Here is a 104,770-nt window from a genome sequence, read left to right as displayed (position 1 = left end):
TGACCATATAATTAATATTCACGTCAAAACCGAATTGCTGACTACAGGGCTGGTGATACCCTCGGGGCCGAAGTAGTGGCATCGATCCAGTGGTGTGATAACACATTTATGAAATGATTAACCATCATTGAATAAAATGTCGCCTAATCGTTGATGACTAGTTAATGATATTCTAAGGAAACAATGAATGATACAGTCCATCAAGGTCACTTGAAACTTAAAACTTTAAACTTTAAACTTAATATGAATATATCATATGTATATATATGTGATCAACTGTTCGTGCTGTTTTACATTTCATCAAAACTGTGTTACTGTATGGTTGCGAAACTGTATTTCAATAAAAAGTGAGTATATTTATTTTAATTTGAAATTATAAGATCTATATGATCAACTGTTCATGCTGTTTTACATTTCATTAAAACTATGTTACTGTATGGTATGCCACATTGTATTCACATAAAAAGTGAGTATATTTATTTTAATTTAATTAATTTAAATTATTAAACATTAACACATAATTTTGAAAACCATACTTAAAATCGTTTTAATCTGTGTGTATCTTTATTTGAATTTTGATTTAAGCTTGTACAAAAAGATGTTCCTTATTATCCGACAATGAACAAATTTTGTATTTGTTATTTACAATGACGACTGTAAGGGAATGTGCTCAGATTATTGATACACTGTGTGAACGGCAAGCTATACCAATTATCAAAATATTTAATACGCCCAAATTGTTAAAAAAAAATCATTAACAAAACCAGGTTCAACCCACCGTTTTACTAAGTCAGGAAAATGCAAGTTGTTATCTTATAGTTCGTTTCAGCGTGTGTTGCATGGTCGTTTAGTTTTTGTTCACTTGAATGTTTCTGTTGTTTCGTTGTTTTCCTCTTATGATTGATGTGTTTCCCTCAGTTTAAGTTAGTAATCCGGATTTGTTTTCTCTCATTCGATTTATGACTTTCGAACAGCGGTATACTACTGTTGCCTTAATTTTACAGGAAATTTAGTATTTTGTGAACTCTAAATTACCTTTTTAGCAAATTTTTACGTAATCGTTCTTCTAAATTTAGAAAAAAGATCCTGTCACATATAAGGTACATTAGCATACTAGCTTTTAAAAAGTTTATTTTTTTTACATCTATGTCCTTCAACGTTTAAGCCCTCGAACCTTACCCTATTGGTTCATCGCACTTTAGCGTGATATACCTAGCACGTACTTTAGCAAACAAACAACCATCGCATCTGAGCGCGAGACACCATCGTATTTTTGCGTAGACCATATATAGAGTCCTCCATATAAACATTTTATATAAAAAAATATACATAATTACTCTAAATATCAGCTCAACAATGTTAAATCTGCAAATTTGTGTTCTTCCCCCGCGGGATTCGAACTCATGCCATTGGGATACAATATCGCCTGTACTGTATCCAGCACTCTAGACCACTCGGCCACCTAGATTGAACTAAATATCCATCTTTCGATGGACTAGTGTTAACTTTCCAATTAATTACATTGTCGGAAATTTAAAAAAATAAATTCTACTAGTTACGAAAGAGGAGAAAAGATCGGCCAGCCTCTCTTTTCGTCCTTTTTTTTAAAGCTTATACAAATAAATATTATCTTTTCCGACTATGTAAATATACTTATATGTAACTTGTTGGCTTCATTGACAAAATTCTTCCAGAAATAGTTCATAATATTGTTAGAGCTCAAAGTACACAATAGGCTGTGTTGCAGTGAATTTTGATTGTAAAGCTTTTTAAAGGTGCTTTAAAATGAAATAACTTCGGGCAATTGTCCTCTTTCTCTTCGGCACTCTTTTTAATACTAACATCACTTTGAAATACAATGTCTGTAAATATACTACTATTAAATTTGTTTAAGTGCCCTTTAATTTAGGTTAACTGGTGTTTTTTTACTATGTTTGTTTATTATTAGTTGAAAACACTTAATTATAAACACAGAAGGACAAAGCACTTTGATATCTATGATATTTTCTTTAATAATTATGAGTCAGTATTTAATCCGTAATATTAAATTAAAATTCTATGTTTTTACAACAAAGTCTGCTAGTTACATAACACCCACCATTTGTGTTCTTTTTAGCATACGATGGATGTGTATAGAAATACATTATGTTTGTATTTGTTGGTTTTCATCACTCAAACTCTGGTGAAATCTAGGTCCGTTATTTCACCTCCAGATTTGGAAAATAAAGAGACACCCGTGGAAGCAGAAATAGATGATGGTTTGTACTTAAAAAAAATAAAGATAATTAAGATTTTTATTAGATAATGTGCTGTCATTCAATGTCGTTCAATTTGACGGACAAAAAAAAAAAGAAACCAACAACACATTGCCGTTTTTTTTTGCTATATGCTACTACAAAAAGCTTTCTTTAGACTATCTGCAACAACAAATTTCCTTTAGACTAACGGCTACCAGTTCTGTGCATCAAGCGTTTCAGATATAACAATTCAACAGTCAGGTATGATATTCAAAAAGGCATATTAGTATATAATATCTTATGCTACTAAGCCTATCATAAAAGAAATTAACATTGTTACGATAAACCATTGTGTAATGCAAAGCGTTTAAACTACAACAGTTATAGATTATGTATACTGTTTTATGCTTTGTTTTTGCATTGTAGCCATTGAAGTTTTACAGGAAACAAAACACATTAGAAATAAAGTGAAGCGTAGCAGAATCAACTCTAAAGACAACGATAATTGTAATGGTAGAAGAAGACGGAGCTATTGGAATACGAATAGAGTTGTTCATGGAGTCGTCTGTTGTAGAAAATACCGAAGGGCAAGAACATGGCCGTCCAAATGTAACCAGTTTTTTAAAGATTTCCCTAATATTGTCAACTCTGAATACTCTGATGCATAAACGATGGATCATCCTTCAAATGTTTTATGGTATTGGTTGAAAGACGATAAGACAATACAAACGAGATTTTGTGATTTTGTGTTCATACTGAGTATGTGTAGGAACTGTGACCTTGAATAAATGTAGTTATCAGAACGAATGCTTTGAAATCCTGTGTTACCACAAGCATTTAAAATTAGTATTATTTGTATTAGCTCGTTGAAAACGTAAATATTCATATCTGATTCTACTGTGCTGGCCAAATTTCGAAATCTAACAAAAGGAAATTGTAACTTCACTTTTGTATGCAGAGTAAAATAGTGTTCTTACTTTCATTGCATTAAAAAAAAATTACCGTATAATTATTGCTATTGGGGTTTTATATTTTAGCATTAGAGTTTAACTAACATCTACTGTAAATTAATTAATATTTGTTCGGTATCAATTTTCGTGCATTTCGTGGTAACAAGAGAACCACGAATTCAAATGGTCAAGGACTTGCCAAAAACCACGAAATTAGATATTTAATTCACGAAAATTGGTATTCACGAAAATAAATGTATCCACAGTAAATGATTTAGATTGTTCTCTGACTATTGTTGAACATTTATCTTTGGAACGTCGTAACTTCATTATGGTACTTCCTTCTTTATCATGATGTTTTTTTTTTCTTCTTTATCATGATGAGGTTTTTCTTTATTGCGATATGGTATTTCTTTATTGTGATAAGGTATTTCTTTATTGTGATAAGGTATTTCTTTATTATGATGATGTTTTTCTCGATTTTGACGAGCTTATTCTCTATTATGATAAGGTTTTTCTCTATTATAATGAGGTTTTTCTTTATTATGATGAAATAAAATTGAGAATGGAAATGGGGAATGTGCCAAAGAGACAACAACCCGACCATAGAAAAAAACAACAGCAGAAGGTCACCAACAGGTCTTCAATGTAGCGAGAAATTCCTGCAACCGGAGGCGTCCTTCAGCTGACCCCTAAACAAATATATACTAGTTCAGTGATAATGAACGCCATACTAATTTCCAAATTGTACACAAGAAACTAAAATTAAAATAAAACAAGACTAACAAAGGCCAGAGGCTCTTGACTTGGGACAGGTGCAAAAATGCGGCGAGGTTAAACGTGTTTGTGAGATCTCAACCCTCCCCCTATACCTCTAGCCAATGTAGAAAGTAAACGCATAACAATACGCACATTAAATGAGCTTTTTCTCTATTGTGATGAGCTTTTACTCTTTTATGATACGTTTTTTCTCTATTATGATAGAGTTTTCTCTATTATGACGAGCTCTTTCTTTATTATGATTAGTTTTTTCTCTATTAATATGAGGTTTTTCTTTATTAAGATGAGGTTTTTCTCTATTATGATGAGTGTTTTCTCTATTATGATGAGCTTTTTCTCTATTACGATGAGCTTTTTCTCTATTATGATAAGAGTTTTCTTTATTATGATGAGTGTTTTCCTCGTTATGACATGTATGATGAGCTTATTCTGTATTATGCATAGGTTTTTCTTTATTATGATGAGTGTTTTCTTTAATATGATGAGCTTTTTCTCTAGAGATCTCATAAACAAGTTTAACCCCGCCGCATTTTTGCGCCTGTCCCAAATCAGGAGCCTCTGGCCTTTGTAAGCCTTGCATTATTTTTAATTAGAGTTTCTTGTGTACAATTTGGAGTTTAGTATGGCGTTCATTATCACTGAACTATAAAAAAAAAAAAAAAAAAAAAAAGATGTGGTATGATTGTCAATGAGACAACTGTCTACAAGACACCAAAATGACATTACCAACTATAGGTCACCGTACGGCCTTCAACAATGAGCAAAGCCCATATCGCATAGTCAGCTATAAAATATTTATTTATTTAGGGTCCAGCTGAAGGACGCCTCCGGGTGCGGGAATTTCTCGCTGCATTGAAGACCTGTTTGTGACCTTCTGCTGTTGTCAGTTCTGTGGTCGGGTTGTTGTCTCTTTGACACATTCCCCATTTCCATTTTCAATTTTATTATAATGTGGCGGGGTTAAACATGTTAGCGGGATCCCAACCCTTCCCTAACCTGGGACAGTGGTATAACAGTACAACATAAGAACGAACTATAAAAATTAGTTGAAAAAGGTTGAACTCATCAGGTGGACAAAACTACAAGTTGCCGGGTACTTGTAGTCAAGATATGAGACATACTTAACTGTATCTGTTGTATCCTTTATCTCTGGTACGATGGGATAGATGCGTCAACATAGTAACCAAATTTTTAATTATTTAGTGAGAGAACATCATCTATATAGCGGAATGTGTTAAAGGATATTGCTAACTTATTTTTCATCCTAAGAAGTTCCTGTATGAAGTCAGTCTCATAATGATAAAGAAACAAGTCGTCAAGAAGAGGGGCACTATTGATTCCCATTGGAATGCCGACCGTCTGTTGAAAATCACGTCCTCAAAACATAACATATAGGTTGTCAATTAAGCTGTCAAACATCTTGATAATGTCAGTTTCAGATAATTTTTGGTTTGAATTAGTGTGATCCTTTACAAAGAAGGATTTATCCCTCCCTAATACACGATACTTGTATCTACGTTGGCCATTTTTTATGTAACAAAGTAATATCAACTCTTTCAATTTGTCGTTTAGTTTTGAATGGGGAATACTTGTGTAAAGTGTTGAAAAGTCAAATATTTTAATAATGTTGTAAGATGAGTCTTAGATTGTATGTACTCTAAAAGGTCTTTGGAATTAATTTTTTAGTATCCACGCCACCTCTAGGATTATAAAATGTTGTACTAAATTGTACCTATATACCTGCTATATAACAATGATGTTTCAAAAAGTCGATGTGGCTCCATCTGTTGTGCATAGACCTGGGAGTAATAATAGATTGTTTTTAAGAAGGGATTCAAATCTCCTGCAGATGTTTTGTATTTTTTTGTGTTAAAATATTAAATTGTAATGATTCTATCATATTTATTTTTGGATGTTTGTTTAAAGGAGCTACCTTTTGATTTTTAAAGGGGGACTGGGGTTAGGATGATATTTACCCTGCCTTTTTTTTGTTTACTTGTAATATTTGTCCTGCTTTTTACGTATATTGTCATCCAGCCTTTTTTGTTGTTGCAAAGTGTCTCATCCTGTCTTTTTTGTGCTATTAAAAAAACAATAACACAAAAACTGATTGTACAGCAATGAAGCTCAAGTGTGTGTGTAATATACACATAACGAAAACAGGCCATATCAGAAAAAATTCTAAACAACAAAAAACGTTTTTTCGAAATCTTAAACAAGAACGTTTTAGAAAATGGTATTATTTGTAACAAACGCAGACAGCAATTATATCGCCTATCCACCAACTATGTAGATACTAGTAATGACAGTGATACTACTGTACCTGCAGCAATACCCAAGTCATCATGCAGAAAACAGAACCACAGAACAAATCAATTACACTTCCAATCGTTACTGTAGGTAAAACATCAAGAAAGTGTCGCATCTATATCACAACAAAGGGTCCATTTGTTACAATGGTAAAAAGGCCAGATTACATGTGTTTCTAGCACAAGGTGTTCTAGTACACTAACTGAAGCAACATGCTTTTTTTAATACAAACATAATTTCGAAAATCTATTAGTTGATAATTCATATTATAATGCTCCTCAGGTGCATTAACAGAGAAAATCAAGATTAGTTTTGATAAACCAAGAAATCAATAGCATTGGCCTTGTCAATTGTAGGAATATCTGTTCAAGATATGAAAATAGATGATGCGACATATTTTCATGTACTATAATTAGCCTCTATTGCGCTTTTTAAAAACACGATTTACCTACCTATTAAACCAAATGAAAAATAAAATCAGGGGAAAATAGCCCTACCTTTTTCACATTGAAAAAATAATGCCTTATGTAGTAATGCAGATCCTTGCAAAAGGAGAAAATTAAACACCAACGAAAATGTAACTTTTTTTTTTTTTTTAGTAAATTCTCAAAAAATGACTACACAAAATATCCTGAAATACAGTAAATAGAATTTGGGTTTAGTTAACAGATATTTGATCAAAAAGATTTGTTTTAATACCCTGCCTAGGATAGTATTGAATCATCATATTTAGGTTCTGTGTTTGTGTCATTTCTTTATTCTATCTGTTAGTATGTGCTGTAGCAGGTTAAAGATTTTTGCATTTCAATACCTACAAAGTTGTGCTCACCATAGTATAGATGACCACAGATCTCAGCAAAGATGACCACAGATATGTTCCAATTGTCATTACTACAATCCTAAATGCGACTTATAAGCAGATTTTACTGACATGAGCAACATGATAGGTGCCACATATGGAGCAGGAACCCCCTACTCTTCCTAAAACCCAAAGTCTTTAATGGGATTGCTCTATCTTTAGTTTTCTAAGTAGTGTTTTGTGGACTTGTCTTTTTTTTGTTTTTCATTGTCTTTATATGCCATTGTGAGTTTTACTTTCTTTGACTTATCATTGTCTTTATATGCCATTGTGAGTTTTACTTTCTTTGACTTATCAGTCTTTATATGCCATTGTGAGTTTTACTTTCTTTGACTTATCATTGTCTTTATATGCCATTGTGAGTTTTACTTTCTTTGACTTATCATTGTCTTTATATGCCATTGTGAGTTTTACTTACTTTGACTTATCATTGTCTTTATATGCCATTGTGAGTTTTACTTTCTTTGACTTATCATTGTCTTTATATGCCATTGTGAGTTTTACTTTCTTTGACTTATCATTGTCTTTATATGCCATTGTGAGTTTTACTTTCTTTGACTTATCATTGTCTTTATATGCCATTGTGAGTTTTACTTACTTTGACTTATCATTGTCTTTATATGCCATTGTGAGTTTTACTTTCTTTGACTTATCATTGTCTTTATATGCCATTGTGAGTTTTACTTTCTTTGACTTAAATAAGTTTGAAATGTTCCCTTGGTATCTTCCCATTCTTTTTTGGAAACTTTTTCATTATGGCAGATCCTTTTAAATTGTATGTCAATTTACAGTTTTGACCCCATTAAACCATTCACAGAACATGAAGATATGATAGTGTGAATGGGGTAAAGAGTCCTATGGACACATATTCTATTTTATATCAATACAAAAGGACAAGATTTATTCTAAAAGTTTATTTATGATTACATTGCTCAATGTTATTTCACAAACAATATTATGAATATAAACAGTACAATGCTTATTTGAGTTTAAACTGATACTGTTTTACAAACAGTATGAGATTAATGAAAATGGTACAATGAATGATTCATACAAAAGTTATCATCATATTTCAATTATATCACTCATTTTTACTCTCTAATCTTTTCTACCTTTCACAAATCCCTATCTACAGTATTGGTTCTACACTTTTCTTTAATTCATCTAAACTCTTGTACAGATATAAAAACTCTTAACAACAGACATAAATGAAACAAAAACACACTGATTATCAGAATGAAAAAAATATGTGTTGCTTGCATGCTTGAAAATTTATGCATTTGATCATTGAATTTTATGAAGATTTCTGACATGTTTCAGAATATTGAAAGTAAATGGTGAAATGAATGTGTGATGGGTGTTCAATGAATTAATTTACATTGTTCTTGTAATGAGAAATTTAACAAGTCACACAATAAAACTAACTTAATACATATTACAATCAAAATAATGAGACAAGCACTTATCATGAGGAACAAAAATATGTTCCATGAATTTCTCTTAGGGAGCTATAAAAGACATTAGAAGATGAAAATCTCTCATATTTTGACTTTGACTTACAGAAATCACTTTCTTAAATATACAAAATATCAGAGTACAACAGATTCCCTTAAAAGCACAGTTGAATCACATGTGCTGTATCCATTAATAAAGACCAGCTCACTACTTATGCATGCCCATAATATCACCTTTTTACAAATATTGATGATTTTCTAGTTTATTTGGTAGAAATAATTCTGTTTAATGAAAATTCGTTTAAACTATGTTATTATTGCTGAAATCTAGATTCTACAGTTGAAGACTGAGCAGTTAAAGGTTCATATGATTAGTTTATTTTCCTTAAATTTTAATACAAATTCATGTTGTGAATAACCTATTCCCACCTATATTTGTACTATTTTTAATAATTCAAAACCTATAGAAATAATTTAACAGACAAGGCAAAAACATTCTAATCTATAAAAGTTTTAATTTAAATTCACATAAAAATCTTGAAAACAATTTTTTATTCAAATAAAATATAGCTACACAAGGCTAATACTAATCTAATATACAATACATCTATCAACATAAAAAAATAAATATTTTGTTCTCTTTTTCTGCTAAGGGCTGATCCATAAAAGCAATCATGGTACCCAAATTAAAATCTCAACTATGGAAAGGTGTATACATTGTGAAAACTTGCCTCTATATGGCCTAATTGCTTTCGGTGCCTTCCCTGGGTACATGTATGTTTTTATGGAACAGCGTTAATGCATACACTTGTATCTAGCACTCAAAAATGTCTTCTCTTGAATATGCAGCATACAAGTTCTTCAATCCAAAAGATAATATAATATCCTTAGTACAATGCAGAACATATCTTCTGTAGATCAACAGAACAATGTGCACTTCTCAATTATGCAGCCATAAAATGTGGTGATCCATTGAGTCCAACTCATCTACAAAGGATTTCTCCTCTCCATTCTGTACATACTATAACAAATGTACCATCAAACGTTTTTGGTTTTAATTATTACAATTTATCAGCTTATATAAAGTCTATGATAATCGTTTGCACCAAACCCTGCATTACATTTTGGGCACTTTCTCTGTCTTGTTTCATATCTGGTTTTCAGACATTCCAAACAGAACACATGGAAACATTTTGTCAATACAGCGTCTTTCCTGTTTACTTTACATGATGGACATGTCAATTGTTCCTGGAATTAGAGGTCAATTGTAAAGTTTGCAATGAGCTTTTTTCAAACTAGATGAATAACTTATTTTGCTGGAACATTTTGAAAAGCATTAAGTTTTGTCATACAAGTGAGAGGTTTAGCTAGCTATAAAACAAGGTTTAATCAACCATTTTCTAAATTTTCAAATGAAAAAAGGGTCAGGAGTGTGACAGTTGTTGTCCATTCGTTTTGGTGTGTTTGAGCTTTTGGTTTTGCCATTGGTTGGGGACTTTCTGTTTTGAATTTTCCTCGAAGTTCAGTAGTTCTGTGATTTTACTCTTTTTTTTCTATAGTAATAGCAGCCATTTATTTATATGTATCATTTCGTTTAAAGGAACATTCCTGTAATTAAGTTAAATTTACATCAAGCCATTTAAAAAAACATGTTATTAAAATAAAGTCAATTTTTTTATGTTTTGGCAAATCTTTAAAAAACTAACAATATAATACTTCAATCCAGAGTTTTATAGCCACTTCCATCATTAAAACTTACAAAAATATTACTTCAAAAACCTTTTATCAAAGAAAAAGTCGATGAAATATCAAATATAATTTTGAGGTGTACAAATACTTCAGGTGTACCTTTACTTGATGTAGACCAATCTATAAAATACCTTATACTCTGCAATCTCAGCCATTAAAACTTCATCTGCTGCCCCTGCCATCTCAATCTTCTTACTTCTCTCTAGTTTACGTTGCAGTTTAGCAATCTCCTCCTATTAGACACAAAATATATGAATAATTGTATATTAATTACATATAAATTATCATTATCATTATTAACTGAATTTTTATTTGGTAAGACTATATTTTCCTTTTTACATATTTTCAATGAAATACTAATAGCAAACAAGCCCTTGGCATTGTCGTTTAAATTGTTTCACAGTTGGTCATGTCTTGGCCTCTTTTAGCTTATAACATACATTCAGTATTGCTCATTGTTAAAGGCCATACAATGGTCTATAGTTGCTTACATCCCTGGCATTTGATCGATAGACAAATGGGCTATAATGAATACAAACAGATATAGTGTATAACTCTAGTTGCTTACATCCCTGGCATTTGATGGATGGACAAATGGGCTATAATGAATACAAACAGATGTAGTGTATAACTCAGTTAGTAACATTTAATCAATAAATCTTTTGTGTGATGCTAAATTAGTATCTATGATAAGCTGACACTTGATTTGTTTTGTGGTTATGAACAAGAGGCTCTTAAGAGCCTGAATCGCTCACCTTAATTCTTTTGGTTAAATCTCTCATCAATGATTATTTTGGCTTTTCAATTTATTTAAATGTTTTTTGGATCGTCCTATTTTCTTCAAAAGCCAAAAAAAATAATCATTTTCTCCTATGTTCTATTTTAGCCATAGGAGCTATGTTTCTTGACATACAAGGAAATAAAATATAAAATTTATACTAGATACTCTGAAACTCATTTAGCCTAAGTTTGGCTGAAATTGATACAGCAGTTTCAAAGGAGAAGATTTTTTAAAGTAAGTCAACATGATGAACAAATTGTGAAAAAAGTCTTTAAAGGGCAATAACTCCTTAAGGGGTCAATTGACAATTTTGGTCAAATTGACTTAATTGAAGATCTTACTTTGCTGAACATTATTGCTGTTTACAGTTTATTTCTATCTATAATTATATTCAAGATAATAAACAAAAACAGCAAAATTTCCTTAAAATTATCAATTCAGGGGCAGCAACCCAACAACAGGTTGTCTGATTCATCTGAAAATTTCAGGGCAGATAGATCTTGACCTGATAAACAATATTACCCAACGTCAGATTGCTCTAAATGCTTTGGTTTTTTGAGTTATAAGCCAAAAACTGCATTTGACCCCTATGTTCTATTTTTAGCAATGGCGACCATGTTTGTTGATAGATCATAACTTCGGATACAATTTACAAACTAGATACCCTAAGGAACATTAAGTTAAAGTTTGGAAGTATTTGGCCCAGTAGTTTCAGAGAAGATTTTTGTAAAAGATTACTAAGATTTACGAAAAATGGTTAAAATTGACTATAAAGGGCAATAACTCCTAAAGGGGTCAACTGACCATTTCCGTCATGTTGACTTATTTGTAAATCTTACTTTGCTTAACATTATTGCTGTTTACAGTTTATCTCTATCTATAATAATATTCAAGATAATAACCAAAAACAGAAAAATTTCTTTAAAATTATCAATTCAGGGGCAGTAACCCAACAACAGGTTGTCTGATTCATCTGAAAATTTCAGGGCAGATAGATCTTGACCTGATAAACAATATTATCCCTGTCAGATTTGCTCTAAATGCTTTGGTTTTTGAGTTATAAGCCAAAAACTGCATTTGACCCCTATGTTCTATTTTTAGCAATGGCGACCATGTTTGTTGATAGATCACAACTTCGGATACAATTTACAAACTAGATACCCTAAGGAACATTCAGTTACAGTTTGGAAGTATTTGGCCCAGTAGTTTAAGAGGAGAAGATTTTTGTAAAAGAATACTAAGATTTACGAAAAATGGTTAAAAATTGACTATAAAGGGCAATAACTCCTAAAGGGGTCAACTGACCATTTCCGTCATGTTGACTTATTTGTAAATCTTACTTTGCTGAACATTATTCCTGTTTACAGTTTATCTCTATCTATAATAATATTCAAGATAATAACCAAAAACAGCAAAATTTCCTTAAAATTACCAATTCAGGGGCAGCAACCCAACAACAGGTTGTCTGATTCATCTGAAAATTTCAGGGCAGATAGATCTTGACCTGATAAACAATATTACCCCATGTCAGATTTGCTCTAAATGCTTTGGTTTTTGAGTTATAAGCCAAAAACTGCATTTGACCCCTATGTTCTATTTTTAGCAATGGCGACCATGTTTGTTGATAGATCATAACTTCGGATACAATTTACAAACTAGATACCCTAAGGAACATTTAATTAAAGTTTGGAAGTATTTGGCCCAGTAGTTTCAGAGGAGAAGATTTTTGTAAAAGATTACTAAGATTTACGAAAAATGGTTAAAAATTGACTATAAATGGCAATAACTCCTAAAGGGGTCAACTGACCATTTCCGTCATGTTGACTTATTTGTAAATCTTACTTTGCTGAACATTATTGCTGTTACAGTTTATCTCTGTCTATAATAATATTCAAGATAATAACCAAAAACAGCAAAATTTCCTTAAAATTACCAATTCAGGGGCAGCAACCCAACAACGGGTTGTCTGATTCATCTGAAAATTTCAGGGCAGATAGATCTTGACCTGATAAACAATATAACCCCATGTCAGATTTGCTCTAAATGCTTTGGTTTTTGAGTTATAAGCCAAAAACTGCATTTGACCCCTATGTTCTATTTTTAGCAATGGCGACCATGTTTGTTGATAGATCAAAACTTCGGATACAATTTATAAATTAGATACCCTAAGGAACATTCAGTTAAAGTTTGAAAGTATTTGGCCCAGTAGTTTCAGAGGAGAAGATTCTTGAAATAGTTTACGACGACAGACGACAGACGACGGACGACGACGGACGCCAAGTGATGGCATAAGCTCACTTGTCCCTTCGGGACAGGTGAGCTAAAAAGCAGATCAGTTACAAGTATATAGACACAAGATAATGGAATTCAATTGAAAATCTGCACCTTAAAATTTTTACTACTTGATTTATATCCTTGTTGTTATAATGTTGATTTTCAACTACTGCCAATAACTACACATTGTAGTAATATTATTCTTTACAATGGTAGTTAGAAGCTTTAAGGAACTTTCATCAGGGCATTCAATACATTATTATTTTGGTTTCAAATGAGAATATATTAGACCTTCTAGTTCTAGCTTATCAAAATCCAAAAACACAGATTGCTTGTGGATGTCATACATGAAGTACACAAGGTTGGAAACATTAGTCTGTTTGATAACTTTCTTCAAATCATTATATTAAATCAAATATAGAATTAAAAAAAAACATACAAATAAACCATTACAGTGCAAAACAGCACATACGAAAGTGATTTCTTCTTCTTTCTAGTATAAGTTTCCTTTAATTAAGAGCACCTCCATATGGAGTTTGACCATAACTTTAAAATTTTAAAGAATAAAAACATATGTAAAGCACATATAAATATAAACAATAAAAGTGTCATGCATTGCATACTTACAAGGACCTTTTAATACAAATTAATTAACCATATATTCACTTATTCCTGAGTTTTATTTATTATTAATTATGTTTCATTTGATTTTGCTTGCATGCATAAAAATATGTTAAAAAGAGGTTTTATTTAAAATAGCACAATACAAAGATTTTATAACTCCAACTCCTAAGTTTTAAAATGCTGTAACTTTCCTAATAATGCTTAAAAATTTATAAAAGTGGTAGTTTTGGATAGCTAAGAGATTACTCTTTCAAATTAATGCAATGTTAGTACTATGCAAGAATTGTGTAACCAATTATGTTAACTGTGACTAAAATATTATTCACCAAATTTCCACTTTCAAATGAAATTAGCTTCTGTATTAGGTATCCCTAGAGGATTGATTTTATTATATGTTGTTCCTATGGCCATTATCTACAAAAGGGTGTCTCACATTTCAGATAGAATGTATAGAACAAATATTAAACCTAATCAAACATTATCTTCTTTTATGTGGTTAGGATGTTTACACTAATAAGAGATTTATGAGAGAAAGGAATACCATAAGGACAATTTGAGACACCCTTTTGAAGCCCATGACGTGTTGATTAAGATTTCGTTAAAATTTTCTGTTTAGTTAAAGAGATGATAGAGCTAAATTCGTTGAAGTGAACTGACCCAGATTTTGCCACTAATTACATAATAATTGATTATATAATGATTATATAATGATTGAATAATTAAAATATTGCAACCATTTAAAAGATTAATCTTTTAGCTATCTATATATACCTCTTTTATTATTTTCTATGCATTCATAAGAAAAATACAGCATTTTAAAGGTTAGTGATTGGAAGTAAAATAATCTTTGTATTGTGTTACTTTAATAGGATCTATATATCAAAATAAAATCTAAATAGGCAGATTTTCTGAACATGCTGAATGGAATGTTTTAAGAACTTCATGATCATGTGTCAATGTATATACAAATCAAGACAAAATTATAACAGCTTGTTTTGCCACCATCAATAAATTAAAAAAGTTTATTAACAAGATATGGTCCCTAACATAAATATATTAGTGAAATAAAAAAATGTGGATGGCTATAAATTATTTAAGTTCATTTTTATAGCTTTATTTTTCATAGATTTCATTCCTATCATACAATAATGTTTACCTGTAGCCTATTACGTTTAAATGACTGTTGTTCTAGGGCACCTGTTTTCTCTGCCACAGATACCTGAGCCTCCTTAAGCTGTGCTTGATATTTATCTAAATGTAACTTTAAATCAGCTGCTGTCTGTGAACTTTCTACTGCCTTCCTCTTGTGCATTTCCATTGATTGTTGGGTAAAGCTGAAACAAACATACAATCTTACGATTTAATGGAAGTTGTCAGTGTCTAATAAAATAGCATGGTCTCGTAGGTGGCATTGTAAACGAAAGAAAGAAAGGTTTAACGATCATCCAAATGAACTTGCATTTTGGTGACCTTTCGTAAAGTACTCCTATAAGATTTAAAATGGTCAATCTCATGTACAAGCAAACTTAATTTTTGAAAGACGGTATAGTGAGAATTTTTTGTGTTCTGGTTCCCCCAATGTAAATTTTATTTGTAAGGATGATAAGAGTCAGAACCAGAATAAAAACAAAAAGAAAACCTGTGTGAACAGATAATGCCTTTGAAATAGTGAAATTCAATCTCCAAAAAAAATTTGTCCATTTTACCCTGATTTTTGGTGGGGTTTATATTGCCCAGTCTTAAGTTTTCTATGTTGTGTTTTTTGTACTGTTATCTGTCTTTTAGTCGTTTAACCATTTAAGCCATGGCTTTATCAGTTTGTTTTACTGAGTTGGAATGTCCATTTGGTATCTTTCGCCTCTCCTTTCAGTCCATGGTAAACCTACCCCAACTCTTTTTCTGCTGTTGATAAAGCATTTTGTAAAACTTGTTCTTTCTCTTCTAGATTACGTACAACCAACATTTGAGCCTCAACTTGAGTCTGTAGGGTTGCTACCTGTTCTGCAAGAACTTCTTTTTCTTCTCTTAATAACTTTTGTATCTGATTAGACTTAATTCGCTGGAAAATATAACAACTAACATGTTAACTCTTTCTTCAAAGAAATATTCTTACTCTTATAAATACAAATCTCATTTCTAAAATAAATTGTAATGTTACAAAAATGAATCTAGATTAATTAAATCTTTATAATCTTAACTGGAATTTTAAATCAACATTTCCTGAAATTGTAACAAGAAATCTATTTAAGTTCATGAAACATTAATCTAAAGTAAAATCAATTTCTGAATTTTGGTAAATTAGCAGAGTAAAATCTGAGGCACATTAATAATCTGTTTGGGCTTCTAGATTTTTAAAATCATCAGATTTTCTTGACTTGACAGAAGCGAACTTTTTGCATTTTCAATGTCACATTGATCGACATACCTCAGACATAAGTTTGAAGTTGGCATCATCTTTTTCTTTCAGTTGTTGCATCAGTCTCAAGTTCTGTTCCTGCATATCTTCAAAAGCCTGTCCTGTAACTTCCATCTCATTCAATAATGCTTCCTCTCTCTGAAGAAGTAATGGATTCATCAATTATCAACATAATAACAATAGACCAAACTTAAGTTCTTTTTAATGAATAATTTACTTGTCTTTGTAAATAGAAAAAAATTGTACACACTTCTCAATCAAATTTAAATAAAATACTAATATGATTACAATATATTCGAAGCTGATGAAGTGGAAAATAAACAAACTTATCAACATAAACATACAAGGCTGAAAAATACAAGATACTATACAGAAAATCTGAAATCATAAAACATGATCCAACTAACACCTTGAAAGATTCAAACTATTTTTAAGAGGAGTAAATATGTTCTGTGAGTGTCACTTTGTCTTCACCTTGCTGAGGTATTACTGTAATTATGTCCTACCTGTTTTTGTGTAGACAAATTCTTGGATAGTTCAGAGATCGTTTTCTCCATTTTAATAATTTTTGTTATAGCCTCATCCTCAGCCAGCTTCCTTCTGTCTCTCTTTTCATTTTCCTGCATCCTTTTTAACTGTACTTTAAGATCCTCATTTTCATGGCGTAACTTTTTCTCAGCACCCATAAGCTAAAATCATACAGAGAATATATATATATTATCTCAGGCTCAATGACATATATATATTATAAATTCAGGTATTTTTCTGTGGACTTATTGTTTTGCAATTATTGAACAGACAGATAAATTATATTTTATCTAAGTCCACTTTTCATCTATGATATTTGACTACTTTTCAGAATTAACAACATCTAGCTATATACCACTTTCCTTAATTACCCTCCCTGGGTGCTTAATTTGTTTTTATCTTTCCTTATAGTTTCATTTACATGAAAAAGATTTTTTAATTCATTACAAATATAGATAACTGAATAGATATTACAAATAATTTAAAACCAACAGAAGTCTTCAATAGTCAAAATCTACCATTTATAGTCAGATGTTAATCAGAAATGTGCAGCAATGCTGTCACAGGAATGTCCCATAAAACACAGTTCTTAAAATAGATTTGTAAAGTGAAACCTGTCTTAACTGAATCTTGCATAAATCGAAAAACCTGTCCCGTCATATTAAACTTTTAAAATGCTTAGTGAACCTGATTGAAATGAAAATTAAGTCCCGTGTTCAGTTTAGACAGGTTTCACTTTATTTTGTTTTAGATTTTTTCCATTCAAAACATGTTAAGAGAAATGTTCAAACAATGGGGTCGTAAAACTAGAGGCTCTAAAGAGCCTGTGTCGCTCACTTGGTCTATGTGAATATTAAACAAAGGACACGGATGGATTCATGACGAAAATGGGTTTTGGTGATGGTGATGTGTTTGTAGATCTCACTTTACTGAACATTCTTGCTGCTTACAATTATCGATATTTATCAATGTTTATAATAAACTTAACCCAGTAGTTACAGTGTCAGTTGAAAAAGTTAGTAAAAACTTACAAATTTTATGAAAATTGTTAAAAATTGACTATAAAGGGCAATAACTCCTTAGGTCTTACTTTGCTGTACATTATTGCTGTTTACAGTTTATCCCCATCTATAATAATATTCAAGATAATAACCAAAAACGGCAAAATTTCCTTAAAATTACCAATTCAGGGACAGTAACCATCTTAAAATTGAAGGGCAGATAGATCTTGATCTGATTAACAATTTTATCCCATGTCAGATTTGCTCTACCGGGTAAATGCTTTGGTTTTTGAGATATAAGCCAAAAACTGCATTTACCCCTATGTTCTATTATTAGCCATGGCGGCCATCTTGGTTGGTTGGCCGGGTCAACCGACACATTTTTATAACTAAATACCTGAATGATGATTGTAGCCAAGTTTGGTTTTATTTGGCCCAGTAGTTTCAGAGGAGAAGATTTTTGTTAAGATTACTAAGATTTACGAGAATTTTTTTTTTAATATAATGGGCAAAAACTCCTTAAGGGGTCAACTGACCATTTTGGTCATGTTGACTTATTTGTAAATCTTACTTTGCTGAACATTATTGCTGTTTACAGTTTATCTCTATCTATAATAATATTCAAGATAATAACCAAAACCAGTAAAATTTCCTTACAATTACCAATTCAGGGGCAGCAACCTAACAACGGGTTGTTCGAATCATCTGAAAATTTCAGGGAAGATAGATCTTAAACTAATAAACAGTTTTACCCCATGACAGATTTGCTCTAAATGCTTTGATTTTTGAGATATAACCCAAAAACTGAATTTTACCCCTATGTTCTATTTTTAGCCATGGTGACCATCTTGGTTGGTTGGCGGGGTCACCGAACACATTTTTTAAACTAATTACTTCAATGATGATTGTGGCCAAGTTTGGTTTAAATTGGCCCAGCAGTTTCAGAGGAGAAGATTTTTGTAAAAGTTAACAACAATGGACGACAAATAATGGACGCAAAGTGATGGGAAAAGCTCACTTGGAAGGGCCAGGTGAGCTAAAAAGCTGATTATATATATTATTATAAACTTACCTGTGTTTTATCTCTCTGTTCCTTCGGAGCACTCTTATACATGTCTAACAACAATTTCAGTTCTCTTTGGCTAGCTTGGGATATTCTGAAAAAGTTAATTGATAATTTAGAGAGCAACACAATTTTTAGTTATATCTATTTTGAAATTTTTCGCAGACTTTCTTAGTTTAAAACTATTCATGATTTTAATTTCCAACTACTCATAAATAAACTTTTGCTGTAAGGAAAATCTAAAAAAAATCTTCAAATAATTCTCTCATTTCTGACTTAGAAACAAGGATCCAACCATTGAACTTACACAAATGATCTATAAATACATTTGTTTACTTCCTAATTTCAAACTGAATTAAAAAGTAACATAAAGGTTATACCTCTTAAGATTAATACAGGTATACCTAAAATTGGCAATTTGCATATTGAAAATTTTTATAAAATTGGATGAGAAATTAGCAACAAGCTGTGATAATGTAAAACCCACATACCAATCATCATGAATATGTATCTTAATAAGTTTACGTGTTAATCATCAACTCTTTAAAAGACAACCAAATACAAGAACAAATCATACTTTAGTTGAGCTCTCAATTCTTTTATAACTTCTATATCAGTTTTGCCTTTCTCTCTATATTCAAATTCATCTTTATCATCCTCTTTATCTTGAGATGAGGAGGAGGTCAGTTCAGGAGTATCTGTTTTGGTTGGAGTTCCTGGTGTTTTTGGTACAGATGGCGTTGCTGTTATTCCTTCTACTTCCTTACTACCAGGTGCATTCTGGGTATTTTTAGCACTGTTTTCTGCTGATTTTTGTTCAGCTGCTGCAACTTCTGCCTTTAACTAGACAATGAGAAATCAAAACTTATTTAAACAATTATATAAATATCACTGTGAGTGTGAAAATATTTTTACAAACTTAATCAGTTTTAAAAAATTCCCAAAGCTCAGAATTCCCAGTTTTGTTTCTATTACAGTAAAAAAAAAACAACAAAAAAACAGCGTTCCCACATTACAAGTCATTACTGCCAAGGTACTGACAAAATATAAAGTTGTTCTGTTGAGGAGTACCGGAGATATGTATGACAAATTGCTTAAGTTCATTTAATATTTTAAAAAGATTAATACTATTAAATGAGAAGAGAGACAGAAATTTTACTGGACTAAAGACATAGAAGGAAAAATGAATGGAAAGACACAGCTGAACGAGGTGAAAGCAAAATAGCCTTTTTACAGCTATAATCAAATTCATGAGTATCTTTTCTTTGTACAAATGTTAGAGTAAGAACATTTAAAGAACTCAAATAAAATCTTCTACTCAAAAATGTTTGCAAGTTTAATGCATGATTACCAGACAAGAAGTCTAAACTTAATTGCCACCAGATTTTTTTACTCAAGATGTTATATACCTTGTTGAGTTCAGATAATGTTTCCTTATATCTTCTTCTATTCCTACTTGATTCTGCTTTTAACTGTTGGTTATGTTTCTGTAAACTTTGAATTAGATTCCTCATCTCCTGATTAATAGGTCCTACAAGATGAAAAAAAAAAGTTGTTCTTTGTTGTTTCACCACTGTCCCAGTTAACCAGATTGGGGGATGTGTTCAGTGTACCACATACCACATTCTTTATATGTCTGTTCAGTTCAGGGCCAGTAATTCAATGTCTGTTGTCTGCCATGTTTCATTAATTGCTTTAGCATAAATCAGACTGTTGGTTTGAATTGTTTCATATTTCGTCATGGCTTTTACTGCAGATGTCAATCGCATATCACCCTTTATTTTTTTTTTTTAATCATTTTGAACATAAATCAGTTTGTTAGTTTTCTAATTTAATTGTTTTGTATTTGTCAGTTCTTGGCCTTTTATAACTTGCTATATATATTTTATAGGTTTTACTCAAAGCTAAAGGCCATAGGGTTAACTTTAGTTGTTATCTGTCTCTGGTGGAAAAGTTGTTTCATAGGCAATTATACCATGATACTGCATCTTCTTATCTTTATACAGATGTTAGGTTACAATAACAAACTTACAGAAACTAACTTTTACTGTTTACAGTGGGAACAAATAGTCAATTACAAGGTGTTTCATATTGAAAACAAGAATGTGTCCCAAGTACACAGATGCCCCATCCCCACTATCATTTTCTATGTTCAGTGGACACTGAAAATGGGATTAAAACTCTAATTTGGCATTGAAATTAGAAAGATCATATCATAGGAAACATGTGTACTAAGTTTCAAGTTGATTGAACTTCAACTTCATCAAAACTACTTGACCAAAAACTTTAACCTGAAGTGGGACAGACAGACAAAGGGACTGACCGACTAGAAAACATAATGCCCATAAATGTGGCATAAAATGTCATTATTGAATAACATTATGTATCATGATGATTTTAATGAGTTTTTCAGTTTATTCAGTTAATTTTACCTGTTTGTTCATTCTGTGCTAATGTTTGCTCAAATTCTATCCTCAACATTTCATACTCCTTTCTAACTTGAGCTAAGGCATCCTCTAACTGTATACATTCTGCTCTCAATCTTTTCTGGGAATCTAATTCATCACTCTAAAATTTAAAAAAAATATACTAGTTACATACAGTGATTTAAAAAGCAATTGTCAACTTTTCCATTTCAAAACAAATTGCAAAAAGACTTGCATATTTCTGATCAATTTCCTCATTTAAATATGTAACAAGGAAAAAAAAAATATATTAAATTTAACATGGCGACATGTTTTTAACAAAAATAGAAGTCCATACTTATTAACGGTTAAAACAGGTGTCATATTTTATGTTACAGATTATCCACTTATCTTATGAGTCATTAATGATCATGAACATTAATTCATACAAATAGAATCATAGTCTACATTTCAAAATGAATCAATTTTTTGCTCTATCCCACAATTTGCAATGGTTTCCAAAGTTTCTGATAAAAACTTAGCACAAAGAGAGACAAAAACTTTAATAAACTAATTAGAAATCATTGGTTTAATTGCAAAGACTTTGATCTGTGAAAAATGAAAGTACACAGTAAAAAAGTTTAACATCTCGGGTATTTAAGTTCATTTTTATATATACCTCAAGCTGTTCTAGATGACGTAGATGTGTATTTTTGCTGGTCATCAATAGATTCCTGGTCTCACTCAATGATGTCCTGATCTGTAAAGCATCGTTATACAACACAGAGAACTGCGACTGTAAACATTTATACTCTGTTGTATCTACAATAACTTCCTCTGGTAGATGCATCAGCTGGAAAAAATAAAAATGATACAGAGGATTAATTGTTCTTTCAACACCAATTTTCATGGATTTTGTGGTTACCCAGGAACTACAAATTCCTATGTACAACGAATCATAAATTTTCTAAAGGAATGCAGACTTTGAGTTTTCCTCAAACCACGAAAATTGGAACCCAAGAAAATAAATGAATTCTTAGTACACAAATTATCAAATATTATTAAAATACAATAGCATGAGATATATATTTAGCTTTAACAAAATATCAAGGGGAGACAATTAATTTAAATGATGATTTAAGGTGGTACCTAACACCTTGACTAAAATTTATTTGGCACGTTTAATTTTCATAAAATTTTGAAAAAATATTTACTTTGACCCTTTGAAAAAAGTATAAAAATTTCAAAAAACTTGAACCAATCATTTTATTGGAAAAAATTGGTTGGATATATAGCAGTTTGACATACACTAATTTTGATCATTGAGAAGCTTAATATTTTATTTACAATACAGTGTGATTAAAACGTTTAGTTGATTTTACAGAGTTATCTCCCTGTAGTGTTAGGTACCACCTTAATAACCTCTGGAAAATAGGGAACAGCATACCTAAAGAATTGCTATGTTTGGGCCCCCAAAACAAAGGAATTGTTACAAATAGAAAAAGTTTAATAAAGAACAGCTGAAAATTGATACAACACTTATGATGATTTATATCTATTTTCTCAATGTGATTACATGTATATCTGCATTCAGTTTTTTCCCCCTGTCAGCTTTCATTTACAATCATCTTGTTTTAAAGAAGCACTTTTGTATCGATATTCATGCCCTTCTTAAATATCTATACTTTAAAACAACTACTTTTGATGACCGATTTATGTCTGTGACTAGTGTGAGAGGTAAAATAACATGAAAATGTTAAGCTTTTGATCATCCTTTAAATAAATATATCAAGAAAATTAGAAAATCTAGAAAATAAGGCCCTTCTTAAGTTTTACATGGTTTTAAAGGTTATCAATGCTTGTTTTGTTATATATCTGACTTGTCTTTTATAAAACTGACTCATTTTGCAGATTATATTTTTGTTGTACATGTACAAAACTAGTTTTCTGATTTTTCAATTTTTCGATTTTTCTGATTTCTGATTTTCCTTTATTTTCTAATAAGACTTAAAGTAACATTTAATTGAGAACAGATGTAAAAGAAATCATGGTCATAATTTTATTCATGTTAAAAATGCTTACATCCATTTTGAGTTTTTCCATTTCTTTCAATGCTTCCTGATGCTCACTGGTAAGTTTTTCAAGTTCTGACAGACGATTGGTTGATATTTCTTTGAATTCTTCTAATTCATTGTACATTTCATCAAACTGAAAAGAAATACACAAATAAGATATACAATACAGTATACAGTTTTTTAAGTATGTGTATTGGAAAAAACTTTTTACCAAAGAGATTACAACAAGGGATTGTTTGACTATTTACAGTGACTTGACTGTGAGGGTTGCTCTCCACCAATTGCAACTTATTCAAAATTCTGACCAAATTGCAATTTGTTTAATAAAATCAAATTGTTCAACTGGTCAGAAATTTGAACTAACTGCTGTAGAAAACCACATCCAAGTCATGAAAGTGCAAGGTGATAAAATAAAACATCCTTACAATCCTAAGACTTTATCTCCACTTTAATGATGTTGTGACAATACTAGTCTATCAGTTTGTATAGATATATTAAAGTCATTACGTCGCTAAAGGTGAACTGTTTTTATTTCGAATTGCTATAAAGTTATCCAAACTAAGCCTTCATATAGTTTTTCTCTCGGAAACTATTCTGAATTCATAAGAATCAGACGTTTTGTAAATTAAAACATTTCATGTTCAATAAAATATGTGTAAAACTGCAATATGTTTGTAGGAAGTTTTCATGGGGAGATAATAATTTTTTACTTTTAAAAAGTCTTATTCAAGAGAATAATGTTTAAGGTTATCTCCCCATAGAAACTTATCAGCAACTTATTGTTATCTCAATGAGTATATGATGTTTTTTAAAAATAATATCTGATTCTTAAGAATATAGAAGAATTTTAGAAAGAAAAACTATATGAAAGCTTAGGTTGACATAATTATAGCAATTCAAAATAAAAACAGTTCACCTTTAGCAAGGTAATGACTATAACATACCTATACAAACTGATAGACTGATTTTGTCACAACATTCAAGTGGACAAAAATCATTTAGGATTGTAAGTATGTTTTATTTTATCACTTTGCACTTTCACATTTTGACTGAACAGTTTGTTTAAAATTCTGACCAGTTGAACAATTTGGTTTAATAAAACAAATTGCAATTTGGTCAAAATTTTTAATGAGTTGCAATTGGTGGAAAGCAACCCTCACAGTCACTTTAAGTCACTGTAAATAAAAGGCCGCTAGTTTTCTCGCTTGAATGGTTTTACATTGTTTTATCAGGGCCTTTTATAGCTGACTATGCGGTATGGGCTCTGCTCATTGTTGAAGGCCGTACGGTGACCTATAGTTGTTAATGTCTGTGTCATTTTGGTCTTTTGTGGATAGTTGTCTCATTGGCAATCATACCACATCTTCTTTTTCATATATAAACAATCCCTTGCTCACAACTGACCACTACCTGGACTAACAACTACATAAAAATCTGAACAAAAGTAAATAAAATCAATGATAGGCTTGTATATCAGATTTTTACCATAGTTATACAACTAATGGGTGTTTTTAAATATTGTGTAACTTATTGCCATAGGTGCCACATGTGCTTAATTCTCCAAAGGCAGTGATTTTGCTAGCCTCGTCACTTTCGTAATTTACGAAAGGGTTTTCGCATTGACAAAAGTATTTCAAATCAATTTCGTCACTTAAATTTTGAAAGTGTAAAAATATGTTCGCATTAAAAGCTATAAATCTACCTGTCTTTATGTTTTTGACAAGTTTATGACCCCCAGGTATTTAACATGTTCGACATGTGTTACAGGTTGTGATTACAACTAATCCGATTATCGTCATTTGATGGGTCACTTATCCGTTAATTATTAATAAACCTTATAATTGACCATCATAATTATTTCCCCAGGAAAAACAGTCAGTTGGCTTTTTAACAACCAGCAGTAGTATTGTTTCGTCATTTGATCGAAATTGTTACCCCTGGACAGTTTGCTTTTGAATTTCAATATTTCTCAAACGATCACAATTTGAAGTTCGTTTGTCGTAGATTCGTCATTTCAACACATTTTCGTCATAATTGATTTAAATTGCTATAAAAAAAACTTTCGACAATTTCCATTTAAAATATAGAACTTTATTCAAAACGTTCAGAGATGTCTTCACGAGTTAAACAGGTGCTTCCTGTACTGTGTGCTACGCATGCGTAAAAGTATTCCTGTGACTATTTATAGACCCTGATTAAAAACGTAAAATACGAAATCATGTACAATCAATTAAACGAGAGAAACAAGTACATATCTCTTACAAAAGTAATTTAAACCGAAAAATGATAATTTCCTGATGAATCTGGACTTGTTTTGAATTTATCATCCACGTGTCACTTCCCGTTTTCGTTTCATTTTAAAAAACGAAAGTAGTAAACGTGATCTATTCTGATTTGTTTACAACCTCCTCTCAGTCGTTATACTCGTTCCAAAAAGGATTTTATAGAGTTCCAACTTAATAGAAATGATTTCCAAATATCGATTTAGACGTTTTATAAGGATAATGATTAGGCAGTGATATAATCATTGCAAGTTAATTTTCACTGTGATTCCTTGTTTAAAAAAAACAAGTGAAACTGCGAGCTACTGCTCACTGATGATACCCCCGCCGCAAGTGGATAATATTAATAGTGTAAAAATATGCAAGTGTTGGGTTAACAGGAAGTTGTCGAGTGATGAATCTGAAAACGCATCACACGGTATAGCTGACTTATATAAATCCTGAAACCAAATTTCCGAAATCCTTGTATTGTAGTTCCTGAGAAAAATGTGACGAAAATTTTCAACTTGGCTATCATGTGTAAAATCAGACAAGTGTTCGGTAAACAGGAAGTTGTCAAGTGATGAATCTGAAAACGCATCACACGGTATGGCTGACATATATAAATGTTGATACCAAATTACAGAAAGAGTGGATGTGTAGTTCCTGAGAAAAATGTGACGAAAGTTTCATGGGACGGACTGACTGACGGACGGACTGATGGACGGACTGACAGACAGAGGTAAAACAGTATACCCCCCCTTTTTTTAAAGCGGGGGTATAATGAATCCAACTTTTGTTGATCAGGAATGTCCTCTGGAACAAACTGAAGAGAAATTGTGAACTAAGTTTCCACATGGCATGTCAGAATGTTTCATAATAAGGGCTAATACAGTCAAATCATACAATACTGACTGCCAATCATGCCTAAGTCCTTTAAAATCTGACAAAGTCAAAGATGAAGCTAGTAACATACATCCTTGGTCCCTTACTGTTACACAAAAAAAAGGTTGATTTTCATAGCGCGCAAAAGGGACTAAAGCCCTCAAAATCCTAGCTTAAACCCTGTCCAAAGGCACCTGAGTTCAACACTAGTTTGTGATCAGATTTGTGTTGCTTAGTCTATGTTTTTTTATGCATTGTTTTGTTTGTAATGTTTGCCTTTTGATCATCATTATCTTTGGCCATTTCTTGTCTTTTTTTATAGGATTTAAGATTTTTTATTGCCTATTTGGTATCTTCAATCTGTTTGAAAAAAATTGGGATTGAACAAGGTAAAATAAAGCATGGTATCTTGATGTTATTTTTAAATGACATTTCTTGATATGTGGCTGTCTCATAGATTTACCTCACACCAATTTTAACTCTATATGGGATCTAACAGATCTTTAAAGAATCTTTACCTTTTTCTTGGAAACTCCAGTAATTTTCCTTCCACTTTCCTCTTGTATAACACCAGTATCATCATAACTTTGAATCTTTAGTAAAGCATCGGCCAGATGTCTGTCCAACCGTAAAGCTCTCTCATCGGCTTTCTCAAAGTTATATTCTAAATCATCCATTTTGTTATTCAGTTCAGCAATCTCGGTTTCAGCTGCTGTCAACTTGTCTTGGGATTCTGTTACCTAGGGAACAATGTAAACAAGATTCTGTTACCATATCAATATCAACAAGACTACATGTAAATTCTGTTTTGTAAACAATATCAACGAGGTTAGAAGAATTACAATTGATATAAAAAAATGATATGAAGATTGTTCGAAACATACCAAAAAAAAAAGTTCTGTATGAAGTTCTAGGCATCAATCAACAACTAAGGGGAATTAACTCTGTATATATATTTTAACCTCAAAGTTGTTCCTTGTTCATCATTCACAGTATGCCAAAATATAATATCTCATGTTGTTGGTCATGGTCCTGTCTAGACCATTCTTATTTACATTTTTATGACATCTTCTCATAAAGGCTGCCTGGTTCTTTTAATGACACAATAATTGTTAGAGTATGCTTCATGAAAACATTATAATGTCATTTAAAAAGAAGTTAATATATTTGACAAATTCTACCGTGTTAATATAAACATCAAATAACTATTTCAAAAATTATGCTTTAATTTTTTTATGATAAATTTTCATGTCACTCTCATCTTGTGAATTGGGTTTTTCTCAGAAGTGTATAATGAGAATGTATGAAATCATGGACCTTTGTCATTGATGTTTTCTAGGAAAACAGCGAAAAAAAGATTATCAATGGTTTTTCAAATTCAAGATAGTTTCTCATTCACATCTTATCTCAGGGGTAGGAAGAGCCTCTCGTTTGCAAAACTAATGATAACCTAAAAATCCAATTCAATGCCTTTCAAACAGGTAGATAATTTATTTACCTGTAATGAATGTTCATGGTGTTTCTTGTGTAAGTCTGTCACTATTCTATGCAGACGTTTATTTTCTTTTTGTAACTCTGTCATTTCATCACTGACTGTATCCCTAAGTGATAACATGTCTTCTGCTTCGTTCATTTCATCTTTGGGTTCAGTTGGTTCATCTGGTTTTTCCTTTTTCACCTGTTGACCTTGAGAATCACCTTAAATGAAATTAACATTTCAGTTCAAATCTACATATAACATGCTATTTGACAATAAAAGAAAATTACGCCTAAAGATTAGGACGGTTTTTCAGTATGAAGATTGCCATAAGATTAAAGTATTAGAAAATGAATAATATTAAGTCTTGAAAAGTTTGCAACAATAAGACAGACCTTTTCTGTAAACTCAGCTACGAAAAAAAGAAAGAAAAATATAACAAAATAATGTTAAGATTAGACTACTGTAAATTCAGAAATTTTTACAAGGATTTTATTAATGGGAATAATGCAACTGAGTGAGTATCACAAAATAAGAACTCTCAGAATTCTGTGTACAAAACTGGATTTGATAGTAACTTTTAGCCAATGAATAAAATTGGTACATAAACATTGCTTTAGAATATATAATAACCTGCTCCCTCCATATCAAGTTTAACATCACCATCTCCCTTCTCCATTTTCTTATCTTCTGTTTGTTGATCATCAGGCTCTGTCTTCACATCTTCCTTTTTAATGTCAATATCTTTCTTCTCTTTCTTAATATCTGATTCTTTCTTAATATCAGTCTCTTTCTTCAATGGTCCCATCTCAAGAGCCTCCTTAGCATCCTTCTCTACTTTTTCTTGTATAGATTTATGGAGTTTTTCATTTCTCTGAAGTAGCCTGTCAAAAGCTTGCAGTAATTTCCCAATAGCACGTTTTGAGAATTCCACCCTCTGTCCAAGTTTCTGTTCTAACTCTTGTTTGTCCCATGTTGACAGCAATGTAAGGAAGGCTTTTGTTTCATCACTTTCATCTGAAATCATTTAATTTTCAGTTTTGTTACATATAAGAACATGAGCACAAAACATAATATTTCATCTTATGAAAAACTAGCAAATAATATTTGTGATTTTACTTTTAACTAGACTTCTTCACAAGATAACCTTATATATATATAAGTTTATTATTATATTCTTTTTTTCTGTTGACATGTTCTTGTTATTGTAATGAGATAGTTTTCTTTTTACTAAGTTTTGTCTTAAGGTGGTACCTAACACCTGAACTAAAATTAATTTGGCTCGTTTAACTTTCTTTAAATTTTGACAAAGTATTTAGTTTGACCCTTTGACAAAAATATAAAATTTCAAAAACTTTGAACCAACCGTTTAACCAGAAAAATTACACTGGTTATATAGCAGTTTGACAAAAACTTATTTTGATCATTGAAAAGCTTAATATTCCCTTAACAACACAACGTCATTAAAACGTTCTGCTGATTTTACAGAGTTATCTCCCTGTAGTGTTAGGTACCACCTTCAGACATATATTTGTTCAAAAATTATTTTTATGATTATAAATTTTAGGGTTTTCCAGAAATAAATGTATGGGAGTTCGGAATGCACTCTCTATCTAACAATGCCATGCAGTGATTTTTTTATTATTTCATATCATTGTTAAGGAAGTCTGTGTAAAATAACCATGCCCCATTTAATCTTAATATAAGTGCCTTCCAACACCCCAAATCAAGTATCAAACAATTAAAAATAATTCTCAGAAAATTGAAATGGCATGTTGTAATAAATGGATACTAATTCAATACCATATGTATAAATCATGTAACATGAGCTATTGGTCACTTGTTATTCCCACGCTACAATCTCTTATATAAGTTTAACATCAGTTATTAGTGATGCATGTGAAAATGGATAATCCACTATTGCATGCTCACACAAAGCTTTATACTGTAAATTAAATGGGACCAAAATTTCATGGAATAAATTGGTGGACAAAGGCAAAAAACAGATTAACCCCTCCTAATAAATAATATATTTATCCACTGATTTTCAATGCAAGGCTAAATATTGTGATATGATGTGAATATTTACTTTATTTTCATTCGATATTAGTACTCAAGGCTTAATCATACATTATTTTGTTTCTTGTTTGCATAATATTTCAGTTAAAAGATCTCTCTAATCATATTTTTTCTTGTCTGCAAGATATTTTAAATAAAAGGTATAATTATACTTTTTGTTTCATCTTCATCAGCAGTCTCAGCATCAAACCTCTGTAGTAAAACTCTCACATCTTCATCCAACTGTAAGTAAACAATACATTTATTTAAAGATACAAAGCAACTAAAAAATGTGATAGACAAGTAATTAGGATAAAATGATGAACATTCCAAAAAGCTTTCATGAAAATGTACAAATCATATTTAATGAGAAAGGGGTGCAGAAAATATGAAAATTGATTTTTTTTTTTAAATAATAAACAATATTTGTACACATCTACTTCATTGCACTTATGTCAGTCCACAAAATCCAAAAAGAGTTGTTTTCATAAATTGACGACTAGAATGAACAAATTTAGTCCAATCACTGCAGAGAATAGTTGTAAATTATGATGCTCAGTGTTATACTTGTCAGTTGTCTGTGTTTGCTTGGTGGCAAACTAGGGTCAGAAACTCTATATGAAGCAAGAACAAGAATGTGTCTATAGTTCATGAATGCCCTACTCATCATGCTCACAATTTCATTTTCTATGTTCAGTGGACCATGAAATTGAGGTAAAAAAGGATCATATTTGTCAAGTTGATTGGACTTCATCGACCTTGACCTAAAACTTTAACCTGAAGCGGGACAGACAGACCAATAAAAACCAACATACCCCTAGGTGGGACATAAAAACTGAACCTTAAATAGGATTGATTTGAACGAGACAGTAAGGAAGTGAATCATTTCGGAGCCAAAAAAATATATCAGTGTATTAGGAGCTCCCTAACATACCTGATTCCAGTAACGATTTACTATCATCAACACAGCATCATCAGTTCTTTGTCTGAACTCCAACTGTTCAATTCTTTTTCTTAATTCTTCTTCGGCTCTCTTTCTCTGTTCGATTCTCTCAGCTAACTTCTTGTTTTGAAATGCTAGCACTTTTTTATCTAGTTCTTCCTGTGAAGAGATTATATATGTAATCTAAATTTTATTTTAAAATGATGAATAGTTGCAAGTTTGTTATACAAATGTAGCAATATACAACTTTATATATAGTGACCTATACATGCTTTAAGATTTACAACACTTGGTCTCATGTGAATAGTTATCTCATTGGCATTCATACCATACTTTCTTATTCAATATTCATCATGTTCTGACATAGTGAATAATATCTCTTATACAAAGGTGAAGTTAGCAATGTAGGATGATCAAGTTTTGATAGTATTAAGGACTTTTAATTAAACATAAAACTTGCTTCAAATTAAACTTAAATTATGTTGTTATGTCAATGGAAATCCATTCACCTAAACAAGCACATAACTATGAATATGAACAGCTATGTTTTACTTCTACCTGTCTGTGAGATAGAAATGTCAAAGAAACAAAGACATTGGAAGAATTTGACCATACGTTGCTGCTTTTTTCTAGAAATTGACCACTAGCTTATACTTTTATTTAGAAATTGGTATAGAAGGTTCATGTTCAGAAGTAAAAGTAGTTAAACCCTCCCGCGTGATGTGCCAGTACAAAGTCAAGCTATATGCGTTGAACAAAGTTGTTATGTTGGTCTTTGTTTGTGCTCCACCCTCCCCCAGAATCTTAATTGACTAGGTAAAATATATGATATATACCAGATTTCCAACAGTTCCAAGATTGACTGGTTGTAAGGTAGCATGTTTTTTCTTCACTGGTGGCTCTCCAGAGCTATTGCCCTGGTCCTCGGCTGGCCTCTTTGTAGCCATTCAACAGGTTGGTATTACAGTTTACATTACATCATAAATTCTATAAAAAAAAATGTTTTTTATCAATGTTCAATCTTAATTTTCTATGAATTGTATTGATGTCAGGTTTTCTTGTTAAAAATCATAAGGTTGGCAGGTCAGCAGGTCAGGATTTCAACATATGTTTAGACTTAAGTGCAGTCAACTTTTTCAGTCAAATTATGGAAATTATCTTGTAATATAGAAAACATTATTGATGCATTATTAATCACCATTTGCAATTATTTAGTCTGCTTGCCAAATCCTGTAAATTAAAGAGAACCATTAAATACCCTTTAAGATGGAAATAGATTTTCATGGACTTCAAAGAGCTAGTGGAAAAAGTTAATTTATGAGTTCCTAATGCACTAAATCTTTAACTTTTTCAAATAGATGTACATGATGTACATGATGTATAACAGAATCAAATATAAAGTAAGTCGCAAATTAATTGAGCATTGTCAATGAACAAGATGAACATTGTCAAGGACCACGCTGGGTTTGCTAATGTTGCGAATTCCGATAAATTATTTCATCTGGTGACACAAATATGGCAGTGATAGGTGAGCTAGGGAGATATCCTTTATTTATTGAAGTTATAGTTAATATGTTTTCATACTAATCACGTTTAACAAGTACAGAGGACAAATCATTGTCTGAAGCTCTCCGTGTATCAAAATCCTTATCAAACCATAGTAAGAAAAGTTGGTTTAATTCTATGAGTTCATTAGCAAAATATTTAGACATAGATTTATTGCAAGTTTTTAATATGAAATCAAACTTGAAAAGATTTATTTTAAACAAACTAAAATTAAAGTATAATAAGTTGTGGTATTTATCTTTAAAAAATATGTCATTTGGAAATAAACTTAGAACTTACAGACTTTTTAAGAGAAATATATATTTTGAACCTTATTTGGCTATAGGTAATAGGAATCTGAGAATTCAGATGATAAAATTCAGAATTAGTAACCATGATCTAGAAATAGAGAGAGGTAAATACAGGGGACTTCAGGCAATGGATAGAATTTGTAATCTTTGTAAAAAAGAAGTGGAAGATGAACTCCATTTTTTACTTAAATGTTCATCTTTGGAAAGTGAGAGAGATTCCATTATTTCCAACATTGTCAAAAGTTACAAAAACTTTCACAATTTAGATTATCAATCACAATTTATTTGGTTAATGTCCAATGAAGATAGTCACATTTTTAATCAAGTGAGCAATTTAATTTTTAATTTAAATATTGCTTGAAAACAACTATTAGAAAGTAAGTAAATTTATATATTTTACTGTCAAAAAGACAGAGGCATAATTTAGATATTTGTAATTTTAGCTTCTTATTGTATAATGATCAATCATAAAACATTGTAAAAGCACCAGGGGAAAAACCAGAATATTTAAATTCAGATTCCTATATTTTTTAGGATCACTGTATTTGTCAAAGTTGAAACATGATACATTGTTTTATCATACCTGTCAACTCACCCGTTTTTTGCGGGTGACACCCGTTATTTTCACCTCTCACCCGGGAGTTTTTCTTTACCCGGCGGGTTCCGGGAATTTCTAACATTACCCGTTTCACCCGGATTTCTGACCGGAATTGTTTCCGGTATTTAGAAGTAATACGACCTTCGGTTTTATCGGTCTTTTTCAATGTAACCAAAAGTCAAAATGTAGGACTGTTTACCTGAGCTACGTAACGATATTTTCAAAAAAAATAGTTTGTCATTTCAAAATTATGTCGGAAAGAAAGCGGTCCCTGTCTGGGCCAGCTTGTTCCACACCAAGTAAAAGGAATTATTCATGTTCATACAGTAAATGTTGGGAATCGGAATTTAAATGGGTTTAACCAAGTGAAAGGTGCCAGAATGATGCTTATTGCACACTTTGTAATTCACATATCAATGTTAGCGCAGGGGCAAGAAATGATCTTGTCAGACATTCTAAAACAATGACTCATTCAAAGTTGGAAAAATCTCAGGCAGAATCTAAGGGCATGGCATCTTTCTTCACAAAGACCAAAAGTGTTTTGGCTGATAAAGTAACTAATGCAGAAACTTTATTTTCGTACTTTGTGGCTGAGCACAACCTTTCCTTTGCAGTAACTGACCATTTCACAAAATTGTGTAAATTAATGTTCTCTGACAGTGAAATAGCTTCAGGTTATTCCTGTGGAAAAACTAAAACCACCCAAATAGTAAAGAGGGCCCTTTCAGTTGAAAATAACAAAGTGGTAGTTGAAAACAAGCCAAGATTTTTTGTTTTGTCAAAACTTGATAAAACATTACTGGTTTTGCCAAACAGCAATGCAGACAGTGAGAGGGCATTTTCTTTAGTAAAGAAAATAGCTACAGAGTTTAGGGCTGATCTTAATAAGGATACACTGTGTGCTCTTCTTTCTTGTAAAATGAATACACATTTGCATTGCTATGAACTGAAACCAAGTGCAGTTCTTTTAAAGAATGCCAAGTCTGCTACTATGGAATATAACAATAGTCTGAAATAAATTGTATACATGTTCTAACTGTTTCATATACATATTGACTATATAAATTATATGTAAACATATTTTTGTTCTTCAATTGAGCCCGCAAAATGTCGTACGCGTTATGACCTGAGATTTTTTTTCTCAATGCAGGTCATGACCTGACTTTTCATTTTCAGAGGTTGACAGGTATGTTTTATATATATACTTTTCTCTTCATTGTAATCATTGATTTAAGGTAGCACAATACAATGATTTTTAATCCCCAATCAGACACCTTTAAACTGATGTAATTCCACTCATCTTTCTTTAAATTTTATAAAGGAAGTACCAAAAGAAAGAAGAAAGATTAATCTTTCAAATTATGAAAATTTCATTATGATATAATTATTACATAATTAATGTAATTAGTTGCTATATTGTGATGTCCACACTTGAATGAATTTAGCTTCTTTGTTATTCATAGCATCCCAAAATATTTCATAGATTCTTGCACAACACAGTTTGACCTCCAAAACTGTGTCTCAGATTTTTCCTATTGCATTTCATTCTCTCATAAATCTTCAATGAAGTTTGCAACATCAATTCATAAGAGATCACTAAATTCAATTGGGTATAAAATTTGTTCTATTGATGTTTTTGGAAATCTGAGACTCAGTTTTGAAGGTCAAGCTGTGTTGTACAAGAATCTATAAAATATTTTGGGATGCTATCAAGAACAAAGACGCTAAATTCATTCAAGTGTGGACATCACAATATAGCAACTAATTACATAATAATTAACTATGTAATAATTATGTCATAATGAATTTTTCATAATTTGAAAGATTAATCTTTCTTCTTTCTTTTGATACCTCATTTATAAAATATAAAGAAGGATGAAATGAATTACATCAGTTTAAAGTTGTCTGATTGGGGATGCAAAAATCTTTGTATTGTGCTACCTTAATTGAATTCAAATAATTGTAATCGTTTTGTAATCATTTGTACCAAATTTAACTTGTGATTATACTGCCTGTAATGGGCATCTTTAATTGACCTAAAATATATTTTGTTTTTGATTTGATGACAAAATATGACTGCTGGCATCAAATTCAATATCTATATTTAGTGAATTCACTGAGTTTGAACTCTGAAGCGTAGGGCAAATCAAACACTTTTGTCTTAAATCAGTCAATGTTTTGTCAGTTTGTTATTTCTTTTTACTGTTGAAATTACTTGTTATGTTACACAAATGTATAACAAATAATTATAAACTTTGAGCGATCTATTATTCTTGAACATGTGAGATTAGTCAAGGTGTACCGGTCTTTAGCCATTTAGATGATTGTGTGATTCTAAGTATTTTAAATTGAAATTAAATGCAATAAATGTTAGTTTTTCTGTTTTTCACAAATTAATGACAATGTACTAAAATATATTGCAGGATAAAGACAATAACTGTTTAATCTTTATATATCAGCTGTACACATGTACTTGTACTTGGTTTGAAACATTCAAACAGGGGTATGAAGCTCAGAAGCTTGCATTATTACTGTTTCTTAGCCTTGTACAAATGCAGCTGATATTTAAAGACACTAATCGGTTATAACTATCTCTATATATCATGATATCCAGTCCAAGCTTTATAGACAGCACAGGAGTGTTACTATTTGGCAGGTTTACTATCATTGGAATTCCTAAAAAAAAATAGTGTTCCGGCAAATAGTAACTAACACCTGTGTGAACAGTTAGTGCTAATAGTTGAGGTTTATTTAAAGGCAGTAATGTGAATTCACACCGAAAAGTAGTCCAAATAATTTGGACTAACTGAAAAGAAGAATAAAAGAAGAAGACTAGATGACTGGTATACATGGAAATAATCATGGAGCAATATCATAAAAAGTAAGCTACAGATAGAATAAATGCTAGCAAACATTTCACACATAAAAGGTGTATTTAACATTGAAATAACTCTGTTCGTTAATATTTTAAAATAATTTCTTTAAATCGGCAACCTTAGGCTTCCATCTTGAAAAGTCCCGGATAATTTTCGAAAATTTCTAGACTTTACGCCGAAACGTATGTGAAATTTAAAAATGTTTCGAACGGCGTACACTTCCGGTCAACTGTCATAACTCATGATTGATAAAATTATCAGGTTATCTTACACCATTGATTCCAGATATCAAATTAATTTCTCAAAATATTCAGAACCATGGCTGAAGTTGATGAATTAGATGTTAATCCTTTCTTTAGGTCATTACAGGTAATTCAAATTCAGCTGTAAGTGTAAGGAACTAATGGGGATATATTTGCCTCTTTGGCTTTGGCCATCATCTGATGATACCACATCTTTTTTTCACATTTTGAGGGTTACCATCTTCGGTTCAGAAAAAAAATAATTGTCATTAAATTTATTTCCATTGTTCAATGTCATGACATCAGACATGTCAGAGTTTTAGAAACGACTCACATTTGTGCATTTTCCCGTACTTTTCAAATGTCACATTGCATATATATTTTAATATGAGGCAGGCATAACCTGTGAATGGGGACGAAGTCTGTATGTATTATTTTTTTAATTCAATCACGTTGATAAAAGAAACCGAAATACCGTACGTAACGTTCCCGATTTTTATTCTGTTGTTAGGGAATTAGCTGTGACGTTCTTTAAGTTATGACGTCATATTCGATGTAAACAAAAGAAACGCTTTCATCAGATAACGTTTTTTCATATCAAACAATTATTAAAATTGAATTTGTATTGAGATCCAATCTTATATTTTACTAGACTGATAAATATAAATTTTTTCAAAGTCTCATGCAAACAAGACAGATATCTGCGCAAAAGCGGAGAAAATCGGAACAGGAAGTAGATCTGAAAAAAAAGTTAACGATTTTGAGTTCATTAGTAGAATGAAAAATTCGGGAAATTTTTCCGATTTTTTTTTTTTTTTTTTTTTTTTTTATTGATTTTTCTACCGTAATTGGGGACTTCGTCCCCATATTATGTCATTATTTTTGCCCTTTGAAAAGAGAAATTACAAACTATGATTACATTACATGAGGCAGGAGAAATTATAGGAAGTCTGTATTACAACTTTTTTGGTAATCATCAGATACAAATTTGTGCTGTAAATTGTAGAACAGATCAGCAGCAGTCATCAACAAAACTAAAAAAAAAGAATGATTTTGAGTGATCTTGTTTTGTTTTTGATAAGCAATAATAATTAAAACCATGTTACTGACCAGTTCCCTGTCATTGACGAGGAAATAGAAAACCAACCCAACCTTGATATCAATCTTGTCAAATGATTTTGAATCCTTTCCATGAAAATCAGAGAATGATTTTGTTTAATTCTACTGTATTCAAATTATGTATAATTTTTCCAACAGATATGATATAGATGATACTATTTAATGGAAAAATTAGTGTGATGCTCACTCTTTCACATTATTTGCTATCACATGACATTAATAAAAACCTTGCAATACATGCAATAATTTCAGAATTGACCAAAAAAGGCATGTTTACATACATTTACACTGTCTCATGATCATACTACATATTCTTATTTATATATTTGTGTAGATATAGATTATAGTTATTAAGTTAAAAAAAGAAGTAACTGTTAATTGATTTTTTTTGGTGTCCGTTAATATCATCATGGTTGAAATATTTAAAAGACGTATTTCAGATTTAATCATGTAAATCACTGAACTGTTTTTTTTAAATTTCAGACTACACATAAAAACCTGTACAAAGAAGTCCAAGATAATGGTTATATACTGTGTGTTCCACAGACAACATCACTCATTGAGTTGACATTTTCTGTCAAATTTATAGGTAAGTTTATGCAATTATGATTGAAACTTGATTGGGAGTAAGGCCAAAAATAAAAGTCATGTTTCCTGTCTTCCTGTCTAGCCTCAATTTTCATGTTTACCAAACCATTTGCGAGTATGGTCTCGAGGAAACGATGATAGTCCGTCAGAAGGGGACGATAAACATGATAAATGGCTGACCCGTGTTAAGAGAGAGCCATATCTCTTGCATGTTAATGACACCCTTGTAGATTTCGAAAAAGAGCAGGCTAATGCCGCTACAAGGCAGCACTCGCACCCGCAAAGTGGAAATGGATTAATATAAGTTGCAAAACTTGTTTCCCAATCCACTATAAATAAATATGTTTAAACTAAACTAAACTAAACTAAACACATTTTATGTAAATATGAATAACTAGATGTGGTATGAGTGCCAATGGAAGGACTCTCCATCCAAGTCACAAAGTGTAAAAAGTAAACAATTATAGGTCAAGTATGACCTTCAACACTGAACCCTGGCTGAAACCAAACAGAAAGCTATAATAAAGACCCTAAAGACTAGTCTAAAACAATTCAAATAGGAAAGCCAATGGTTTAATCTATATACAAAAACAAGAAAAGAAAACACCTATGGACCACACCAACAAAGGACAACAACTGAACAACAGGTTCCTGACTTCTAGGACAGGTGCATAAAAATGCCATAAGACATATTATGACATATTTGGTTAAGCACTTTTAAATCCAGTACAAACATTATGAATCACTTTATTCATGACTATAGTCCATGTTTATTATGTTTTGTAAACATATTTTTTGTTTGCCTTTCATGACCTACCCCATATTTTCACTAGTTCATTTTTTGAACATCACAGAAACATGATAAACAATACAAAGCTTCATTTCAAGCATATGAAAATTTAAGTTCAGTGCAGATCTATTGTTATGCTCTTATATTAAAACCTTTTCAATTCTTTAAGATATAAAATAAGTCTAAATGATTAAAAAGACACAGTTTAAATGTGTTGATTAATAATAAACCAATTTTGACAGTTTCATGATAAATAAACATCTTTTAAGAAGTAGTATTACTGGTCACAGATTATAAATATTTTGTTTTCTGTATGCTTTCAGCGAGTCATATATTAAAGCCATCCCCATACTTTAAAGGGTGAGTGTTTATGCACTTAATATGTCTATCAATGCACATAATTTATAACATTGTATTAAAATCATCATTCAACTTTTCCTTAATATATTGAATGTATTGATTTGTATTATTTTTAGAATACACTTGAAACAAGGCCTTATACAGTAGGCAGAAAATGGTAAAGTTATACTTGTCATGTTTTGTTCTGACAGAGAGAAGTGTTTATTAATGATAAAGCAGATAATACTGTCAAAATCTTGGAACCCCACAAGATATTTAAGGAATGACTGTAATATTTTTTCTGTCTATGAAGAAATAACATAAAAAATTTGCACACTGAATAACGTGCGTAGCAGGTTATTTAACAGTATTGTGTTGATTTCTGTAATAATAGTCTTTTTATACGACCGCAAAATTTGAAAAATTTTTCGTCATATATTGCTATCACGTTGGCGTCGTCGTCGTCGTCGTCGTCGTCGTCCGAATACTTTTAGTTTTCGCACTCTAACTTTAGTAAAAGTGAATAGAAATCTATGAAATTTTAACACAAGGTTTATGACCACAAAAGGAAGGTTGGGATTGATTTTGGGAGTTTTGGTCCCAACATTTTAGGAATTAGGGGCCAAAAAGGGCCCAAATAAGCATTTTCTTGGTTTTCGCACTATAACTTTAGTTTAAGTTAATAGAAATCTATGAAATTTTGACACAAGGTTTATGACCACAAAAGAAAGGTTGGGATTGATTTTGGGAGTTTTGGTTCCAACAGTTTAGGAATTATGGGCCAAAAAAGGGCCCAAATAAGCATTATTCTTGGTTTTCGCACAATAACTTTAGTTTAAGTAAATAGAAATCAATGAAATTTAAACACAATGTTCATGACCACAAAAGGAAGGTTGGGATTGATTTTGAGAGTTGAGGTCACAACAGTGTATGAATTAAGGGCCAAAAAGGGGCCCAAATAAGCATTATTTTTGGTTTTTGCACCATAACTTTAGTATAAGTAAATAGAAATCTATGAAATTTAAACACAAGGTTTATGACCATAAAAGGAAGGTTGGGTTTGATTTTGGGAGTTTTGGTCCTAACAGTTTAGGAATAAGGGGCCCAAAGGGTCCAAAATTGAACTTTGTGTGATTTCATCAAAAATTGAATAATTGGGGTTCTTTGATATGCCGAATCTAACTATGTATGTAGATTCTTAATTTTTGGTCCCGTTTTCAAATTGGTCTACATTAAGGTCCAAAGGGTCCAAAATTAAACTTAGTTTGATTTTAACAAAAATTGAATCCTTGGGGTTCTTTGATATGCTGAATTTAAAAATGTACTTAGATTTTTAATTATTGGCCTAGTTTTCAAGTTGGTCCAAATGGGGGTCCAAAATTAAACTTTGTTTGATTTCATCAAAAATTGAATAAATGGGTTCTTTGATATGCCAAATCTAACTGTGTATGTAGATTCTTAATTTTTGGTCCAGTTTTCAAATTGGTCTATATTAAGGTCCAAAGGGTCCAAAATTAAACGAAGTTTGATTTAAAAAAAATTAAATTCTTGGGCTTATTTGATATGCTTTATCTAAATATGTACTTTGATTTTTGATTATGGGCCCAGTTTTCAAGTTGGTCCAAATCAGGATTCCATATCAAGTATTGTGCAATAGCAAGAAATTTTCAATTGCACAGTATTGCACAATAGCAAGAAATATCTAATTGCACAATATTGTGCAATAGCAATTAATTTTCAATTGGAGTTATCTTTCTTTGTATAGAATAGTAGTTGATAATATATGTTGGAAATTTGCCAGACATGACTATGATGTCATTTTCTATTTTTATTTGCCAATAACTTTATGTAAATAACTTCATTGGAAATTTGCCAATATAAAATGCTGCTGATGAAGCTTTTTTTCCTTATCTTATCTAAAATGTTTTTAGATAATGTATGTTGGACATTTGCCAGACATGACTATGATGTCATTTTCTATTTTTATTTGCCAATAACTTTATGTAAATAACTTCATTGGAAATTTGCCAATATAAAATGTTGCTGAATAAGTTTTTTTTATTGTTTTATACAATAAACAATGTATATTCACTTTTACTACCAACCAATCTTTACCATTCAGTGATAACAAGCACTTTATTTTACATTTTAATATTTTATGATGTATTTAAAAGAGTAGTTATTGTTGCAAACTCCATTAGAAATTTGAATTGATATCAGTTTTGGAAAAAGGGAAACGGGGATGTGAAAAAAAGGGGGGGGGGGGAGTTTAAATTTTTCTCATTTCAGATTTCATAAATAAAAAGAAAATTTCTTCAAACATTTTTTTGAGAGGATTAATATTCAACAGCATAGTGAATTGCTCAAAGGCAAAAAAAAACTTTTAAGTTCATTAGACCACATTCATTCTGTGTCAGAAACCTATGCTGTGTCAACTATTTAATTTTAGATTTAAAAAGTTTGAAGAAGAAATCTTTGATTGATTTGTAAAATCTTGACATTTGTTTTGTGTAAAAAAAAAACATGTAATGTCAAAAATTTGATCACAATCCAAATTCAGAGCTGTATCACGCTTGAATGTTTTGTCCAAACTTGCCCCAACTGTTCAGGGTTCGACCTATGCGGTCGTATAAAGCTGCGCCCTGCGGAGCACCTGGTTACAAGATGAGGTTATTAGCCTCATGCTTAACCCCCACCTAGGAGGACCAGGGGTTTTTCATCTAGGTTCCCGTCCTATAGATCAGTTGCCTACCATGGCTATCGAGTTGTGATCTACCCGGTTTAGATAGAGTTTACTCTCATAGATTAGTTACCAACCAAGGTTAACGACCCTCATCTGGCCAACTATTTACCCATAGCTGGGGCAAGGTTGATGAGTGCTAGGGCATGTCCACACGCCGGTGGGCCTACACACTGCATCTCTGGGGTCCTTGCTACTCCGAGATCCTCTACAATTATGCCTAGGGTACTGGACCCTAGTTACCGTGTGCCGTCGCGTGGAGGCATTGCAGAAGTCTTGAATAGTGCAGAGGCTATGTACTGGCAGAAAGACTTACTCACTCGGCTTTCTTTTTCATCTGCAAGCAGGCTAGCCAGCGGTGATAAAAAGCCTATGGCTCTACCACACTAGACGCATGCACAATCCTGTGGTACAACCACCAGCACACATTTAACAGTATGCACCACATTTTTTATGTTATTTCGAATAGACAGAAAAAATATTACAGTTATTTCTTATAATTTAATTCTAAATTCCATTTTAAACTGTAAAAAACCACGAAAAACCTTGATGATGTCACTGTCACATGACTAAATTATGTCTATGGGCTGATAACAAAATAAAGTCAGCCAATCAGAAGACGTGTTACATCCAAAATTAAATTATATCTAATTAAACTTCTCTCTACCATAAATGTCCTGTCTAGAACTGGGTAATAAACATTGAATTTTCTAATAACTATATGAGTAAGTACTATGAATTTGCATCTGTTTCTTTCTGGAAAAAATATGATTATTTTCTATATTTCAGAGAATATTTTTTGTTGTCAAGTGACAAAATTTCAGTTCATTTAGATGAAAAAAGAAAAGAATTTGTAACAGGGGAAGGTAAGATATTTTATGATCATTAGGAAGTTATGAGGGTTCATGTCAATTGTAACATTGTGAACAAGCATGTTAACAAATTAGTTAAGTGTATATTGCTCTTACTTATGTAACAAGACTCATTTAACATGAAAAAGTTCTACATTAAGGATCTATCAATCAATCAGTATTTTGTAAATCAATCTGTCAGAAGAAATTTTTTTTGAGTAAATAGTCATGGTTGAAAACGTAATAAAACCAAGATATGTATGTTACAGGTTACGAAGGAAAACATCATATCAAAATAATCAATGAAGAACAGGGATACAGTCAGGTTAGTGTATTAATAGTGTACTTACAATCAATGTGATTCGGTTAGATTTTACAGTTGATGTTGATTTTTATACATCCGTAAAAATTAAAAATTTAATAACTTTAGTATAAGTAAATAGAAATCGATACCACAAAAGAAAGGTTGTGAGTGATTTTGGGGGTTATGGTCCTAAAGGTTTAGGAATTAGAGGCCAAAAAAAGGGGCCCAAATAATTATTTTTGTAGTTTCCAGTCAATAACTTGTATTTCAGTGTTATGTACATGTATCTCTCTTAAATTATACCACAAGTTTCCATATTACAAAAGGATGGTTATGAGGGGGTTATGGTTCAAATAAATTAGCAATTTGGGGCTAAAAAGGGTTTTTCTGGTTAAAGGACAGTTTAGACATTTTAAAAGCAGTGTAAGGGAGGTATGTCAATTCCATTTAAAGAATACTGTTATATGTTTGATTACCTCCCTTGCAATGCTTGAAAATTATGTATTAAGAAAGGATGATTGTCTTGAGATGATTAGCTGTGAATTTATTTTTAGAAGTTACTACATTGTATTAATTAAGTGACTATGTCATTTTATATCTTAATATTTAAGTCTCCCAAACAAAGTTTGGAGACTTATTGTTTTTGCTCAGTTCTTATTATGGCACCCTCAACGGAGTTGGGGTGACATATTGTTATTGTTCGATTCTTTTTGTCTTATTATTATATTTATTCTTCCACACTTTTTTGTCCATACTATTTCTCAGAATTGGCTTGAACAATATTGATGGAACTATACCATAATGTAGACCACCACATTCTATAGTGCAGTGGAGTATGGCACCATCAAGATGGCTGCCGTTGCCATAGAAACGAAAGAAATGTGAAAAAATCTAGTTTTTTGTTTTCTCGAACTGTTTGGATAGACTTTAACTCAGAATCATCATATTTTAATACAATGTAGGTGCCCACTATATACAGGTGTTGGATGATTTTGGCACTCATTGGAACTACTATGTTGCCATGGAAACTACACCAAAAATTTCAAAAATATCAAAATGCTCCAAACTTCATGAAACTTCACAGTAACGATGAGCAACATTGGAAGATGTGGCATTTGGCGTTGGAATTTCCAAAATATCTGTAGTTACCATGGAAACAATGCAAAAAGGTCAAAACTTTCAATTTTCACAGAACATTCCAGAACATCAATGTTAAATTTACTCTACAGACATTAAATGGTATATATGATTATGGAGTAAGAAAATTGCAGCGGGGGTTTGACTTTGGAATATTCAAAATGGCCGCCGTTACCATGGGAACAGCAAACTTATGAAAAACTTCAAAATGCTTTAAATTTAATGAAACTTATTACAAATGTTGCCTAGCTTATGTAGACTAAACTTTTGAGTTTCGAATTTTCAAAATGGTCGCCGTTGCCATGGAAACAGCAAAAATTTTCTGAATGGCTGCCGCTGGCCTGGCAATGGGGGAAGGGTGCCATCCGCTATTGCTTGCAATGGCAAATCTAGTTATTTTTATTATTCTTCTTTTTATGTCACCCGATCGACAATGTCGGGTGACATATTGCTTTTCTTATGTTTCTTTGTTATTATGTCACCCGATCGACAATGTCGGGTGACATATTGTTATTCCTCCGTTTCTTTGTTATTATGGCACCCTCAACGGAGTTGGGGTGACATATTGTTATTCTACGTTTCTTTTTTTTCTTATTATTATTATTATTTTTTTTCTTGCAACAAATTTTGTCCAGGTGATTTCTCGAAATCCAATGGACCAATGTTGATGGAACTCTACTATAGTAAGGACCCCCAGGTGCAGAGTTGCAGGAAGCATGGAATGGTTCAAGATGGCTACCGTTTCCATGGAAACAGAACGAATGTGAAAAAATCCAGTTTTTTGTTTTGGTGAACTGTTTGGATATGCTTTATCTCAGAATCATTATATTTTAATACAATGTAGGTGCCCACTATATACAGGTGTTGGATGATTTTGGTGATCATTGGAACTACTATGTTGCCATGGAAACTACACCAAAAATTTCAGAATTCTCAAAATGCTCCAAACTTCAGGAAACTTCACAGTAACGATGAGCAACATTGGAAGATGTGGAATTTGGCGTTGGAATTTCCAAAATATCTGTTGTTACCTTGGAAACAATGCAAAAAGGTCAAAACTTTGGATTTTCACAGAACATTCCAGAACATCAATGTTAAATTTATTCTAGAGACATTAAATGGTATATGATTATGGAGGGAATAAATTGCAGCAGGGGTTTGACTTTGGAATATTCAAAATGGCCGCCGTTACCATGGAAACAGCAAAAATATCCATAATTTCCAAATGCTTCAAACTTAATGAAACTTTGCAAAAATGTTACTAGACATCTGTAGATGCACTATTTGACTTTGGAATTTTCAAACTGGCTGCCGCTCATCTGGCAATGGGGGAAGGGTGCCATCCGTTATTGCTAGCAATTACAAATCTAGTTATGGCACCCTCAACGGAGTTGGGGTGACATATTGTTATTGTTCGTTTCTTTTTGTCTTATTAGGCCACACCAATTTGATTCCTTGTTCGACGGATCCGCCCGCACCTATTTTTTTCAAAACAGAATTTTTTTATTTTTTTTATATTCCCGCTTCCCGCATCCGGAAATGTAATCATGTCCATTTCCCGCACCGTGTTTTTTTTTGTAAACATTATAAAAAGATATCAACATTTGTTTTTAAAATCACAGTCTAACCTGTATATAACGATTTTAAACATAAAAGCACCCCAGGACACTTTGTAAATATCTGTGAGAATATTTGTTTCAGCATGAAACCTACTTATCCAAAGCGGGAGTGCTCCGATCAAGGATTTGTATCTCCGATATAAATCTATATCAGCGGAAATACCGGAGTTAAGAACAAAAAATTGGTTACTTTCCCCCTTACTTATATTCCCTATCAAAACATGTTGTTAGAATAAAGTACAAAGAACTTCTGAAGGATTTGCCTTCAACTGCACTTATATTGTATGCTGGCGAAACAAAACTATCCATAGCCTCTGCATGTTTATGCACCTGTCCTGATTGATTGAGGGGCCTGTCTTTCAGCAGTTATCGTTTGGTAATGTTGTTCATTGGTATAATTTTTCCCGTTTGGATGTACATGATATATAAATTAGATCGTTGGTTTTCCTGTTCGAATTGTGTACGCTAATAATTTTGGGTCCTAAGACTTTATAGCCTGCTGTTTGGTCTGTATCAAAGCCCTGTGTAAAAGGCCGTACTTTGACCTGTGTTTGTAATATTTATATCAGGTTGAGAACAACCCTCCCTCAGACAACATGGACAAGGGGTCATTTTACTGATGTAGAAAAGAAAATAGAAATACCAAGGATTTGTATAGTTCTTCTATACAAAACCTTTGAAAACTTAGAATTTTGTACCCAAAAAGAGGAGAGTTACATCATATTTTAAACAACATGAACAACTTTTTCTAAAAGAGTGGTCCACTTATTTTGAATAATATTAAACTGTTAAAGTAAATGTGTTAACATGGTTAAAGTCCAGGAATATTACAAAATTCTTGGACATGTTTTGACCATTTAATACCAGATAGATATATAGTTCTTTGAGAAAATATGAGCCCTTTTGTACAAACAAATATATGATAACTTATATTGATCCCTCATAAAACATGTAAAAGGGATATTTATAACATTAAGGGGTTCTCCCCAAACTGATTATGACTTGGATGGAGAGTTGTCTCATTGTCAGTCACACATACATGTCATACATAGACCAGATTTAATTATTTCTTGGTGAACAGGGAAAAAATACTTCAGAAATTAAAGAAATGTCAAAGTACAAGTGATAAATCAAGCTTTAATATTGTGAAAACCTACTATTTTATGTTTACAAAAAAAAATTATAATCGCTCGCCTCTACTTTTCAAGCTTCGCCTCAAAAATTTGCAAATTAAATATTTTTTTATTTAAATTTTCAAATCGCTCGCTCGCCCCAAATTTTGAAGTCCAAAAATCCGTAGAACAAGAAATTAAATTGGTGTGGCCTTATTTTTATATTTATTCTTCCACACTTTTTTGTCCATACTATTTCTCAGAATTGGCTTTAACAATATTGATGGAACTATACCATAATGTTGACCACCACATTCTATAGTGCAGTGAGGTATGGCATCATCAAGATGGCTGCTGTTGCCATGGAAACGAAACAAATGTGAAAAATTTCTGTTTTTTGTTTTGGTGAACTGTTTGAATATGCTTACACTCAGAATCATCACATTTTAATACAATGTAGGTGCCCACTATATACAGGTGTTGGATGATTTTTTGCACACATTGGACCTACTATGTTGCCATGGAAACTACACCAAAAATTTCCAAAATATCAAAATGCTCAAAACTGAATGAAACTTTACAGTAACGATGAGCAACATTGGAAGATGTGGAATTTGGCGTTGGAATTTCCAAAATATCTGTTGTTACCATGAAAACAATGCAAAAAGGTCAAAACTTTGAATTTTCACAGAACATTCCAGAACATCAATGTTAAATTTATTCTAGAGACATTAAATGGTATATGATGGTATATATGATTATGGAGGGAAAAAATTGCAGCGGGGGTTTGACTTTGGAATATTCAAAATGGCCGCCGTTACCATGGGAACAGCAAAATTATGAAAAACTTCAAAATGCTTTAAATTTAATGAAACTTATAATAAATTTTGCCTAGCTTATGTAGACTTAACTTTTGAGTTTCGAATTTTCAAAATGGCCGCCGTTGTAATGGAAACAGCAAAACATTTCTGAATGGCTGCCGCTGGCCTGGCAATGGGGAAAGGGTGCCATCCGCTATTGCTTGCAATGGCAAATTCCGCCACATTAAAAATGAACTTGTCCGCAGCGTTTCTCCAAAACCCCTGGTCAGATTAACTTAGGGTTTCATAGAATGTTAGACTAATATGTCTAGGTGAGCCATCGATCTTTCGTTTGTGCATTGGGGTCTATTAAGGGGTATTTTGGGGGGCAGAAAGAAGGGAGGGGTTTACTATAGAACCCTATGGGATTTTATTTTCTAAAATTTTCAAATGAATATAACTTGAAAACTGTAAGTGATAGATACATCTAGTCTTCAGAAATTATTAAAGGACAATAAAACAAATCACATGAAATATAGGGGGAGTCCATGGGGGTCATCCCCACCCCCTTCAATTTGAGAATATGCTTTTATCTTGTAACCGGTCCAGATCCCCACCCTTAAACCTCATATATTCTTGAATGGAACGATAAAACAAATCAAATGAAATTAAAGGGAAGTCCCCGGGGGTCCTCCCCACCCCGTTCAATTTGAAAATGTGCTATTATCTTGTAAACGGTCCAGATCCCCACCCCTTAACCATATATATTCTTGTAGGGGACAATAAAACAAATGAAATGAAATAAAAGGGAAGTCCCTAGGGGGTCACCCCACCCCCTCTTGTTTGAAAACTTGTAAACGGTCAACATCCCCACCCCTAAACCATATATATTCTTGTATGGGACAATAAAACTAATCAAATGAAATTAAATGGAAGTTCCTTGGGGTCACCCCACCCTGTTCAATTTAAGAATGTACTATTATCTTGTAAACGGTCCAGATCCCCACCCCTAAACCATATGTATTCTTGTAGGGGACAATAAAACAAATGAAAATGAAATAAAAGGGAAGTCCTGAGGGGGTCACCCCACCCCCTCTTGTTTGAAAACTTGTAAACGGTCAACATCCCCACCCCTAAACCATATATATTCTTGTATGGGATAACAAGGCTAATTAAATGAAATTAAAGGGAAGTTCCTGGGGGTCCCCCCCACCCTGTTTGATTTGAGAATATGCTATTATCTTGTAAACGGTCCAGATCCCCACCCCTAAACCATATATATTATTGTAGGGGACAATAAAACAAATGAAATGATATAAAAGGGAAGTCCCGAGGGGGTCACCCCACCCCCTCTTGTTTGAAAACTTGTAAACGGTCAACATCCCCACCCCTAAACCATATATATTCTTGTATGGACAATAAAACAAATCAAATGAAATGTAGGTAAAGTCCCTGGGGGTCATCACCACCCCCTCCTGTTTGAATACTTGTAAATGGTGGAGATCCCCACTCGTAAGCCATATATATTCTTGTATGGGACAAAAAATCAAATCAAATGAACATGGGACCATTTGAATGGCGAGTTATGGGAGCTTTGTTTGGGAGACTTCGTAACAGCATCCTGTTACAATTACTTCTTGTTTATGATGTATTTAAACATGTTAAACGAGTAGTTATTCTTGCAAACTTCATTACAAATTTGAATTGAGATTATTTTTGGAATAAGGGAAAGGGGAGGTAAAAAAAAGGAGGTGTACAATTTTTCTCATTTCAGATTTCAGAAGTTTAAAAAAAAATTTCTTCAAATATTTTTTTTTGAGGGGATTATTATTCAACAGCAAAGTGTATTGCTCAAAAGCAAAAGAAAAAAATTTAAGCTGATTCGACCACATTCATTCTGTGTCAGAAACATGTGCTGTGTCAACTATTTAATCACAATCCAAATTCAGAGCTGTATCAAGCTTGAATGTTGTGTCCATACTTGCCCCATCTGTTCAGGGTTGACCTCAGCAGTTGTTTAAAGCTGCACTCTGCCGAGCATCCAGTTCAAAGTTAAATTGAATAACTTTTGATGAAAAAATTTTTGTTATAAAGCTCACAAGTGTCATTCAATTTACTCAAAATCAACAAAGATAATCATGGATTATTATCTGGAAATTTATTAAAACTGCTAATTTTACTTGAAATCTTTGTACTTTAAAAGTATAATTATTCATAAAGAAAATTTTGTTTATACTATGACCGTAGGAAATGGGAACATTAAGTGTTACCCTTGAATGTTTGTGCCATTTTCATTTCTGCTCTCTAACAAGTTTACGGCATGCAAATTTTTGAAAATTTATACACGATGCTAAAAACAAAAACTTGCAAGCAGGGTTCAATCTAGGGTAGTAAATCATTTACAATTTTAGAATTATACCGCTTTATAACTTGGAAAATTGCAAATTTGTTTGTTTCCACACTTATTTAAGTTTTACTTATCCTCAATGCTTAAACCTCAAAAACTTTGACCTTTTTATAGTTACACTCCTTTTTAGATTGGAAATCTGCAATTTTTTTTGCGCACTCTAACTGAAGTTTTCAAAATCTCAATTTTATTAAACTCATTCATAAAATTGAGAATGAAAATGGGGAATGTGCCAAAGAGACAACAACCCGACCATAGAGCAGACAACAGCAGAAGGTCACCAACAGGTCTTCAATGCAACGAGAAATTCTCGCACCCGGAGGCGTCCTTCAGCTGGCCCCTAAACAAATATATACTGGTTCAGTGATAATGAACACCTTACTAAACTCCAAATTGTACACAAGAAACTAAAAGTTAAAATAATACAAGACTAACAAAGGCCAGAGGCTCCTGACTTGGGACAGATGCAAAAATGTGGCGGGGTTAAACATGTTTGTGAGATCTCAACCCTCCCCCTATACCTCTAGTCAATGCAGAAAGGTAAACACAATACTAAAAATCAAACCTTGCAGACAGAGTTATAATTTTGGGCAGCAAGTCACTTCCCTTTCTAGAGTTATGCCCTTTAATAAATTGGAAAATACCTTTTTTGTTTCAATTTCCAGACTTCAGATTAACTTTGCCTCTCTCAAATGTTATGCACCTCATATACAATGCTTTCAACCACAAAAGGCAGACAGAGTTCAGAGTTCAAATTTTGGTAGTAAGTAATTTTCCTTTTTAAAGTTATGCACCTTTTTAGCTTGGAAAATTGTATAGGTTGAGCAGGCGGAATTCATGTCCTGGGACACTTTTTTCTTGTGTGTTTTATTGCTGACCTAAACTATGAATGTAAACAAATCCAGGAGAAAAAAATCTATTTACTATTTATTGAATGTTTTTTTTAGGATTACAAACCATTCAGAATTCTAGTTATAGATAAACCATTTGATTCAATGTACAGGGTATGTATAGTATTGATTAGTTATGCATACCGGTATAAATATTATTAAGGATTTGAACTTAAGGTATTGTTAAATCTTTAATAGCTGTTAAATTCCAATTGACATTACTAGTACAGAGAAAATCTATTTACCATTGTGTATTTTTTTTGTATTACATTGGTTACAATTAATTACATTGATTCCCCAGTTAAATAAAAACAGTTAATTTCACACGTGAAATAAACGTGGTTATTTCACTCTCTGTCGTCATACAACAATAGGCATTGTCAACACGTCCATAATGGTGGATCAAAACAAATTGTGAATGCGTAGAAAAAAGATATAATTCCTTACATATTTTACATTAATTTCTTTAAAAAAGTCATTTGCCAATGTAATAAAAAGGAATAACTAATCGAAGAATTCAAATAGAGAAAAATATTCAACGAGAGACCGAACAACAAAGTAATTCATGAATGCGCATGAAAATATGACAATAGCTTGCATGATAGCAGTCATTGAATTTATGTTTTGAAATTTCTTTTGATGACTAATGCCACATATTTGTTGCAGTTAGATGTCTCCAAGTATCTTTTTTTAAAGTATATATGAGTGTTTTGTAGCAAACAAAACATTTTGTAATGAAATCTTGGTACTTTTTCTAGACATCCAATAACCAGAAACGAAATAGTATTGAAATATCCCCACAGAAGATAACTTTTGCAGAGTGAGTGTGCTTTTTTATTAACACGAACAAATTATTTGACATCGAATTGTTTTCACTAAAATGATAGATCAAACTAGGATGAAAATTAGGAAAAATGGTTAAAGTTCTGTAATAGGTACTTTACTAAGCAAATTTTCAATATTCTTTGCCATTTACACTATGTACACTAAGACTGATATTCTTTGCCATTTACACTATGTACACTAAGACTGATATTCTTTGCCATTTACACTATGTACACTAAGACTGATATTCTTTGCCATTTACACTATGTACATTAAGACTGATACTCTTCGCCATTTACACTATGTACACTAAGACTGATATTCTTTGCCATTTACACTATGTACACTAAGACTGATATTCTTTGCCATTTACACTATGTACACTAAGACTGATACTCTTCTTTGCCATTTACACTATGTACACTAAGACTGATATTCTTTGCCATTTACACTATGTACACTAAGACTGATACTCTTCGCCATTTACACTATGTACACTAAGACTGATACTCTTCGCCATTTACACTATGTACACTAAGACTGATATTCTTCGCCATTTACACTATGTACACTAAGACTGATATTCTTCATGTACACTAAGACTGATATTCTTTGCCATTTACACTATGTACACTAAGACTGATATTCTTTGCCATTTACACTATGTACACTAAGACTGATACTCTTCGCCATTTACACTATGTACACTAAGACTGATATTCACTAAGACTGATACTCTTCGCCATTTACACTATGTACACTAAGACTGATATTCTTCGCCATTTACACTATGTACACTAAGACTGATATTCTTCGCCATTTACACTATGTACACTAAGACTGATATTCTTTGCCATTTACACTATGTACACTAAGACTGATACTCTTTGCCATTTACACTATGTACACTAAGACTGATATTCTTTGCCATTTACACTATGTACACTAAGACTGATATTCTTTGCCATTTACACTATGTACACTAAGACTGATATTCTTTGCCATTTACACTATGTACACTAATACTGATACTCTTTGCCATTTACACTATGTACACTAAGACTGATATTCTTCATGTACACTAAGACTGATATTCTTTGCCATTTACACTATGTACACTAAGACTGATATTCTTTGCCATTTACACTATGTACACTAAGACTGATATTCTTCGCCATTTACACTATGTACACTAAGACTGATATTCTTTGCCATTTACACTATGTACACTAATACTGATACTCTTTGCCATTTACACTATGTACACTAAGACTGATATTCTTCATGTACACTAAGACTGATATTCTTTGCCATTTACACTATGTACACTAAGACTGATATTCTTCGCCATTTACACTATGTACACTAAGACTGATATTCTTCGCCATTTACACTATGTACACTAAGACTGATATTCTTTGCCATTTACACTATGTACACTAATACTGATACTCTTTGCCATTTACACTATGTACACTAAGACTGATATTCTTCATGTACACTAAGACTGATATTCTTTGCCATTTACACTATGTACACTAAGACTGTTGACAGCTGGAAAACATACTTGTTTATTTTCTTTTGATTCATCTTCTGACATCAGAGTCAGACATCTCTTAAACTGAGTTTTACTGTGTGTATTGTTGTGCGTTTGTTTTTTCTACATTGGCTAGAGGTATAGGGGAGGGTTGAGATCTCAAAAAAACACTTTTAACCCCGCCACAATTTTGTGCCTGTCCCAAGTCAGGCCTTTCTTAGTCTTGTATAAAAATTAATTTTAGTTTCTTGTGTATAATTCAGAGTTTAGTATGACATTCATTATCACTGAACTAGTATACATATTTGTTTAGGGGCCAGCTGAAGGACGCCTCCAGGTGCGGGAGTTTCTCTCTTCATTGAAGACCCATTGGTGGCCTTCAGCTGTTGTCTGCTCTATGGTCGGGTTGTTACTGCTTTGACATATTCCCCATTTCCATTCTCAATTTTATTAAGTTTATAAATAAAGATGAATTTTCTTTCCACAGCTTATTTTTTAATTGTTTGTAAACAAATTATCTGTTCCATTTTTCATGAAAATGTAGTAGTGAAGCAATTGCATATGTTCCATATTTCAGATGTAAAGAGTTCTTGCAATCGTTTGGTGAATATAAAATGGTGAGTTTTTCTATTAGTTACTATAAAATGTTTAAGTAATGAAGTATGTATTTACTGTAAATTAAGAAATTATTACTAGGATTTTATTTATGTAAATAATGTGATATATTTTGTAATAATGTGACTGAATGAGTATCTCAATATACAATCACATTCCAAAATTGTAAGCATACATCTCTATGCCGATTTTTTGAAATCGCATTAATAAATCTCACATTTATGTTCAAAATCACAATTATAAATGCACACAATAATTTTCTGAATTTAAAGTTATCAATTAGTTACAGTATATGTTAGTCATGCTAGTAGTAATTCTATCAGAATGTCGAAGTAACTCTTTGTTGACTTTAATAAATTATTAGTATACTATGAGGTGTGCTGTCCAATAAAGGGACCAAATAAGAGACATTTGGTCATATTATATTTATGTTTGTTTGTTTGTTTGTTTGTTTGTTTGTGGTCAAAAGTAAATTAAGGGCATTATGTTTTTCCGTCTGTCCAACTTCAGGTTAAAGTTTTTGGTCAAGGTAGTTTTTGATGAAGTTGAAGTCCAATCAACTTGTAAATCAGTATGCATGTTCCTAATGATATTATCTTTCTTATTTTAAATACCAAATTAGAGTTCTGTCTTCAATTTCATGTTCTACTGAACATAGAAAATGAAAGTGCCAGTGCATGTGGGGCATCCGTGTACTATAAACTTATTCTTGTTTTTAATGTTTTGCTGTGAAAAAAACCCATATATATCTTCTAGTAAGTAATTCAATGATACAAATTTTATAAAAAAAAATTTTAATATACAAATAAAAGATTTTGCATTGTGCTTTAGTTATGATGGAAACACAGAAATTGACAATTTTTTGTGACCATTTAATATTTGAAATATGCACACAAGCATTTCCTATTTTATCCATGTAAATATTGTCACCAGAATGCATTCATTGTCTATATACTATACTTTATATTACAGGTTTTACGACATTTGGAAGATAGTGTCAATCAATTCAATACAAGTTACATGGTTTTAGAAGATTATTTAGACGATGCTTTGGAAAAACTTCAATCGATAGCTACTAATGCTACTGAGGTTAGCATTTGCATAAATGAATGTATTAAATTTGCATTATTTTTATTTCCTGTATTTTTTTTTATAAATATAAAAAAGAAGATGTGGTATGATTGCCACAATGAGACCAAATGACATAGATCAAAGCTAGTTTTGGCAGACCATTTGTTGGCAATAATGCTATGAGAATATAAATGTCATCTTTAATTTGGAGCTTTGATGATCTCCAATTTTAATTTCTAAATCTATTATAATAGAGTTTTATTTTTGCATTATATTTGTCCCTTATATTAAATTTCCTTAAAAGTAAATTTAACATGAGGGACAATTTTCTGGCATATTTATGTGAACTGCAAAACAAGCAACAAGAATTGTCTCAAAAATAGGTTTAATAGATTTCATAGGTTACATGGTTTATGAGAGACAATAGTCAGCAAAACAAGAAATAAGATATGAAAAAGTTTTAAAATGGGGACCTAAACAGATAATTATAAAGAGGTTCATCATTTCATGAATATTTGTTGCAATAAATCACTATTGGATCAAGAAAAACACAATTTATTCCCCAACCAAGTTTTTTATAAGACTGCAAAAAAAAATTTTTGCGATCACACATTGGTATTACGTCGTTGTCCCAAGACATTTGGTTTTTGCACGATAACTTTAGTATAAGTAAAAAGAAATCTATGAAATTTAGACACATGGTTTTATGACCACAGAAAGAAAGTAGGGATTGATTTTGGGAGATTTGGTCTTAACAGTTCAGGAATTAGAAGCCAAACAAGGGCCCAGATAAGCATTTTTCTTGGTTTTCCCACAAGAACTTTAGTATAAGGGAATAGAAATCTATGAAATTTAAACACAAGGATTATGACCACAAAAAGAAGGTTGGGATTGATTTTGGGAGTTTTGGTCCCAACAGTTTAGGAATAAGGGGCCAAAAGTGTCCAAAATATAACTTTTTGCATAGTTTGTTCTTTTGTTGTACTGTTATACCACAGTATATTTGAATAGATCCTAATATTATTTATTTCAGAAATGTTTCAAATGTAGCAAACACAAACTTTGGCAAGACATGTCATTTAGAGACGACCTTAGTTCCTGTATAGAAAGGTAAACATATAAAATATGATTAAAATAAAATGTGTGCATTCATTCCAGAGACAGCAACCCAATGACACAATAATTAAAAGACATATGTATGTCAAAATACAGTCCTCAATAGTAGACAATTTATATGTTTCAGTGTTGAGAGTTTCATTGAACTAGTACACATAGGCCAGCTGAAGCCTGCCTCTGGGTGTGGGATTTTCTCACTGTGTTGAAGACCCATTGGCAGCATTCAGCTGTTTTCTGCTCTTGTCTCTTTGACACATTCCTCATTTTCATTCTTAATTTTAAGTAAAATACAATATTCCAAGCTCTATTTTTAAAAATTGATAATTGAAAAGAATTTATCCTGCAATTAGCCATCTTTCATACAAATAGCAGGTAGTCAAATAAATTTTTGCTTTATTTGTACTTGTACAAGTAAAGCCTCCTGTTACCCCACTTCAATGTTGAGCAAGTGGAAACATCAATATTTCTGTTTCCTAACCAGTTCATTTTGGGGTCCTCTTCGCAGTCCATGACTATGTTGATTTCTTTGAGAAATTAGAGACAATGAATTTTAACAACTTAAGTTTCAAGTATGTGGAGTAATTTCAAGATAAAAACAATATATGTACATTGTCGGAATATATGGAATTTATTTGTACCCACTACGAGTCTCAGAGCCTTGCTTTTCGTCCTGTTTTAAAGCTCATACAAATAAATTTTATATTTTCCGACAACATACATAATATATTGTATATGTATTTGTATTAGGCAATTGAATTTGATCAAAATTGCATTAATTCCCATTTACCAGAAGATAATCATAAATGAAAAATAACAATATTTCAAATGTGTTTTATGTTTGTAAAGTTATGTTCAGGTGTCTCTAATATATGTTTATGATGGATTTCTATTTATTTTCCCAGTTATATAATGGGAAATGTTCACCAGACTATTTTCAAAGTGCTTCACAAGAAATTTGCTACAGATGACGAGAAATTATTAAAGAAATGTAAACAATTACAAGACGTGAAAGTTGAACAGCTTGGTGTGCCTCCAGAATTCTCCTGTCCTCTACCTTTAGCAGTAAGTCAATATAACAGCTTGGTGTATCACCAGAATTCTCCTGTCCTCTGCCTTTAGCGGTAAGTCATTAGAACAGCTTGGTGTATCACCAGAATTCTCCTGTCCTCTACCTTTAGCGGTAAGTCAATATAACAGCTTGGTGTACCACCAGAATTCTCCTGTCCTCTACCTTTAGCGGTAAGTCAATAAAACAGCTTGGTGTATCACCAGAATTCTCCTGTCCTCTACCTTTAGCGGTAAGTCAATATAACAGCTTGGTGTATCACCAGAATTCTCCTGTCCTCTGCTTTTAGCGGTAAGTCAATATAACAGCTTGATGTACCATCAGAATTCTCCTGTCCTCCACCTTTAGAGGTAAGTCAATAAAACAGCTTGGTGTATCACCAGAATTCTCCTGTCCTCTACCTTTAGCGGTAAGTCAATAGAACAGCTTGGTGTATCACCAGAATTCTCCTGTCCTCTACCTTTAGCTGTAAGTCAATATAACAGCTTGGTGTATCACCAGAATTCTCCTGTCCTCTGCCTTTAGCGGTAAGTCAATATAACAGCTTGGTGTACCATCAGAATTCTCCTGTCCTCCACCTTTAGCGGTAAGTCAATAGAACAGCTTGGTGTATCACCAGAATTCTCCTGTCCTTTACCTTTAGCGGTAAGTCAATATAACAGCTTGGTGTATCACCAGAATTCTCCTGTCCTCTGATAAGTCAATATAACAGGTATTTATCTCCACTGTAATATCCTTTAATAGTGCAAGAAAAACCATCTGCTGAAATAGTCTCTGCTGTAATATACTTCACTGTAATACATTCAACTGTAATGTAATGGTCTCCACTGTAAAACCCTCCACTGTGATAACATCTACTGTAATATTTTTTCCCTTCACTGTAATATCCTCAACTTTGATATCCCTCACTTATATTCTTCACTGTAATTACCTCCATAGAAATACCCTTCTTTGTCATACCTTCCACCTCCGTATCCTCAACTATGATACCCTCCACTGTAATATCCTTCATAGTAATACCCTCCAATGTAATATCTTTCATAGTAATACCCTCCTCCACTGTAATATCCTTCATATTAATAACCCCCACTGTTATAGTTTCCTCTACAATACCCTTCTTTGTAATACCCTCTACTGTAAAACCCTTCACTGAAATACCTTTCTCTGTATTATCATACACTGTAATACCCTTCACTGTACTATCTTCCACTGTAATAATCTTTACTGTAGTACCCTTCACTCTAATACATTCCACTGTAAAAGCTTCTGACAAAATACCCTTCACAGTAATGCGCTCCACTATTATACCCTCCACTTACCCTTCACTGTTATACCCTCAACACTCCCTTCACTGTAATACCCTCTACTGTAATACTCGTACAACCTCTACTGTAATACCCTCCACTTACCCTTTACTGTTATACCCTCTACTGTTATACCCTTCACTGTAATACCCTCCACTTACTCTTCACTGTAATACCCTCCACTTACCCTTCACTGTTATACCCTCTACTGTAATACTCTAACAGCCTCCACTGTAATACCCTTCACTTACTCTTCACTGTTATACCCTCCACTTACCTTTCTCTGTAATACTCTTCACTTTAATACCCCCTTCTTACCATCCACTGTAAAACCCTATTCTTACCCTTCACTGTTATACCCTTCACTGTAATACCCTCCACTTAACTTTCTCTGTAATACCCTTCACTGTAATACCCTCCACTTAACTTTCTCTGTAATACTCTTCACTTTAATACTCCCTTCTTACCATCCACTGTAAAAACCCTATACTCACCCTTCACTGTAATACTGTCCATTTACCCTTCACTGTTATACCCTTCACTGTAATACCCTCCACTTAACTTTCTCTGTAATACCCTCCACTTAACTTTCTCTGTAATACCCTCCACTTACCCTTCACTGTAATACCCTCTACTTACTCTCCACTGTAATACCTCCACTTACCCTCCTCTGTAATATCCTCTACTTACCCTACACTGTAGTATCCTCAACTTACCCTCTATTTACCCTCCACTGTAATACCCTCCCCTTACCCTCCATTGTAATACCATCCAATTACCCTCCACTTAGCATTCTCTGTAATACCTCCACTTACCCTCCTCTGTTATACCTCCACTTACCATCCACTGTAATATCCTCAACTTACCATTTTGTGAAATACCCTCCACTTACTGTTCTCTGTAATACCCTCCACTTGCCCTCCACTGTAATATTCCTCCACTTACCCTCCTCTGTAATACCTCCACTTACCATCCATTGTAATACCCTCGACTTACCTTCATACCCTCTACTTACCCTCTACTGTAATATCCTCCCTTTACCCTCCATTGTAATACCCTCTACTTACCATCCACTGTAATACCATCCACTTACCCTCCACTTACTTTCTCTGCAATACCTGCACTTACCCTCCTCTGTAATACCTCCACTTACCATCAACTGTAATACCCTCAACTTATCATTCTCTGTAATACCCTCCACTTACTGTTCTCTGCAATACCTGCACTTACCCTCCTCTGTAATACCTCCACTTACCATCCACTGTAATACCCTCAACTTCTCATTCTGTGAAATACCCTCCACTTACTGTTCTCTGTAATACCCTCCACTTACCCTCCACTGTAATGTCGTCCACTTACCCTCCTCTTACCATCCATTGTAATACCCACTACTTACCCTCTATTTACCCTCTACTGTAATATCCTCCCTTTACCCTCCATTGTAATACCATCCACCTACCGTCTTATGTAATACCCTCCTTTTACCCTTCACTTACCGTTCCCAGCAATACCTCAACTTACCCTCCTCTGTTATACCTCCACTTACCATCCACTGTAATACCCTCAACTTATCATTCTCTAAAATACCCTTCACTTACTGTTCTCTGTAATACCCTCCACTTACCCTCCACTGTAATACCGTCCACTTACCCTCCTCTTACCATCCATTGTAATACCCTCCACTTAACCTCCTCTGTAATACCCTCTACTTACCCTCCTCTGTATTGCCCTCCACTTACCCTCCTCTGTAATACCCTCCCCTTACCCTCCATTGTAATACTTTCCACTGTAATACAGTCCACTTACCCTCCTTTGTAATACCCTCCACATACCCTCATCTGTAATACTCTCCCCTTCCCCTCCATTGTAATTCCCTCCACTTACCCCCCCCCCACCCCCCCCCACCCCCCCCCACTGTAATACCCTCCACTTACCCTCCATTGTAATATCCTCAACTTACCCTCTATTTACCCACCACTGTAATACCATCCACTTACCCTCCACTTATCTTCCACTTACCGCTCTCTGTAATAGCTCCACTACCCTCCACTTACCCTCCACTGTAATACCGTCCACTTACCCTCCTCTTACCATCCATTGTAATACCCTCCACTTAACCTCCTCTGTAATACCCTCTACTTACCCTCCTCTGTATTGCCCTCCACTTACCCTCCTCTGTAATACCCTCCCCTTACCCTCCATTGTAATACTTTCCACTGTAATACAGTCCACTTACCCTCCTTTGTAATACCCTCCACATACCCTCATCTGTAATACTCTCCCCTTACCCTCCATTGTAATTCCCTCCACTTACCCCCCCCCCCCCCCACCCCCCCCACCCCCCCCCACTGTAATACCCTCCACTTACCCTCCATTGTAATATCCTCAACTTACCCTCTATTTACCCACCACTGTAATACCATCCACTTACCCTCCACTTATCTTCCACTTACCGCTCTCTGTAATAGCTCCACTTTCCTCCACTTACCCACCACTTACCCTCCTCTGTAATACCCTCCCCTTACCCTCCATTGTAATACCGACCACAGTAATACCATCAACTCACCCTCCACTTACTGTTCTCTGTAATACCTCCACTTACCCTCCACTTACCATCCTCTGTAATACTTCCACTTACCATCCACTGTAATACCCTTTACTTACTTTTCTCTGAAATACCCTCCATTTACTGTTCTCTGTAATACCCTCCACTTACCCTCCTCTGTAGTACCCACCACTTACCCTCCTCTGTAATACCCTCCCCTTACCCTCCATTGTAATACCGACCACAGTAATACCATCAACTCACCCTCCACTTACTGTTCTCTGTAATACCTCCACTTACCCTCCACTTACCATCCTCTGTAATACTTCCACTTACCATCCACTGTAATACCCTTTACTTACTTTTCTCTGAAATACCCTCCATTTACTGTTCTCTGTAATACCCTCCACTTACCCTCCTCTGTAGTACCCTCCACTTACTCTCCACTGTAATACCCTCTACTTACCCTCCACCTACCCTCCACTTACCCTCTGCTGTAATACCTTCCACTTACCTTTTTCTGTAATACCCCCACTTACCCTCCTCTGTAATACCTCCACTTACCATCCACTGTAATACCCTCAACTTACCGCTCTGAAATACCCTCCACTTACCGTTCTCTGTAATACCCTCCACTTACCCTCCTTTTTAATACCCTCCACTTACCCTCCTCTTTAATACCCTCCACTTACCTTCCACTGTAATACCCTCTACTTACCATCCACTGTAATACCCTCCACTGAAATACCCTCCACTTACCCTCCTCTGTAGTACCCTCCCCTCACCATCCACTGTAATTTCCTCTACTTACCCTCCACTGTAATACCTTCCACTTACCCTCCAGTGTAATACCCTCCATTTACCTTTCTTTGTAATACCCTCCACTTACCGTTTTCTGTAATACCCTCGACTTACCAATCTCTGTAATACACTCCACAGTCATCCACTTCATTATAATAGCTTCCACTTTTATTTCCTTCACTGTAATATCCTGTAAAGTTTCCATTTTTTTTTTATGTAACAGCACGTTCATCTGCAGTATAAACCCTGAGTAATTTTATCATGTGCAGCACAAACATATTAAGCTAAAAGAAAACATTTTATATTTTTACATGGCATATTTACCAGGACTTGTTGATTTTAAAATGATCTCGTGTAAATTGGAGAAAAGATGTTAAAATAAAAAAATAAGATCTGAATGAAAGTAAACTGACTTTGTCACTTTCAACAGACTATTAATCTTTAAAGAAAAACCAAGTTATGAAATGATTAAGTATGATAAGCTATGAGGTCTTCATGTTGTAGCAATTATCTGATTGAAAATTAGCTATGCTAGAGAATAAGAAATGTGACTATGTCCATGATTTAATTTATGCAAGCTTCTCATCATTGCTTAATCTTTTTCGATTAAAAGACCAAGGATTAGATAGTGTAAGATTTTTCTTCAATAGCTTCTTAATGTAACTGTCATTAGGGTGTGATGTCATATTTTTAATGACGTCATTATTGGGCATATAACGTTACAGATGTTGAGCTGTTGTGTTATATGGTATAAAAATGCATGCTTAAAAAACTACTAGCAGCAAGAGAGTCACTGGAATAGTTTCTTTGAAGTCAGCATAATACTAAATACCTATAGATAGAAGGGTTCAGCCAAACATGTAGTCACGGTAAGGTCAACAAGAACTAATAAAAAACAAAAAATAAAATTTAACCAAATAAAACCATCTTGTGAAAAATTAAATCTATCTATATTTCAGGTTGTTGAAATGGCTAATCTTGGAGGACTGAAAACTCCACATGAAAAATTAAGTTGTTTAAAGGCCACTGTGGTATGTATTAAGTATAATATTTTATTTTTTATGTATAAGCGGGCAAATTGGGGAAACAAGAAAATTATGTTTCGTTTTTGGTTGTTTAAATACAATAAATAAGGAAAAAATGTTTGTTGTATAATTTTTGGGATACGATTGCTTTCAAGCAATCTGTAGACTTATACCAGTGACTCAGGTCTATGCCCTCACGTCAACCGTTTTATTCTAAACACTAAGGAACATCTCAGATTCGTATGATTGTCTTGCTTTAAAAGGTAGAAACAAACAAAGGGATTGAACTGAAACAACTTTCCTATAATGTTCTTTTCATAATCTTCATGTTTGATATTTCCCTTGACTTATATGCCTGTTTTTAACAACACGAAAATCAGATTTGAGCAGTATTTATATTTAGTGTTTTTATAAATTTAGAAACATGTCAGAGGGAATGTCCCAGTTTTGATAAAAATGTGAGAGTTCTTTGTATTCCGATAAATCTATTTCTGTCATATAAGAACTGAAGTGGAGTTTTTCTTATATGTCACCGTTATGAAACTCATAATTTGATATTGTACTTCAATAATAAATAGAGAACCATCTAGGTTGTTTAATTAACATTGAATACACGTTCTCGCTCCAGGGTTTGTTTAGGTAATTAATTATGCGCATGCGTATAGTTTTCCTGACTTCAAGGGGTATTAGATTGAATGGTTGCTCTGGATTCCCCACTCAATTGATTAATTTAAAACTCATGGGATCCTTTCTATGTCTGTCTGCTATTGAGGGTTATTGTTGTTGCATAATTTTAAATCATATTCATCATTTAAATTAAAATAAATGTAGTCCACATTGTAGATTTTTGTAGCCAACCCCTTCAGGCGAAATGGAGTCTTCCATGTTATCGTTTCGAGTTGTCTCCCTTCCGGAAGTAAATTCCGTCAATTCTGAGAGATCAAAATATACGATACAAATTAACTTGTTCTGTCGATAAACATATTATATTAAAAACGATCGCAATTTAAACCGAGAGGTGTGTACAGAAAGGAGTCAGGACCACTGACCCAAAGGAAATTAAATATTTAAAGAGTTAGGAATGGGGTTCCTCCTAGAATTAACGTAGGAAAATAGGTGATGAGATTATAAAGATACGAAGTGAAATACTTTCTCTCGTGACAGCTGTGGAAAGTAAACTTGGAATTGACAGTACAAAAATAAAACACAATAGGCCTAAGTTCATTGTTCATACACTTGTATCCAAGATTGGCTGTTTTGTAACTATTCAGATTACGTAAATTACATTTACATGTGCAGTTGTCTTGTCTCTTGAATTAGTTTTGAAAATAATATTGTCCAGCTACATGTGTCAATGAAAACAATGGCAATCGTATCCCTCAAAGCAATTTGCTCTGATTAAAACCAGTGTTTTGGCTTAATAGGGTTAGAATAAGTTTCATTGTAAATTATAGATGTATTTCACCAAAGACCCAAAACTATCCATGCAATTGTGTAAAATGAATTATAAGCTGGCCAAATAATTCTTCATCATGTTTAGGTAGAAGTAGGATTTATTTAAACATTTTTAATACTTTTGTTATAGTTGAGTACTTTTGATTTATTTCAGGATCATATAACAGGCACTATACAGAATTTTATAATAGAAAACCAACCACCTGGACTTACAGGTAATGGGAACAATTATCACATAGTCTGATGCAGCACTTTATATTAGTTTATCCAAATTGAACATCCTAGAAAATTTCATGTTTATGTGTCTATGAAATTACTTTAACAACAACCCGGGTTAACTAGTGTTCTTTCATCGGGTTAATTTAACCTGAAACTTCAATGTCTTTATTCAATATTTTATTGTAATTTCTCTATTCAATTTCATTATCTAAACATGTGAAAAATTGTTCATTGCATGGCATTTTTCATATTGTCCTAGTATCTATTACTCTACCTATAACAGGTGCTTGTGCTGAAGCCCTCAGTCTGATATGGGAGCCTTGTCCTGATACTAAAGCGGATATGGAAAATGTCATATAATAATATTTAACTACATATAGAATAATAGTTAGTTTCGTTTTTGATACTGACTAGATCATGTGGAATATCAAGACGAGCCCGTTAGGAAAAACTATTATTCTGTTTATCGGTAATTATGACGTCACACAAATTATGTATTGCCTAATATTTTCAGTGATACAGCCAGTGCGTTGATACTCGAAAATATTAGGCAGTAAGATCAAAGGGAAAATATACGAAATACCGATAAAAATGTATCTTATGCAAATAGTACAAATGCTATGAAATTATCAATGATATTCAGTATATAACATGATGTGTTATATACTACTGTAAATTAGAGAAATTATTGCATGCAATTACTTTTGTGATTATGTTATTTTAGACTTAAATGAGATTTAAATTTTTGAGATTTTGAGAAAAATCCTGTTTAATTTATATAAAATATTTCAAACTGCGATTTTTAATTATTGGGTTTACAACTCCATCACATTTTTCGCAATAATAAAAGCCTCACAATAACTTCTGAATTTACAGTAAACGTCTGTATGTATGCAATCATTGTCAAATGGAATATTTTATCGAGTCAAAACAGTATTTTATTTTTATTGCAGATTTACCAGTTATAACTTCAGATGATCTCATTCCATTACTTGTAAGTTTAGAATTTCACATACTGTTTATTACATTAGGTTACACAGGGCAAGATTCAGCCATTTTAAAAAGGGGGTTTCCAAACCCAGGACAAAAAAGGGGGGTGTTCCAACGACATGTCCTCTTATGGAATTCTTTATTTTAGGAATCTGTCATTGCTCAAGCCAAGTGTATAGATTTAGCCAGTAATATGTTTTATATGGAATTCTTTATTTTAGGTATCTGTCATTGCTCAAGCCAAGTGTATAGATTTAGTCAGTTATATGTTTTATATGGAATTCTTTATTTTAGGTATCTGTCATTGCTCAAGCCAAGTGTATAGATTTAGCCAGTAATATGTTTTATATGGAATTCTTCCACTGGACCACCCCAACTAATGATAGAGATAACCTAAGGTAAACATTTCTTTGAAAAGAGTAGATAAATTTTAGTTTTTACACATTAGGATTTTTTTGTGATTAAGGTGATACCAACCACCTAGACTAAAACAGATTTGGCTCGTTTAATTTTCATGAAATTTTGACAAAATATTTACCTTGACCCATGGACAAAATATCAAAATTTTAAAAAACAAATTTGATTGGAAAAATTTCATTGGATAAATAGCAGTTTGACAGAAACTAATTTTGATTCCCCTCTGATTATCATATTCCCTTCTGAAATGTCAGGACTACATCATGCGACATTACACACTTCAGAGGGGAATAATGCTCAGATGGAAATCTAAATATCATTGAAAAGCTTATTATTTCCTTAACAATAGAATGTTTAGCTGATTTTACAGAGTTATCTCCCTGTAGTGTTTTGTACCAACTCAATAGAGGGGCTGTAAGAGGTGTAATCCTTAATTTAGGAAAAAATAATCTGGAGATCTGGAAAGATTAATCATTAATTCCAGAGTTCTGATATAAAGGGTAGATCCTGATTTTCGACGAACTTAAAGACTCGATCTTGAAATCCTGCAAAATTATAGGCATAAACTTTGAGGTCCCCAAAAAGGTCCATTGGCCCTTTTTAATGGGGGTGAAACCAAATACAATTCTGTTTCAAATGGAAAAAAAACATTATGGATGGTGGGGTATAAAAAAGTGTAGTTCCCCCTCCTTCACTATAATTGTTTTTTTTTTCCTAAGGCCTCATTCAATTTATAATAATTTTACTTCTAGTTGAGATTATGGTATTGTTAAAGGTAATTTATGACAGATTCTGTTTATTTTTTTCTACCTTACTGAGTAGACAATTATTCTGTACTGAAGATTGGAAAAAATGACATGGATTAAGCAGTGTGTAGTAGACAATACAATTTTAGAGCTGTGGAAAGTCATTTTTTTTTTTGCTTTAATATAAATATAATTTGAAATCATCTTTTTTCCTGGCTTTGCATAACTACAGTTTTTGAAAAACTTGCACATAACAAATCAATTGAAAAATATGGGGTTTTATTTGGTATTAAAGTCATATGAAAAAAATGATGCATATGTTTTTTTGTGACTAAATGGTTATTTTTTATTATAAAACTTATGTAAAAATATTTTTTTTCAGAAGAAATTTCCTTTATCTGTCCAAATTTAAAAGAAATTGAATTAATTAATTATGTATATAAATTATAATTTACAGTTACTGTATGGTTACAGTCAAGGCAGCTGTAGAATATATGAAACATGCAAACTTTGATCATTTACAGAACACTAAATCAAAAGTACAGAAAGAGGTAATTATTTCAGTTATTTAGTTTTAAAAGAGGATGCATTTTTCAGATCTGGTATTTAACAGGATGTTTTATTGGGACATATTTTCCTCTGCTTTACGCAAATAAAAAAGAACTTAAAACAGTGTACTTAGATAAATGTAAATTAAAAAGAATTTAGTACAAACTTGGTCTGAATTTTTCTATTATACAAAATCATACAAAATATTTGTAAGCATGGAAATTATATTGTCACTAAATGAAGTAAAACTGAAGATAGGTTTATAAAAAGTGTTGCATTTGGGTTGGAAGTATAATAATAATAGCTAGATTGAAACTGAAGAAATCTTATGAACATTTAACTTCTATAGATACATTGCCATTCTCTGTTTTTAAATGGTTTTCTGGGAAAACTTACTTCTTTCCCCTAAAATTCATTGATTTGAAACTTTTGTATCTTACTATCTATTACATCCTCACTATTTCTCTTGTAGATCAGTATAGATGATTTAATGAAACGAACTAGGGATACGTCTTTAAAAGATGACATTAGAAATGTAAAAGTTGAAACGGTTCAGGAGAGATTCAGGAAGAACTCCAGTAGTAACATTGATAATAAACTAGATTCCATATCAAAAGTTCTAGAGGAATCATCTGAAGAATGGGCACAAACAAAGCAGAAAGGACCTAATAGTATATTTGGAGGTATAATAGCTAGAAAACTGTCTATTCAATTAATGGATTTTTATATTTTTATACAAATGGGTCAAAATAAATATTTCTTTTTATATTTTTGTACAAATGGGTCACAATAAATATTTTCTTTTTATATTTTTATACAAATAGGTCAAATTAAATATTTTCTTTTTATATTTTTGTACAAATGGATCAAAATAAATATTTTCTTTATATAATTTTGTACAAATGGGTCAAATATATATTTTTGTACAAATGGGTCAAAATAAATATTTTATTTTTATATTTTTGTACGAATGGGTCACTATAAATATTTTGTCAAAATTTTATCAAAATTAAATGAGCTGAATTTAAGTCAAGATATAAAAAAGAAAATGGGGTATGATTGCCAATGAGACAACTGTCCACAAGAGACCAAAATGACACAGACATTAACAACTATAGGTCACCGTATGGCCTTCGACAATGAGCAAAGCCCCATACGGCATAGTCAGCTATAAAAGACCCTGATAAGACAATGTAAAACAATTCAAACGAGAAAACTAACGGCCTTATTTAAATAAAAAAATGAACGAAAAACAAATATGTAACACATAAACATACGACAACCACTGAATTACAGGCTCCTGACTTGGGACAGGCACATACTTAAATATTGTGGCGGGGTTAAAATGTTTGGTACCACCTTAAAGTTGATGCAAAATAAAATAAAAAATCCAGTCATACCACAACCATAAAGAAAGCAATATTTCATAGAACACAACTTTACACATTATTTTCAAAGAAAACAATTATTTGTTGTTGACATTTATGAGATACATTAAAACACTAAAAGTAATTTTCTCTTCAGAGAGTTACCAACAGCTAAAGAAAACTGTACCTGATATTGTTCCTCCTCAGGACCCTCGCAGAAAGAAAGAACAGTTGGGGTAAGTGTGGGTATAATGCATTTCATTCTTGTGGATGAAGTATGGGAACTTCTTGTTATTATGGAAAAGAACTTTTTATGTGGCCTATCATGATATGTTAGAAGATTGATTGCTTGATTGATTCATGGTGTTTAAATATTGACGACCATTTTTTAAAAATTTCCCTAGAAAAATGAATACCCATTAAAATGTGAGCATTCGTAGGTGTTTCCTGAAAATAATACACAATAATAAATACTAGGATCCAGGTAAATAATGAATCCCTCCGTAATACTGATATGATTTATAAAATCAAGCTATTTCACAAAATAACTATATATGACAATAATACTGCAATTGTCAATATGACATCATAGATTCATTACTGAAAGGTCATGGTCACTTTCAAAATCATTCTTAAATCCTTTCTTCATTCAAACTACAGATTCAAATCATGTATTCTCAGATTAATACATCAACTATCTTACTCCTATCATATCTAAGGTCTATGGACATACTTACCAATAAACGGCCAGAAATGTATAGCATGCATACGCCTTTCATACACCACAAAAAATAAAATGTAACTTACCAGATATAAAGAATACAATTTCCATTATATACAGTGATCCTCAAGTATGGAAACTTCAGTTTTCACTTAGTATAATGTCCCAACATTGGTGTAATCACTATGTAAAGTTTAAATAAGAAGTATATATCAAAAATGTATGTCTCCATTTTTCAAGTGTATTGACCACTATTATTTCTTTTCCAATATCTGAGATTTGTTCAGAATGACCAATAAGAACTGACCTTAAAGATAAGTGAGGTGTGAAAATTAGTTTACTAATGTGTTGCACAGGTAGATACAATTACAACTTTGCCCAATGAAGTATGACTGACTACAACTTTCATAAGATTAAAAGTGTGAAGAAATAATAGATTATATATAAAAAGATCAAATATTTAAAGTAAATTAATTAAGAATGATAACTGGCATGTTATGAAATATAATATGCTAATAAAGGAAATATTATTAGCTACATGGTGTGTAAGTGACCTAAAACGATATATGGGTTCAGTAAATTCCATATTGGGTATATATTGTAGTAGGTCACTAGCACACCGTGTAACAAATTTATCTTCCAGACTATCTTCACATGTGGTCTCTAAACTAGAGGCCTATCAATGTGAATAAGTCTTCAGTACTTTCTATTAAGAACCTACTTCCATTTGTCTATACAAAAAACAAAAGACAACAACATAACAAAGTGTTAGCTTTAAATTTGTTTTATGAAGGTATTTCAATCATTCATTATCAGTTTCTTCATCTGTTAAAACCTTTCAGTTGTCATATTTGTTTAGAAAGGGAATTAACTCCTTACTAACCCCATATAGTTGCTAACCCTTTTTAGTAACTAACCATATATTTTTAGGACACCCTATATCAAATATATATAGTCACCACATGTAGTCCATGAACCAATCATATTCTCATAAATCTTTAGGGGGTAAGATAAGTTAAAATATACTCTTGTCACATTAAGTATTTTTTAAGATATGTTGATATAATAATTATTTCTTTTATTTTTTCAGAGATTTCCTGAGCTCATTACAAGATGACCCATTTGATATGTCATTTGGAAAACAGTCATGACAGTTTTTATGAATGATTTTTTATTATACAAATTTTTGTAATATGGGGGTATATTTAGTGATTTACATTGAATTCAAGGTATTGTTATTTTGAAATTAACTTTTGTTAAAACATTTTATTTTCACAGAATATCTAAATAATTAACTTGTTATCACGGTAATGCATTTTGGCAAGTGAATAAGTTTGATTTATTTAATTTTTAGATAATTTAAATTGCTGCTTTTATTTGATTTTATTTTTATAATCATGGTTAGATTCATTTGATCTCAGTTCTTCATTGGTGAATTGCAATATTCAATTATGAAGCTAAGTCAAATTTTCATTCTCTTCTTTGATTAAGCTTTTGTGACTTCACCAAAAAATCTTAAGGGATTTCTCTAATGGTTGTGACCTTTTTATTTATTTCCCTGTGGATATATGATGCCAAATTGTTTAGGTACAAAAGACAAGAACAATGTTTCACAGTATATTATTCTCCGTTAGGTTTTATTCACAAGATAGTTTTTGATCATGAAGAGGCTTTTTCATTATAATATTGAAATTAAAATATAACAGGGGTTCATATCAAGCAATATTCAATTATCACTTGCTAAGACCTATAATTATACTGCTTTATGGTTGTACATAACATTACAGGGAGATAACTCTGTAAAACACATCTAAATGTTTTAATCAAGATTTATTGTTCTGGAAATATTAAGCTATCATAAGTAGTGTTTGTCAAACTTCTATCTATCGCCCAATGAAATATTTCCGATAAAGTATGTGGTTCAAGTTTTATTTTTTTTATATTTTTGTCAAACATTGTGCCAAATGAACATGTATATTTTGTCTAAACTTCATGAAAATAAAACAAGCCAAATTAATTTTAGTCTTGGTGTTTGGTACCATCTTTATATACTGACATTATTTATTAGTTACAGTTTATAATGATCTCTTGAATTATTTATCCTCAACAGGCCCGTCTTAAATATTGGCCAGTGTTAGCATTTTTTTTAAATTATTTATGTAAAACTTATGTTATTAGATTAAATTAATGTGAACTTTGTATTGTAACTGGTAATATATTAATATTTGTTTATAATTTGCTTTATTTGTTAAGTTTAGTATTAAATATTAGAATAAATGAGAAATAAGTGAATGTTTTTTTCTTCTCTTGATACATTTTCATACACAAATAACAGGTTTTACAAGAGTCCTTTTTGTTATGGAAACTTGCAGAAGGAAAGGAGTACTGTATATAATGGTTCATGCTGAAATATATGAAATATGAGACTTGGTACCATTTTGTTGATTCAGCAACTGCTTAAAAGTGTTATCAAAAAGGTATTTTGTCGTGTGAATTTCTCTTTTCTCTAATGAATAATAGATCATTAACTATGTTAAGTTTGAAGGAGCCTTGCAAGGTCTACATGTTTGTTAGACAGGGTTCACCTGGACTCAACCTAATTTCACAAATCAGTGGTTAAGCTATATGATTAGGTCTGTTTCTAATGATGCTATACTATAAGTGGAAGGTCAACTATATGTGGTGTATGAAATAATATTTTTCAAATACTATAGGTGAATTTATATATACTGTTAATTTAGAAATTATTTCATGCATTTATTATTGGGATTTTGTCATTTTAGACTAAAATGTGATTTCTAGTGCGCTTTTGAGAAAAAACCTGTATAAGTCTTACAACAAAATTCAAAATGCGAGTTTAAATTATTCGAAATAATTAAAAAATCAAATAATTTCTGAATTTTCAGGACCCAGGTATGTCAACTGTATTTGTTAAGTTGTTAGTCTGGCAGGTATCATCTAACCTTCACCTCATTTTCATAATTCAATGGTAATTTTCATAATTCAATGGTAATGCTAGGTTTTGATTATTTGATCCTCTTCTCATATAGAGTGGGGTGCTCATATTCGCCGGGGACACAATTTCGCCGTTTTATGATTTTGAGGTGTAAAAACTTCAAAGGATGGCTGAAATGGAAGGAATATGCCGGTTTATTTTATCTTTATAACAAATATGGTTATTTTTAAAATTTAGACAAAATTACGGCACCGCTAAGGACCGATAAAGGACTAGGATTTTCGGCAAATTACCTGAATGAAAAACATGATTTCAAAGAAATATTTCTTAGTAATTCTTTGACTGATTGCCCTATAAATTTCAGTTGTTTACACCTTTGAAATGTCTGCTATCCATCTATAATGAAATTGATTTGAGAAATATTGTTTAAAGCTGCATTTATTTGGTTTTAAATAGATGTGTTAAAACGGCGAATATGTGTTCCCCTTTGACAAAACATCAGGAAATTTTATACAGCCTTTGATCTAACTTTTCAGATTTTTAGGCAGTTAAGCTGCCTTATGCGAGCACCGTGGATTTTTTTCCCCCCTGGGAATTTTTGAAAAGTGCCATTGGTCTGATCTGGCAGGTCTGGTAGATTCTTTATAACTAATTAGACATTTTTTTCACACTTTTTGTTATGAAAAACAATAAATATAAGGAAGATTACCTTAAATGATCGTCGATTTTCCCAAAACAATTGATGTTCCCCTTTTGAAAAAGTACTAATTAAAAAGTTAAGCATAGCTTTTTATCGTCTGTGCTTTTGAAGAAGATGTAAGTGAACTATTGTAAGAATAATTTCATTGCCGAAAATGTTTAAATGAAGGCATTAAAATTTGCCAAATGGCGCATGGATATAATTTTGCGGCTATTTTTAATCAGTGACACCGTTGAATTTGGTCGATTCCACCCTAATAAAGGTAAATATTTAAAAGCATTGTCTTACTTCCTCTCTGTATAAGTCTTGAATTTGTAAGAATACTTGATTATTTTATTTCTACATTGTATGAAGATATGTATTTGATTTAATTATTTAATGCAAGCTGATGTTATTATTATTTGTCATCGTGTCTCCCGGTACTTGCTATGTATCGTGGAAACCCCCAAACATTATACTCGATCAGGGCCTTTGCAATTTCAATCGGGACCTCATTTGAATACGTATTTATAGATTTTGTCGATGTCAAGGTCATTTCTAGATAGTTTCCTTTATCGTGTTTTAGTTAGGCTTTGGTGTTACAGACTGCTACAAGTGCTTTGATATAGCCAAAGGCGCTTCAAACAATATTAAGATTACTACTATATTAATAATTTGCTAAAGGACAGCATTATTTCACTTCAAAAGTCGCATATATTTGTAAAATATTAAGTACTAAATTTGTGACGCTTCCCAAGCCGTAATTGATTTGGATTTACAAGCACTTTTCATTTTCCGGAAATGAAAACACATCATTTTTCGATGTTTCTTTTTGTGATTTTTAGCTCACCTGTCTCGAAGGGACAAGTGAGCTTATGCCATCACTTGGCGTCCGTCGTCGTCCGTCGTCTGTCGTCTGTCGTCGTAAACTATTTCAAGAATCTTCTCCTCTGAAACTACTGGGCCAAATACTTTCAAACTTTAACTGAATGTTCCTTAGGGTATCTTATGTATAAAATGTATCCGAAGTTTTGATCTATCAACAAACATGGTCGCCATTGCTAAAAATAGAACATAGGGGTCAAATGCAGTTTTTGGCTTATAACTCAAAAACCAAAGCATTTAGAGCAAATCTGACATGGGGTAATATTGTTTATCAGGTCAAGATCTATCTGCCCTGAAATTTTCAGATGAATCAGACAACCCGTTGTTGGGTTGCTGCCCCTGAATTGGTAATTTTAAGGAAATTTTGCTGTTTTTGGTTATTATCTTGAATATTATTATAGATAGAGATAAACTGTAAACAGGAATAATGTTCAGCAAAGTAAGATTTACAAATAAGTCAACATGACGGAAATGGTCAGTTGACCCCTTTAGGAGTTATTGCCCTTTATAGTCAATTTTTAACCATTTTTCGTAAATCTTAGTAATCTTTTACAAAAATCTTCTCCTCTGAAACTACTGGGCCAAATGCTTCCAAACTTCAATTGAATGTTCCTTAGGGTATCTAGTTTGTAAATTGTATCCGAAGTTATGATCTATCAACAAACATGGTCGCCATTGCTAAAAATAGAACATAGGGGTCAAATGCAGTTTTTGGCTTATAACTCAAAAACCAAAGCATTTAGAGCAAATCTGACACGAGGTGATATTGTTTATCAGGTCAAGATCTATCTGCCCTGAAATTTTCAGATGAATCAGACAACCTGTTGTTGGGTTGCTGCCCCTGAATTGGTAATTTTAAGGAAATTTTGCTGTTTTTGTTTATTATCTTGAATATTATTATAGATAGAGATAAACTGTAAACAGGAATAATGTTCAGCAAAGTAAGATTTACAAATAAGTCAACATGACGGAAATGGTCAGTTGACCCCTTTAGGAGTTATTGCCCTTTATAGTCAATTTTTAACCATTTTTCGTAAATCTTAGTAATCTTTTACAAAAATCTTCTCCTCTGAAACTACTGGGCCAAATACTTCCAAACTTTAATTGAATGTTCCTTAGGGTATCTAGTTTGTAAATTGTATCCGAAGTTATGATCTATCAACAAACATGGTCGCCATTGCTAAAAATAGAACATAGGGGTCAAATGCAGTTTTTGGCTTATAACTCAAAAACCAAAGCATTTAGAGCAAATCTGACACGAGGTGATATTGTTTATCAGGTCAAGATCTATCTGCCCTGAAATTTTCAGATGAATCAGACAACCTGTTGTTGGGTTGCTGCCCCTGAATTGGTAATTTTAAGGAAATTTTGCTGTTTTTGTTTATTATCTTGAATATTATTATAGATAGAGATAAACTGTAAACAGGAATAATGTTCAGCAAAGTAAGATTTACAAATAAGTCAACATGACGGAAATGGTCAGTTGACCCCTTTAGGAGTTATTGCCCTTTATAGTCAATTTTTAACCATTTTTCGTAAATCTTAGTAATCTTTTACAAAAATCTTCTCCTCTGAAACTACTGGGCCAAATACTTCCAAACTTTAATTGAATGTTCCTTAGGGTATCTAGTTTGTAAATTGTATCCGAAGTTATGATCTATCAACAAACATGGTCGCCATTGCTAAAAATAGAACATAGGGGTCAAATGCAGTTTTTGGCTTATAACTCAAAAACCAAAGCATTTAGAGCAAATCTGACATCAGACAACCTGTTGTTGGGTTGCTGCCCCTGAATTGATAATTTTAAGGAAATTTTGCTGTTTTTGTTTATTATCTTGAATATAATTATAGATAGAAATAAACTGTAAACAGCAATAATATTTGATCAAAATTGTCAATTGACCCCTTAAGGAGTTATTGCCCTTTAAAGACTTTTTTCACAATTTGTTCATCATGTTGACTTACTTTAAAAAATCTTCTCCTTTGAAACTGCTGTATCAATTTCAGCCAAACTTAGGCTAAATGAGTTTCAGAGTATCTAGTATAAATTTTATATTTTATTTCCTTGTATGTCAAGAAACATAGCTCCTATGGCTAAAATAGAACATAGGAGAAAATGATTATTTTTTTTGGCTTTTGAAGAAAATAGGACGATCCAAAAAACATTTAAATAAATTGAAAAGCCAAAATAATCATTGATGAGAGATTTAACCAAAAGAATTAAGGTGAGCGATTCAGGCTCTTGAGAGCCTCTTGTTTCATATTTAAACATTCGTGAAGTTTTCAAGAATCATAACTTTTCGTTTCCTTCAACAACTTGATACTGGTAAACCACTTTTCTATGAAATTACTGTGAAATAAAACTCGCATGGTACAAAAAGAAGCCCTGTAGAAGGTAACGTTGTGCGTTACGAAGTTACGTTTTTAACAAGTTACAAACAGTTTTTTTCTTAATTCCTACATCAATTATTTATAGAACAGATATATTATTTTATTATAACATTGGCAATGGATGACAGTGAATCCTTGATCAAGATATTTCACTAACAATTTCAAATAAAATTGGAATGAAAATGGGGAATGTGTTAAAAAGACAACAACCTGACCAAAGAGCTGAGAACAGCCGAAGGCCACCAAATGGTCTTCAATGCAGCGAGAAACTCTCAAACATGAAGGCTTGCTTCAATTGACCCCTAAACAAAAGTTACTAGTTCAATGAGTATGGACTTCATGTCATACTAAACTTAAGTTAGAATTATACACAAGTATCTATAATTGAAAATCATACAAGACTAACAAAGGCCAGTTGATCCTGACTTGGGACCCTAGAGAATTTTAAAAGCATTACAAATGTAATTATAAGGGCCTCAATGAACATGGACAAAACTAATACATAAAGATTTTAGACATGAATATATAAAAAAGAAGATGTGGTATGATTGCCAATGAGACAACTGTCCACAAGAGACCAAAATGACATTAACAACTATAGGTCACCGTACAGCCTTCAACAATGAGCAAAGCCCATACCCCACAGTAATCTATAAAAGGCCCCAATAAGACAATGTAAAACAATTCAAACGAGAAAACTAACGGCCTTATTTAAATAAAAAAATGAAAGAAAAACCAATATGTAACACATAAACAAACGATTACCACTGAATTACAGGCTCCTGACTTGGGACAGGCACATACGTAAATAATGTGGCGGGGTTAAACTGTTCATGTATCCAGGTTCCTCTTTGTAGAACGGATATAAGGAAAATGTCATTCTATCCAAAATCAATACGGGAATGGAATGCCTTACCACTTTCCACTATCACCGCCCTGAGTCTTGAATGCTTCAAGGCTCGGCTCACAAAATACACACAGAGACATATAATACATATAGACATAAACACTTGTTTTTAATGAGCACCTGTATATAGGATTTTAACTTTCACAAAATGTAAATATAATTAAATTTTCTTTGGACTTTCATGCGCAATACACAGTGGCAGAATAATCAGACAGTTGATTGTGGCCGCTTAACTGGAAGAAGAGAAGAAGAGAAGAACATGTTAGCAGGATCTCAACCCTCTCCTAACCTGGGACAGTGGTATAACAGTACTGTTACTACAACATGAGAACAAACTATAAAAATCAGTTGAAAAAGGTGAACTCATCAGATGGACAAAAATACAAGTGGAAGTGACATGAAGCCTTTATGCTACATTGTATATGTAAAAATTTTAAAGCAATAATGAATATTATACCTATTTGTTTTTGTTTTTATTTCAGCTTGATTCCAATCTTTGGTAATGGCTAATACAAGAAGAGGCAAGGCATACATGTACATGTATATGTACAATACATGATTCTCTGTAGCAACTGGATTGTCTATTCACCCCTATAGTTCCACAAGAACAATGAAACTCTAGACTACTACATGTATGATGTTATGAAAATATTTACATATACCTACATGTACATCTACATATATGATCAATTTTGAAGATTGTTTATGCCAGGTCTAATCATGTCAACTAGTACAACAAGTTTTGATTCAGCTTTCTGACAGGAATTATTTATAAACTTGCCAGCAGTTAAAACAAATGAATATTATTAATTGAGTTAAAAATTAAGCTCATTTGGACAGTGAAGTGATTTTGACGTGTATTGAAGTAGACATTAAACATGTTAAACGTTTCAAATTGATATCCAATTATGTGTAAATGCTGCATTGATTTATTTAACATGTTTAAGAAATTAAGAATAAAGAAATATTAAAAACAGATGGACAAAATATTTGTATTAAATTTGTTGGAATTTTTGTCTTGCCAAAGATGACAGAGTCAAAAAGAGAGGCATACATAGTTGTGTTGTTTTGTCAGCATGGTTAGCATCAACAATGTATTACAAAAATGTAGTTTGTGATTGTGTGATTAGGTCTAGTTTATGGGAGGTCAATGATATTTGGTAAGCAGTTGTGTTAGCATAGGTATATCTCATTACCAGAATATATAGCCCCTCCCCTTTGTCATGGTTAATTGACTCTGAAACTTAGTTTACATGTATTAGTTTTTGATAAGGTCAGTTATTGAGGAACCACTAGTGAATGGTAAATGATATTTGGTGTGCAGTTGTATAAACTTTGTCACTTTCAATTTCTATTGAGAATATTTGGCCCTGCCCCCTCAATTATTCTCTTTTCACTAGGAAACTTGCGTTACTTTGAAATTTCATAAAGCTTTTGATTATTTTACTATGAGGGAAACCAATCGTCATAAGTCAATGATGATTGCCATGTAGGTGAAGAAGCATTAGTACATTTCAGTTCCATAGAGGATATTTGGTCCTTACCCCTCGGTCATATGCATGATCTATTGACTTTGACTATAATTATGATAGTTTAAGATACCAGTAATCTATGTGTTAAGGTTTGTTTAAAGGGGACAACTTATGAAAAGTCAATGGTATTTGGTAAGCAGTTGTATAAGTGTTGGCACATCTTATTTCCATAGGGATTGTTCAGTCCTGTACAATCAGTCATGGATCATTGTCTTTGAATATATTTTACATGTTAATGCATTTCTATTTTAATTGTATTATTACTATACCAGTGTATACTATATTACTATATATAATTCACGGAAATTCCAAAATATGGCATCAGTAAGGAGAGTTGTACAAATAGTGTTAATACACAGAATCCCATCCAAACTTTCTTTAGCTAAAAGTATTCATCTTTTTCTATTTTATATGTACTAACAACATTCCATTTTTCTATAATTTCGATTAAAAAATTCCAAAATCTGAGTTAAAATAGGTCGAATGCCCAAAATAAACATTTTCTGATTGGTTGAAGTACTGTGGCGTCGATGATAAGCATAGCAAGCCTCGATATAAAGCACACGCTTCACAGGAATAAGGAGAGTTTTACAAATAATGTGAATACACAGATCCTCCATCCTATTTATGTTTTTCTGAAAATGTTGCAGTGTTCATCATTTCTGTTTTGATTCTGCAAACAACATTCCATTTTTTCTATAATTCTGATTTAAAGATGTAGAAACCCGTTATAAAAATAGATGGCCTCAATGATTTTTAAAAAAGCAACGCAAAAAATTCCAAACTGATTCACAAATAAAGATCTCCTTGCGCTCAAATGTAATTCTTAGTGAAGTATACGGGTAAATTCGTTTACGGAAATTTATACACACTTTATCATTAATATATTACCAAGCTTTTGCATATTCACGTTTTTTTTATGTTCAACTTAAGTCAAATTCAATTCTATACATTTTTTTTTACGTAAAGCAATATAGGAGTAAGAATATTATTTCTCGCCAATTTAACCAGCATCATCACCATCATCAAAATTATTTACCGTTATCTTTGTGGAATTTCAGTTATATAGTTTATTAATGAGAGAAATTTTGGTAAGTATTACTTATTAATGTTAAGGTTCTACTGATGTGCTTCTCTAGACCTTTTTGACGGTCACTTTTATCCCATTTATCTCAATATTATCCCCGATGACAGAAATGTCAACCCGACCTATTCGTGTCAAAAGTGAAAATCGATCTATTTGATGAACTAATTTCTTCATAAATTGTACATGCATTATTTCTGTATTATTTGATAACCATCCAATCACATTCACGTTGCATGTTTGCATGATAATGGGTTATGTTTTAGTATATTGTAAGGGCGATGCAACATGTGAGGTCTGCGCGATCATGTGACATTATTATTTGTAAACAAACATGCTCCCCGTGTAACACGTGTCTGAATTATCCTTTCAAAGTGTTATGAATCATTCAATCACTATTTTATGATATATTTTTCTGTTTTTAGGTTTGCATATCAGTAGTCAAAGTGAATTAGACATAGTTCTGAGTAGTGTGGGTTTTTTTTTTTTAAGAATTAGAAGGTAAGTCTAAATAACTTCATAAGTCATTATTTAACTGAAGTCTAAACAGATGACTCAACTTTCCCTCTAATTCTCCCTCTATTTTTGAAACCTGCATACCAAATTAAAGGGCATTTGCTCCCCTTGAACACTATTTGGCCCCTTCCCTGTCATTTCCCTTTAAATTTGCTCAAAAGTCATACTTTTAGTCGATTTAAAGTAACGGCTGATTTGTGATTTTACCATCTTAACTGCAATTTTCATATTGAACACATTTGACCATTCAGTATGAGTTCCCATGTATTTTTGTCTTATATGAAGGAGGTTTTAGGTCATGTTTTCCTAAACACCTTATTGCTATTTGTCTGTCTGGATTGTTAAAACCACAAAATCAAATATCGATGAATATGCAAGTTTTCAACAATCCAGGAGAATTGACATCCACGAAAAAAATAGGAATCCACAGTAAGATAACTCCCCTTTAGGTTTTGATAAATTTTGGATATGACATTAGGAAGTTATAAAACTTTATTCTTTGAATATGTTTCAAGCATTTTACATGCATGCTCAGCACCTCTTTTTATCAGGAATTTTATAATTTATGTCTTAAAATTCAGGTTTTATCCATTCTAATAGGTGGATTTTCAAGTTAATGAGAAAAATGCTTTGTTCACTAATTCAGCAATGCTTCAACTGTTGTGAATGTGAGCTCCCTTTGGCTATTATTAGAATCTAAATTTACATCATTCATTTTCAATGTAAGAGCACCGTGTAGAACGCCACATGCGGGGTGTCGGCTATGTTTGACACGGGGTGGCAATTTCGAAGCGAAGAAAAACTGTCAAAGTAAGTTCAAGTATTAAAATTTCTTTATTTAGAATTCTTAGTACCATAAAATATACTGCACGGAAGGAACTGAAACACAATCTATTTCCTGCAAGCAAAATCAGTCGTTTTTAGTGCTCTGTTTTCTCAAACACCTCTCCCTAGTTTTCCGTGTTGCAGATTTCGAGGCTTCATATGCAAATTTCTGGATAAAAATCTACTTTAGACGACTCCCCTCTGCGTCATTTATATAGAATTGAATTCCAATTATGGAATTAAACCAAATACAAGATTCATACTTAAAATTAATTGGTTTTAAAACTAGTTTTTCATCAAAATATAAAGTGTCGCTTGGGGTGTCAGATTTTGCATCTCAAGGGGTAGAGGCTTCCAATAAAAAAACGAATAGATTTGCATATGAATAATGTTAATCAGTCTTTTGTCTGATCCTTTTTAATTTAAATACAACTACTATATTATGATAACATATTAAAAACTAAAAAGTTATTCATTTTGTGTTTTTTAGTTATATGCGACATGTGCTTTTGATTTCATAAATAGTAAAACATGACTCAAAAACATTTTTACTGCTGGAAAATGATTTCTTTCCTTTTCAGTTACTATCATTGTCAGAACAAAGTCACGAAGCCACCAACAGTCAAACTCCATCAAAGTTCATCCTCAGGCTCCTCTCGAAATATTTCAAAACAGCGATTCAAAACTTGAAAAAAATACAATTTGGCTGCTGATTTCCTAACTTTTATCCAAATGGGTAAATTTACTGGGTGGACCAAAAAGTATTGAACACAATACAGAAAGCTTATGTGAACACAGAATGGCCGACCCCCAAGACGAAGAAATAAGTTTTGCAGTCAAAAGATACTATCAGACTTCATCGCCATGGCACTTGATACTTAGTATCCTTACGGCTGTCCTCTGTTTAAGATATCTTGGTTCTAACATTGAAACATTTCATCATGTTCCAAGAGGCTGACATGGTTTCTTTGATACAAGATGTCTACTGTACTTTCATTAACCATGTTAACAAAATGTGAATTTGTTCCAAATATGGCATTGGCACTAGAAAGAACTAGTTGATACTAGAAAGGCAATTTCCACCAAGTTCCGTTAGCTGAAACAATGAAACACTGATCGCAAACACAAATCTCGATTGATGCCAATTGTTACCTGCCATTCCTTCAAACTTTTAAAGACCAAATAAATTTTTGGCGGTTGACGAGCTCTTTAGACCGTTGAACTAAATCTTTAAGCGACTCATGTGCTCTTTTACTAAGAAAAAGTTCCAAAAACTTGTCTTTACCCAATAATTGATTGCTTTGTATTCATTTGGTCTTCTAGCAGTGTTTTTCTTTCCTCGAATTTTTCCATCTTCAAATCAAAATATTTTGAGTCATTTTTAACTATTTATGAAATCAAAAGCATGTCTTATATGACTAAAAAAAGAGGCAAAATGAAGTACTTTCAGTTTTTTATTTGTTATCATGATATGGCAGTTGTGTTTGAATTAAAAAGGATCAGATAAAGACCGATGTACACGATTTATATGCAAATCTATTCGTTTTTTATTGGAAGCCTCTACCCCTTGAGATGCAAAATCTGACACCCCAAGCGACACTTTATATTTTGATGAAAAAATAGTTTTAAAACCAATTAATTTTAAGTATGAAGCTGGTATTTGGTTAAATTCCATAATAGGAATTCAATTCTATAAAAATGACGCAGAGGGGAGTCGTCTAAAGTAGATTTTTTACCAGAAATTTGCATATGAAGCCTATAAATCTGCAACACGGAAAACTAGGGAGAGGTGTTTGAGAAAACAGAGCACTGAAAACGACTGATTTTGCTTACAGGAAATAGATTGTGTTTCAGTTCCTTCCGTGCAGTACATTATATGTTACTAAGAATTCTAAATAAAGAAATTCTGTTACTTGAACTTACTTTGACAGTTTTTCTTCGCTTCGAAATTGCCACCCCGTGTCAAGCATAGCCGACACCCCGCATGTGGCGTTCTACACGGTGAAGAGTTCTCCTTTCATTCAAAAGGTAGATTTCCATGTTTGCTGGTCACTTGACTAGAAACTGCATTCAGTGATATTGTTTGTCTCAATTTACACCTGAATTTCAGATTTTTCCTAATTACCAATCACTAAAATAAATGTCATTTAATACGTAATAAATACAAAAGTCATGTAGTATTGTATGTAACTATCATATTCATGTTTTTATTTGACATTATGAAAGTACTATTGAGATCCAGGATTCTGACTTGAATAAACAGTGTTTGTAACACACATGGTTTTATCCGTTTCTTTCCCTTCCCTTAAAAGTATCTTTCAGTTTGAAACTACCTGACAATCATACTGAGTTCACACCTAATTTGAATTGGATTGACATTAACTAATTTGAATTAGTTTAATTCACATTTGAAACGGTTTACATTAACAAACACATAGTTCTAATGCGAATCGAATGCAAGTGAATTGTTTGTCTATCTATGGTCAACATGTTGGAGTATGACTATAAACCACTTTTACCAATTTTAAGAAACATTGTTGAATTTTATTTATGGAAGCTTACTTTTCATTTATATAAATTTAAGATTAATATTTCTGAGATGTAGGTTATGGATTGTCTCTACTTATAAAGGGGGAGGATTCCCAGTTATTTAATATATTTAATTAAATTGTATTCAGGCGAGTAGCTCCCTATACTCCAACACGCAGTTGCGTGCACATCAATTCAGCATGCAAAAACAAAATGTCAAAATAAAATTTATAGCATTCGGCATGCAAAAAAAAAAATGTCAAAATATAAAATAAAAATTTACAGGAAACACAAATATGTTGTTTATAATAAACAAATCATTTAAAAATTGTATGTTTTCGAATATCAAAAATATAGTTGTGAAAATGAATAATCAGTCCCTTGCTTTAATGAAAATGAAAAATCTTGCTTCAATAGTGCAGAAAATGAATAATTTGTCCTCTTAGATTACAAAAATAAATAACCGATCAAAAACAAATCCTCCTCCCCCCCCCCCCCCCCCTGAATATCAAATGGGCGACCCCTAAGTCTATGAAGGATTTTTTTTCTGCGACAAGTGCCTCAAACCATGTATTAAGATTTTGGAAAAGGACCACAATAGATAAAAGTCCAATTTAAAATTAAATGTTTTAAGTTCTTAGACTACATTCATTCTGTGTCAGAAACCTATTCTGTTTTGACTATTTGATCACAATCCAAATTATAGATAAGACATGTACAATTATTATAAAGATAAGAATATGTGGAATGATAGCCAATGCATCATAATGAGACAACTATATATATATCCACCAAAATTCAAATGAATAAAGTAAGCAATTATAGTTAGGCAACCATACAGGCTTAAAAAAATGTTGTATCATGTTAGGCCATTAAAACAACATCAATAAAATTGAGAATGGAAATGGAAATCGGCATTTATTGTAATATAACTTACAAGAAAATTACACCACTTCAGATAGTTTCAGCTATGATTTAATGATTGTGCATACAATGTAGGTGCACCAACTGATGCAACTAAAACTGCTAATATGGCATATTCATACTATAGAATATAGTTAAATTAAACCATACACCACTGCTGGACCCCATTATTGAAATTATTAATCTGATAAGAATATTCCTCCATGCAGCTTGTAACTATTAGCAAAACCTACATGTATACTGCATAGTAAGCTTTAAAGGACCAGCTAATTACAAATGTAAAACAATTAAACTACAGCAGCCTGATTTATGTACAAAATAATTATGAAAAATGGATATGATATACAGCAACAATTACCAAATTACTGGGTCCTCAATATGGACAGGCACAATTTTAACTCTTCCTTTACATGTGACAGTGTACAGTATGTGCATAATCGCAGATATTAAATATTAAAAAAAATAATTGGACATAACTTTTGAAAGTGGCAGGATTGGATAGTGAAAACTTTAGGGTACAAACATTATTCAATACTTGAGAAATAGCCGAGATAATATTTTCACCAATTTTTCAACAATATTCGTCTTAACTTCTGCCAAGTTTGCCTCTGCTTTTTTTTACTTAACTGCCTACAGCGCCTTTGGTGCTTTGATTATATATTGGAAGATGTGGTATGAGTGTCAATGAGACAACTCTCCATCCAAGTCACAATTTTTAAAAGAAAAACTGTTTTAGGCTAAATTGCATGTTTTTTAATATACTTTTCATGATATATTTTGCCTTTTAATGCGTAATGAAAATTGCTGATTTTGATTTTGTTTGTGGATTATTATTATTAGATTTATTGACTAATTGATTAAGAGTATAACACAATGCTGACAGCTGTACCAATAATTTTTGACATTTTTACTTACTTATTATCATATGTTTGTTTTGTTCACACATCATTGTCAATATAGGGGTATTTTATGCAACTGTCATACAAGTGAAAGATTTAGAAAGGTATAAAACCAGGTTCAAACCACTATTTTTTATACAAGAAAATGCTTGTACCAAGTTTGGAATATGACAGTTGGTTTCCATTCATTTGATGTGTTTGAACTTTTAATTTTGCAATTTGCATAGGGACTTTCCGTTTAGAATATTCCTCTGAAGTTGTTTTTTTGTTATTTTACTTTTTACATTTCAAATACTCGAGTACTTTAAATATTTTGTCCTTTAATACAATATAACCAAGGTTGGAAAGAAAGAAAAAAAATATTAATATGTTTCTATTTTTTATATATATATATATATATACATGCTTTTTTATAATTATTGAGCAAATTTATTATTATTTATATCAAGGATTACTTTACAAATCCTTGCTTATATAGGAATAAAATGTTTCTTAAAACAACAGTCTCATTCTTTCCTCAGTATATCTCAATTTTTAAAAATGTATCTACATAAGATTAAAAACATTCATATGTCATGCTTGAGTTTTATCTCTCACCTACAATAGAATAGATATAAAAAGATGTAGTATGAGTACCAATGAGTCAATTCTCCATCCAAGTCACAATTTATAAAAGTAAACCATTATAGGTCAAAGTACAGTCTTCAACACAGAGTCTTGGATTACACTGAACAGCAAGCTATAGAAGGCCCCAAAAATGACAAGTGTAAAACCATTCTACCGAAAAACCAACAGTATAATCTATATAAATAACTAGGAACACTTATAAACCATATCAAGAAACGACACTTACTGAACATAAGATTCCTGACTTAGGACAGGTGCAAACAATTGCAGCGGGTTTAAACATTTTAATTGTACCAAACCTTCATCCTTATCTGAAACAATCACAACATAGTAAGACACACTATGAAATGTCAATTGAAATGGATTGACTCAATCAAAAGACATATAAATGTAAGTGAACATACAATAGAAGGTCGCATATTATTTTCCAGTCTTTTGTAAGTCAGTCCATCAAAAATGGGTTGATGGTAGTTTACCATGATGTTGTCATGTGTTGTCACATCAATTTGAGGTTTTTAACAACTGTTCTTTATAATGTGAACTTTGTAGATTAAATGCTAAATTGAGGTTATGACACAGATTGATGCATATACTCCAAAAGCATACTCATTACTGTATTTGTATTTTCTTTTGTTAAACCCTCTCTAGTTTCTATTCATCAATTTCAAACATTATCGTCACTGTCAAAAACTTTGTAGCAATTTAATAAAGGTGAACAGTAATTATACTATCAAGGAACACATTGATGTGATTACATAGGGATAAACACGGGGATAAACATATTTGAATTCAATGTAAATAATTTGGAAATTAACAAATGATGATGAAACCTGGCACCAAAATCATTAACGTTGTGGCAAGTATTTTACTTTGACTGAAAATATGTGTATTTCATTCGAATTATATTTTTTGTAAAGACTAATTGTGCACATGGCAACGTAACATACTCAATTGGTCACATGATATTAGGCTTAGAACTAGTTAACAAAAAAGGTGAGAACTCTGAGGTCGAAAGTGCCTTTTTATATTCTTTATTGTGCTTAGTTTAGATCTGATGCGTCAAGCCTTTTTAAAATGATGTTTTTGTTTCTCTTTCTGTGGTGTTGTTATACCACTGGGCAAGGCTATTTGGTATTTGATCGCTCGCAAACATATTAAACACTGACACAATCTTTATGTGCATGACAGAAACCTAAATTTCAATGATTGTTGTTGATGCTGCACTTTGTGGTATTTGTAATTCTTTAATTGTAGTACAAATCAGAATTTTCATTGTTTTCATTGGTCTTTGGTTTTGTTCATTGTTAAAGGCAGTCAAGTTGTCCAGTTCTTTGGCATTTAGTCATCTTCAAACGCTGTTTTACTGGCAATCATTCCTCATCATCTGATTTTTACTTATAATTGGTTTTCTAATTTTGAAAAAAAACCAATGATATATACTCATGATGGATTTAAATACTTTTATTTGTTTGTTTCACTAAATATTTATCTTGAGTGTAAACGTACCACTTGAATGTTATTCCAGAGTTATATGTCTTTGCACTGGAATAGGCATCGTATTTAATTATTGAAACAAGAATACGTGCTGTCATAAGGGATAAGCTATTTAAGGTCACGTGTTTGGCCCCTTGAACAGATTGGGAACATTCATCATGGTTATGATTTACAGAATATAATAAAAAGTTACTGCACAAAAATCAGTATTTCTGATTTAAATGAAAAGATAGAAGATTAAAATTGAGAATGGAAATGGGGAATGTGTCAAAGAGACAACAACCCGACCATAGAAAAAACAACAGCAGAAGGTCACCAACTGGTCTTCAATGAAGCGAGAAATTCCCGCACCCGGAGGCGTTCCTCAGCTGGCCCCTAAACAAATATATACTAGTTCAGTGATAATGATTTGCATTTGTTTAGAAAAATACAAACAATTTTTAGTTCGCTACATTTCCAAACAGGAATATATAATAGGCTGATTGGTCCATCTGAAAACTGCCATCTGTCGATGGATGACTCTCATAAACAATTGGGGAAATTATATTAAAAAAAACGTGTTATTATAACCAATTTGGTTGACTGATCCCAACAAGTCGAAAATTAAAAAGAAAAACTATGAATCAACAAAATAGCATGTCTTAGTCTTATTCTGTCTTTATATATACATATGCCAGATAAAAAATCAAATTTGCCGACAGGAAAAAAAAGTAAACGGTTGCCAAATGATATATAACTTCAAAGATCGAAATCGATATATTAGAAATTATTATTGTTGACTTAAGGAGCCGTATATGAAAGCAGAGACTTTCTTTACTAGAAAATCCCTGATAAAAGTAATAAATATTGTGAGCATTATATAAATTTTATGGTATTGATTCAACATTTTAAATTTATGCTTTATAATTCTTATTGTATACAAAAAGGGCAATTGTTTCTCATGACCTGACCAGGAAAGACAATTTCATGATTATAATATATTTTCGCACAAAACATATGTATGATATAGACAGCTATGTAAACGACAACGTCTAAATAACAGACTTGAGACAGGCACATATAGAATGCGGGGGTTACTGTTGGTTAGCGGCTTGGCTACTCTGTCATAGGTCAACCGTCCCATATGTCCGTTAACGTGTTTGTGACACATAGGGACTTAAAACATTGCAAGATTCTTATTTGAGGATGTTTAATTAGAAGGGCACGTTGGTTGTTTTGTCTCTATAGATTTAATCTAACATTATCTACAAAAGAAAATACCTGTACCAAGTCAGGAATATGACAGTTGTTATCCATTCGTTTGATGTGTCTGAGCTTTTGATTTTAGCATAGATGTAATACCCATTACATCTATGATTTTAGGGACTTTCCTTTTAGAATTTTCCTCGGAGCTCAGTATTTTTGTGATTTGACTTTTTTCTATATACTAGTATGTTATAAACTGTTATTTTTAGTTGCCATTGGTGCCAGTAACTTGCATGCAACCGCCAATTAAATGAAAGTATCGTTATCGTCATAAAACCTGATTGGTTCTATCGATTGGCACTGGAACATAATAGGGGCATAGTACTACTAGTCGATATGTTTTTGACCGCCACTTTGTAGGTATATAGTCAGAATGACTGTATTCCGAAATTATCAAACAATTAAAAATATCAGTGTTTATAGGTGATCAAGGCAGACTTACTCTGAACAACCTTCCAATTTGTTTAAATAGTTATCAAAGGTACCAGGATTATAATTTAGTACGCCAGACGCGCGTTTCGTCTACATAAGATTCATCAATGGACATCAATCACGCTCATGTCAAAATATTTATAGATCAAATTTCGAAACTTTATTGAAGTATGAATTACCTGAAGAATGTCCGAAGGCAAAAATGGCATGAACTCTGGCTATATCTGGAAATGCACAGTTTGAATTTGATGTCCAAAACAACTATTTTTTAAAGCCTTTTGATTTTGTAATCACGATTTATAACAGAATACATTCAAATACTCAATTCTAGGTCTCAGAGGTATTTACACATTAATGTTGTTTGGAGGCGTAACCACTATAGGTCTCACTTGTGCATTAACGTACTAGTCCATTACCCTATTGGTGTCAAATAGGAACTAATTAAGCTACTCTATGTACCGACGTGCCCATTAACTTCAACATGGCTTAATTTCTATTATAGAATGTTGACTGTCCTGATAGTTAAATATATATGAGTTTGAAAAAGCTTTAACGTTGACACATAGATGTAATACATCTATGGTTGACATATGATGATCTTCTTTTTTTCAATTAATATATGCTCGCCATGTGATTCAAACGTTAAAGGTGAACTTTATACAACTTATAGCAAAACTACAGAATATTATATTTCTTGATAATGTTACCACATTTGGTCCGAGACCACAATTATTTCGTAGTGCATTTAGAACATAAATGAAAATTAAAAAAATCCCACCTGCGCTTTCTCAATTAAATTTTTACAGTGTGTTGTACTTCTTTTGGGACAAATTATATCAAAATTATATAAAACTTCATCGGCTCTTACTCAAAATATGGACAATGTTATGTTTAGGCGTCTTGAAATCTTTTGACAGCTTCCGAAGTGCTAATTTTTAACCTTTTTCAGCTGGACCAAATCACTACTTTCCTTTAAAATTCTGGACCCAATTTTTTTTACAGTGTAATTTCACCCCCCTACTTGCAATTTGAGACATGAAACATGGAGAAATAAATTTGGAAGGGGTATAAAAAACATTGGCAAGTAACCCACTGTCAACACTAGGGACTATATTCAACAACGAAAATCAAGGGACGACAATTGTGGTCTCGGACCACTTGACAGTTATCAAACGTTTATACGCTTTTGAGTTGAACACATTCTTCTTTTGCCTCATTTTGACTAAGGTTGAAGTCATCAATTTCTGTCATGTCGTATAATGTCATAAACCTTGTAGACATAATAGGTATTATCAATGAGAAGAGTAAAAATACTTTAATTACTGAAAGCGCGCCAATTGTCTTTCCAACAACAGTCGACGGAACCATATCCCCATATCCAAGGGTTGTCATGGTAACCAATGTATACCACCATGTTTCCGGGATGCTTGTAAAATTGTTTCTATTTTCCACAAAATACAAGAAGTTAGACATAGTGATAATCACCACGCACACATACATCATAAGCGCAAGTAAATCTCTTTTACTGAAATTCAATGTATATCCCAATGTGCTGTAAAATCCTAAATAGTCCAAGTACACGAAATATTTGAATGTATAATAAATAATCCAAATGGTAGTCGTATACCTGTAAAGTATACCATACTATTGCGCATAATGTTACGAAAATGTCAAACATAATAAAAATATCTGTAATGATTGTTTTTAAATTTGGAGAGCAGACGATACGACATAAAACGTCAAGAATAAAGAAAGAGTTGGTCATATAGTACAAAGCGGAAATGACGTTTTCTTCTGTGTTTGAGTAAAAGCTTTGTTTGCTGGAAATCTGTCCTGGTAAAAATGATTGACGTACTATGTCACGTGTTAATTCGAGCGTTCTGTTTGGAATAAAATCGTTGGTGATGTATGTTTGAGTTGTTGAATCATCTGGCATCGGAAATCTTTCAGTTTGCGTTTGAGTGGTTGAACCATCTGGTTTCAAAAATCCTCTCTTATGTGGTTGAGTTGTAAAATCGTCTGATATCCGAAGTCTTTCCTTATGAGTTTGAGTGGTTGACGTGTCTGATACCGGAAGTCCTTCATTGTGTGTTTGAATGGTTGACTCGCTTGATATCGGAATTATTTTCTTATGTGTTTGAGTGGTGTACTCGTCTGATACTGGAAGTCCTCCCTTGTGTCTTTCAATTGTTGAATCTTCTGGTATCAGAAGTCCTCTTTTATGTGTTTGAGTGATTGAATTATTTGTTCTCGGAAGTCTTCCCGTATTTGTCAGAGTGGTTGAATTATCTGATATCGGAAGTTTTTCCGTATGTGTTTTTGTTGTTGACTCGTCTGATATTAGAAGTTCTCCCTTATATGTTTTAGTATTTAAATGGTCTGATATCGCAATTTTTTCCTTATGTAATTGAGTGGTTGAATCGACTGATATTGGAGGTAATCCCTTTTTTGTTTGAGAGACTGAATCGTCTGATACTAGAAGTCCTTCCTTGTGTGAGTCATTGCTTAAAATCATCAAATATCGGACGTCTTTTCTTATGTGTTTTAGTGGTTGAATCTTCTGATATCGGAAGTCCTCCCTTATTTCTTTGAGTTGTTGAATCATCTAATATTTGAAGTTGTTCCTTATTATCTGATAACGGAAATGATGGAAGCAGTTCCGTATGGGTTTGAGTTGTTATTTCGTCTAAAACCCAAAGTAAACTATTATTTGTTTGTGTTGTTAGATTAGCTGACTGATGAAGTTGTTTATTCTTTCCAAAAATATTCTTGGATTTTTCTCTGAAAACTGGTAAGGTGCTTAAAACTATCCCGAAAACGGCAGACAAAATGAAGAATGTTGACACAATAAAATATCCTGAAAGATTGTATAAAAATGTTACAAACTTTTGTTTGAAATGAGTTATATTTAGAAACTGTCTAGAAATAAAACTCACCAAAGATACAATGATTAAGTTATAAACCAGATAATGATGCAGTGTTTTACTTTCGTGCATCGTTATATAAAATAGCATGATACTCAATAGTCTTAAATGAAATACTAGCGCATTTCTCACCTTAAGTTTTAGTCAACTACTAGTATGTAACATTAACGTATAAACATCTGGACAGACAAAACCTTAACTACATGAATCAAAGCACTGACGTACTGCAGATAAGGATGACTATAAGATGTATGCTAATATCGACACATTGTCGTATGCTCAGTATTTGTATCAGTTAGTGTTACACGAAGCTTCAGTTGCTCAATTACTTTTTTTTTTATTTTCCTCGGAACTCTGTATTTTTGGGATTTTAATGTGAGCAACTTAAAATCATCATCAAGACAGCATTCATAACATTTACTAATCTCTCTTTTATTCAGATTAAATTCATTTTGGTAAAAAGACAAAAAATAAAAAGATACCAGGCTTATAGATTATGGTATGCGTTTTTATTATACTAAGAATGCGAAAAGAAACCATCTTATACGATTTGTGTCTTGAAATCTGTACATTTATGCACAATCAATATATACTGAGCCAAAAAAGTTCAGCAAGAAAAATGAGAAATTTTATTTTATTACAAAATCATAACAACATACAATTTTGATAATAACAAAATAGAATTATGACATGTCAGAAGCAACATGAATGAACATCACTCACATTCATTAGGATTTTCTTTGTAAGGAGTGCAGGAGGGTCAAGATGCGGTAATACGTATAGTGTTATTCAAAATTAATTTCTCAGACATGCCCCAAGTGCACCAATGAAGAATTGGCAGGCACACCAGCAGCTGCCCTTAGTCATGCACTACTTTTGTGGACGGAAAAAGACTTGTCATGTGTTTACGTAAAGCGAAGGTAGCGCTCCTCCCCTGATGATACCCCCTGGTCTACGAAATATCGACCTATCCTGTGCAGTTGCAATTTGTCGATATCTGTTTGTTAGTCTCTAAACTGTTGCCTTATGAACATTAAATCTTATACAGCTTATAGCAAAACTGCAGAATATTAATAAAATTGAGAATGGAAATGGGGAATGTGCCAAAGAGACAACAACCCGACCATAGAAAAAAAAAAAAACAACAGCAGAAGGTCACCAACAGGTCTTCAATGTAGCGAGAAATTCCCGCACCCGGAGGCGTCCTTCAGCTGGCCCCTAAACAAATATATACTAGTTCAGTGATAATGAACGCCATACTAATTTCCAAATTGTACACAAGAAACTAAAATTAAAATAATACAAGACTAACAAAGGCCAGAGGCTCCTGACTTGGACATGCGCAAAAATGCGGCGGGGTTAAACATGATTGTGAGATCTCAACCCTCCCCCTATACCTCTAGCCAATGTAGAAAAGTAAACGCATAACAATACGTACATTAAAATTCAGTCCAAGAGATGTCCGAGACTGATGTCAGAAGATGTAACCAAAGAAAATAAACAAAATGACAATAATACATAAATAACAACAGACTACTAGCAGTTAACTGACATGCCAGCTCCAGACTTCAATTAAACTGACTGAAAGATTATGATTTCATCATATGAACATCAGGCACAATCCTTCCCGTTAGGGGTTTAGTATCATACCATCATAACATATATGAGAAGAACATAACCCGTGTCATGCCAACAACTGGTTTTTGAATAAATGTGTTTAGTTCCGATGCAAAGACCCTATAAGTGAATCAATATTAACGTCAAAATATGCAATCTTTATTTTATTTCTTGATAATGTTACCACACTTGACAGTTATCAGACTTTTATACGCTTTTGAGTTGAACACATTCTTCTGTTGCCTCCTTTTCACCAACGTTGAAGTCATCAATATCTGTCATGTCGTATAATGTCATAAACCTTGTAGACATAATAGGTATTATCAATGAGAAGAGTAAAAATCCTATAATTACTGAAAGCGCGCCAATTATCTTCCCAACAACAGTCGACGGAACCATATCACCATATCCAAGGGTTGTCATGGTAACCAATGTATACCACCATGTTTCCGGGATGCTTGCAAAATCATTTGTATTTTCCACAAAATACAAGAAGTTAGACATAGTGATAATCACCACGCACACATACATCATAAGCGCAAGTAAATCTCTTTTACTGAAATTCAATGTATATCCCAATACTTTAAACGCGTGAATATGCTGTAAAATCCTAAATAGTCCAAGTACACGAAATATTTGAACGTATAATAAATAATCCAAATGGTAGTCGTATACCTGTAAAGTATACCATACTATTGCGCATAATGTTACGAAAATGTCAAACATAATCAAAATATCTTTAATGATTGTTTTTAAATTTGGAGAGCAGACGATACGACATAAAACGTCAAGAATAAAGAAAGAGTTGGTCATATAGTACAAAGCTGAAATGACGTTTTCTTCTGTTTTTGAGTAAAAGCTTTGAAATTTGCTGGAAATCTGTCCTGGTAAAAATGATTGATGTACTATGTCACGTGTTAATTCGAGCGTTCTGTTTGGAATAAAATCGTTGGTAATGTATGTTTGAGTTGTTGAATCATCTGGCATCGGAAATCTTTCAGTTTGCGTTTGAGTGGTTGAACCATCTGGTTTCAAAAATCCTCTCTTATGTGGTTGAGTTGTAAAATCGTCTGATATCCGAAGTCTTTCCTTATGAGTTTGAGTGGTTGACGTGTCTGATACCGGAAGTCCTTCATTGTGTGTTTGAATGGTTGACTCGCTTGATATCGGAATTATTTTCTTATGTGTTTGAGTGGTGTACTCGTCTGATACTGGAAGTCCTCCCTTGTGTCTTTCAATTGTTGAATCTTCTGGTATCAGAAGTCCTCTTTTATGTGTTTGAGTGATTGAATTATTTGTTCTCGGAAGTCTTCCCGTATTTGTCAGAGTGGTTGAATTATCTGATATCGGAAGTTTTTCCGTATGTGTTTTTGTTGTTGACTCGTCTGATATTAGAAGTTCTCCCTTATATGTTTTAGTATTTAAATGGTCTGATATCGCAATTTTTTCCTTATGTAATTGAGTGGTTGAATCGACTGATATTGGAGGTAATCCCTGTTTTGTTTGAGAGACTGAATCGTCTGATACTATAAGTCCTTCCTTGTATGCGTCATTGCTTAAATCATCAAATATCGGACGTCTTTTCTTATGTGTTTTAGTGGTTGAATCTTCTGATATCGGAAGTCCTCCCTTATTTCTTTGAGTTGTTGAATCATCTAATATTGAAGTTGTTCCTTATTATCTGATAACGGAAATGATGGAAGCAGTTCCGTATGGGTTTGAGTTGTTATTTCGTCTAAAACCCAAAGTACACTATTATTTGTTTGTGTTGTTAAATAAGCTGACTGATGAAGTAGTTTATTCTTTCCAAAAATATTCCTGGATTTTTCTCTGAAAACTGGTAAGGTGCTTAAAGCTATCCCGAAAACGGCAGACAAAATGAAGAATGTTGACACAATAAAATATACCTGAAAGATTGTATAAAAATGTAATAAACTTTAAGATGAAATGAGTTATATTGAGAAACTGTTTAGAAATAAAACTCACCAAAGATACAATAATTAAGTTATAAACCAGATACTGGTGCAGTGTTTTACTTTCGTGCATCGTTATATAAAATAGCATGATAGTCAATAGTCTTAAATGAAATACTAGCGCATTTCTCACCTTAAGTTCTAGTCAACTACTAGTATGTAACATTAACGAATAAACATCTGGACAGACAAAACCTTAACTACATGAATCAAAGCACTGACGTACTGCAGATAAGGATGACTATAAGATGTATGCTAATATCGATACATTGTCGTATGCTCAGTATATGTATCAGTTAGTGTTACACGACGCTTCAGTTGATCAATTACTTTTTTAAAATTTGCCTCGGAGTTCGGTATTTTTGGGATTTTAATGTGAGCAAATTAAAATCCTCATCAAGACAGCATTCATAACATTTACTAATCTCTCTTTTATTCAGATTAAATTCATTTTGGTAAAAAGACAAAAAATAAAAAGATACCAGGCTTATAGATTATGGTATGCGTTTTTATTACACTAAGAATGCGAAAAGAAACCTTTTTGTACGATTTGTGTCTTGAAATCTGCACATTTATGCACAATCAATATATACTGAGCCAAAAAAGTTTAGCAAGAAAAATGTGAAATTTTATTTTATTACAAAATCATAACAACAAATAATTTTAATAATAACAAAATAGAATTATAACATGTCAGAAGCAACATGAATGAACACCACTCACATTCATTAGGATTTTCTTTGTATGGAGTGCAGGAGGGTCAAGATGCGGTAATACGTATAGTGTTATTCAAAATTAATTTCTCAGACATGCCCCCAAGTGCACCAATGAAGGATTGGCAGGCACACCAGCAGCTGCCCTTAGTCATGCACTACTTTTGTGGACGGGATAAGACTTGTCATGTGTTTACGTAAAGCGAAGGTAGCGCTCCTCCCCTGATGATAACCCCTGGTCTACGAAATATCGACCTATCCTGTGCAGTTGCAATTTGTCGATATCTGTTTGTTAGTCTCTAAACTGTTGCCTTATGTACATTTAATCGAGCCACGATGTCAGCAACACTAACTCCGGCATCAACCATTCCAAAAGCTTTCTGACGGTTATATTCGAGGAGGCCTGGTTGACGACCCATGCAATTTTTTTCAAAGGTGTATGTGTTTTTCTTACCAATGGTGTGTTTCTGAACGTTAGTGAAAAAGAAATTACTATAATTTTAAAAGTACAGGTACAGAAGGTAAAACATTGAATTACACGTGAAATGCTGAAATGGCACAAAATCAATCACCAGGAAAAAAGTACGACTGTTTTAAATTATAGGTAAAACTAAGGATTATATCAATGATGTTTTTTTTTTCCAGAAACAAAAAAAAAAATAAATAAAAAAAAAGTGTTGCTAAACTTTTATGGCTCAGTATATATAACAAAAAAAGTTATTAGCAGTATTAACATAATAGTTGTGCAGGATTATGATGATATTCATGTATAATAAAAATATGTGAGGACACAATTAACTTTAGAGTTTTTATTTTTTATACTCACTTTGCTCAACGTACTTTTAGTATTGAATTCAATAATGTCCCAAACAGCATTCCGCAATTGATGTAAATAGGGTTTATTTAGTTGTATTCTGTTTTGATCTTTGTCAAACTTCTTTCTCCTGTGTGTAAAAAATTTGTTTATCATCGCTCTTGCATTTTCACGCTGTTTGTATTTAATATAACAACATGGACTTAATTCTTTTGGTTCGATCTTCCAAAACTCAAGTTCTTCTTCAAATTCTACAGGGCACATTGAGTTTGGTATGTGCAGACTGGAACCTCCGAAATAATTGATAACTCTTTCGAACAGTTCTCTGTTTTTGTAGTAGACATGTTCCTCTTTGTAGGTTCCATTAAATGAAATTAACTGCGATTTCTGAGATTTTGGCAATTTACATTGTACGTTCTTGTGTATTTGGTATAATTTTCCAGACACATTCAGAAGAACATTTTCCGTGGTATCCATCCCTATAACAATGACAATTACTATGGAAATGTTTGAAAAATGGTTTTAAAATTCACAATAACTATAACTGCTAATATATAATGATCAATAATTTATATTTATGAATTAAAGGCTTAAATCTACTGAGTATAATCATCTCCTTCTAAATGGATATTTTGTAAAATTATCACTTACTATGATATGTATGTCAAATAAAGGCAACAGTAGTATACAGATGCAAAATAGTCATAAATCGAATGAGCGAAAACAAATCCGGGTCACAAACCAAAACCAAGGTAAACCTATCAACTATGAGAGGGAAAAAATAGAAATACTGAACTGCTACAAAAACAATTAAACGACAACATACATAAAACAAACTATTTGATAATGGCTGCCATAGGTCTGATTTGGTACTGGACATTTTATGAAAACAATGGTGGGTTGAACCTGGTTTTGTGGGTAGCCAAACCTCCGCTTATATGTCAATGTCAAGATTGTTTCTGATGTTATACATTTTAAGTGGTTAACGAATCTTTAGGGCATATTTTATATTATAGATCGTTTTAGTGTGTGTTGCATTGTGTAAACCGGATTTGATTTCTCTCAATCGATGTATGACTTTCGAACAGTGGTAAACTACTGATGCCTTTATTTACATCACTTTCGTAACTATAAATGATGTTTTGTCACGGTATACTACACATTTCAATAAAGGTTACATTCATATATCTTAGTGAACATGATTTAAAGTTGATATTTAAAGTTCTCGCTTTTTCCTCTGTTTCTGTTTCTGTTTTGACCTTGATTTCTATCTTCTAAATGAATTTTATGATATTTGAATATCGGTATAAAAGTAATGTTGCCTTTAATCTACATATGATTAAATGATAAGCACTACCATTATTGGACATTTGTTATTAATTATAAACGTAAACATCATTAGTAAAATTAAAAGATTATCCAGAACATTCACCGAAGAGGTTATTACCCTTGGGAGCCACCATATCTATAATGAAAGAGACTGAAAGACACACCAGTTTCTACATGTATAAAACAACGATGAGGGTAGTTTTTAACTACCTTGACTACATATGAGTGGCTTCTATATGCTTTGGGACATTTGGATCATTCGTTTGATGTGTTTGAACTTTTGATTTTGCCATTTGAAAAAGGAACCTTACGTTTTGAATTTTCCTCAGAGTTCAGTATTTTTAGGCAGTTAAGTTGCATTATGCGAGCACCCTAGATTTGTGTTCTACCCAATAAATGCTGAAATATGTGCCATTGTTATTATCTAGCTGAATAATATGTTATTTATATCTAATTGAACAGTTTTTTCATACTTTTAATTCTGGATTACAAAAAATATGACCAGAAAAACCTTAAATGATCGTCGATTTATCCAAAAGTTTTGAAATTGCACGTAGGAAGTAGAGCACATTAGGAATCCTTATGTAGTTTATTATCCCCTGAGCTTTTGGCTAAGATGTCAAAGAAAAAATGTATGAAATATTTAAAATTTCTAAAGACAGGTAGTTTAGATTTCCCAAATGGCAAAAGTCGTAGGAATATTGTTTGTCATCAATACGTAGTCAACTAAAAAAAAAATTCATGCTGTTGGCGGCAATTTTAAATTAGAAGACGAAATTTGCGTATCTTTTCAATATGTAGACAGGGGTTCAAATTAGCGGTGATCCGAGGTCCGCGACCTTCCACTTTTGCAGTCGGAATTTTGACTTGGTTACTAGCTACGCCCGACATGCCACTTGAAAGAAAATAATAAGTAACTTTGCAATCTTTTTTTACCAAAGTCTCCAAATAAACGATCTCAAAATCTATTTTCATCATTATTATTCATGACAGCGATGTTCATTTTGTTCAACCGCTAGTTTTATACAGAAAACGCCGACAAATAATGTGTAAATAATTAAAATTCGAGTAAAATCGTATCTGACAAAAATAACATTGAAAACAAAATGGATGCAAATTACAATTTCGGATCCGATTCCGGAAGCGGATAAGAGTAATTCCGGATTTGGCGATCAACTAAAAAAATTCCGTACAGGTGACAAAATACATCTATGCATGGTAAATAAATATAAACACTAGAATTGAAAACCGAAAGATATATGTTTAAGAAAGAAAAAGCAGACAATATTTTGTAGAGAAACTCAAAATTACTTTTTGACAAATTTTAATGTCAAAATCCAATAGAATATGACAGCTGGGAACAGTATATCTAACAATAAATATGTTCCTGGTGACAGTATAAATTTTCTTTATCAGTGATAAATGTTGATAATGCATGTGAGATGCTTTTAAAGTCTAAACATATTCCTGCAATATCAATAGGTATTTTTTTTTTTCTCAATTTTGAAGGGTCATTTAAAATAGCTGGAAGTTTCTTACTTTATTTTCACAAATAGTGCAACTAGATTATATGATACCTGAATGTAAGCAAATCATATGATATATAGGTGGAGTCCTTTGGGTCACTCTACCCCCTCCTGTTTGATAACTTTGAAACGGATGAGATCCCCACCCCTCAAACATATACATTAATGTATGGGACTATATAACTTAACAAATGAAATATAGGGGAAGTCCCTAGGGTGACCGCCCCTCCTGTTTTAGAGCTAGAAAACAGCAGTGGCGGATCCAGAAATTTTCATAAGTGGGGGCCCACTGACTGACCTAAGAGGGGGCCCGCTCCAGTCACGCTTCAGTGATTCCCTATATAAGCAACCAAATTTTTTCCCAAAAAGGGGGGGCCCGGGCCCCCTGGGCCCCCCCTCTGAATCCGCCTCTGAACAGTCCAGATCCCCACCGCTAAACCATATATATTCATGTATGAGACAATATAAATAATCAAATGAAATACTGGGGGAGTCCCTTTGGTCACCCCACCCCTCCTGTTTGTGAACTTTGAAAAGGTCAAGATTCCCACCCCTAAACCATATATATTCATGTATGGGACAATATAATAAATCAAATGTAATATAGGGGAAGTCCCCGCAGTCACCCCACTCCTCCTTTTTGAGAACTTGGAAACGGTCGAGATCCCCACCCCTGAACCATATACATTTTTGTATGGGACAATACATAACAAATCATATGAGAGGGGGATAGGACCTTTATCGGGACTCCGGGATCGGGTGTTTTTAAGCTCGGGATTTCGGGATCAGGGAATTCTTTTTTCGAAATTTCGGGACCTCCGGATTTGTGTTTTTAAGCCTGGGATTTTGGGATCTGGTGTTTTTAAGCCCGGGATTTCGGGATCAGGACCCTCCTACCCCCTCTCATATGAAATATAGGTGGAGACTCCGAGTTCGTGGGCTACTCTACCCCTTCCTGTTTGAGAATTTAAAAACGGTCGAGACCCCCAACCATAAACCATATATATTCATGTATAGAACAATATAACAAATAAAATGAATTATAAAGGGAGTCCCTAGGGTCACTGCACACCCTCCTGTTTGAGAACTTGGAATCAGTCTAGATCCTCACCCTTTAACCAAATATATATATATACTCATGTATAGGACTATAACAAATCAAATTAAATATGGGGAATCCCTGTTGTCACCCCATCTCTCTTGTTTGAGAATTTGGAAACAGTTGAGATCCTCACCTCTGATCAAATGAAATATAGGGGAGTCGCTGAGGTCACCCCACCCCTCCTGTTTGTGAACTTGTAAACAGTCGAGATTCCCACCTTTTAATTAAACCATATATCTATTCATGTAAAGGGACAAAAAACTAATCAAATGAAATATAGGGAGAGTCCTTAGGGTCAACCTAACTCCTGTTTGATAAATTGGAAACAGATGAGATCCCCACCCTTAACCATATATATTCATGTATTTGACAATATAACAAATCAAATGAAATATAGGGGAAGTCACTGGGGTCAGCCCATCCCTTCCTGTTTAAAAACTTGATAACGGTTGAAATCCCCACCCCTAAATCATATATATTCATGTATGGGACAATGAAAAAAAATCAAACGAAATATAGGGGTAGTCCCTAGTGTCACCCCACCCCTCTGTTTTCAGAACTTGTAAAAGATTGAGATACCAACGTTAACCCATCAACCATATTCATTCCTGCTTGTCATTTCTAAAAGATTGAATGACATTCAAGGCGTCACATATGCATATCACTTTGCTAGACTTAACCAATGTGTACTAGACTTTGCCCAATGTCAGGCTACCATGGGAATGAATAATTATGGGAGCTTTATTAGGGAGACTACGTAACAGCATTAAATTACTATTATTTCCTGTTTATTATAAAATTTTATTGATGGAAAAAAATGAGTAGGTTTAAAGAATTTACCTTAATTATATTTGGAATTATATCTGATCCTATAAAAAATTTCATTTTGATATGGCTCAATTTTAAGAAAACATATTTTTAAAGCCCAAGAATGTTTTACCAACGGTTTTATAATTACCTGCCATTTTCTTCCAAAACTTACACATCATGGATTTAGGGTGAAGGTGGGGGTCATTTACATTTACTATGGGCAGGTCAGTTAGACCAAACCTTTGATCCCTGTAGTAGTAAAAATTTGTCTGATTTGGGTCTCATAACTTTTGTACTGTAGAAAACAATCTCAGTTTTCTTTCAAGGGAAGCAAGTCCATTCATACTTAAACAAGCTTGTACTATAGTTAACTTGAACTACTAACAGTCAACTAATACCAACGTTAACTATCAACTAGAACAACTGCAATCATTGCGAACTTGTACCACTGCAGACTCATGACCATGAAAAAAATATACTTGATATATGTGTTGCTTTTGAAAACCTTGATAAAATATGAATTTTTTGCCTTAATGGTTAATTCATTAAATGAACATAAATGTACATGATATATGAATGTTTAATGTTTGTTCTTGTTTAAAAATCTTTAAAAAAGATTGAAGCAACATTGTCACAGTTTTCATAATTGTGTTTGCCTTGGTTTTTGGTAACTGCCTACAGCGCTTACAGTGCTTTGATTACTTTTAAGGAACATGTTTTCAAGCTAAGAATATTTTGCTTCTGATGTTATTTTCATATAGAAATATCAGTATATTTCAAAAACGTAAAGTGCAGAAAACATGGAAACTTGTGGCGAAAATGAGCACCCCACTCTATTATAAGTAAAAGGTCAACTATATTTGGTGTTTGGGATAATTGTAAGATGTGCATATCTGTTTGGCAATGAGTGGCAGGGTTAATTTAAAGCATATTTTCTGGTTCATTGCTCAATGTTTAGTTTTTCTGGTTTTAGTCTATTTCCAGGATAATTCAAGCAACAAGTCACCTCTACCTAGTGTATGGAATAATTGTATGGTGAAAATATATGTATGACACAGTTTATCTGACTTTAACCTCTTAGTCATGGATCTTTAAAAATGTTAAGTTTATGTGATGTTTGTGATTAAACATTTGTCTTTAAGAATTTTAACATAAAATCAATCGTGGTAAGTAAAGACTGTACCTTGACCTATAATGGTTTACTTTTATAAATTGTGACATGGATGGAGAGTTTTCTCATTGGCACTCATACCACATCTTCATATATCTATCTAGGTCAATAAATAAGTCGCAGTTTGACCTATAATGGTTAACTTTTCACACATTGTGACTCGAATGGAGAGTTGTCACATTGGCAATCATACCACATCTTCCTATATCTATCTAGGTCAGTAAATAAGTCGTAGTTTGACCTATAATGGTTTACTTTTCACACATTGTGACTTGAATGGAGAGTTGTCACATTGGCACTCATACCACAGCTACTTATTTCTGTCAGTAAAGCAAGCTACCCATTCCAGTGGTGGATACAATGAGTGTTTTGTGTGCTAACACTTTTAATACTATTTTGATAAGTAACTGAACAAATTAAGTTCACAGTTGGTTTTCCTGTTTGAATAGTTTTACACTAGAAATTTTTGGGGCACTTTATAGTTTACTGTATGGTGTGAGCCATGGCTCTGTTTTGAAGGCCATACTTTGACCTATAATTGTTAACTTTTTACAAATTGGGACTTGGATGGAGATTTGTCTCATTGGCACTCATGCCACATCTTCTTATATATATCACCAGCAATGAGAATCCACACTCAGTCAAAATGTCACGATCATGAAGAAAACAAAATAGGTAAAATTACAAATCGGACAACTACAGACATGTTGAAGGCTGTACATTGACCTATAATGGTTTACTTTCATAAATTGTTATTTGGATGGAGAGTAGTCTCATTGGCACTCACACCACATCTTCCTATATCTATGTTAATATCTGGAATTGTGCTCAGTCAAAGTTTATCTACATAAACAGACATCTACCTTCAGCTAATGAGGCCAAAATATTCATTGAAAGCACAAGACAATGAAAAGTCAGACTTTATTTTGCTTCTTTAACAACATGATTTTATATCCATAAGATATACACTTCAAATTCAGTTCAAATATTACAAATGCTGTAGATCAGTCTTACAATAAAACAAACATCATTCATTATCACAAAATAACATCAGACTTAGGTATAACATCATATCATTATATCAGAAAATCAAATTAAC

At 32.5% G+C, this 104,770-nt stretch overlaps 2 protein-coding genes and 1 long non-coding RNA gene across 3 annotated transcripts; 2 read left to right on the top strand and 1 right to left on the bottom strand.

Moving 5' to 3' along the window:
• Window positions 1-246: 246 nt before the first annotated feature.
• LOC143074485 (uncharacterized) lies at window positions 247-3,236 on the top strand. The gene is made up of 3 exons (XR_012977887.1): window positions 247-347; window positions 2,117-2,258; window positions 2,664-3,236. It is a non-coding gene; the product is annotated as an uncharacterized LOC143074485 (long non-coding RNA).
• A 4,799-nt stretch (window positions 3,237-8,035) lies between these two features.
• Window positions 8,036-36,664, bottom strand: LOC143075793 (E3 ubiquitin-protein ligase Bre1-like). The gene is made up of 19 exons (XM_076251357.1): window positions 36,579-36,664; window positions 31,967-32,117; window positions 31,122-31,289; window positions 30,361-30,430; window positions 28,763-29,146; window positions 28,151-28,350; window positions 27,171-27,392; window positions 23,514-23,639; window positions 22,111-22,284; window positions 21,459-21,594; window positions 20,436-20,557; window positions 19,604-19,869; window positions 19,036-19,120; window positions 16,941-17,123; window positions 16,444-16,572; window positions 15,905-16,077; window positions 15,175-15,352; window positions 10,471-10,572; window positions 8,036-9,838 (listed from the first exon to the last, which is right to left on the bottom strand). The coding sequence occupies exons 2-19, from the start codon at window positions 32,075-32,077 to the stop codon at window positions 9,662-9,664; spliced, it is 3,006 nt and encodes a 1,001-aa protein (XP_076107472.1). The 5' UTR covers window positions 32,078-32,117; window positions 36,579-36,664; the 3' UTR covers window positions 8,036-9,661.
• Window positions 36,665-36,682: 18 nt separating this feature from the next.
• On the top strand, window positions 36,683-72,059 carry LOC143075792 (ankyrin repeat domain-containing protein 27-like). The gene is made up of 19 exons (XM_076251356.1): window positions 36,683-36,829; window positions 38,305-38,410; window positions 39,523-39,559; window positions 43,068-43,144; window positions 43,399-43,454; window positions 51,456-51,512; window positions 52,157-52,218; window positions 54,338-54,377; window positions 55,348-55,464; window positions 56,480-56,556; window positions 57,465-57,624; window positions 63,238-63,309; window positions 64,913-64,973; window positions 65,931-65,971; window positions 66,262-66,365; window positions 67,588-67,681; window positions 68,152-68,362; window positions 69,204-69,282; window positions 70,858-72,059. The coding sequence occupies exons 1-19, from the start codon at window positions 36,779-36,781 to the stop codon at window positions 70,916-70,918; spliced, it is 1,563 nt and encodes a 520-aa protein (XP_076107471.1). The 5' UTR covers window positions 36,683-36,778; the 3' UTR covers window positions 70,919-72,059.
• The last annotated feature ends 32,711 nt before the right edge of the window (window positions 72,060-104,770 follow it).

The sequence above is a fragment of the Mytilus galloprovincialis genome, chromosome 5 (genome assembly GCF_965363235.1).
Source record: "Mytilus galloprovincialis chromosome 5, xbMytGall1.hap1.1, whole genome shotgun sequence".
NCBI classification, from domain to species: domain Eukaryota; kingdom Metazoa; phylum Mollusca; class Bivalvia; order Mytilida; family Mytilidae; genus Mytilus; species Mytilus galloprovincialis.
The sequence above is the reverse complement of the archived record's forward strand: the minus strand, read 5'-3'. Positions and strand labels throughout refer to the sequence as shown.

Coding starts and splice junctions, on each gene's coding strand:
- LOC143075793 (XM_076251357.1), bottom strand. CDS start 32,077: ATGGCTACAAAGAGGCCAGCCGAGGACCAGGGCAATAGCTCTGGAGAG. Junction 29,147..30,360: donor TGATGAAGATGAAACAAAAA/GTATAATTATAC, acceptor AAATGATTTCAG/ATGAAAGTGATGAAACAAAA. Junction 21,595..22,110: donor GTCATCTAGAACAGCTTGAG/GTATATATAAAA, acceptor TTTAAATTTTAG/AGTGATGAATTAGATTCCCA.
- LOC143075792 (XM_076251356.1), top strand. CDS start 36,779: ATGGCTGAAGTTGATGAATTAGATGTTAATCCTTTCTTTAGGTCATTA. Junction 38,411..39,522: donor ATTTTCTGTCAAATTTATAG/GTAAGTTTATGC, acceptor GTATGCTTTCAG/CGAGTCATATATTAAAGCCA. Junction 56,557..57,464: donor CTTAGTTCCTGTATAGAAAG/GTAAACATATAA, acceptor TTATTTTCCCAG/TTATATAATGGGAAATGTTC.